The 106,903-nt window shown below is 35.7% G+C and overlaps 4 protein-coding genes, 2 long non-coding RNA genes and 2 pseudogenes across 7 annotated transcripts; 5 read left to right on the top strand and 3 right to left on the bottom strand.

Annotated features, from left to right (window-relative positions):
• The first annotated feature begins 8,780 nt into the window (after positions 1 to 8,780).
• LOC133869229 (probable LRR receptor-like serine/threonine-protein kinase At1g07650) lies at positions 8,781 to 20,122 on the top strand (annotated as a pseudogene).
• A 10,197-nt stretch (positions 20,123 to 30,319) lies between these two features.
• On the top strand, positions 30,320 to 31,409 carry LOC133868132 (uncharacterized). Its single transcript, XR_009900296.1, has 3 exons — positions 30,320 to 30,391; positions 30,482 to 30,553; positions 31,340 to 31,409. It is a non-coding gene; the product is annotated as an uncharacterized LOC133868132 (long non-coding RNA).
• Positions 31,410 to 31,894: 485 nt separating this feature from the next.
• Positions 31,895 to 41,288, top strand: LOC133869228 (probable LRR receptor-like serine/threonine-protein kinase At1g07650; annotated as a pseudogene).
• A 14,296-nt stretch (positions 41,289 to 55,584) lies between these two features.
• On the top strand, positions 55,585 to 58,606 carry LOC133869861 (F-box/kelch-repeat protein At3g06240-like). Its single transcript, XM_062306957.1, has 2 exons — positions 55,585 to 57,175; positions 58,473 to 58,606. Exon 1 carries the CDS (start codon positions 55,791 to 55,793, stop codon positions 57,024 to 57,026), a length of 1,236 nt encoding a protein of 411 aa, XP_062162941.1. The 5' UTR covers positions 55,585 to 55,790; the 3' UTR covers positions 57,027 to 57,175; positions 58,473 to 58,606.
• Positions 58,607 to 63,398: 4,792 nt separating this feature from the next.
• Positions 63,399 to 65,117, bottom strand: LOC133868777 (uncharacterized). Of its 2 annotated transcripts, none has more exons than XR_009900401.1 (4): positions 64,998 to 65,117; positions 63,927 to 64,064; positions 63,751 to 63,806; positions 63,399 to 63,669 (listed from the first exon to the last, which is right to left on the bottom strand). It is a non-coding gene; the product is annotated as an uncharacterized LOC133868777 (long non-coding RNA). The 2 variants fall into 2 exon arrangements; XR_009900400.1 differs by lacking the exon at positions 64,998 to 65,117 and adding an exon at positions 64,317 to 64,526.
• Positions 65,118 to 72,081: 6,964 nt separating this feature from the next.
• LOC133869227 (F-box/kelch-repeat protein At3g06240-like) lies at positions 72,082 to 73,951 on the top strand. Its single transcript, XM_062306184.1, has 6 exons — positions 72,082 to 72,533; positions 72,584 to 72,870; positions 72,919 to 73,052; positions 73,196 to 73,259; positions 73,443 to 73,480; positions 73,904 to 73,951. Exons 1-6 carry the CDS (start codon positions 72,082 to 72,084, stop codon positions 73,949 to 73,951), a joined length of 1,023 nt encoding a protein of 340 aa, XP_062162168.1.
• A 6,700-nt stretch (positions 73,952 to 80,651) lies between these two features.
• LOC133869226 (uncharacterized) lies at positions 80,652 to 81,965 on the bottom strand. Its single transcript, XM_062306183.1, has 2 exons — positions 81,711 to 81,965; positions 80,652 to 81,584 (listed from the first exon to the last, which is right to left on the bottom strand). The coding sequence occupies exons 1-2, from the start codon at positions 81,963 to 81,965 to the stop codon at positions 80,652 to 80,654; spliced, it is 1,188 nt and encodes a 395-aa protein (XP_062162167.1).
• Positions 81,966 to 92,574: 10,609 nt separating this feature from the next.
• Positions 92,575 to 104,962, bottom strand: LOC133869225 (receptor kinase-like protein Xa21). Its single transcript, XM_062306181.1, has 4 exons — positions 104,809 to 104,962; positions 99,074 to 99,145; positions 93,327 to 95,330; positions 92,575 to 93,134 (listed from the first exon to the last, which is right to left on the bottom strand). Exons 1-4 carry the CDS (start codon positions 104,960 to 104,962, stop codon positions 92,782 to 92,784), a joined length of 2,583 nt encoding a protein of 860 aa, XP_062162165.1. The 3' UTR covers positions 92,575 to 92,781.
• Between the last annotated feature and the right edge of the window lie 1,941 nt (positions 104,963 to 106,903).

Here is a 106,903-nt window from a genome sequence, read left to right as displayed (position 1 = left end):
TATGTGGAAAAGATCCCTGAAATAGAATGATTATTCTTAATTTTATGGAATAGTCATTTTTTTTTATTTGGTAGCACGCTATAACTCCCCTAAATAGAGGAATAGTTATTCCTCTAAAAATAAAAAATTAATTAAAGAAATAACTATTCTTTGAAGAAAATGATGGGTTTTCCAAAGAAAAAAAACTCATTATTTTTAAATTTTTTTAAAGCTAAAATTTATAAATAGAAAATAGAAAAAAAAAAAAAAAAAATCAAAACATTCTACGGGTATCCTATCACCCTAATAAAATTCGTGGGGAGATGTTTTTTTAAAGGAAAAGTTATTATTAGAGGAACATGATGGGTTTTCCAAAAAAAAAGTCATTATTTGTTTTTTAAACAAAAACCTAAAATTTATAAATCACATCCGATGATCTTTTTGTAAACCGACATTCTCTACAATAACAACAACAAAGGGTTGGCAACCCAACAATAAGCTCTAAAATAGCAAGATCAATGTAGATAAACAAAAATTAAAATAAAATGCGTCTAAAGAATGACGTAACCATATGAATTATTGGCATGAACACGAAGAAAAATGGTTAATAGTTAAGGCGGTTTGACAAGGCGTACCAAGGATGACACAGTCAAGAAGCACGGGAAATGGCATGAACCTCGAAAGGTCCTTCAACCCTTTCCGAACCCCAACTAAGAAACAACAACAAACACCAGCACAGAAGCTAAAACCACAAAAAAATAAAAAAAATTACAAAACTACAACCCATAACCCAAAAATCAATAACACCAACCGAGGAGATGGTAGGAATGTGAGATCCATGCGCAAGCACACGAAGGTCAGGCAAGGGTAGATCGAACTAGCATTTGAAGTTTGTGGAGGTAAAACTAAGAAAATTAAAAATTTGGCAGGGAAAAATTGTTAGAATATATGACGAGATTTGATTGTAATTGATTGTAATCTCCCATAATCAGATTTTTTAGTAATCAAATTTGATTGGTTTGATTGTAATACCATCAAATCAAATTATCATACATATCTACCCCAATTGTCCTGTAAATATGAGTATTTTGTTTTGTAATATTATCAATGAATCAGAGAAAAATGTAGCTAGACCGGCTTATCTACTACGCCAATGGAAAGTAAGCATCCCTAACAACAGTTCCTGATGCCGGAGGAAATTACTCAAAATTTGAAACATAGCTTGGGAGTTTCTTAGGTTTGATGTTGGTCCTGAAAGTAAAATTCATCTTTGGGTGGATAATTGGCACCCCTTTTGAGTTTTGGTTGACAAGTTTGGGTATAGAATCATTTATGATTCTAATAGCCAGCTGGAGGCTAAGCTAGACTGTGTTATTAGGCAGGGTAATTGGTGTTGGTGTCTTGCACGGTCTTATGATCTTGTTGCGATACAAAGCAAGTTGTCGGAAGTGCCCATTGGTGAAGTAGATAAGCCAGTCTGGACTATTGCTAGATTAGGCTCTTATGTTTGTTCAGACACCTGGAACCATCTTAGCAAGAAGAAAGATGAGGTGAGTTAGTGGCCTTTGGTTTGGCATTCTTTTTCCATTCCTACACAGGCTTTCATCATTTGGCTGGCTGTCCTTAACAGACTCACCACTGGAGATCGCTTGACTGCTTGGGGTTTTCAAGGGGATTCCAACTTTACTTTCTGTAGGGGTGAAATTGAGAGTCGAAACCATATGTTTTTTCTACGAGGCTTTAGCTCCCGAATTTGAAAAGCTTGTTTGTAGTGATGTGGCATTTTGAGCACTTCTACTAGCTACAATGATGGTATTGCTTAGGGGTACAATCACTGGAAAACTAAGAGGTTGATGGGTACTATATGCAGACTGTTATTGAGCTCTACAGTTTATGATATATGGTGAGCTCGGAATGAGATTAAATTTGGGGGTCATCCTCAAACGAAGAGCAGCTCCAGAAACAAATATTTTGGGAGGTTCAATGTAGAATTTCTGAAAAAGGAAAATTTCCTAAGAATATGGAGAATGTCTCTCTCTACCATAGGTGGAATATTGATGTCAATATACTGCATTAGCATAGTTAGCTGCTCAGTTGGTTCTTTGTAGTTTTGTTTGGTTGTTACTCTCTGGTTGTAAAGAGTGTTCTACTTGGAGTTGTTTCCCTTTGATTGTACAATTGATTCTTTTGTCAATATATAGATCTACTTATTCTTTCAAAAAAAAGAAAAAAGAAAAATATAGCTACTTTATCCTATGAAGGTAGGTCTTAGACTGAATCACATAAAATCTTGTCTTTATTTTTTATTTATTTATTTTTCTCTTCCATTCTTAATTTCTTCATGGTATCATAGGTATAGGTTAAGCGAGTTTCGATCTCGTGAATTTTCAAACCATGTAAAATTTCATATCTTTATTTTCTTTTTGTACCGCTATTTACTTATTTTTCTATTTCATTCTTAATTTCTTTAAAATTTTAATATTGAGCTTGAAAAAAGCTAAATCTCAAAACCATGGCAGTAGTAGAGGGGCTGAGTTTGCCTTTTTTCAAGTAAGATGGCCTGAGGCGATGGATATATAGGGCCTACAAAAGACGAATAAAGCCTCACAATAAGCGAAAAAATAAAACTTCCGTCGATGGAAGCTTCGTGACGTGAGGGAGGGGGCGAGGATCCTTCCTCATTCATCAAGCACGACAACTCAAGTCGTCTTTTGCAGACTGCAAGTTTTCTCTCGGAGGGGATTTGTTGCGTGATTGGCGCGATAAATTAGTGTTGGAATTTTGTGCTTTAATTTGGGAACGGACAGTGACAGTGAGACTGTGAGATCTATGTAATAAATTAAAAACCTCCATTTGATGTCTTCGTACTATTCCATTCAACTTTATAAAATCATTAAACACTACTTAATTTTAACTTATTTACTCCATAATTACTATTTGTTGAGAATGAAAAAATATAAGAAATTACTTGTTAATAACAAAAATTTTTTACAAACTAAATTTTTTACAACCCATGTATAAAGATGACATGTACTTGTCTTTTAAACATGTGTTTTTTACATGTTTATTCTCCAAACAGCAAGACATCTTGCGACAGAGATCCTTCTCAAATTCACCAAAGGTATTTGAGGATGAGGGCGCCAATGAAGGGCCTTGTGACGGACATCCTGGTCTACAATTTCTTAAAATGATATGAATTGCCTTCAATTTGGAGGCCGAATTCTTAAAGATATTGTCTCTTAATATGTGAAAAAAACATTACATGGATTTTAGTAGCATTTATAAGAAAGTATGTGTTTTTCACATATATGCTTAAAGGATACATGTCACTTTTTACGAGCTAGTTATAGGAGTTTCTACAATCTACTTGTAAAGAATTTACGTCCATTTGAATATAAATTTCCTCGATTAGAGAAATTTCTTTGAATCTCTAAATCAGTCTTTAAAAGTGTTATGTATCCCTTAACATGTTAAAAACATGTGTTTTTTTAACTTACTAAAAAAAATATGTGCTAATGATATGTTAAGCGACACATGACACTTTTCCCCAACCCAATTTGAAAGAAATTTTTATACCTTAAAAACTTTTTAATCTTTTTAGATGTGCACAAGAATTTCCTTTAAACCAAGTTGAATGAATAAAAGTGTGATGTATCCAATATTAAACATGAGAATTGAAAATCATATATTTTTTAGTATGTGTTTCTCACATACTTTTCTAATAGCATTAATAAAAAAATATGCGCTTCTCAGATTCTCAATGGACTTATGACATTTTTAAATAAGATGTGTTTAATGTCATTCTCTTACACATATCTTTTACAAATTCATTATTAAATTTGTGGAACCTATATATGACCCCACAAATTTAATGGTGAATTTACACATTTTTTATACGGAGACGTTCAAGAGATAGACAAGAGAATGAAACAAAGCATTAATCTTTTTAGAGACAGAATTGAAAGAAATTTTTCTAAACCATTTTGAAAGAAATGTTTCTCCTTTAATTGCGGTAAAAAGCTAGTAATCCTAGAGTCCAAGATGCCGGCCATGAGTCAAGAAAGACCAATATTAGTCGTAGTCTATCTATAGCACATGTGGTCTCACAAGTTTTCGCGTGTAGACTACGGCCCTTTTCCTTTAATTTCCTTTCTTTCGTTTCTAGTTTATTTCTATATTAATCATTTAATCAGAAGACCCTTTTTCTTTTCTTTTCTTTTCTTTTTTCTTTTTTTTCTTTTTAGTTTAATTTGCTGGCCTTGACCTACTTGTTTACTTACTCAAGTCAAGAAACCTACTCTCTGCAACTGTATTAATTAAACTGGTTTGGTGCTCCAAATTGAACTGGCTTAGGCAGAGGCAGATTTGCAAGCCCCCCCTCAAGATTAAATTGCATTAAATATATGTATAGTCTCTCTCCTTTCCGACCAACGAGGAAGACCATGCTAGTATTACAATTGTAAGGTTCGAATTTGGTAGAAATTACTACATTACATTATATATTCGAATATTGCAGTTTACAGAAGAATCATTTATATCATGGAAATCATTTTTAGATGCATATATATAAATGTGAAGGGTCCCTTGAGTACATCAAATAATTGATTTATATGCAGCTAGCTTTGCAAGCGGAGCTCGTGGAATAGCCTTTGATCAGTAGCTAGAGGAGATGATGGCAAGACTTCTTCCTTGTGTTTGCTTTATTCTACTCATCTTGCTTTTATGCATGGAAGCACAAGCAGGCCGTCTACGCCCTACTACTCCTGATGAAGAAGGTGAGGAGGCTTTTCTTTTTCTTTCTTTCTATATATATATATATATATATATGTCAAAACTTTCCTTCATATATATCAGGTTGGTGGATATGGAAATCTACAAATTAGGTCTTAGCATAATGAAGCTAGCTTTTATTGGCAGCATGCCACATGGTGGTACGAACAAGGGCAATACTGCAAACTAGTGGACAAAGTCATATCTATGTCGTTGACAGAGGAAAAACGTTAGTCATATTTGCTTCGTTTTACCTTAAAAAAAGATTAGTCTAAATTATTCCTAGAGAGTTCTCTAGAGGTCAGTATCACCTAATAAAAAACTAATTTGAAACTTAACACCTCTAAACATTTTTCATAATCCATTCACAACAATTGAAAAACTAAGACTTAACTTTTTAAGGTATCGATCACAATCTTTTTTTCATTCAAATCATTGACGTCCACTTCATACCCACGTCACACTGCAATGCCTAAATGCACATGGTATCCTTTTTTTTTTTTTTTTGGGAGGGGGGTGGTTGGGGGAAAACATGGCATCTAGATTACCATTTATCATGACCCAAAAAAAGTGTGAGCCACATTTGTACTCTTAATCCAAATAGACTAATGAGAGTTACAATTGGAATTTCCCTGAGTATATAAAAACTTATTTGATTGGATGATTAGACACCCTGGTTATTAGGAATACAATTAAAATCAACAGAGTTTTTTGGGGCAGTGGTTTTTTTTTTTTTTTTTTTTTTTTTTTTTTTTTTTGTATCTCTCACATTATTGGTTCAAGTAAATAAGTGTGGGATGAGACTGTATAGCCAAACATTTCTCTTAATTTTTTTTCTCATTTTTATTACTTTTGACAAAAAGAAAATCAAATTGTTTTTTGGTTCTCGTAAATAGAAGTGAGATTGTAGTATTTTACACCAAATTTAGTCAAAATTCTTTATTTTTAAGTTCTTTTTTTCAAAAAAAAAAAAAAAAAAAACCCTTTTGACATTAATCTTAGAGATGTAATACATTGCCACCTTAACACACAACTCTTGACTACCTTCGCCCACGTGGCAACTTTAACTTTGACTTTTTTTTTTTTTTTTTTTAGAAAAAAACCCCTAAAGCTAGTTAGGAAACCACCTTACTACATAGATAAGGTGGTCACGAGTTGTGTCTTAAAGTGGCAAAATTTTTTTTTTAAAAAAAAAACCCTAAAGCTAGCTGAGTAATGATTCACTACCACCTAAATATACAACTTTTCACCACCTTGCCTATGTGGCAAGGTGGTCCCCCACCTTAATTTATTTTTATAAAAAAAAAAAACTCAAAAAGTAGTGGGGGACCACCGGTGAAAAGTTGTATCTTTGGGTGGCATTGAATCATTACTCAAAGCTAGTTAGGAGACCACATTGCTACATAGATAAGGTGGTCAAGAGTTGTGTCTTATAGTGGAAAAAAAAATCATCTCTTAATCTAATATAGTACTTCCATCATGTTTACTGCTGAATTCTTAAAGAGGTAAATTATTCCACTTCAATTATATCCACACCTAAACCTAATGTTTTTCTCCGTCCGAATCCACGGTCCACTGCTGTCCTAGGCGTGCGGCATTCAAGCCCACCCACCCATCAGTGATGGACCACTAAATCGAATTCTCCCGACCGAATGAAGCCCATATTCCACCACCAAAAGACTACTTGAAATCCCTGATCCATTCAACCCTCCAAACAAACAAAAACCCAAGAAAAGATTGGCTCAAGCAGCTGAAAATCCCAAATTGGACCATTCTCAAATCCGGGAATTTCCTACGATTGGAGATCTCGAAGAATTTCCTTACCCTTTGTAATTGGGCAGAGGATGTGAGGAGAGCCTGTTGGGTCCTTTCTGTCCGAGCAACGAGCACATTGCTTGAGCAAGTTGTTTGGGCAGATGGTTCGCTATTCGGGTAAGAAGGCCCTGTCACGGGTATATTAGCTTAGTGAGCCTTTGGCCTTAGTAGCTTAGTGGGCAATATTAGGTTAGTGGCCTTTAGCTTGGTAGCTTAGTGGGCAACATTAAGTTAATGGGCCTTTGGCCTTGATAGCTTAGTGGGCCTTAAATTTGTCTATATTGTCACGGGTATATTAGCTTAACGAGCCTTTGGCTTTAGTAACTTAGTGGCCTTTCGTGTTGTAGCTTAGTGGGCAATATTAGGTTAGTGCCCTTCGGCTTGATAGCTTAGTGAGTAATATTAGATTAATGTGCCTTAGGCCTTGGTAGCTTAATGGGCCTTGAGTTTGTTTATATAAGGCTTAAAGTCTAATTGTAGAGGCATTGATTTGATCATTGTTTTTTGAACAAACTTGGAGAATTAATGTGTTAGGAGATTGGCCCTATGAAATGTGGCTGAATTCTGTATTTTTCTTTTTATGAATCAATCCATTTCAATTTCGTCATCGATTCATTTCCAATTCCAATTTCCTTTTACAAATTCTGTAGATCAAACCCTAAATACCTAGAAAATCAAGGCTTGTTTGATAGAATACAAAAAGAACATCATAGTTATGTTACTGTTTACGCATTTTTATTTTTATTTTTTACATTTTTTTATACTTTCTACCACCAATCAACATCAAAACATTTTCACTTTTTTCACTTTTTATATCACATTAATAATTTTTTTTATTACTATTCAAATAAAAAAATTTACTACAATACAAAATTTTTTCACTTTTTTATACAAATTCCTTTTATTTTATATCATATCATCACTTTTTACTAATTTCAAAACTAACAATCCACTACTTTATTCTATACGTGCATTTGTCAAAAAAAAAAGCCTCGGTAACAAATAAAATGCCTGTTACAAGTGGTATGAGAGCCTAGATCCACTTGGGTTCAGTTACAGCCCTAGATCCAAGGAATTTTATTCGCAATATACACCGACTCGACCGACGTTGGGAGATTTCCAGCGAGCATGTGAGGAAGAAGCAAGAAGCTGAGCGAAAATTTCAAGAAGCCGACCAGCAACGATCCGACACTCTAATGGCTGAAATGAGGAGGTAATTGAACGCTACTCAAAGTGTTTCTCGGTGGGACGAACTTGTTAGGGCTATTCAAGCACGCTTTTCGGTCCCTGAGGAGGTAGACAATGAAGAGAAATTCAAGAAAGGAGCAGAAGAGAAGAAAGACGATGAAGAGGAGAAGAGAGACGAAATACTTCCAGAAATCGATCCAAATGAAGCTCCAAAATATACAATATTTTCAGAAACAGATCCAAAACACACAATAATTCCAGAATCTGAAACGAAATTCCAAAATACACAGATCCTGCTAGACGAAATTCCTCCACAAATTTCCGAATCTCTCAAGGTGCAGCAAATTCCAGATCGGGAGGGGCTTTATCAGAATGAGAAGAACTTGGGTGATGCAAGGCTGCATCCAAAGTTCGAGCTCAGACACACTAAATCTGGGATGCAACCTTTGCGAGGGGCTGAGATGGTGCTGTTGTATGCGGATGGGCTGGACTTTGTTGCCCTGAAGCACCGATGGCGTTGGAAGCACGCGGAAGAAGAAGAAGAGGATGCGGCGGCGGTAGAGGAAGCACCGAAATGTGAGGAGGTGACCTCCACGTGCTCCGCCGGGGAACAATTCGGGCAAGAGGCAATGCCACCAGGGTGCGTCGATGCTGGCGTAGACAAGGGGCAACTCGCTGTCGCCGGAGTCGAGCGCGACAGCAAACCGGATAGTCCGCGAAGCCGAGCCGGCGGGCCGGGGACTCGGACGATCTGGCGGATGGCCGACCAGCAAGGGTCAGAGGAACGGCAGATTGAACGTGAACAAGGAAGAAGAAGAGAAGACTCTGGAAGCTAGCAAAACGGTGCGTTGAGAGGGAAAGTGCTTGGGTAGAACTCATTAGGAAGAGAGGTTTCGGTTACGTGTCTACCAGAAGTTCACGTGATGTTTGGGAGGCTGAAGACTGAAGTGCGGAATGGTGCTGAACAGCTGGGCCTACTTGCTGCCAGTTGGAATTTTTTTTTTTTTTTTTTAACAAGTCAACATTCAATGCCTTGCTTGGAGGAGTTAGCGGTGCTAGTACTACACATGTTTGTGTTGGTCAAATGGTGCAGACCTTTTAAAATGGGCTTAAAGGATGAGAAATGGTTGGACTTGAAGGGGTCAGTAGTCACAGGTATATTAGCTTTAATGGGCCTTTGGCCTTAGTAGCTTAGTAGCCTTTGACTTGGTAACTTAGTGGGCAATATTAGGTTAGTGACCTTTGGCCTCGGTAACTTAGTGGGCCTTTATATAAGGCCTAAAGTCTAATTGTAGAGGCATTGATTTGATCATTGTTTTGAACAAATTTAGAGAATTGCACTCTCGAATGTGCTAGGAGATTGGCCCTCTCGAATGTGACTGAATTCTGTATTTTTCCTTTTATGAATCAATCCATTTCAATTTCATCATCAATTCATTTCCAATGCCAATTTCCTTTTACAAATTCTGTAGATCAAACCCTAAATACTTAGAAAATCAGTAAGAGCATTCCTAATCGCCTCATCAAATTTTACTCATCAAAGTAACTAGAACTTTTCTTTATTCTAGTGAACCACTTTTTTAAAATTCTCTCAGTAGCCTCACCATTTTAACTATTCACTATTCCATTTAAACAATATATATATATATATATATATATTCAGATTTCTTTATTCTTTCTCTGTTTAATCTTTTTATACAACAAGCTACTATACACCTTCATCTTGAGATTAAATCATTGCTAAGAAATTTACAGAAGTTTTCATTTGCTTCTCACCAAATTCAAAAAAGAAATAAAGAAAAGATAAATGAAAAAATCACTAAGTATTTTTTTTTTTATTTATGAAAAGAACTACAAAGTTTATGTTAGAAACAAATAAACCTTAATGTCCATGAAATAAGGACATCATCGTGTGAGAAATATGGGAGATGAGAGAAGAAAATGAGAGAAAAAAAGAAAAAAGTGTGATGATCATGTGAGAGAGAAATGAGAAACAAAATTAGTGAGTGAATATTACTCATTAAAATTGGTGAGTAATTTCACTCACCAAAACTTTTTGGTTAAAATGGTGAGACTGCTGAGAGTGAATTTTTAGTGTTTTCATCAAATTGGCTAACCAAAATAGCCAAAAGGCTACTAGGAATGCTTAACAAGATAAAATGCTTGTTACAGCCCCTCACTCTCACGTCTTCTATAATTTCTACTATTCTCTGCTTTTTGTTTGGATTAAGATCCCATGAAATTAGGCTATCTAAATTTCACTCAAATTGGGTGCCTTAAGAGAGAGCTCAGAGAGGGTTGTAAGCCCACCTGCCCCAAACAGTTTGAGTAATGGCTTTTAAAACTACCATTGGCTTTGATATGGATCTTTATTTGATTTTTATTCAATGGTGGTTTTAAAAACCACCTAAGGATGTAGATAAGTGAGATTGTGCGTAACATTACTCCTATCGAAAACATGTCAAAAGACACTTGAAAAAAAAAAAACATGTATACTTTTCCATATAATATAACATGGGGTGCGCTCAAATCGAAGAAGATTTCTTAGAACACTAATAGTAGATTCTCTAAATTTCATTTCCTTCTCTATATGTAGGAAAAATTCTTAAAAAACCTATTGAATTAGATTCCTTTCTTGTTTCCTAAACTAAAGAAACACCAAGGGAATCAAACTAAAAATGGTTACCTTAGCATTATTTTAATATAAAAAACTTTTTATTTCCTCTCTCATTTCTCTATCATTTATTTGAAACAATAGTTAAATAATTTTTTGTTCATCTCTCTTTCTCTATCTTAGCATTTTTTTTAAGGCAAAACTAATGGAAAAATAATTGATGAGTTTGGGGTATCATGCAGTGAAAGCCCTTCGTGAAATAGCCAAAGAAATTGGGAAGAAAGATTGGAATTTCAGTTTGGATCCATGCGGTAACGACCCAAGCTGGACAACAACAGAATCGCCAGTGTACGAGAATTCTGTGAAGTGCAAATGCTCACCCTCTGTATGTCACGTGGTTGGACTGTAAGTACCCTTCATTTCCTTCGTACATCCTATTAAATCATTCCTATTCGCTCTTTTCAAAGCTTAAATGAAGGTTTAGATTAAATATGCTTTTAACCTCTTAGCTAATAACTATTTTTATAAAGCTTTGTAAATTAATAGGTGTGACAATTAGACCATTAAACTATAAATTTGTTACATTTAAGATACTATGTTAAATGCTGCGGTCTATTTGGATGGAAAATTGGTCACATGCCATGAACGTGACCACTTTTTTATCTTATTTCCTATTATACCCTTCATTTTTATAAACCTAAAATCATAAAACAAATAACTTTAAAAAAAAAAATGAAACGTGAAAGGTGGCCAAACCACTCCATGGGGTGGCTCGGCCACCCAAATATAAGGTGGGGGTGGCTGGGGGTACTTAGAAACAAAACAGAAATTTTTCCAATTTTTCGAATTATTACTCCTGTAACTCTAAATTTCCTTAAGATTGATGCATGTTCTTTAATTTTTGTATTAAATCACTAGTTATGTAAGACCTTAACCTGATAAAAAATTATAAATTTATTTATTTAATTAATATCGTAACACTTGCCTTACGTGTGGATTCAAACTCGACCGAACACATAAATTATTCAATTGCAATCAAAGATAAATTACAGAGAAAAAGTTTGAATTTAGACTTTTGCTTTGACACGATGATCAACCACGGGTTATTGCTTAAACGGATATAAATGATGAATTTGATTATTTAATTTGGAAGTTGCATGCTGGGTTGAAATATTGTTTACTTCTGAGCCAGTGATACTTTCTATTTTCTCATCGTCTGTTCAAACATATATAAGGGAAGAAAAATCTTGTCCTAGCAGATTAAGGGTTTTAAAGGTTGTGATGGAGGAATAATCAGATGATATTTGATCTTTTATCTATAATCATTCCTGTCACACAGATGTCTTAAAGGGCAGGATCTTGATGGTGTGCCTCCACCGTCCATAGTGAACCTCCCCTTCCTAAAGAAGATGTAAGAAGAGTAACCATGTTTTACTTATTAGTACCTGAAAATTGATTTAAGCTTCTAATCTAATACCACACTTTCCTCTTGCCTGTAGCGAACTCTCTCGAAACTACCTTACTGGTACAATTCCACACGAATGGGCTTCTATAAAGTTGGAATATCTGTACGTAGTACTCAATTAACCTCTGATTTTAGCCAGTAAATGTTCATTCTTATTGAATTAAGCTGGTTCAATGCAGGTCCTTTAATGTAAACAAGTTATCAGGACCTATCCCAAGCTTCCTGGGAAAAATTACTACCCTTAAACTTTTGTATGCTCTAATTGTATCTTTCTTACTCACCGTTTTTTATCTAGTAATGTTGCATGATTGTTTGATTTGGTTTAGCCCAGCTTTGATATTAACAAAGACTGTATTTTCAGGAACATAGAGAACAATCTGTTTTTTGGAATTATTCCTCCTGAACTTGGAGAGTTGGTTAACTTGGAGGGCCTGTCAGTGTTTCTTCTTATCATTTTTTTTTTTCTTTCAAACCAGATTTGATGATTCGTTTCTTAATTATCAATGGTTTTATTATTCAATTAACACCAAGTTTAACTGGTCTGAAATTCCCATTTGATGACTGCAGTATTCTTAGTGCCAACAATCTCACTGGAGAGTTGCCAATAGCTCTCACTAATCTAACCAAATTAACTGAACTGTTAGTGATTGCAACCCATTTCTATACTTAAAAAGTAATTTTAGATGTTTACTTGAAAAGTTTATAGTTTCTATGTTATTCAGTCTTGTTTCCAATTTGGCTATATGCAGAAGGATTAGCAGTAACAACTTCACTGGAAGAATACCTGACTTTTTTCAAAGTTGGAAACAACTTAAGAAATTGTATGTGTTCTAGTGTTTTTTTCCCATAGTGTTAAAATCTTTTCTAGTAGAACATTCAGGTGTAATCTAACCATTAAAATTGTGTTTTTAACAGAGAAATTCAAGCTAGTGGTCTTAAGGGGCCCATTCCTCCTAGCATTTCTGTCTTGAGTAACTTAACTGATCTGTAATTTCTGCCTTCTAAGTACTCTTGGGTTGCATAATCTTTGTGATATTTCCCTGTTATACTCAAATTAACAAGACTTGTTGCTTAAGAGGCTAACAGTTATTGATGATTGAATTTTGTTCAGAAGGATTAGTGACTTACTTGGTGAGGGTTCTAAATTTCCACTGTTAAGTAACATGACAGGCATGCAAAAATTGTAAGTCATTCTTTTACTGTAAAATTTCAAGAACTCTAATAATACGAAGTTATAGCAATTTTTCTGAGATGATGTCGGTTGACATTGCAGGATGTTAAGGAGCTGCAATCTCTTTGGAACAATCCCTACAAATATATCAGAAATGGAATCACTAAAAGCTTTGTAGTCCTTCTGTCCTTTCTATATTCCTCTCACTTTTTGCTTTGTTTACTGAAACATTAGTGCACTACACGCCCCAGATGGTTGTATTAGACCCTGTTAATTATCTCCATTAAGAACTTTAACTTTATACTTAATTTACAAACATACGGATGTGTGAAGTTTTCCTTTTTCTTTTTCTTCTTTTCTTTTATTTTGGGGGGGGGGGGGGGGGGAGGGAGGAGGGGGGTTGTAACGTCCCACACCACCTGGGTGTAGGAATGAAGATGTGCTTATATATATATTTACACTTATCAGAACTCCGCAGTTGATCGTGCTTCTATGAGAGTAATACTAATATGAGTGATTTCCTGAAAAGTTTAATCATGAGAGCTAAAAACGGACAATATTATGTCGTTGGGGTGGGTCGTTACAAAAGGGGTGGGGGAGGGGTTACTATATGTAGATATTGGCATATTAAAGTTCACAGTAGATAATTATTTTCCATAATGATTTTACTCATTCATCTCTAGAATTAAGATGCTTTTCTGATTCTACACTTTAAAAGCTGGGCATTTATGTCTTATCAGGTTCAATATGTTCACGCTTAATTAGATCATTTTATAAAACTTCTTTTGTGTTATTATAACACCTTTTTCATTATATCCATGTAGAGACCTCAGCTTCAACAGATTAGAAGGGGAGATTCCGGATATTGAAAGCCTAACACACTTGAAAAACATGTAAGTGTGACCTCAAAACCCTAAATCTAGCTCTATGGCTGAGAAGCTCAAATAAACAATTTAAAGCATCACAAAGCACACAAATATATCATCAAAGAGATTATAGTGCTTATGATTGCAATTTATGTATTGTGATACCCCAAAAAGTTAAGTGATACATCGATTGTATACTGAATGAGGCTCAACTCTACAAGTAGTTCTAGAGAGCTCTAATTGAAATTTTGACTAGCTAGTCATGTTAGAGTATAGCACAGATGTGACTAACACTTTTTTTGGATCGTGATAAATGGTATCAAAGCCAATCTAGTAACATCATGTGGCATTGGAATAATGTAGTGTGACATGGGCCTAGACGAAGATTTTAGGGATGTAAGTGAGGGATATTTATGACACCCTAGAAAGTTAAGTCCAACATTGGTTCATTCTAAGTGAAACTAGGTAGTATAAGTAACTCTAGGATGATCTAATTGTAACTTTGATTAGTCTTGTGAAGTATAACGTGAATGTGGCTAGTGCATTTTCTTGGTTGGCAAAATAGTGTTAGACTCCGCAAAACTAAGTCATGCAATGGGTGGATGGATTGTGAAAATGTTGCATGGGTGCTAAGTCCTACATTGGTTCCTTATTAAGTGAGGCTAGGTTATATAAATTACTTTTAAGGAATTCCAATTGCAACTTTGACTAATCATTTTAAAAGTGTAGAATGAATTGTGGAAATGGTATTAGAGCCAACTTAGTTATGTCGTATGGCATTAGGGCATTATGATTTTGACGTGAGACCTAGTGAGAATGTTAGGTATTTGATTAAAAGAAATTGACAATACGTATATAGATTATAAAGGCGTGTCAAGTCCCATGTTACTTTCTTTGGGTTGTGACACACACACACACACACACATATTTCTACTCACAAAGTATTTTACCTCCCAATTTTTGTCCATTTTCTTCCATTAGTAATGATATAAATAAGTTTTTAACTAATGCGTAACTGTGTTGCTATTTGAACAGGTTTCTGACAAGCAACTTGCTCACGGGGCCTATTCCAGAATGGATAAAAAACAGAAACAGTGACTAGTATATAATTCATCTTGATTTCCACTTGACATTTGCATGACATTTATTTATTGTAATTTTTTATGGTTCTCCATATTTATAATCTTTACAAGCATTCATAACACTCAAATATATATTACCTTGATGTTGATTCATCTCATGGCCTCTTTATGGTCAATGGGTGATCTCCATCAATCATATATAATAGGTGAATTAAATCGTTTTTTCTACTAGCTCTAATTTGCATCTTGCACCACGTGACACTTGTAAAAAAAGAGTGGCAGAAAAATCGAATATGCTTGTTAATGTGTTTTGGTGGGTACTTTATTTATTTATTTTTATTTTTTTGGTTTGAAAAAGTGATTTGATGTGGCACAAAGGAGAAAAACTGTTTTTGTGTTTTGAATAGTTTGTTAATGTTTTTGTTTTGAGAACAGAAAACAAAAGACAGAAAATAAAGATTTAACAAATTAAGATTTTCTATTGTTTGTTATCTGGCAACACTATGTTGATAGTTAAAAAAATTTATCGTAACTTTTTAAATATACCATTTTTTTTTATGCATTAATAGCATGTTCTTAATGAAAATATGTTTGTTTGCAGCCAAATAGATCTTTCTTATAATAATTTTTCAAAAAGCTATGTGACACCTACTTGTCATGGAACCTTGTAAGAACTTTTCTTGAATTTAGCTTTTCATACTTTCTTCACTTCATAAGCTTTCTAGTTTTCCAAAACTAACTAGTTTTTCATTTCATCAGAAATTTGTTTGAGAGCTTCGCTGGATGGGAAAACTTGTAAGCTTCTAACTTGAAAACTAATAACAAGAACCAATGTTTCTCTGCTTTTCTCTATTTTTCTTGCTTTTTATTTTGCAGAAGGATTTCCAATTTTCATTCAAATTTGCTTAAGTTTACTCTTCTTTCTTATATGAAACTAACTAAGAACACTAGGAAGAGAGTGCCTGCAGACCTATCCATGCTCAAAAGGTAATTATTTTACCTTTCAATCAAATTTTGAGGTGTATGGTTGTATGCTTTACTTATGTTGTCAGGCCTTCCTTTTTGATAATTTCCTTCAAAAATGAAAAAGAGACAGTTAATATTTCATTTTGTTGCTGACAACCTAGTAAATGAAATAATAAGACAAAGTTAATTTCTTTTTTGCTCTATAATGTTTGCTCATGTCTTATCTCATAAAAAATCCGTTGTTTCTGAGTAGATCAGTATTCCTTGCATATAAATTGTGGTGGAAGCCCAACTACTATTGAGAACATACGGTATGAAGGGGATCCAGACCTAGCAGGTCCAGCAAATTTTCTTCCCACTACTGCTAGTTGGGGATTCAGTAGCAGCGGAAATTTTTGGGATGCCGACAGAACCTCAAATCAATACATAGCAAATAATGTGTCAATACTAGGAGTGAAGAACTCTGAACTATTCACGAGTGCACGGCTCTCTCCTCTTTCTCTAACATATTATGCGCGTTGCTTGGCAAATGGAAATTATACTGTGAAACTATACTTTGCAGAGATAGTATTCCGAGACAACAGATCTTTTTACAGTCTTGGAAGACGGATATTTGATGTTTATATCCAGGTATGATGTCATATTTGTTTTGCTTTATACATAGAACACAATTTTATTAATTTTTATTTGTTACAGGAAAAACTGGAGTTGAAGGATTTTGATATTGAAAATGCTGCAAATGGGGTTGATAAAGCAGTTGTTAAGGAATTTAAAGCAGTTGTGAGGAATAAAGTTTTACACATCCGCTTTCATTGGGCTGGGAAAGGCACAACAGCTGCCCCAGAGAGAGGAACATATGGTCCTCTCATCTCGGCCATCTCTGTTGAATCTGGTAACCATTTCTTGGAGTATGAGAATCTTTTACTATCCAACTTCTTCCATAATTATTATTATTGATGAATAGTAAAAGCATAGCACGATATAGTTGAGTTAGAATCCATGATTATTTGCTGTAAAAAGTATTACTCAAATCAAAGTTAAACTGCAACTAGATGGAAGAAATCAAAATTTTTATATTCTTCTTTTTACCTTACTCTGATAATTTGTGTTTGAACCATCCATTTGTATCTTGGTTTGGATTGCTCTGCCTATGTATATTTGTATGGTACTAGTTGTATTCCATAATCAATCTCCTTAACTATTTTTCTCTTTTGCAGATTTCAGTCCCCCTGGTGATGACAGGAAGATATTCATTGTTGTTGGAGCTGTAGTATCGGTGCTATTGCTCGTTTTTATGATTTTAGGCATTCTTTGGTGGAAAAGCCACGTAGGAGGCAGGATATCAAGGGAAAAAGGTAATCAGCAAACGCTCATTTGGATAATTTATCTCCAACTATTCACGAAGTTGAAACAATGTACAACAATTTCCCAATGGCTTTATATATATACATTGCAGTTTGTGCAGCATATTATTGAACATTTCTCCCTAGATGAAAAATTGGCAATCCAAAGTACACCATGAAAAGCAACTATACGGTTGTTGGATTGCAAAGCATAAGAATCTGTCTTCATGATAGTTTTCTCGGGTATTGCTACTGGAGTCAGCTCCAATCATAATCGTAAATGATTTGACCAAATCATACAAAAATATGAGATCATTGTTTTTTCATAAAATCTAAATAAAGGCATTTTTGCATGACAGATGGAGGGCTTTAGGTCACTGAGTTGCTTAAATGTCTAAGAAGGACCCATGTAACAGAAGTTTGCAAGAGATAAAAGATTGTGGATTTCAATAAACTCTCTTTTTGAAATGTGTTCTAAATGATCTTATCTTAATTGTTAAAAAGAACCAAAAGGCATATCTCTTGGTAATAGCCTAATAGGCACCAATGAAGTTCCCCCTTCTTTCTTTCTTTTTGGAATCAAGACAACAATGATTGCTGGGCAAATGTAAGAAACAAAATGAAACCCTAAATCTTGTAAAAATATTGGGGTTTAAGTGGCTGATCAACTGCATTATGGTTCCTTCTCATTTGGTCACATTCTATCTGACATCTTATAAGTAGTCAATAGACTCAAAAATACTAATTAAAAATTAGTAATATCATTTATAAGATACAATTTGACATCTTAGCCCCGCCTTTTCATTCCTTTGGCAGAACTAAGAGGATTAGATCTGCAAATTGGTTTTTTCACCTACAGACAAATCAAAGCAGCCACTAACAATTTTGATGCTGCAAACAAGATTGGGGAAGGTGGTTTTGGATCTGTATACAAGGTATCCTACAACGTCATCTTTCTTCAATTTTTGGATTTCTATTTTCTTTTTCTTACTTATCCATGATACCTAGAGGCATCTAATTACATAATGAATACATACCTAAAGCTGTATATTTTTCTATTTCTGGGGCAGGGTATACTGTTAGATGGTACTATAATTGCAGTTAAAAGACTTTCTTCAAAATCGAATCAAGGAAATCGAGAATTTGTAAACGAGATAGGCATGATATCTTCTGTACAACACCCAAATCTTGTTAGATTATATGGTTGTTGTGTTGAAGGAAATCAACTATTCTTGGTATATGAATACATGGAAAACAATAGCCTGGCACGTGCTTTGTTTGGTAAGCTTTATTTTTCACTTTAGTATTTTGCATTGATTAAAGCATAGGAACCAAACCCTACAAATGGTCTATATTAGGAACTAAGTTGATGAATTCCCTATTGGACTATCAATGCAAAATGTAGGTCGGGAGGAGTACCGATTAGAAATGGACTTGGCTACAAGGCAGAAAATATGTATTGGCATAGCAAGAGGTCTGGCTTTCCTGCATGAGGAATCAACACTGAGAATTGTTCATAGAGACATCAAAAGTACCAATGTCCTACTGGATAGGGACCTTAATCCAAAGATTTCTGACTTTGGTTTGGCCAAGCTTGACGAAGAGGGAAAGACCCACATCAGCACTCGAGTTGCTGGAACAATGTATGCAACATCTTTCCATCTCTCTTTTAGTTTGGATCTACTTGTGCCTTTTCTGTTTGGCCTCCCTATTTATTGACTAGCAAATGATTGGAACAACTAGTAACCTTAATGTCTATGTGAAATGCTTCCCTGAAACTAAACCAAAACCAAAATTTGCAAGATAGGAAAATCTGTCTACTCAAACATTAACGTAAATGCTACCATTTAAACATATACTCCCTTTACTTAAATTTAATAAGTATATAATATGGAGAAACTCGGGTTCAAATATTCTGTTTCCCCATACCAATGCTTTAGTTCCCATTTAAAATATTCTCAAAAAACTGCTACAATGTTACCAAGTGGAACAAAGAAATCCACGACATCTTTTGGAGTCATAAACCAACCCCATTAAATTTGAGCTCAATGATCATACAACTTGTGTGGGTAAAGGTACAAGACTGCATCAGTTATCAATTTGCAATTTGCAAAAGTAATGAAATTATCTTCTTCCCTGCCAGTAGTAATTTTGTGTATCTTTGATGGAATGAACTTACCACTCAGTTCTAGCAGCTTATTGATTGCATAACTGCAAGCGAAACATGATGTGGTAACTAAGAGTCAAAACACAATCTTTATTTTGTAGAGGATACATGGCACCAGAATATGCATTATGGGGTTATTTAACCTATAAAGCAGATGTCTACAGTTTTGGAGTTGTTGCATTGGAAATTGTTGCTGGGAAGAGCAACATGAATTATCGACCAAATGATAATTATGTATGCCTGCTAGATTGGGTAAGATTGATCTTTCCCTTTTAATATATGAATTTGAAACATGGCATGGAGAAGTGATACATTTCATTTCCGTTCTCTTTTCTATGCTTATTATAGGCTCTTGTTCTACAACAAAAGGGTAATCTAATGGAGTTGGTGGATCCAAAGTTGGGTTCCCAGTTCAATGATGAGGCAATTAGAATGATCAAAGTAGCCCTATTATGTACTAATTCGTCACCAGCACTTAGACCCACCATGTCTGCAGTAGTAAGCATGCTTGAAGGCCAAATTGCTGTTCATGAACTTTTAATGGATCCAAGTATGTATGGTGAGGAATTGAGGTATAAAGCCTTAAGACACCCACTTAATGAGGTCAATGAAGCTGAGAGCCTTATTTTGTCTTCAGTTCCAACATAGCTTGGATCTTCTTCTACAGTACGTTGTCCTAGATCTCTATCCAGTTAATCTTTATTTTTGGTAATATAAGCGTAATATTGTTACATTGCTTATCTTAATTAGGAGTAAGTCATGTTATTAGGAATGGTTATCCTAGATGATAACTAAATGTTGGTCTATTTTCATTGTAAGGTTTGTTTAAATAACTTTGAGTGTCAATAAGAAAGCATCGATCGATCACTTCTTTCTTTTTTTCTTTTTTCTTTTTTCTCTTATGATGATCAAATAGACAAAGAGAACAAAACAAGAAAAACACCAAAACAAAAAAGAAAACAAGAAACCAGCATAAGGGAGCTACTGCATGCCTAAGGAGGGTTGAAATCACTAATGGGTACAAAAATCACACGAGGCAAGGCAAAAATGTGAATGCTTTCACTTTGGTTTTTAGAGGCAGCACATCTAGCAAGTTTATACGTAGAACAGTTAGCACTATGATGAACTTTTCTAAACGACCAATCTGGAATGCACTCGAAGAGATGGCGGACTTTTATTATAAAGGGTTACAATTGCTAGTCTATCATATATAAGCTCATAATTAATTTTTTTATCCTAGATAAAACCATCCTAATACTTAGTTATTATGTTGTAATTAAAATCATATTCGTCAAGCTAATTAAATAAATTAGTTTTTTTAGTTATAAAACTTTTTTTTTTAAAAAAATATCAACTCATATTTGCAATAGATCTTTTTTTATAATTATTATTATCAATTCTTGATAATTTAATAATATTATCAAATGGCAAAGTTTTAAATAGTAATTTTAACTATTTCATAACCTCAATTCACAAACTTAAACAACTCGATTTCCAGTCTATAATCATTCATATTACACATGCATATAATAATAATAATAATAATAATAATAATAATAATAGTAATAATAATATTCATATTCATATTCATATTTTTAAGGGATAATTGCACCGTTGGTCCTTGTGGTATGCCATAATTATTTTTCACTCCCTATGGTTTAAAAAGTTCATGAGAGATCCATGTGGTATGCAATAATTACGTTTTACTCTCTGGATCGATTTTCCGTCCACAATTTTGACGGAATCTGTTAGCCCTACACGTCAGCGACACGTGTCGCCATCTTATTGGCGACACGTGTCCATCTTAATAAAAAAAATATAAATTTATTAAAAAATAAATAAATAGACTTATTTAAAAAAAGAGAAGTGCAAGCTTGGGGTGGCCGCGCGCCACCCCAGGCGGCCTCTAGGGGTGGCCATCGGGCCACCCCCGGCCACCCCCTTGCCCCCATTTTTGTTTTTTCTTTTTTTTTTTTTTTTTTTTTTGAATTTTAATTTTTTTAAAAAAATAAGTATTTTTATTTATTTTTTAAATAAATTTATATTATTTTATTAAGATTGGACATGTCAGCGCCACGTGTCACTAATAAGATGACGACACGTGGAGCTGACGTTGCATTTGATGGAATTTGTTAAAAAATTTAACAGAATTTGATGCCAGGAATCGATTTGTAATTATTGCATACCATAAGGATCTTCCATGCACTTTTTAAATCATAGAAAGTAAAAAATAATTATGACATACCACATAAATCAATAATACAATTATCCCTAATTTTAAGTGCGATTGATATTCCCGTTGGTGAGAGAATCCATGAGAAGGAGATTCTTCTGACGTTTGTATGTAAAGCTTGGATGAGAGGGTCCACGGAAAATGGAAGCCATTGCATGTGTGCCACGTGTGACTTGGAATTAAAGTAAAAAAATGAAAGGCGGACAAGCCCTCCTTGGATTGCGATTGTTGTGGTGGTTGACGTTATTTTTACTGCCAAGTTGTCTTTTCCAAATGGAAAGGAAAATGGGGTCCCACTGATGTGAGACGGCATATCTATCAAGATTATGCACAAGACAGTTAGCGCTACGATGAACTTTTCTAGACGACCAATCGGAAATGCACTCGAAGAGATGGCAGGCTTCTATTATAAAGGGTTCCAATTGCCAGTCTATCATGTATAAGCTCATAATTAATAAAGATGTACAGAAACGACCCATTGCTAATTATCCTAAAAAAAAATGATGTTATTAATGCCTTCTGCCACGACAAATTTGATAGAGAGCAAAGTAGCCTCAGCCTAATTTTTCCGATGAATCGCGACAAGCAGTAGCTCCCAAAGAAATTAAAGAGCTAATTAAAGAGCTGGATGAAGAAGCAGCGGTGGATGTCAGACGAAGTAATCCCGTCTGTTTGAGTTTGCGATTTTAAAAAGTATAATTTTTAAAAATAATTTTTAGAAATACAATTAAATATTTAATAAAATCGTAATTTATTTTTTAAAATAGCATATTAATCTTTAAAATTTTACATTTTTTTTTTTAAAAAAAAAAAAAAAAACTCATTTACCTGCGATTTGAAAAAATATTTTCTACTTTTTTAAATTACAATTTTTTAAAAACGCAACTCTCAAATAATACATTTTTTACAATTTAATTTAAAATCATATTTTTTTACCTATAAAATTATAATCTCAAACCCACCCTTATAATTCTTATAAACATGTTTGAATTCTAAAGATGTTCGGCTGTATGAGAAAAAGTCCCTGAGCATACAATGACATCGGGCGTTCCATGCACTTGATCACCTTTTTAAAGTCTCTTTTTTTTTTTTTTGGAAAATAAATAGTACCTGTTTGCATTAAAAACCCAAAGGGCCAATTACAAGCTTAAGGAGTACAACGACTCTCTAAACATAAAATCAAAAACTAATTTCTAATTTAAAAGTAAAACCAGTTAAAAACACTAAAAGATTACAAAAACACAGTAGCGAATTTGTTAAGGGGACAGCAGGGGCCGTGGCCCTGCTGGAAAAAAGAAAAGAGAAAATAGTAACTTTTTTCTTCAGATTTTTCTTACGTCTTGTAGTCTTGTAGTCTTGGCCCCATCACTACGTTAAAACTTGAAAAAAAAAAAAAAAAAAAAAAATTCTCCAGACCATGCTTCTATATGCTCAGCCCCTTAGCCCCTTAAGCCTACTACTGTACCTAGTTGCTAGTGTCATTGTATCAACTTATCAAGCGTCAGGGACTCAGGAACTTCAATCATGATTCATGACATCATTACATGGGAAATGAAGAAAAAACAAAAAGAAGACTCAATCGTCAATCGTGTGTTGGAAGGAAGTGGAACCGTGGAAGGCAAGAAGACTGAGATGTGATCTGTGCTTGAGAAAATGAAACAAACTAACGAAGAAGAGTCTGAAGAGATAGTCTTAAATCTTTGACTCTTTCCCTCTTTGTTACTTTGTATAACCAGCTCGATCAATCAAGAGACGACTGAAGAAGTGCAACATGCTGGTCCGTGCACGCCATGGAGACTAGAGAGAGGCACTGAGACAGCGAAAAGTAAGTTTTTTTTTTTCCTTTTTTTTTAAAAAAAATATCATTGTTCATAAGTGCCTAATTTTGACTTTTAAATTTAAGTTGTAGAATTGTGGTAAATTTTTTCTTGTTTTGTTGTTTAAGTTTTGTTCCTATGAAAATCAATAAAATTGTGTAAATACATATATCTAATTATAGACAATAGAATTATGGAAATAAATTTTTTTATGTGGAAAATGTAAAATTCTAAAAGATAATGTTGTGTGTTTTGTATAGCACACAGCCACACATCAAATAAATTTCTTCAAACAAAATGATAAATTGCTAGGGCAAATGATCAATTGATCAACATATAATTTATATTAGATTGCCTAAGTTGAGCAATGCGTAGTTGGAAATGTCGAATGTGATTAATGTGTTGAAAACAAAATTCAGCTTTTGTCATTTCAAGTTAGATAAATAGAGCATATTATTCAATCAAATTTTTGCTTGTTGTGATGATACTACTCTACACAGGTTGCACTGTAATTCATCTTCTTTTTAAGATTTGGACAAAGTTTCACACCGAGCCAGTATTAGGCGGCATTTATATTGGTATTTTTTCTCCACTTTATCTTATTTATTCTATTCCTACAATCCTATGTCTCTTCCATGATAAACAAAAAAAGACAGTGATTCTATGATTGTTTATATTGTTGTTTTATTAACTTTGATTGTTTTTTATAGGATTGTAAAATTTAGGTTCATTAAACACTTTATATGTGTCTTTTTGTATTAGTGACGGCATGTTTTTGTTGCTAATATATTAATTTTGGAACATATTTACGAACTTTTATAATATATTTTTGTGATACATATTGTGTGACAAATTACTTAATTTTTATTTTAAATTATATTTATCGGCCCCTTCAACCACAATTATGTGGGTCCGCCACTGCAAGAACATACATTGAAAGCTACTCTAAACAAATAAGCACCACTACTAAAAATAAAAGAAAGCCGATCTACTCTATAAAGCGAAAAATTCAATAATATTCGAGCATCTACAAGGCAGCCTGCAGATCTAGACTAAAGAAAGCAACATCCGACAACATATCCCCGCAGGCTTTTTAAAGCCTTTTTAATATGGCTTTAACGTATTTTCATATAAAATAATTTATCAAAAGCAACTTTAATTTTATCTATTTAGTTAATGACTTTAAAAATGCATCTTACAATATTATTCTATTAGTTATTTTTTTATGCTATGTAAATATATATTTTTTTGTTCTCTGTCATTATTCTTTTTTTTTTTTCTAAGCATCATGTTTTTTACGATCATTTTTTTTAAACAGTCATTTTTTTAACAGTCGTTTTTATTTTTTCTCATTCAAACTACTTACATTCTAAATTCATGCGTATGTCTTATCAAGAGTCAAAATTTTCTTTTATTTTTATTTTTTTAATTTCTTTTATGTTTTGTGAATGCTCACCAAATTTTTGGTTAAAGTAATAGCTGAATGTAGCTACATCGAAATTTTCATTTTAATCGGCCAAAATATATAACAATTGGCTATCTGAGTGTAAATGCTCTTAGGAGCCCTACGGGCTACAGGAGTGAGGGGCGGACTTACCTTAATTGTTAAGGAGGTCTTTGGCAACCTAAAAGAATTTATTATTCTTATAAAATTATTATTTTTTATATTATGGCCCTGTCAATGATGACTTTTTCATCCCTAAATGGAAGATTTATTTTTAGTAGATAATTTTAAATAGTAATTTAAATTGAGAAATAAATTGCTAAAAATTTCACTATAGAAATGAGAATGTATGAATTTTATTCCAAAAAAGACATCAATCGTGAAGCATAATTCGAATGAAATGTCAACTTCTTTTTTATTTTTTTATACAAGTATATAGAAAATTATAAAACTTTGTATTTAATTTGAGAGGAAGTTTTACACACACGTAATTTTTATATATAATTATGACAATGACTTAATATGAAATTAAGTTTAAGAGTTATTTATTTTTATTTTAGCGCATTCGCACACATAAATGAAATATATATATATATATACACACACGTACAACAGTCCGTGTCTCTTAAATGTGAAGGGTCCCTTAAGTAACATCAATTAAATAATTTAGTAATGATATTTTCTGTGCAGCTTTTGCAATTAAGCGGACCTCGTGGAATAGCCTTACGATCAGTAGAGGAGATGATGGCCGCAACACTTCTTCCTTATATCTTTGCTTTAATTTATTGTACTCATCTTGCTTTTGTGCATGGAAGCACAAGCACTCCTCATGATGAAGGTGGGGAAGTCTTTTATTTTATTTTATTTTTTTTTTCTCTACTTTATATATACGTGTCTGTAAAACTTTTGAAGCACGAGTATAACATTATATATGTCAAATTTAATCCGTCCGATCTATTTAATTAAACAAGTCAAATTATTCAATCTTAACTCCTAATTTTGTATTGACTTCATATCGAAATTACGGGTCATGTGTCAAAAAATTTTAATCATAAATTTAGGTGTATTAAGGTTTTGAGTTTTAAGTGATTTTTTATTTTTTATTTTTTAAAAAAACTACTCTATATATATGCATGTACTCTATATATCTTTTTTTAGAATGAAAATTTCTCCTAGCCGTTTCAGCTTATGAATTAAATTTTAGTTCTGTGTGATTAACTTATTTTATTATGTTATTTTCTGTTTCGATCTTTATATGCACCAAGAAACGACAGGTCAAATTAAACAAGCAAAGTTGAACAACTTTGTACTTTGTGTGACATTAATAGATAATGCAGGGGTGGATTTCAATGATTTCATTGACACAGTTGTTAGCATTTTATTTCCTTGTCTTTATTTTGCTTTCTCAAGGGACCTTTCAATTGTTTGTGATGCAAATTGATCATATGCATGATGAAAAGGTATATATATATATATATATATATATATATATATATATATATATATATGGAGCACAAATCTCACTATATTATTTATTTCATATCGAGTTTATGAGTCATGTCAAAAAAATTTAACCCTAGATTTAGGTGTATTAAGGTTTTTTTTTTTTAACTACTCTATATATGTACGCTTATCTTTTTTAGAATGAAAATTTAATTTCTCCTAGCCGTTTCAGCCAATGAATTAAATCTTAGTTCCGTGTCATTAACTTATTTTATTATGTTATTTTCTGTTTCAATCTTTACATGCACCAAGAAACGACAGGTCAAATTAAACAGGCAAAGTTGAACAACTTTGTACTTTCTGTGACATCAATAGATAATGCAGGGGTCGATTTCATTGACACAGTTGTCAGTTGTTAGCATTTTATTTCCTTGTCTTTATTTTGCTTTCTCAGGGGACCTTTCAATTGTTTGTGATGCAAATTGATATGCATGCATGAGATGGGATTCCTTCTATGACATGCAGAAGACGCGCTAGAAATTAAAGTTAACAAACAAGTCTTTTGATTGTTTGGTTGGATTCATTCTAAGATGTTTCTATATGTACGTGTCAATTGTTATATATATATATATATATATATGGAGCACCAATCTCTCTGTATTGTTTGTTCCTTAATTTTAGAGGGAGACATTGTTTAGGGGGTAGCATTTATTTTAGAGGTTGAATAAACATTTTTTTTTCCTTTTTTTAAATTTTTTTTATTTTTCTTTTCTGCAATTTGTATTTTACCAGGAAATCGGCCGGGCTGATTCCTTAATGCATCAAGTATTGGGGCATACTTTTCCTTAATCCAGGATGTCTATATAATATTCCATTATTTCCATATCCTAAAAGAATTCTGATATGCATGCAGAGATGGACTTTGAATACTTCCATATATGCATGCATGTTCAGGTCTACTTTCAGGGCAGCATCCATGGAGACCTAAAGATCAATCAATATCTGTTCCAATATCATATATATAATAGCTGATATTTTCAAGAGAATTGGCTGAAATTGGGACAAGTGTTATTTTAAATATGATACATAAAAAATAAATCAAAACATATATATTAGAAATTTAAATCGGATAGAATATCTTTGGTCTGTTGGTCAAGTGTCAATTTTTTAGTTAAAGTAATTAGCCGAATTTAACGAATAATGTTTTTTGCACAACTTTCGTACACTTTTTGTACAACTTTAACAATTTTTTTTAAGATCAACCATTGGATATTTATGGCCCACATGTAGGAAAACAGATCCAATGATTGATCATAAAAAAATAAAAAAAAAATAAAAAAATAAAAGTTGTTAAAGTTGTACAAAAGTTGTGCAAAAAAATTACTCTTTCAATAATAACTTTTTCACTACCAGATGGCAAATGAGTTTTAAGCAGATCATTTAGTGGTTTATATTGATAAAGAAATTGGTAAAGATTTAACTATAAAAATGATAATGGATAAATTTTAGGGTTAAAGGCTTTTTGGTACCTGTGTTTTGGAAACTTTATTTTTTGGTACCCCAGTTTCAATTTACATCGCAAATGGTACCTGGATTTTGAGAAAAGACGGATATAATACCTTCATCTATTTTTCCGTCCAAAATTTAACGGATTGCCACTTGTCTACTCTCAAGTGTTGACACATGGCACAATGTAAAAAAAATTAAAAAACATAAAATAAAAATCTTTAAAAATTAATAAAAATAACAAAACTTTTAAAAAATTAAATTATTAAAAACTTTTAAAAAAAAATTGAAAAAAAAAAACGAGGGGTTGCTTTGGGCAAAATGCCACCCCCATTTTGTCCTAGGGGTAGGCTCGGGCACCCCCTTTGCTGGTCTGGGGGTAGCATGGTCAAAGAGAAATAAAAAAAAATAAAAAAAAATAAAAATTGTGAGGGTTTTGGCGCCCAAGGCCAAACCCTAGAAACTTTTTTTCTTTTTCTTTTAGAGGGTTTGGCCATGGGGGTGGTCAAGTGGTTTGGCCACTCCTAGACTGGCCAGCCTGGGAGTGGCCGAACCCACCCCGTGGCCCTTGGGGGGTGGCCACCCCCAAGGCCAAACCCTCTAATTTTATTTTATTTTATTTTTCTTTTTTCTCTTTGGCCATGGGGTGGACAAACCACCTCCATGTGCCACGAGGGTGGTTCGGCCACCCCAAGGGCCAAAACCCTCACAATTTTTTTTTTTTTTTTAGCCATTGGTGGTGGCCCCTACCCCTTTGTTTTTTTGTTTTTTTTTCAATTACTTTTTGAAAGTTTTTAATATTTTTTTTAGAAGGTTTTCTTATTTTTAAATTTTTATTAATTTTTAAAGATTTTTTATTTTCTGTTTAGTAATTTTTTTTTTACATTGTGTCACGTGTCAATACTTGAGAGTAGACACGTGGCAATCTGTTAAATTTTAGACGGAAAAATGGACAGAAGTACCATATCCGTCTTTTCCCAAAATCTAGGTACCATTTATGACGCGAATTGAAACTGAGGTACCAAAAAATAAAATTTCTAAACACAGGTATCAAAAAGGTCTTTAACCCTAAATTTTATTTCATGAAAGACTTTCGTCAAACATAATTTGAATGAGATGCCAAAGTTTTTTTTTTTTTGAATTTTTTCTTATACATGTTAATTGCAAACTAAAAAACTTTCGTATTCGAAATAGAAAGTCTTTTTAAAATTTATTTTATGGATATATAACTTTTATAATATAAAATTATAATTTATAACTTAATATGAAATTAAGTTTAATATTTACTTATTTTTATTTTACATAATCGCGGACACATAGATGGACTATCCATATATATATATATATATATATGTATATATATAGAGAGAGAGAGAGAGAGAGAGAGGGGTTCAGATCGACCGATGCATAGACAAAAAAAAGAGTCAATCTGAACCACTCTCTCTCTCTCTCTCTCTCTCTCTCTCTCTCTCTCTCTCTATATATATATATATATATATATATATCACATTTTCTGTGCGTCTTTGCAAACAGATCGAGCTCTTGGAATATTAGCCTTGACAGTAGAGGAGAGATGATGGCAAGGTTTCTTCCTTATATTTACTTTATTCTACTCATCATCTCGCTTATTTGCATGGAAGCCCAAGCAGGCCGTCTAGGGCCTACTCCTGATGATGAAGGTGAGGAGCTCTTTCTTCTTCTTAATTTCTATATATATGTAAAATATATTTTCCATCATTTCAGGTTGGTGGGAATGAAAATCTAAACATTAAATCCTCAGCCTATTAAGATTAAAAAAACATTAAATCCCAGGGCCGGCAGCAGTTGACTAGCTTACATCAACCATTAATTTCATGAAAAAAATATTGTGCGTAGAAAATTTAGATGTCGGCCACCACAACCACATGAATGTTTTGTGTTTACCGACAAATTAAGGATGGAGAACCAGACGCGAAAGTTATACCGTATGTGTCGCGCGCCAGTAGCAATGAAGCGGGATTCTACGGCGTCGTTTGGCCGTGAATAAAGACATAGAGCTCCTTGCTCCTCCCGTGGCAATATTAATGTGTTTTTTCTTTTTCTTTTTTTTAAAAAAAAATTAGGACATCATTCAAGAAATGAGAAAAGGGTTAGAGCACTTACGATCAGCTCTTTAAATTTAATTTTTCTCTAAATTTTTAACAAAACACACAAAAAATTAAAGCTAAGAGTTAAAATTAACAAACTCTTTGTCAAAAGTTAAATTTAAGATAAATGCTACCTTATAAGCCACCATCCTACTGCCATCCCGCCCAGTCCTAAGATTTTTTTTTTTGGAATCCCAAATGTTTTTTTGCCTGTTCCTCTTTCTCTCTCTCTCTCTCTCTCTCTCTCTCTCTCTCTCTTTGTTCATTATGATTTATCTAAAATCTTAAGACACTAACAGTTATTAATAATGCAATTTAATGCAGAAGGATTAGTGACTTACTTGGTGAGGGTTCTGAATTTCCATCCTTAAGTAACATGACAGTCATGAAAAGATTGTAAGTGATTCTTTTTCTGTAAAATTTCAACAACTTAAATGATACAAGTTTATAGCAATTTTGCTTAGATGACTGCAGTTGACATTGCAGGATGTTGAGGAGCTGCAATCTTTACGGACCAATCTCCCCAAATATATCAAAAATGACAGTACTACAAACTCTGTAGGTCTTCTTTCCTTTCTGTTTTCCTCTCTCTTTTTTTTTTTTCCTTTCTTTTTTTTCTTTTGTTTCATTTGCTGAAATATTACTGAACTACAAACCCCAGATGGTTGGATTATCTCCATTAAGAACATTATACTGTACATACATACAGGCGTAAAGTTGTCTTTTTTCCTATTTGTTTTTGGGTAGTGTAAGTAGAAATTGGCATGTTAAAATTTATGGACTTTGGGTTTTCATGGTACCCTATTCTTAAAGCTAGTAGTGGATAACTATTTCAATAAAGATTTTGGTCATTCTTTTCTAGAATTAAGATTATCTACAGAAACCATCAAACCAAGGTGTAGTTTTTGGAGTAACATTAATTTGAAATAAGGATGGGGAAACATCGTTCATCTAATGAATATGTAATAATTAATTCTCTGCTTTCATCATATAGCCTTTGAAAACAATGATGATTGCTTCTAATCTTTGCAATCTACACCTTTTAGAAAGTAGCTATCTAAGGTTTCCAACCAATACTCATTGTAGGAATGGCAGCCATGATCCACCCCCTCCTACTCCTTTGGCCCATTGCGGCTGCTGCCTTAAGATACCTTTGAACAATGTGCGCTCTAGTTAGGCTGTCTATGGAATCTGTTCCAACCTACATTTCCATTGTAATATGGACATTCAAGTCTCTCTTTCAATTTTTTTTCTTCCAATATCTTCAAAATATGGACATTTATATCTCATTTTATAATCCTTCTTTTCTGTTACTAATACTCTTTCATCGTTATATCCATGCAGAGATCTCAGCTTCAACAGATTGGAAGGAAATGTTCCAGATTTCAAAGATCAAGCATATTTGGAAATCATGTATGTGTGTGGAGTCAAAACCCTAAATATAGCTCTATTTCTTTTTTTTTCTTTTTTTTTATGAATAAGTAAACTTTTCTCATTCAACAACTGAAACCAACTTACAAAGCAGACCGGCAGGAAAAAACAAGCTGATAAAAACACAACAGAGATCAAAACAAGGGCCCAAACTGTTAGAATATATGGAAGGTTAGGATATATGGAAAATATATTATATTTTTCATATTTTGTTGATATTGTAATATTTTCTATTTATGGGTTAATTGTAATCAAATCATGGGGATTTGATTACCATATTTGATGAGGATTTGATTACCATATTTGTATTCACTCTAAACCCTATAAATAGGAACCTTTGTATTATAGACAATCAAGTAAAAGTCAAGAAGTCATTAAGCACAATGTAGTCCATTATATGCTTCCGTTCTTTCTCTTCCGTTCTTTCTCTTATTCCCATTTTATTATTCTGTTCTCAATTATTTCAACATGTTCTCAAAGCCTTATTTCAACATAGTATCAGAGCCATCTTTCATAGACTTGTTCCATCTTTCCTTGTCCATCCGCTGTCAAGAGTTTGTCTTTAAAACCCCGTCCCTCCAAAGTCATCCAAACACCTTGCTACCAGCGCCAATCCAAAGATCTGCTTCTCAGGCGCCAATATCACCATCATCGCTCATGTCACGCACCTCCATGCGCTGCCCAAAGATTCTATCCGTTCGCGTCACCACAGTCCTCCAACCACCTCAACAGTCACGCCATCAGTCAGATATGCCGTCGTTCGTCCCAGATATGTCCAGAACACCGCCTTCCGACCAAAGACGCACTCTCACGCGCCACCAGAAGTCCATACAAGTTTCTCACGCGCTCCACGCGCCGCTACCAGCCACCACGCGACGCTTTTGTCAGCCATATTTAGCCGTTAAGACCATATCCGGGATCATAATTGGTCAATCTACTCGTTGGTGGAAACTACGTGCCCAACAACCGTCTCACGTGCCTCCCCAGATGACAAACTTGCACCACGCTCCACCTCACGCCGCCACATGCCACTTTTTCAGACACAGCCACCGGATCCTTGTTCGGAGGCTGTCGATCCACTCGACTCCATCATGAAAACGCGGCCACCTTCATCCAAGCGCTTTCTCGCGCCACTATCAACTTGGTTGTTCAGTTGGGTTCATCTGTCCAACCTGTACCTGCGCCACACCAGAACCCAGCCAGCGGTTCCACCTGAATTGCGCTACACCGGATTGTAGCCCTGAGGGCTCACAAGTTTAAGGTGCTCTTGCATGCACCAGATCCGAACCCTTCCATATATAAAAAAATAAAAAAATAAAATAAAATAAAAAATCTTTTTTTCTTATGGCCCGCAGTCTGCCTGCAATCAGTTCTAGGCCCACATTGCCTACCGATCGCTGCCTAAATTAGGCTCTTATGGCCCGCAGTATGCCCGCAATCAATTATAGGCCCACCGCGCCTACCGATTGCCATATCTTTTTCTTTTGGCCCATAGATGGCCCCATCTTTATTTTCCTTTGACCTGCAATCTGCCCACGATCAGTTCTAGGCCCACAGTGCCTACCGATCGCCGCCTAAATTAGGCTCTTATGGCTTGCAGTTTGCCCGCAATCAATTCTTAGCCCACCGCGCCTACCGATTGCCACATCATTTTCTTTGGCCTATAGATGGCCAAATCTTTCTTTTCTTTTGGCATTTAAGGTATTCTCTAAAACTCATACCCATTTTAGCGCATAGTTGGCTCACTTTCTTAAGCCCATAGATGACCCCTTTTATTTTGGCATTTGTGGTATTGTTTCAAACTCATGCCCATTCCAGTCACAGTTGACCTATTGATTTGACTTTGGCCCACAGTTGGCCTATTGATATTTAAGGTGTATCTTCACCATTGCCGACTTCCTCCACTCATCGTTGTCGATCGTTGTCATCTCCAAAAGAAGAAGAAAAATTTATTGCAAACTCAAGTTTCCAGAATCTTATACCTTAAGTTTGAAGGGGGGTGTTAGAATATATGGAAAGTTATAATGTATGGAAAATATAATATATTTTCCATATATTCCATATTTTGTTGATATAATAATATTCTCTATTTATGGGTTAATTGTAATCAAATCATGGGGATTTGATTACCATATTTGATGGGGATTTGATTACCATATTTGTATTCACTCTAAACCCTATAAATAGGGACCTTTGTATTGTAGACAATCAAGTAAAAGTCAAGAAATCATTAAACACAATGTAGTCTATTATATGCTTCCGCTCTTTCTCTTCCGTTCTTTCTCTTATTCCCCTTTCATTATTTTGCTCTCAATTATTTCAACATGTTTTCATAGCCCTATTTCAACATGGTATCATAGCAATATTTCAATATGGTATCAGAGCAATTTCAACATAAACAAAACCAAACCCTACAACAGACAACTTAACCAAAGAAACCAGAAAATAAACTAGAATCTGGCATTACACCAACAAGTTTACAGTGAGATTTCAGTTTCGACGAAGAACAAAATATCCCCTAGACTTCTTGAATCTTCCTTTACCCAAAATTCTGGATTGAACTTCCCAAAAAATAACCTTCAAAATTTGTTCATCTGTTTTTGGTTGGCCACCATGCTTAATTTCATTTCTGGCCCGCCAAATATGATAATCAGTAGAGCTCAAGACCAGCCTGCATAAAATATCAAGCAAGCCCTTCGATTTCCAGTTGCTGTATCCCTCCTGTAAATATAGCTCTATTGCAGAGGAGCTCAAATAAACAATTAAAAAGCAGCTTAAAGCACACAAATAATAATGATTTGGTTTTTCTCCAATGTTAATAGGTGAAGATATAAGGAATTTCACTATCAACAAAGAGATTATATTGCTTATGATTACCAATACACCTGTGTGTGTGTGTATATATATATCATCACAAAGTATATTTTATATTCGAATATTTCTCCTTTAGTAATGATATAAATAGAAGTTTAACAAGAGCGTGATTATGTTGCTATTTGAACAGGATTCTTACAAGCAATTTGCTCAATGGGACTATTCCAGACTGGATCAGAACCCGAGATACTAACGAGTACATAATTCATTTTGAACTCTATTTGAAATTTGCATGGCATGATTATTTTTTTTCTTTAATTTTTTATGTTTCTGTATATATTTAATCTTTGCAGACACCATAATGTTCAAATATACATTACTTTAGACATTGATTCATCTCATGAACCCTTTATGGTTAGCAGGAGAGCTCCTTCAGTCATATTGAATGGGTGAATTCAACCGATTTTGCTACTGGCATAGATTTTCTTCTTGCACCATGTGACTCCAGTAAAAAAAGAGTGGAGAGAAATTTCTTTTTACCATTATTAACGTTGGATCTCTGTTATTTGGGAAACTCCATGTTCACAATTAATTTTGAGTTGGTTATGGAAGTTTGGTGATCTTAGCTGGAATTGACAGCTTAAACTACTGATTTAGATGCAGTCAGTCATACTACTTCTGTAAGGGTCAGATCTTATCTGTCTAGGTGTTTCTGGAATATTCAAATGAATTTATTTTACAATTATCTTTAGTTTATCAAAACCTTTTCAACTATACTTTTTCTTTTCTTATGGATTTATAACGAGTTACTAATGAAAATACGTTTTTGTGCAGCCAAATAGATCTTTCTTACAATAACTTTCCAAAAAGCTCTGCGCCACCTAATTGTCGAGAAAGCCTGTAAGGACATTTCTCATCCTTTTTAATCTTAATTTAAGTTTACTTGAGGTTTGCATACTTACCCTCTTCACAAGCTTTTAGTTTTTCAAAACTAACTAGATTCTCATTTCATCAGGAATTTGTTTCAGAGCTTCTTTGGACAGGACAACTTGTAAGCTTTCAACTTGTAAACTCATAATGTTTTTCGGATCTGGCTTACATTTTGTAGAAAATAACAGGACATCTTCTGTTATTTTAAATCTACGGTAAAGATTAAAACTTCCCCATTTTTAGTCCAAACGACGTAGTTTTAAAGGAAACTAACAGAAGTTTTCTAAACGCTGTTTGCACCGAACGAAAACTGTCATCTTTCCTCTTCGCCCACTTCCACTAATCGTCTTACTCTCTCTTTCTGTAAGTTCGTCTTTGAAACAAACCTCTTTTCAGTACTTTCCTCTCTCTCTTTTTACACAATATCTTCCTCAACTCTGATAGTTTTAAAAGCCATGATTTTCTCTCTTCTCCCCCTCTCTCCCAGTTTTTACTCTCTCCCACTTTAATTGAAGCGAAAGATGTTGCCTCTCTCTGCAAAAACCTGGCCTTGTTTTTGGTTTTCTACAAAACCAGTTAAACGCTCCTATGGTTGCTGAAAGGAGGGGTTAAAACTTAAAAGCTCAAAACTTTGAAAGGAGAATAGTTATTGTTTTGGTCCCCGAGGATTTTGTCCCTTTGAGTGTCGCTTTGGCTAAAGCTTTTGTTAGTTCCTTAAAGCTATGTGTTTGGGTTTGTTAAATCACCACTTATCCTAAAAGTTTAAGCTGATAGGAAAAGATAAATTTAATTACTTAATTAATATTTTAACACTCCTATCACGTGTGGGTTCAATCTACATTTTAACATGTAAAGCCTAAAATGTGAAATATTTAATTGAAATTTGAGTAAATAATGGAATTAAGATTCAAACTCAAGACCTTTAGCTCTGATACATGTTAAATCATGACTTATCTTAAAAGTTCAAGCTTATAGAAAAAGATAAATTTAATTATTTAATCAATACTTTAATAAGTTAAAAATACGGAAGCTTTCCTCTTAGCTTTACATTTAATATAACAAGAGATGTTCTCTATTTTACTACAGGACGTAAGCCCGATCCATGCTTTTCTATTCTTTTTTTAAAAAAAAAAATAAATTTATTTTGGAGAAGCATTTTTTTTTTTTTTAATTCTAATATTGCTACGTTAACACTTCTTTCTTGTACTATGCTAATTAAGAACACTTGGTGGCGAGTGCCTGCAGCCCTATCCATGCTCAAAAGGTAATTATATTACCTTATTCATTCCAATTGAGGTGTATGCTTTAATTATGTTTTCAGGCGTTCCTTTTGAGATTTTCTTTCATAATTAAATGAAAGAAAAATACAGTAAAATACACCATCTTGTTATTGGCAACCTAGTAAATTAAATGAAACAAGAGAAAGTTAATACATAATTTCCTTTTTGCTCTATAATGTTTGCTTATATCTTATTTCATTAAAAAGCTGTTGTTTTTGTTTCTGGGTAGATTGGTACTCCTTACATATAAATTATGGTGGAAGTCCAACCACTATTGGAAACATAGAGTACAAAGGGGATCAAAACGAAGCAGGTGCAGCAAAATTTGTTCATTACACCGATAATTGGGGATTCAGTAGCAGCGGAAATTTTTGGGATCTTAACAGAACCTCAGATCAATACATAGCAAATAATGTGTCAATACTAAGAGTGAAGAACTCTGAACTATTCACGAGTGCACGGCTCTCTCCTCTTTCTTTGACATATTATGCCCGTTGCTTGGCAAATGGAAATTATACGGTGAAACTATACTTTGCAGAGATAGTATTAAGAGACAGCAGATCTTTTTATGGTCTTGGAAGACTGATATTTGATATTTATATCCAGGTATGAAGCTATATTTGTTTCGCTTCATACATAGAACACAATTTTATTGATTTAATTTGTTACAGGAAATATTGGTGCGGAAGGATTTTGATATTGAACATGAAGCACAAGGTGTTGATAAAGCAGTTTTTCTGGAATTTAAAGCAGCCGTGAGGAATAATACTTTAGAAATCCGATTTCATTGGGCTGGGAAAGGGACTACAGCTGTCCCAAGGAGAGGAATATATGGTCCTCTCATCTCAGCTATCTCTGTTAAATCTGGTAAACATTTCTTGGAGTATGAGAATCTTTTTACTATCCAACTTCTTCCATTCTTAAAGATTGATGAGCAATAAAAGCATAGCACGATATAGTTAAAGTAGAGCCTATGATTATTTGCTGTAAAAAGTATTACCCAAAACAAGATTAAACTGCAACTAGATGGAAGAAAAAAAAAAATTTATAATCTTCTTTATAGTCTTACTCTGATATTCATGTGCTTGAACCATCCATTCATATCCTGTTTTAGATTGGTCTACCAATGTCTATGTATATATGACACTACTTGTATTCCAGGATGCAACTTTATAATCAGTTTCCTTAAGTATTTTTCTCTTTTGCAGATTTCAGTCCCCCTGATGATGACAGGAAGATATTCATTGTTGTTGAAGCTGTAGTATCGACGCTATTGCTCATTTTTATGATTTTAGGCAGTCGAATTTGGAAAATCAACAGAGGCAATATCAAGGGAAAAAGGTAATCACCAAGCGCTCATTTTGGTGTAGAAATTAGATAGGATAATTTTTATCTTCTCCAACTATTCACGAAGTTGAAACAATCTATAGCAATTTCCCAAGGGCTTTATATACTATTGCAGTCTGCGTGTTATATTATTTAACATTTTTCCCTTGATGAAAAATCAACAATCCAAAGTACACCATGAAAGCAATTATACTTTTGCTGGATTGCAAAGCATAAGAATCTGTCTTCATGATAGCTTTCTTGGGCTTTTTCAGTACTGCTATTGGAGTCGGTTAGTTTCAATCATAATCATAAATCATATATCATACAGAAATATGAGATTGTTGGTTTTTCATAAAATCTAAATGAAGGCATGCTTACATGAGAGATGGATGACTTGAGGTCACTGAGTAGAGTAAATGTTTAAGAAGGACCCATATTTAAAATAATAATAATAATTTAAAAAAAATGTGAGATTGTGGATTTCAATTAACTCTCTTTTTGAAATGTCATCTAAATGATCTTACTATAATTGTTGAAAAAAACAAAAGGCAAATCTCTTGGTAATAGCCACCAATGGAGTTCTTCTCTTTTTAATTGTTTTTTTGATTCCCAATACACCTGTTATTGGGAAACAAAATGAAACCCTAAATCTTGTAAAAACTTGGGATTTATGTGGCTGTCCAACTGCAATATGGTACTTTCTCACTGCATTTGTTTGGTCACATTCCATCTGATATCTTCTAAGTAGTCAATAGACACAACAATACTAACTAGAAAATTAACCATATCATTTATAAGATTTAATGTGACATCTTAGCCTCACATTTTCATTCGTCTTGGCAGAGTTGAGAGAATTAGATCTACAAACTGGTTTTTTCACCTATAAACAAATCAAAGCAGCCACTAACAACTTTGATGCTGCAAATAAGATTGGGGAATGTGGTTTTGGATCTGTATACAAGGTATCCCACAATGTCATCTTCCTTCAATTTAGGATATTTATTTTCTTTTCTTATTTATCCATGATACCTAGAGGCATCTAATTAGATAATGAATACATACCTGAAGATGCATATTTTTCTATTTCTGATGTAGGGTATACTGTTAGATAGTACTATAATTGCAGTTAAGAAACTTTCTTCAAAATCAAATCAAGGAAATCGTGAATTTGTGAACGAAATAGGAATGATATCTGCTTTACAACACCCAAATCTTGTTAGATTGTATGGATGTTGTGTTGAAGGAAATCAATTATTCTTGGTATATGAATACATGGAAAACAATAGCCTGGCACGTGCTTTGTTTGGTAAGCCTGAGGTTTTCACTTTAGTATTTTATGTTGACCGTAGAATGCTTACGAACTTACAATTGAGAATGGCCTATATTAAGAACTAAGTTGATGAGTTCTCCATTGGACAATCTACAAAATATGTAGGTCCAAAGGAATACCACTTGAACTTGGACTGGCCTTCAAGGCAGAAAATATGCGTTGGCATAGCAAAAGGTTTGGCTTTCTTGCACGAGGAATCAACACTAAGAATTGTTCATAGAGACATCAAAACTACCAATGTGCTATTGGATGGGGACCTTAACCCAAAGATTTCAGACTTTGGTTTGGAGCTTGATGAAGAGGAAAACACCCACATCAGCACATGAGTCGCTGGAACAATGTGAGCTATCTTTTTTCCTCTTTTCTTCAATATGGAGTCTTTTTGTGATTCTATTCTTCTGTTTCATTTGCCTCCCAAGTTATTGACCAAGAGAGAAAAAGGAACAAATATTGATTGATCTTTATGTCTCTGTGAGATGCTGCCCTGAAGGTAAACCTGAACATGGGAAGCATTCAAACTCTATGCATATCAGAAAAGTTTGCATCTGGAATATGATATTGACGTCCTGGATTAAGTGTTTGTTAGGATTTTTATATGCCAGCTGTTTGCATTTACAACACAACCATGCTTACAAAGAAATTCGAAGCTACATCAATTATCAACCAGTTTTCGAGTGCTGAAAACATCTAAACATGAAACGTACTATTAGTTATTGTATGCCCCAATACTTAATGCATTAAAGAATCAGTTCAATTTCCTGGTAAAATTGCAGGGAGCAAAAAAAAAAAAAAAAAAAAAATGGCGAAAAATATGTTTATTCAACCTCTAAAATAAATGCTACCCCTAAACAATGACTCCCTTTGAAATTAAGAAATAAACAATACAGAGAAATTTATGCTCAATTACTCTATGATCCTTCACTTTCAAAAACCAATATTTCCAAAGGGAAAAAAGAAATTATTGAGATCTTGCGGAATCTAAAGACCACACCCCTTTAAACTTGAGCTCAATGACCAAACAAATTGTGTGGCTAAAGTTATATTACATCAGTTCTTCACTTGCAATGTACAAAGGTAATGACATATTCTTCTTCCCCACCGACAAAAATTTAAATTACCACTCAACCCTAGTAGCCTTATTGATTGCATAATTGCATTTTGAATGCAAATGAAATATGATTTGGTACCTAAGTTTCTCTTGATTCTTAAGTACTTTGTTGGATATGAAAGATCAGATCTTTATACAAGTGATCTTTGTGTTTTTATTTTTTATTTTTATTTTATTTTTATTTTTATTTTTTTCTTTTTCTGATAATTCATACTAGTGATACAAGTCATAATATAATCTTCATTTGCAGAGGATACATGGCACCCGAATATGCATTATGGGGTTATTTAACCTATAAAGCAGATGTCTATGCTTTTGGGATTGTTGCACTGGAAATTGTTACTGGGAAGAGCCTCATGAAATATCGACCAAAAGAGAACTGTGTATGCCTTCTAGATTGGGTAAGATTGATCTTTTTATTTTGACATATGCTACTATAATTAACGTTTGGAGGCCTGGCTGCTTCTTTGTGCTTTTCCACTCAATTTGGTCATCCTAATATGTTACTCTAGATTCAACCAGCAAAATAAACTAACATATGTTGAAATTGTTTGATTCGTTCACTTCACACTTGAGTTCAACTTATTGACATGTATATTATTTTCTATGCTTATTATAGGATAGATTGGGTAAGATTGATCTTTTTTCTATTCTTATTACAGGCGCTTGTTCTACAACGAAAGGGTAATCTCATGGAGCTGGTGGATCCACAGTTTGGTTCCGAATTAAACAAGGAGGAAGCTATTAGAATGATCAAAGTAGCTCTCTTGTGCACTAATCCATCCCCAGCACTTAGACTCATCATGTCTGCAGTAGTAAGCATGCTCGAAGGCCAAACCATTGTTGATGAAGTCACCATGGATCCAAGTATATATGGCGATGAATTGACATTTAGTGCCTTAAGAGACCAGTTTGAACAACTCCAACCAGTAACAAGGAGCACAAGTGGAGCAGAGAGCCTAATGCATTCAACAGATATGACTTGGGTTGGATCTTCTTCTACATCTGCCCAGGATCTCTATCGAGTTAATCTTGATACTCAGTAATTTCAGCATACTATTGCCCCCAGCAATGCTAAATGCTTTTTTTTTTCTTGAATTAATAAAGCAACATTTGCTATAGATAAGAGCCTTATATATTGTAAGATCATCAAGTAATAAAAGCAAAATGTAGCTCTTTGGACTTTATCTTGTGAACGTAGGCCATAGACCAAACAACGTAAAATTCATTGTGTCTATTTTATTATTCCGCTTTGTTAGAATATATGAAAAATATATTATATTTTTCGTATATTCCATATTTGGTTGATATTGAAATATTCTCTATTTACCGATTCGTTAAAGCCACTATGCCTGAACTTTGCACAAGGCCAAGACTGTAGTCTCAACAAGGATCCGCTGGAGTACTTGGAAGAGAGGAGGATTAATGGCCTTATGAAAGAAACACTAGAAGTCATCTTCTTCCCTATCTATCTTTGGCGCTGTCACCATATGAAGCCCCACTGGCCCTGAATGTGCTGTTGTTGCACTAATAGTTGGATTTTTGGTATTTTCAGCTCTTAATTATATGTTATTATTTAAAAATAAAAATAAAAATAAAAATAAAGAAGAAGAAGGAGAAGAGCGGTCCAAGCGGACCACATCACACAAGCGAGTTGGATTCGGTGCGCCGTCCCGATAATCACCCAAGTGGGCTCATTCCCTTTTTGGATTTTGGTCCAAGTTGGCCCTGTTTTCGCGGTGCCTCTTTTTAGCCTTCATTCTCCGCTTGTGCAGTTTTTTCTTCCCGTTTGAGCCTTTTTTTTTGTGTATTTCTTTGTTCAGTACATCAAACGCTTGTCGCAATTGCTTTTGTACGTGACAGAACTTTGAAATTCATATTCAGCCCTATTTTGCTGTCATCTGCGGCTTATTTCATTGACGAATCTTGGCACAATGTAATTTGGCCCTTTATTGGATTTTTAACGGCTAGTTTTTGTCCTCCGACCATCATTTTCACTTGCGGCTTGGCCCTCACATACTAGTAATGTTACACGTTATCCTTTAATTACTACATTTCCTAAAGCCCATTTGACGTGGTCCCTCTATAATATTTGATGCTTGAGACTGATTTTTTTTATTGGAAGATCCATCTCCATCACAGGAACTTTAACAAATGGTCTAAACAGTTGGCGCAACACCAAACTAATAAATAACCAACCACCTACAAACATCAATGTCGAAGGAATTCTCGAGATAATAAAAGTTGTCACAATACGGCTCTAAATTTCTAATGGTTTTGGAAGTCTCAAAAATACTTATGAGTTAAAAGTGATAGAAGAAAAACTGTTGCTGATGGCTGCTATTCGATTCAGATGGGCTCGTTTGATAATGAATTTTGTTAAGGAATATTTTTTATTAAATAAAAATAAGTTATTAATGTTATAAAAATATAAAATAGAATAATAAAAGCATAAAAAGAGAGAGAAAAATGACTCGAAGAATTACGGATAGTTCAGGTTAGACATTTAACCACGAGTTTGCCATAAAGGTTACATTGTGCTCGTTGACTTATTTGTCTACAATACAAATGATTCTATTCATAGGGTTTAGAGTAAATGCAAAGTATGGCATGATTTGATTACAATTAACCCGTAAATAGAGAATATTTAAATATCAACTAAATATGAAATATATGAAAAATATATTATATTTTCTGTATATTCTAACAAATGTGATATAAATGTGAAATAAAATTTAAATTTTTTGTGAAAGAAAAATAAAGAAATTTGTTTGATAACAAAGAAAAAATAGGAGAATTTTTTTTTTTTTTTTTTTTTTTTTTTTTTTTTTGAAAAAAAAAAAGAAGAGTGTGTCGGCAAACACACCCATGTTGAATGGATTATCAACTTTACCCATTTTTAAGAACTGGGTCCATATAACGAATAAGATAAACATTCTCGTAATCTTTTTAAAAAATTATGAAATTAAGGCTTTTTTTTTTTTTTTTTTTGTGCCGAACGACTTAAAAAATATGGCTTATTAAAAAAAACTGTTATGTAAATAATTCAGTAATGATAATATAGATATCACAGTACTTTTTATGCAACTTTGTATATGGCTATATATGGCTGGTAATTTTTTATACGATTTGAAACTTGACACGGTATTAAGGGGTTAGAGGATTAGAGTTTGATATAAATGAGTTTGGATCATAAACGGGTTGACTAACGAGTTGATTCTATTTATGAAATTTTATATATAATAAATACATGTTGGAACGGGTAGTGTTTGGATTGAAACGGGTCAAGTAGGTGGTGTTTGGTTAGGTCAAACGGATTAATAGATCACTTTTTTGTATAAACAGTTCAAACGGATTGCCTCGCTTGTAACCTATTTACTAAACAGATCAAACGGGTCGGGCCGCATTACTTTCAAGTCATATTTGAATTAAAGGTTATAACCCATTTAACTAACGAAATTGTGTTCATATTGAACATTAACAAGTTGGTGACCCGGGTCAAGCGAAGATGACCGCAAGATTTCTTCTTTATATTTGCTTTATTGTACTCATGCGATACAACAGGCAATAAACTTGTTTATTGATTTCCTGACTTTGGTTTCTGTTCACCTTTTTAGTCGCATTTATGCATTTATGCTCCGTTTGTTTTGACATAAAATGATTTCCTTCGTAAAATGGTTTTAGAAAGTCATTTTTCTGAAAAATATTTTTCGTCGAAAATTTTTTTCGGTGTTTGGTGCGTACGAAAAATCACAAATATTTTTTATATTTTTATTCAATCATATTAACCTATAAAAATTCAAAACATATAAATATTAATGTAAAATAATATAAAAATCACCGGAGAAGAGATTCCGTCACTGACCGACAGGATTCCGGCCACTTTTACCGGATTGAATCTAAGATAAAGGCCGGAATCCAGACAATCTTGTCAAAATCTGGGTTGGCCGGATTCCGGCCAAAACTATCGGAATTCGACCCAGAACGGGCGGACTCCGGCATACTGGCCGAAAACTGCCAAAACCACTGGAATCTGGCCAGTAGGCCAGAATTCGGCAGTTCTGGCTGGGCTATTCTCGCCAGATCCGGCCAGCCGGCTAGAATCCTGCCTTTCTGGACAGATTTCGGCTAGCCAGCTAGAATCCGGCAGTTCCGGCCAGGTGGCCGGAATACCATCAGTTTGGTCGCTGAAATCTGGGTCGACCGGATTCCGGCGAAGATGGCCGGATTCCGTTGTCGGATTCCGGCGACATTGACCTAAGGTTGTCGGATTTTGGTACCGACAGGATTTCGGTGATGGTCGACTGCTTTAACGTGAAGTTCGACTGTGTCATTTAAAAGGGGTCGAATGCGTCTCGCGTCTTCAAAAAATGATTTACGCTTTTTAAAAGCGTAAATCATTTTCCGAAATTTACAAAGCATTTTTGGTCAAACAGAAATCATTTTCCGGTTGACTATTATTTTCGCCCCTACCAAACACCGAAAAATGTCAAAATTATTTTTCAGAAATCATTTTACACCGAAACAAACGGAGTATTAATGTGAGGTGCTCTGGATTCGTTGACTCTAGAGTCAAGCGGACCCTCTCAGGACCAAGCACTATGCGCTCTTAATTTTCTGGTAATATATATAAAAGAAGGTCGGTTTCGGGTTTGTTTGGGTGTTTACGAGAGGGTCAAAAGGAGGTTAAATGTGGTTAGAAATAATTACGTACTGAAGTTGTTGTGCATTAGAGGAAACAGCAGACAAGTGCGCTAGCATGAAAGTCAGTTGCGCTAATAGGACTCGCACTGTCTTAATTAAGAGTCAAATATCTGTGTTTTTATCGTTATTACTGTCGGATATATATATATACTAATCAACAATTAATGGGACATACAATTCAGTACTGAGGCTTTAATGTTCAATACTAAAGCAACAGTCCGTGCCTCATCAATGTGAAGGGTCCCGACTCCCTTAAGTAACATCAATGAAGTAATTCAGTAATAATATGTATATATATAGATATCACATTTTCTATGCAGCTAGCTAGCATTGCAAACGGAGCTCGTGGAATACCCTTGCCCAGTAGACTGTAGAAGAGGAGGAGATGACGGCAAGATTTCTTCCTTATGTTTGCTTTATTGTACTCATCTTGCTCCTTTGCATGGAAGCCCAAGCAGGCCGTGGGCGTACTCCTGATGATGAAGGTGAGGATGCCTTTCTTCTTCTTTCTATATATATGTACGTAAAATTTTCGATCATTTCAGGGTTGGTGGGAATGAAAATCTAAACATTAAAGCCAAGCCTCGGCCTAATGAATCTTTATGTGTGTGTGTGTGTTCAGCTTAATGAATTAGCTTAATTTTAGTAGTTAGTAGCAGCATGCCATTTATCATTATTTTAAGACTAAAGTTCTTATGAATTTGGATGTTATCTGCTTGTTATTTTATTGGAATCTATTTAAAAACTCTTGTTGCCAGAATAGATTCTGGTTTGGTGGCTTGTCGACCTGTTAGAGCATTTTAACCTGTAAAAGAGGAAATTGTGTCAGGAGAACCCGACAATCCCACTCTGATGCTTATGGTGCCGAGCATAGGCTTACCTATCCGCGCTCGTTTCTCCTCCTCCTCCAAAACCTCCGAATATGGTTCGGATGTCAACGATGACCGACTCATTTCAGGGATCATGACGTTAGGCGTCCCTGCCTCTACTTCTTTCTCACTGAAGTTCCTCTCGTCGAGGTTCCTCCCTTCTTTTGTACTCACCGATCATCTCAGTGCCTTGGAGGAGAGTTATGTCGGCACCTAGGCCCCTGATCTTGATATTGCCGAGATCTTTGATCCTGTCAAGGCCGGCCTTGATTATCTACTATAAAATGGAGAAATTTTTTGTTCTTAATAAACTTCTCAATCAGGATTCAGAGATTTCTGCACTCCTCTATAAGGTGGCCTCGGGTGTTGTGAAATGCCCAGAACATGTGTTTATTCTCCTCTCTCACGTATGTATTGTGGAGGGGACGAGGCTACTAGTACTGCGGGTCTCTCTTGATCTTCATTGATACTTCATTAATAGGGGAATTCAAGAAAGTCCACTCTTCTATATGGAACTAATAGTATTTTGTAGGCCTTGTTGCAACCTTCGTCTCGATCCGTTTTTCCTCCTTTCAGACCTTTTTGTTCTTCTCAAAACTGCTTGACTCCGACACCTTCAGCTTCTGGGACTCTCTTAGAGTCGCAAGGGTTTCCTCCTGGTTCACATACTTCTCAATCACATTTGTGAGATCGGCTAAATTCTCAAGCGGATTGAGAGTAATCTTAGCAATTAGAGGTCCTTCCACCCTTAACCCTTGATAAAGAGCAGCATAGACCATCTTCTCGGATTATCAACTGTGAGTCTTGCTTGATTGAACTAGACTAAATAATCCTTTAAAGATTCGCCCTCCTTTTGATGCACGGCCATTAGTTGACCGGAAGGCTTTTTCTGCTTGCACCTGACTAGGAACTGGGTTAGGAATTTCTGTTCGAGATCCTCAAAACCATTGATGGAACTCAGAGGGAGTTTCCGAAACCATTCCCAGGCGAAGCAGGACAAAGTGAGCGGAAAGGCTCAGCATGCCAGCTCCTGTGGCGTCCCCTGAAGATCCATATGCTTCTTGTAGTTATCAAGATGCTTAGTTGGATCTTCAATCCCGGAGTAAGCCTGGATGGTTGGGATTTTGAATTTTTTAGGGAGTTTAATTGCCACAATACGCTCAGTGAATAGGGAGGATTTATTCAAGAGGCTATCCACTCGATAAATTTTCCCCTTGCCCTTCTGCTGGATCTCCTGTTGTAGTTGGTTATACTTTTCTTCATACTTTTCATCGAGCGTGGCGATAGCTTCGTTGAGTCTTCTTTCTTCAAAATGAGGATTCACTGCGTCTCCACTAAGGGGAGGGTTTCTGACACCTTCAGCTCGTCTAGACCGATTTTCAGGCTGACGTCTCTCGGTGACTCTTCTGTTTTCCCTATCTTCTTCTTTCGTTTGTATTACTCTCTCCTTCTCCATGTGCTTCAGATGCTTCAGGAATTCGTTCATCCGTTAGTCGCTTCTATAACTGGAGGTTCTATTGAGTTAGAACCTCCATGTCCCTAGACATCTAGGCTATCCGAGCTTCCATCTCAACTACATTCTGGTGGGATAGTCCTCTCGCCTCATGTCGGGGAATATTTGTTCCTAAGGCCGTGACTCTTGTTCGCACTATATATCTCAAAATTATTTTGCAGAGTAAACAATGCATAATTGCTGGTCGTTTTCAAAGCGCCATATCAGAAGTCGAACCTAACAGCAAGAAGAGAGAAAAAAAAAACGTTACGTAGGATTCACGTCTAAATAGTATATATAGAGCAAGGATCTCGTCTAAATAGTATAGATAGACGAACAACTGATCAGTCAAAGGGCAGCAGTTGACTTACATAAACCATTTGATGAAAACATATTATAGAAAATTAATTAGATTGTCGACCACCACAACCGCATGAATGTTTACCGACATAGTGGGAACGACAAAGGAAGGAGAAGACAAATGGAGAACACGCGTAAGTTATACCGTACGTATGTGTCGCCATTAGCAATCAAGCGGAACTCTACGGCGTCGTTTGGCCGTGAAGGCGCATCCCCTAGCTTGCGTAGCCAACTCGGCATGGCCATTAGTGAGCTCAAGTTATTTCGAATAATGTTGAACAGATAAGCTTGACAACAGATGGACTCTTTGTACAAATGGCAAGCGTCTTGGATACTTACACAGATTCACGGATATTTCTCTAATTTTTATTTTTTATTTTTACTAATTTTTATTATTATTATTTTTTTAAGTACATCAGAAACGATGACAACAAAAAATTAAAAGTACAAACACAGGAGAGCTTGGATAACTCAAAATTTAATCTATGAATAAAAGTACACAGGGGCGATGCTTTCGAAGATGCGGGCCCTTTGGTTTGAGGCATTGATGCCACAAAGTCGGGGTCACCATTAAAGGTGATTTCATAAGTGTATTGAGTCACAAGGACTCTAACACCAAAACAAGGGTAAACTGGGGGAAAGGGAGACAACAAAGAAGCCTAATAAAACAAACAAATAAATACAAAAACAGCAAATACAGCAGAAGTCCTGTTGATGGAGAAGGAGTAGTGGGAGCCATCCATGACGGCGCGTGAAGTCCACGCACCGCCAAGGGGAGGCCTCTCAGCAGCTGGATTCGCCAGCGAAGCCCAAAAACACCGGAAGCAGTCGAGGTGGAAAACGGGGAGAGCAACCATGGCACCCACACGCCGAAGAGAGCAGAGAGCTCTCTGGAGCGTGTGTGCCACGCGTGGGGGAGCAGAAGCCAGCGGAGGGAACGACAACCGTCGGTGGAATCTGGAGATGCCGGTGAACCCGTTGGTGAGGTGCGTGTCTTGTAATTGTTGTTGGAGGAGTGCAGATCTAGATTCGAAAAATTGAAACGAAAACCCTTGCCAAAAATTACAAAAAACTTGGTGGAAGGTGGAGGAAAGGATCAAGAACAGCCGATGTATAGATTCAAGTCACGAAAAAACAAGGAAAAAGCAAGTAAGATAGGTGGGTAAATGGAGCTTATGCCTTATCTCCAAAGGCTTGAAAAACTGTAAAGAAGCTAGATAGATGGGTAGATGGAGCTTAGGTCTTATTTCTAAAGGCCTTGAAAATGATAAAGAAGCTAGATGGGTGAAGTGATAGATGATGGAAGGTGAGAAGGTGTGAGTGCGTGTTGGGGTGGAAGGAGAAGGTAGGAAAACAGAGATGGGTGTTGGGGAGGGAAGCACACATGGCGGTTTGCACAGGAAAAATATCAGGGAATGGGATAGATGAGAGAGATCGGAGCGTTTGGAAAACGAGCAATCCTTACAATGTTACAAACTTACAACGTTAGCAAACTAGATATTTCTCTAATTAATGTAGTCTATTTTATATTTTTGCTGATTCTCTTCTGCTCTCTTTTTCGTATATGTTTTTCGACATATTTAATTTAACATTTTATAATTCTATTACGCAGATAAAACTTCCATACAATTTTTCTGGTAAGTAAGGCCCGTTTAACAACCCTTTTCCCTCTTCTTTCCCTTATTTTCATCACTTTCAAAAAAACATAAAGTTCAAAACATTTTTAACATTTTTTATTTTTTATATCGCTTCAACAATTGTTTATTTAAATAAAAAAATACACTATAATATAATTTTTTTTTCATTTTTTCATATAAATTATTTCTACTTTATGTCGCATCAATCACTTTTTACTTTCACTCAATAAAAAAATTCTCCCATAAAGAAAAGAGAGGGGGTTATTAAACAGGGACTAAGCTGACACATTTTTTATTGTATTATACTTGTTTGTAGCAGGGGATACAACATATTGGGTGAGGTCCAGTTAATACGCTGACAAAGTAATGATAAATATATATTTAAATTCTTTTTGAGGCGTGATTTAATCAAAAAATTATAACAAAAGAAACTTAAAATATAATTAAAATATAAAACATAATTTCAATTGATACCCAATTTTCATTACAAACAAAATAAAACAAGTTATACTATAAGAAGGATTAGAGTCCTTTCAAATGTCACGTGCCTTTAAAATTATTATTATATCAAAATTTAATAATAATAATATCAAATTTAATAACTATTTTAAAAATTATGTGACATTTAAAAGGACATAAGGACTCTAATTTTTAGAGTCGTAAACAGATTAGAATTCACAAAGACAATATCATTATCCATGGAAATGAATGCAAAACAAAATAAATAATATGAATAAATACTTTAAAATTTTGAAACTTAGAGTGATTTAATATAATTATAATCAATTTTTTTAATTTAGAATGAATTATAGAGTTAAATAAAATATAATCCTTATTTTTTTTAAAAAAAAAAATTTAGACTAATACACTATCATCAAATAATTCAAATCTCTAGATTTTAAATAATCAAATATTTATGAAAAAAAATACAATTTTTATCAAAACTCTGACTTCATATTAATTCAAATATACTCTGGCATTTATAACCCTAAAGGAGGTAAAAGAAATCCACGGCCTCCAAGAAAATTAAGAGAAACAATAGTAGAGAAGCATTAAAACGAACGCAGTGCACTGGGCTCAAGGGAATTGAAAAGGAAATTACTCAAAAAGTTGAAATGACAGTGGGCTAAAAGTGGGACAAGACAAGAGGAATTATCATTCTTGAGGTCTCAAGGTTGTATGGGAAATGGGAAAATTGACGTAATTTTTTTACAAAAATGTATCATTGCTTACCCCAAAAAAAAAGGACGCTTGTTATTTCTATCTTCCTTTTTACATTGGAAATGAAAAGATTTTTTTTTTTTTTTACCAAAAAAAAAAGAAAAAAAAAAAGGGACGCTTCTTATTTCTGTCTTCCTTTTTACATTGGAAATGAAAAGATCTAAAAAATAAAAAAAAAATAAAAAAATAAAAAATAAAAAAATAAAAAAATTAGGGTTAAATATTTTTTTGTCTCTTAATTTTGACAATTTTATTTTTTAGTTTCTGAGTTTCGATTTTTATCATAAATGATACTTCAATTTTAGAAAAAATATCAAATTAGTACCTCAGTCAAATTTTCTGTTCAAAAACTAACGGTCTGCCATGTGTCAACCTCTGAGGTTGACACGTGACACTATATAAAAATTAAAAATCTTTAAAAATTAATTAAAAAAATAATAAAATTAAAAATATATTAAGAAATTTTTTTAAAAAAAAATTGAAAAAAAAAACAAGGGGTTGGCTTGGTCAGTCTGGGGTGGCCGAACCACCACCAAGTCTGGTGGTGGTCGAACCACCTCCGTGGCCCTTGGGGGTGGCCGGGCCACGGAAGTGGTTCGGTCACTCCTAAGGGTCAAAACCGTCCATAAAAATTTTGGAAGATTTAAAAGGTTTGGCCATTGAAGGTGGCCGAACCACCCTCGTGGCCCTTGGGGGTGATCCCCCAAAGGCCAAAACCGATCATAATTTTTTTTTTTTTTTTTTTTTTTTGAGAGGGGCGGTGGTTCGGCCACTACAATCCGGCCTATGAGCCACCCCTTGTTTTGTTTTTTATTTTTTCAAAATTTTATTAATTTTTTAATATATATATAAATTTAATTAATTTTTAAAATTTTTTAATTTTTAACTTTTTTATATAGTGCCACGTATTAATTCCAGAGGGTGACACGTGACGAGGAGTTAGTTTTTTGAAGAAAAACTTGACTGAGGTACCAATTTAGTCTTTTTTTCAAAATTAAGGTAACGTCTGTGATGCGAATTGAAAGTTGTCAAAATTCAGGGATTAAAGATATATTTAATCTTTTTTTTTTCTTTTTCTTTTTTATAAGTAAAATGGGTCTAACGTAATACTGATAAAATTGGCCCGCATCCCTAAAAAATTTTGATACAAACGATTTTGATTAATAAATTAGTGTTGTGTCTAAGAAAAGTGTTCAAACAGGGGATCCAGCAGACATTTGGTTATAACTACTTCTGGAACATAAGCTTGGGGATGCCAAAGATGGAGAAATCAAGTCATTCCAAAACAATACTTAGTATACAGCTTCTTTACATGGGGGAACTTGCAGTCGGGAAGCACCATAAAGTTTATCATTTGCCATAAATAACGCAGCGTCAGCAACGGCGAAGTGTACAAATGGTCATCGTACAGATATTTTTACTCAAAGTGAATGGAATCATAGATGCCTTATAAAGAGAACTGATTCTCGTACAACACTTTTATAACAAGTGTACAACAGCCTTCTTGTACACAGCCTTCTCACAAGGGGTGGGCTCCACAGTATGTGGGGCCATCCCATGTGAGAGGGCTGTTGTACACTTATTGTAAAATTGATGTATTTCTATCATTTTTCATAAATAAAAGCTTCAGTTATTTTGATGAGTTGCCTAATAAACAAACAAACTCAACTCCCCACAAAGCGCTTTAGAAGGGTAAAATTGTAAAATGATTAGAACATAATTAGGTAAAAGCGTTAAATTCAGTAAGGATGATTTTTTTTTAATTATTATTATTAATTATATTCTATTTCGCAAATAAAATTTCATTACAATTTTTTTTAATAGTAATCTCCCGCATTTTTTTTTTTTTTTTAGATGTTCACACAAAAGAGAAGAGGATAATTCAAACTAGTGACTTCCACCTTATAAAGCGTAGTCCCCAGCCGATTGAGCTACCCCTTAAGAACACATTTTTTATTGTATTGTACTTGTTGTTTGTAGCACGGGCTACAACATATTTGGCGAGGTCCAATTAATCCGCTGAAAAAGTAATGATAAAAATATATTTAAATTCCTTTTAATGTGTGATTTAATTAAAACTTATAACAACATAACCTTAAAATATCAAAAAAATATATATAAAAATATAATTTCAATTGATACCCTACTTCCATTACAAACAAAATAAAACGAGTAATGCTATAAGGAGGATTAGAGTCTTCTTAAATGTCACATACCTTTAAAATTATATTTGGACCAAAATTTAATTATGGTTATTTCAAATTCAATGGTTATTTTAAAAGCGACGTAACATTTGAGAGGACATAAGGAAGACTATAATTTGTAGATTACTTGTTATAGAATTACGTACTCGGATAAAATATAATCTGAGCAAAGAGCTCACCTACATTTTAAAAAAAGAAAACAAAAACATAAACAACAAGTTAGTAGACTAATTCTCAAGAAAGCTTGCAGATAGGTTTTGAACTACTATAGCGTGATTGTTAAAGTTGTAAAGCCGTACAATAGATAGATCGGGATCCACAAAGACAACGTCATTATCGTTATACATGAATGCAAAACAAAATAAACAATATGAATAAATTCTTTAAAATTTTGAAACTTAGTGTATTCAATATAATCATAATCAAATTTCTTCATTTAAGGTGAAATATAGAGTTAGATGAAATATAATCCTAATTAATTTCAATATAGAAAATTACACCGATATTTAATACGGATTTTTTTTTTAAATTATTATTATTAATTATTATTCTATTTCGCAAATAAAACTTCCAAATAATTTTTCTCGATAGTAAGCTCCCAGATTTTTTATTGTATTGTACTTTTTGTTTGTAGCACGGCTACAACATATTGGGCGAGGTCCAATTAATCCAACAACAAAGTAATGAGAAATATATATCTAAATTCCTTTTGAGGTGCGATTAAATTGTCACGTGCCTTTAAAATCATTATTAAATCAAAAATTTATAATGATTATCTCAAATCCAATGACTATTTTAAAAATCACATTACATTTAGAAAAATATAAGAAGGACTCTAGTTTTAGAATCTTTGTTATAGAATTACTCAAATAAAATATCATCCTAGCAAAGAGCTCACCTACATTTTTTAAAGTTGTGAAGCCATGCGGCAGACAGATCGGAATTTACAAAGACAATATCATTATCCTTAGAAATAAATGCAAAACAAAATAAATAATAGGAATAAATTCTTTAAAATTTTGAAACTTAGAGTGATTCAATATAATTCTAATCATTTTTTTTAATTTAGGGTGAATTATAGAGTTAAATAAAATATAATCCTAATTTTTTTTAAAAAAATTTAGAGTAATTTAATATCAATTCAAATCTCTAAATTTTAAATAATCAAATATTTATATATAAAAAATACAATTCTTATCAAATCTCCAACTTTATATTAAATCAAATATACTCTGACATTTCCCTAAAAGAGGTAAAAGAAATCCACGGATTCCAAGAAAATTAAGAGAAACAATGTAGAGAAGCATTAAAACGAACGCGGTGCACTGGGCTCAGGAAATGAAAAAGAATTCGAGCTTATTTAGCAAACAACTCCTGCTCTCTCTCACATTTTTTTTACTTTTTTTAAGAAAGTCAAATAAAAAATATTATCTTTTTTTTTTAATTTTTTCTATCACATCAATAATTTTTTTTTATTATTTAAATAAAAAAATTTACTACAAAATAATTTTTTTTTTTTACTTTTCTATAAAATAATTATAAACCTTTTTATACTTTATATTATCCAAATAAATATTCTACAATTATATTCATTTGTCAAACAAACTCGAAATTACTCGAAAAGTTAAAATGAGAGGTGTCTAAAAGTGGGACAATACAAGATGAATTGTCATTCTTGAGGTCTCTAGCCTCAAGGTTGTATGGGAAATGTGAAAAAGGACGTAATTTTTTTTTTTTTTTTTTTTAAATTTATCATCGCTTACCCGAAAAAAAGGACTCTTGTATGATTATTTCTATTGTCCTTTTTACATTGGAAATGAAAAGACCCAAAAAAAAATTTAATTATATAGAAAGTTGAAATGATAAGCGTCTAAAACCGTGTTGGTAACCGGGAAGAGGAGGGATGTATATGTGGATACCGACAGTTATTTCTTATTTGAAATATTTATATTCGTATATATTTTTAGATATTTACATATGTATTTAAAATATTTATATTGGTATATCTACGTCATTATCCTTACAAATGAAAGTAAAACAAAATAAATAATATGAATAAACTCCTTAAAATTTTAAAACTTAGCATAATTTAATATAATTTTAATCAAATTTCTTTTTTTAGAGTGAATTATACTATTATAGAGTTTAATGAAATATAATTCTAATCATTTTTTTTTAATTTAAAATGATTCAATATCATTAAATTTCTAAATTCTAAATAATTAAATCTTTATTAAAAACAATACCATTCTTATGAAATCTCCAGCTTCATATTAATTTACATATACTCTGACATTTATAACACTAAAAGAGGTAAACGAAATCCACGGCCTCCAAGGAAATTAAGAGAAAAAACAGTACAGTACAGAAGCATTAAAGAACACAGTTTCATTAATAAACAGTAGAGAAGCATTAATGAAAAATAAATACCAAAACAAGGATCCTCTCCGTTTCCTCTCCGATTAGTATATTATTAAGGGTAAAAATATACATTCATATTTTTATGGAATATAATGGAGTGTTTGTTTCGTATAAAAAATTGTATAAAGTTGAATAATATTTAACTTTTTTTAAAAATAAATCATATTTTATTTAATTTTTTGAAATTTTTTTAAATTTTATCTCACAAAGTCAAACTTCGTAATTCGCGCGATATATTTGAATAATATTCGTATTCAACACCTAAAAAATTACTAACCGGAGAGATCCAAATTCGCATGATAAAGGATTCAAACTCACTTATATGTAAAGTTGAAATGACAGACGTCTAAAACTGGTTGTAAAAGTGGGACAAGACAAGAGGAATTGTCATTCTTCATCTGCACGGCCAAGGAAATTTTTTATTCTTTCTTTGAACAGCGTGCGACGTGCGTGATGCGTGGAAAGACGTAAAACCGTGGGCGGGAATGGAGTGAAACAGTTGCCCTTCTTTCCCTTTTCATGTTCTCTTCTTTCCTTCATCTTTTTCAACGAAAAAAGAACCCAAGACAGTGTTGAGAGGCTCTGCAACTGATTATATAAAAAGCTCTTTTCTCTCTCAAAAGTTTTTTCCTCGTTCTCTTCAATCCCCGGAGAAAAGGAGCACGATGTCAAACAGTCTCCCAAATGAAGTTATCGCCGAAATCCTCTCACGACTGCCCGTGAAGTCGATAATCAGATTCAGGAGCGTTTCCAAGACATGGTGCTCTCTCATCTCCAGCCCCCATTTCATCGCCACCCACCTCAGCCGCGCTCTTTCCAACCCCCAATACCCATCCAACCTTGTTTTCCACCATTTCGACTACCCACTCAAGAAAGACCGATCTCCTGCCATAAGCATCCACCTGCTTTCCCTTGATCCAGAAATACAAGAGAGGAGTTTGTTCATTCCACGATTTGATCATGCTGTCACAAGAGACCCATCAGATTTCATAGGATCACGTTGCTTACGCGATTGCATGGAAGTAATTGGTTCGTCGAACGGCTTATTTTGTCTCACCAGAGGTTTTGATTCATACGTTCTCTGCAACCCTTCTATTCAAAAAGCCATATCCTTTCCGCACCCTAATATTGGCCTTCGGCGATTGGATACCGACATTCATGGCTTTGGGTATTGCCCTAAGACTGACGATTACAAAGTGGTGAGGGTTGTATATGTCGAAGGCACCACTCATTCTCTCGTTGAGATTTATACGCTCCGATCCGGTGCATGGCGCTCTTTTAAGGCCCCCTGTCCTCCCTACGAATTTATAGAACCCTTCGGCCCAACCTCGTTACGTAATATTTTCTTTAATGGGGCAGTCCACTGGCCAGCTCGCACTCCAGATTTCCAGCGCAATTTTATCGTGTTGTTCGATATGGAGGATGAGGTGTTTCGTGAGATGGCTATGCCAAAAAGGTTACAAGGTAAGGAAGGCAAGGAGTTTTTAATGGCGGTAGTTGATGGGTTGCTTGCTCTTATTCCCTACGGGGACGATATTGAGGATAATGATATGCCCGTGTGGGTGATGAAAGAGTATGGAAGAGCGGAATCTTGGACTAAGCAGTTCGATATTAAGTTTGAGTGTGGATCATATTCATATGGTCTGATAGGCTTTACAAAGAACGGTGAAGTTCTAATAACGGACGAGCAGGGAAGATTGTGTTCTTACGAACGTAATAGCGAACAATTCTGGAATCTTCACATTTATGAGATAACTAGCTGGCTTTATCTCGATACTTATGTGGAGAGCCTAGCTCTACTAGATGTAAAAGATGGAGTTTTGGGAGTGCAAGCGGCTTCGTCTTGTGTTAGTAAGCTCAAGGCGAAAGAAAATAAGAGAAAAAGAAAGATACAGATGTAAGCTTATGCGAAAATCAATTTCTATGATAACAACTACAAATTGGCCCATTTTCATTCTGGTGTTAGTGTTTCCATTCTGCATTCTCTCACGTGGGCTAACTGTCTTTCACAGGTTGGGACAGTGATTCAGTTGCGAACAAGCAGGGAAAGGTAAGACATCAATAAGTTACTGTTTTTTTTTTTTTTTTCAATGACAGGGTCATGTAATTCAAAAATGTAGAAAAAATAAAAGAAAATGTTTTTATATTTGTGGTTGGTCATATGACAAGATTCAGAACATCTAATTGTTCTGGAACTTGGAAGAAAATTAACAGAGCAGGTATGCTCAAGCTTAGAGTGTGTCATGTACGTGTATCCCCATATAAGAAACAAAAAGAGAAGAAAAGAGAGAAAAAAACATCCAGTAGCAGAGCATTTGAAGTTTAGCTGCTATTAGTTCACGCTGCTGCTACCTGTCTGTTTGTTTATTTGAGTATAAGTTGGGTATGAAGCAATGAAATAGCTTGGAGATAAAAAGAAAGCAGAGGTTTTGTATATGGCAGATACCATGAGCTTTTAGTCTAATTTTTCTTGATCATGTTTGTAGGGTTAATTTGATACCAAGGAGAAAACTTAGATTGCCTCACAACAAGTCTTAAGGAACTAAAGGCAAAAATACTCTTAACCCCCTCGAACATACATTCTATTTGAAGCATAAGTTACAACATCCATTAGTCCTAGACAATCATCTACTTGCACACCTTGCATCTTTCATTGTGAAAACAAGAGTCCACTGTCGATGCTGAAAGATTAGAGCAATCTTATTACATTGTCGTCTAGGAAAAGAACTAAAGCAGTCTAGTTGCAACACTTGGGATCATTCCTCGTAAGCGAATTGTAGATGGATAATCACCAACTAGATAAGTAAGGATTAAAGAATAGTTGGGGCTGCTATATAATTTTTGGACTTTTAAGTACTGGACACATGGTAGCTAGCGTAGTAGGTAACTCATAAGACAGTTTCTGAAAGGGTAGTTCTCTATTGGAGAAGTTCATGTACTTGGGAAACTGCGGATGACCCTTTCTGCAACTGTGGTATTCATAAGTTTTGCAACCGACATTATAAAATTCTAACTGTTGGAATTTAAACTTAAGTGGTTTGCTATTTACCTCCATGTTTGTAATGATTGATGTTTATTGATATGCGAAGCATAGAATATCTGTTTGTGTGTGCAGCATGTTTTTTTGTTTGGGTACAATATCTCCAACCTTATTCTTCATTGGTGCTATGTATCTTGTTTCTGTCATAAAAGCTGCTACAATTTCAAATTTTCATTTTAAAAGTGGGAAATGACCCAATGTGAACTATTCTTTCCAAGTTAAACCCCTTTATATTGATGAAGCCTTGATGTCCTTGTAAACTGGAATTTCTGTAAAGTGTAATCTATTTCCTTTGTCACTTTCGCAGGAGGTTTTACTGGTCCAGTCCCAAGTCAAATCATGCCTGGTGGTAGTAGTTCAATTGACTTGAAAAAGAGTATTATCATGTACTGCTCGTACTACACTTTACGAATTATTGGATAGTTTGATAGTTGTAAGGGCTTTTAATGGGTAGTAATTAAACTTCTATGCTTAATTTTTGATCCTTCACCGTTTGTAATCGTTTTTTGTTTAAGCACTATATTATAGTTCTAACCCTACATTTGCTGATATATTATTGAAAGAACATAGCTGAATTGGCTTAGGCTGCGGCTGCGGTTGCTAGCTCTCAAACATATGCTATTTTTCTACTTGAGAGGACTTAAAATAATTGAACAAGAACAAGCTTTTCGATAATAGTAACCACACATTTGGTCCCCTTATTTGTGGATGTTATAGTGGTGAACTTGTGTTAAAGTCAATTTTTTTTTTGGATGAAACAAAACTTTATAAAACCAACGAACAAAAACAACTCTTCAGTGAAAACTAGAACACTATCCAAAAACATGAAAAAACCAATTGCAAACACTGCCACTATAAAAATAGCAACCAACACCTACAGGTTTAACAGTCAAACATTACACAGCAGACTCATAAAACCCCATTCTGCAGAAACAGAGCACAATGACATCAATGTGTAAATTCCATCTATACACGAGGCAAACTCTTTCCTAGGCACTTGAAGTGACCTTTAGCCAACACACTAGCCCGAACCTCCCAATTCATTTGAGCCAAGATAGCCTCTTCCGTACGTGGTGTTACAGTGAAGCAGATCATTTCGTTGGCGCCAGAGGTGATAAACAGTGGCACCAAGGCAAAGTCTTTTCAAGCAAGCTTTAAGACTTTTTTCATGCAACATAGAAGACCCCCAACTTTCAATGCTCTCCCAGTCAAAAGGAACCTCCACAAAGGAGCAATCAGCCATAATGCAAGTCCATATCCCACGACTAAATTCACACCTAAAGAAAATGTGTTTTCTACTTTCCTGACATCCATGGCAAAACAAGCAAAGACTCTTCCTTACATATCCCCAACAGCATCTTTTGTTTAGTAACCAAAGCATCCCGAAACACTAACCAAAGAAGGCATGCTTAGGAATAGACATTGGATATCAATCTAGCTTCTACCAATTTACAACCTATTTCACTTCTCTCAACTGCTCCCACGTTTCAGAATAGGAGTACCTTCCACTTCTAGAATTCCACACAGGAATGTCAACCCCTCCAATCACAACTTCATGCATTTGACTCTAAATCTCCACAAGTGCCTCAGAATGAGCATGGGACCAGAACTAGTCTCCATTTTTAATAATAACAGCAAGCTTGGAATTAATAGAAAGGCCCGAATCATACACAACTCGATAACCAAATTTATCAAGTCGGTATCTTGCAGGGTGCCAATGATTTAACCAAAGAAACACCCGACTTCCATCACCAACTTTAAACTGGATGAAGTTTTTTGCACGGTCTCGCGCGAAGTTTCAAAATTTTCTTCTTACTCCAAGAGCAGAAACCGGGATAGAAACCAGCCACAAGCTCCTACCCTTCAACCAATTAGCTTTAATCCAAGCTACCCACAAAGAACCAGCTTTGGTGAAAAGATTCCAGATGTGGTTAAGCATTGAAGTGTTGTTCCAAACTTCAATCCCCTTAATTCTTAGCCCTCCTTTCTTGGGAACACAAAGCTTTTCCAAAGCAACCTTTGGCATGCGCCTTCTAAGTAAAGTCAAATATTTTTTACTTGGAAGCTAGCTAATAGTAACTTTTGGTGGCGAGGCTCTCAGCCTCTCGGGCCTTAGCACCTACGGCATGAGTCAACCTGAAGAAGACTATATATATTTGGATGGTTATGTTTCTTTTACTATCAAATTGTGATGCTAAAGCACGTAAAAGGTTCAAGTATTCGTGGATTCTATTGGTCTTTGTGTTCTGCAAAATTAATGTCTGTTGAGTTTTGTTTGTCGGCCAACTCCAGCTTGTTACCAATGCATGCCTTATCACACTTTTATTTCACTTCTTCAACTTTATAATGAAATAGGTGAATCTAATTCCAGTAAATATTCTAGAGAAAATCCTCTCTTAATTTTCAAAGTAATGATATTTTGTAGGTGGTTATATGTACGACTCTCATATAATTGAGATCGTTGGTGAAAATCAACTAATAATTTTTGTTGTGATGATAAAGCACATAAAAGGTTTAACTCCTGTTTGTCTCCCAACTCCATCTTGTTACCAATACATGCTTTATCACACTTTTATGTCGCTTCCTCAACTTCATAATAAAATAGGCGAATCTAATTCAAGTAAATATTCTAGAGAAAATCCTCCCCCTTAATTTTCAGGGTAATGATATTTTGTAGGCTGTTATATATACGACCCTCATATAATTGAGATTGCTGGTGAAAATTAGCTATTAATTTTTTATTTTTTTAAGAAAAACTACCAACTAATTGTCAAAATGCCCTATAAACTACCAATTGTGTCAATATTCTTCTCTAAATTAACAACCAATGTCAATATCCCCCGATGACAAAAATATCTTTCATAAAATTATAAAAATTCTTAAAATTATATAAAAACAAAAAATAATAAAATAAAAACGAAAAAAAAATAAAAACCTTGGTTTTTCTTCTTCTTCTTCTTCTTTGTTTAGATTTTGTTTTAGATTTTCAATTTTCTCATTTTTTTAAATAAATTGTTTTTTTTTCGTCAATCTTTCAAAAAAATTCATTTTTTTTTTTGTTTTAAATTTTTTTTTCGAATTTATAAAGATATATTTGTATAATTGAAACTTTTTTAGGGTTAATTTTGTATTTTTGTTGGCTTTAGAGGATATTGACTTTTTTTTTTCTTTTTTTTTTGTAATTTATGAGACATTGACAATCGAATGGTAGTTTGAGGAGATATGTGTATTTTTTTTTTATTTATAAGTACTGATTCAATGACTAATTTCATATAACAATTTATTAAATAGTATTACTCTAATTTTTAAGATTTTCTTTGCTTGATTGAGTATTGCCAACGCCATCACCCGAAGGAATCCATGCAGATACCTTTAGAACAATTTAACTCGAAATAGTTATAAATTAGAAGAAAAAAAAATGTCGAAATAGTTATAAAGAAATAGTAAGGCAGAAATGCTAAAATGAAAAAAGTGTTTCATGGTAGTGGCAGATATAGCCAGTCAACCTCTGTCAGAGAGGAAAGTTAAGAAGAAATTCCTCTGCAACGCAGAAAAGCATGGTTTTTTTTTTTTTTTTTTTTGGGTGTAATTTGAAATTAATTAATTGATAATTAACTTAAAACTTGATCGTAACTTTTAAATTTTCGTATTAAGGAAATAAGTTAGAGTTACCAGGACCCCTTGGTAAGTGGAAGAAAAATATATCTTTTTAGAAAAATGTTAGATTTACAACATCAATACAACAACTGTACAACAATCCCTCACATGAGGGTGGGTCTCACATACTGGGGTCCACCCTCATGTGAGGGGTTGTTGTGCAGTTGTTGTATTGGTGTTGTACAAGAATCAAATACCATCTTTTTAAACACTGCAAGATAGCCACGTAATTAAGTCATGCACATCACATAATAGTCACAACATAATGCTAAAGCATCATAATATAGCATGAGATTTGATTCTTGTACAACACCAATACAACAATTGTACAACAACCCCTCACATGAGGGTGAGCCCCAGTATGTGGGACCCACCCTCATGTGAGGGATTGTTGTACAGTTGTTGTATTGGTGTTGTAAATCTAACATTTTCCATATATAGAGAAATGATTCCTACACTCATTTCTCACAACAGCTCCACAACAAGCTGATGTGGCTGGTAATATTTTATTATTATTTTACAAAAACAAAACAAAACAAAACAAAAAAATAATAAAATATTACAAGCCACATCAGCTTGTTGTGGGGCTGTTATGAGAAATGAGTGTAGGGATCATTTCTCTAATTTCTATCGTCCTTTTTACGTTTGAAATGAAAAGACCTAAAAAAAATTTAGTTATATGGAAAGTCGAAATGACAGGCATGTAAAACCGTGTTGGTGACTGTTAAGAGGAGGGATTTATATGTGGATACCGACAGTTATTTGAAATATTTATATTCGTATATCATTTTTAAATATTTACATATGTATTTAAAATATTTATATTCGTATATCTACAAAGACAGCATCATTATCCTTACAAATGAATGTAAAACAAAATAAATAACATGAATAAACTCCTTAAAATTTTAAAACTTAGAGTAATTCAATATAATTCTAAACAAATTTCTTTATTTAGAGTGAATTATAGAGTTAAATAAAATATAATTCTAATCATTTTTTTTTAATTTAAAATGATTCAATTTTATTAAATTTCTAAATTCTAGTCTTTCTAGATAATTAAATCTTTATTAAAAAAGAACTCCTTCTATACGGTCATGGTAGAAAACAAAATAAGAGAAAGAAAGCTCTGGGTATGGTTGAATAAAAAAAAAACCTCAGAACTTCGAATAATTACATGTTAGGATTCAGATTCTAACATATGAGGGTGTGATTTAAGCCATGGTGTGAGGTGGGTCCCTCAGGTCATGTGTGCAGCACACAATAACTTCAATCATTTTTAATTTGAAATCTCAAAATATCTACCATTAGCAGCACAAGAGGAATATTTCCCCCGAGGTAATAAGGTCTTATGGACAATAACAAAATACGATAAAACCATATGCAGAAAGAATTGGTGTAAAACCATTGTTCACAATGTCATAATTAATACAATATTATTAGTGAAAAGGCTCTAGAGGATGGTGGTAACATCAATAATTTTATACCTTAGAGTAATTTATGGAATTACGGTACAAAATGTTTAGCATGCTAAAAATCATGTTCACTTTGTTGGTATGAAGGAGAGAGATTCAAATACTTAAAGTTGAAAATGTTTTGAAATTGATTCCAGTTTTGAGTGCATTCAGAAAATAAAGTTGCAAAATGAATTTGAATCTAGTTAGGCTTAATTTCTATGAATCCCACAGAGAATACCATGGACCCGACTTCCATCCAATACCAAAACTGCTCTGTGGTTCTATCAGTGGAAGAGATAAAACTCCAGTTCCAAGTTCACATCCATCCCCATTAGCAGGCCAGCTGAATTCCAATCCTTGTATTGTTTCAAAAAATTGGGTGTTTGTTATCTGCAATATAAAATTCCAACCAAACATTAAGAATAGGTTCCACTAAAAGATAAGTTGAAGGTGAGTGAAGTATGTAAGCACCTTAAGTGTTCCTTTCTCTAATGAAACCTTGATCGGTTGATAGAGATACTTGACTTCTTAAAATAATAATTACAGCCATGAGCCATCATACAAACTGGTAAGTGACACACAGTTATTGTGTTGAAAAACTCTGAGCACGTTGTTAAGTTTAAGTATGACACAAAACATCAAGTTACCATGTACTGCAGGATGAGGAGTTCGATCTGGCCACATAATCCCATTCAAACAGAAATTCAAATCATTAGGAATATCCCCACAAAGTCACCTCCATATGCCCAATGCTTTATACCATCTGCATTATCCTTCAATAGTCCCTGTATGTAAAGTGCAAATTTTTAACCATCTAATATATTTCCATCTTATGAGTAATCCCAGAAGATGGAGAGGGGAGGGGGTGAGAAATAAAAAGGCATAGGGGAAAACAACTATAAAGCAAATTTAGGAAATAATTAGTGGTACAGGTCTTGGACATCTACTTATTTCAAAAGAAGTATGTAAAAACTATTAGAATATTAACTAATTAAATTCACAATTTCCAACCAACTTAAACTTTTATAGGATATCACATGATTTAATATGATATTAGAGTAGATGCGACGAATTCAAACCCAAAACTCCACAGGATCATAAACCTGCAAGCTACAAACTCAATTATATCTCACAAAAACCCATCAACAACAATCACAATCAAATTCAATTAATACCCATCAGTCAAATAAACCCAAATCTTTCAATTTTTCAATGGTTGAAATTTACTCCAAGTTTTCCATGAGAAATAAAGAAAGTGAAATTAAATATGGACAAAAAACTACTGTAGTTTTTTTTTAAAGCACCCAAGCCAAATCCACAAAGAATAACATAACAAAGTTCCGATATTCTATTTACGTTTTTCTTTCCCAATACATTCTCTCCAATCAAACAACATTTAACAATATTCATTAGGCAATATCCAAAAGACCCGTAACGCCCATTTTCTCCCAGGTCGCAAATAAGGGTAAGAAAAAAAATCTAGTTCCTTCAATATTCTACATTCTTTTATTTCCTACATTTTCAAAGCAAACAAACAGCATCATAGGATATGCAATTGAATAACAAAAAAGAAAAAGCTCGAAGAATCAGAATGATACCCATAACCATGTTCAGCGTAATACGAAAGATTCGAGAAAATCTTCTGAGAGTGAGGGAGTGAGAAGAAAAGAAAAACCTAATTGTAGAGAGACAAAGAGAGAGGAGAAGAATATACATACCGAAAGCCCCAATCTGGACTGTCGCTCTGATACAGAATTTATCCAATGAAAATAGCAAACAAACAAACAAATCAAGAAAATTAAATAGAAAATAGAAAAATCAAGAAAAACAGAGAAAAATGTTATGCATCCGACTGAGGGAGCTGGGTGTATGGTTCGGACAAGGGTATCTTGATACCAGGGCTCAAGGTACCTTGGATGGCTGCCACATGGTTCTCCTATGGGAACATGATTGGATGTGGTTGCAAGCTGTAGAAGGGTATTAGAGTTGTTATGTTTAATTGTATGGGTCTTGTTGTAATTTCCTGTATTACCTTTAATTTCCTAAGACAGTTTCAGGGTGTTCTGGAACATGTTTAGTGGGTCAGTTGCGTCAGTTATCTTAGTGGGTCAGTTACTAAGTAGTGGGTTCAGCCATTATTGGCAGTTCCCTATTTCCTTGCTGTTGCTACTTGATCTAAACCAGAGAAGTGGAAAAGAGAGATATCTTCTGGAGTTTAATCATATTACCGTGTGTTATGAGTTAAACCTGGAAGTGTTAAACATCTAAGCCGTGTGCTTGAGTGTGGAGGACTAGCCCCTCGAAGAGCTAATTTTAATTAAGTAATAACAGGGCACGTAACTAGTGGTATCAGAGCACCGTTCTTGCGACCATGGCCGAGGGTACGCGTACATCTCAATTGGCGGAAGCTCTCACCAAGTTGAGAGAGGAGTGCAAAGCTGAGAGTCAGAAGTTAACCCAACTTTCTGATGCCTTCAGCACACAAAGTCAGAAGTTAACCCAACTTTCTGATTCTGTCAACAAACAACAGGAGAATAGCAACAAACTTGAAGCAGACAACAAGGCATTTCAAAGCCGAACGGAGGAGAATTTACATGTAATTATGGAAGCATTGGCAATCAAAGCACCCGAATAGAATCCTGGAGGGATGATGTCTCAGGGTGAAACAAGTGGAGAAAAGAGCCCCAACATACCTCCAATCACGGGAGGAGAAGGAGTCATACCAGGGTCAAGTGGTTCTTATATTCCAACAGCCCTTGAGGGAGCAGGAATTAATCCCAGATCGATCAACTTGGACTTCCCCAAGTTTGACGGAAATGACCCAACTAATTGGGTACTTAAGGCCCAGCAATTCTTTGTATATGGGCAAGTACCAGACAATCAGAGGGTTCCTATAGCTTATTTCCTCATGGAAGGGAAGGCTTTGCAGTGGTATAACTGGCTAATGGAGTCAGGATCGATTCGGAGTTGGGAGGAATTTGTAGTGGCTCTGAAAATCAGGTTTGCACCGTCAGATTATGATGATCCTGTAGGAGCATTTACAAAACTGCAGCAAACTTCCACTGTGGATGAGTACCAGTCCCAGTTTGAGGTGTTGTCCAACAGAATTCCAGGCTTGACAGAGTATTTCCGGGTGAGTTCCTTCATTAGCGGACTCAAGGAGGAGGTAAGGATTATGGTCACTATGCTAAAACCCACGACCCTCCCAAATGCTTTTGGGTTGGCCCGTTTACAAGAACAGGAAATCTGTCGAAGAAACCAAAATCCCAAGCCCCAAAATTGGTCTTCCAACTCAATTTACCCGAGATTGCCAACCTCATCCCATACCAACAAACCTACCAATATCCAGCCGTTCAGCAATCAGTTTACCAACCCCTACCCAAACCGTAACACTACCTCTCCCTACTCGAGAAACCCCAACCAAAAACCTACCCTACCCATAAAGAGGATTTCTCCTAGTCAAATGCATGAGAGAATGGATAAAGGATTGTGCTACTACTGTGATGAGAAATATCAAGCTGGGCATAAATGCAATAAACCCAGGTTACTTGTTCTGGAAGGAATGGAGTGGGAAGAGAAGGAAGAAACAGTGGAGGAAGAGTTGCTGGAATTCCAGGGAGTACAAACTTCAGAGGAAGTGGAAGAGGGTGAGTTGCTCAGCATCTCCTTATATGCCTTAGCAGGGACACCAACTCCCCGCACAATGAGGTTGATGGGAATCATCGGGGGGGTGGAAGTGGTTGTTCTAATTGATACCGGGAGTACCCACAGTTTTATGGATCCCAATGTAGCAAGCAAAGCCCAACTCCCAGCTGATGAAAAGGGACAGCTGACAGTGATGGTAGCTGATGGGGCTACCTTTTCTTGCCAAGGTCAATGTAAGGCAGTTTCCATTCTACTACAGGGTTGTAAATTTTCTGTAACTCTACACCTCTTAGTTCTGGGGGGTTGTGACGTGGTTCTTGGAGTTGACTGGTTGAGGCGTCTCGGGCCTATTCTATGGGATTTCGGGACCCTTACCATGAAGTTTCCCTATAGCCAATGAGAAGTAACCTTGCAAGGGATGTCACCAGCCCTTGAATTGCTGGATGCAAGAGAGACAATGCCCAAGTCCACGGGAGCCAACTGCAAAGGTGTGTGGGTACAGCTTATGGAGATCACAGGAGATCAGTCCAGGACCTTGATGCACCCAGCTGTCCAAGAGCTTATTGAAGGGTACCCGGAGGTTTTTAAGGAGCCAGACGAACTACCACCGACCAGGAGCCATGACCATAAAATACTCCTTAAGGATGAGGCTAAACCGACATGTGTGAGGCCCTATCGTTATCCTTACTATCAAAAGGGGGAAATTGAGAAGTTAGTGCGAGAGATGTTGGATTCGGGAGTCATCCGTCCCAGCCAAAGTCCCTACTCGTCACCAGTGTTACTTGTGAGGAAGGCAGATGGGAGTTGGAGGATGTGTGTGGACTATAGGGCACTCAACCGAGACACCATTAAGGATAAGTATCCTATCCCCAATATAGATGAACTGCTGGATGAGTTACATGGGGCTGTGGTATTTTCTAAACTGGACCTACGATCCGGTTATCACCAAATTCGAATGAAACCTAAGGATGTGCCCAAGACTGCCTTCCGGACACATGAAGGGCACTACGAATTTCTAGTAATGCCCTTCGGCTTAACCAATGCACCGTCTACCTTCCAAGGATTGATGAACGAGGTTCCGACCCTATCTCAGAAAATTTGTATTAGTTTTCTTTGATGATATTTTAGTCTATAGTCTGAGCCTTAAAGAACATCTAAAGCATTTAAAGCTTGTACTTGAGGTTTTAAAAGAACACCAGTTATATGCCAAGGCCTCGAAATGTAAATTTGGGAGTTTGGAGGTAGATTACTTGGGCCATGTTCTGTCAGAAGAAGGAGTGAAGGCTGACCCTGCTAAGATTGTGGCCATGAAGAATTGGCCACACCCTCGTACTCCCAAGGCCTTGAGAGGATTTCTGGGTCTGACCGGGTATTATAGGAAGTTTGTTAAGGGCTATGGAGGAGTGGCAGCACCTTTAACGGCACTTTTAAAGAAAAATTCATTCGGATGGAATGCTAGAGTTGAAGAGGCTTTTCGAAGTCTTAAAGAACTGATGTCCACCCCACTAGTGTTAGGGTTACCAGATTTTACTAAGATATTCCTAGTTGAATGTGATGCGTCAGGGGCAGGTATAAGAGCTATGTTAATGCAGAAGGGGAGACCTCTAGCATATTTAAGTCAAGGGTTGAAAGGGAAAAACTTATTCCTATCCACGTATGAAAAAGAATTGTTAGCATTGGTTATGGCAGTTAGGAAGTGGAGGCATTATTTATTAGGGCAGACTTTTGTAGTTCATACTGATCAACAGGCCCTTAAATATCTACTAGAGCAAAGAATCGGCATACCTGCCCAACAGAAATGGGTCTTTAAGCTCTTAGGATATGACTTCCGGGTAGAATACAAAAGAGGAAGGGAGAACAAAACTGCAGATGCCCTATCTAGGGTACCATTTGGGGAAATAGAAGATAATGATGCAGGTACTCATATAGAATCAGTGGAAGAAGCAGATGCAACAAATCAATCAGACCTATCACAATCACAATTGCAAGCAATTAGCACAATCAGAGCAGATTGGTTAGAAGAGCTTAGAAAGACTTATCCAGAAGATCCCATGATACAGGAGCTACTCCAACAACTCCAGGAAGGAGCCCTCAGCCCTACCAAATTCAACTTGCAGAGTGGACTCCTCTTCTACAAGGGGAGACTTCATTTAGGCTCCTTGGTACCAATACAGCAGCAGATCCTGTACCAGTTTCACAGCAGTCCATTAGCTGGTCATATGGGGAACCAAAAGACCTATTCAAAGGTGAAGAGAGAGTTCTACTGGCCTGGAATGAAGAAAGATATCCGCAGCTACATCCGGGGATGTGACATATGCCAAAGGAACAAAGTGGAGAACATTCACCCAGTAGGGTTATTGCAACCCCTTCCCATCCCTTCCCAGGTATGGACAGAACTCAGTATGGATTTTATAGGGGGATTGCCCATTTCGCAAGGAAAGGATGTGATAATGGTGGTAATCGACAGACTCAACAAATATGCCCACTTCATACCCCTAGCTCACCCATACACAGCTGGAACAGTAGCTCAGCTCTTTCTCGACCAAATTTTCAAACTCCATGGATTACCCAAATCCATAGTCAGTGACCGAGACAGAATCTTTACAAGCAACTTTTGGAAGGAACTCTTCCGTCTAAGTGGAACTAATCTTCTTTTGAGCTCAGCTTACCACCCACAGACAGATGGGCAGACAGAGATTATGAACAAAGGGTTGGAAGGGTATCTCAAAAGTTTTACAGGTGACCGACCGAAGGATTGGCTAAAATGGATGTCACTGGCCGAATGGTCTTACAATTCCTCAGACCACTCCTATACAAAAATCTCCCCTTTTGAGGCGGTTTACGGGTATCCCCCTCCACGGCTTTTACCTTACAAACCTGGAACTACTAGTGTCCAGGCGGTTGAAGAAACCCTAAAGACAAGAGAGTTCATTCTCTCTTTGATCAGGGAGAACTTGCAGGATGCGCAAGATAGGATGAAGGTATACGCTGACAGACATCGCACTGCTCGTGAATTTGAGATCGGAGATTGGGTCTCACTCCGTCTCCGACCCTACAGACAGATGTCGGTGACTATCCGACGTAACCTAAAACTCTCCCCACGATATTATGGACCTTTTCAGGTCATCCAGAGGATCGGAGAGGTCCCCTACAAGCTGGATCTACCCCAAGAATCACGAATCTACCCTGTATTCCATGTTTCTTTTCTCAAAAAACAACTCAGAACACGGACCATTCCCCTGGTGACCCTACCGGCCCTAACCCCAGAAGGGACCTTAACAGCTGAACCAGAGAAGATACTTACCAGGAGGTTGATGAAAAAGGGGGAACCGAGCCGGTGCTGAAGTGCTCATCCAATGGGCTGGAGCTACTGAAGAAGATGCAACATGGGAAGATCTTGAAGTACTTCAAGGGAGATTTCCGGACCTTGTGGGCAAGGTCCTTTGATGGAGGAGGTTGTGTTATGCATCCGACTGAGGGAGCTGGGTGTATGGTTCGGACAAGGGTATCTTGATACCAGGGCCCAAGGTACCTTGGATGGCTGCCACGTGGTTCTCCTACAGGAACAGGATCGGATGTGGTTGCAAGCTGTAGAAGGGTATTAGAGTTGTTATGTTTAATTGTATGGGTCTTGTTGTAATATCCTGTATTACCTTTAATTTCCTAAGACAGTTTCAGGGTGTTCTGGAACATGTTTAGTGGGTCAGTTGCGTCAGTTATCTTAGTGGGTCAGTTACTAAGTTGTGGGTTCAGCCATTACTGGCAGTTCCCTATTTCCTTGCTGTTGCTACTTGATTTAAACCAGAGAAGTGGAAAGGAGAGATATCTTCTGGAGTTTAATCATATTACCGTGTGTTATGAGTTAAACCTGGAAGTGTTAAACATCTAAGCCGTGTGCTTGAGTGTGGAGGACTAGCCCCTCGAAGAGCTAATTTTAATTAAGTAATAACAGGGCACGTAACAAAAAAAAACTGGATCAGTCCCAACCAAGTCATCATTCGAAAATTCGAACAAAAATAAAAAAATAAAAAAACAAAGGCACAAAAACATGGAAGATAGAGTCCCAGAGAAAATCAAGAGGAGGTTACGGCGGGAGAGAAATAGGAACGCGATGAGAGTGAGAGAAAATGGAAAAAACCATAATCGCAGAGAGAGAGAGAGAGAGGAGAAGAATACGTGCGTTAGAGAGAGAAGGAAAACGGAGGAAAAATGAAGAGAGAATGGGTAGTGATTGGGGGCGGGGGGGGACCCTTGGCCGGCTCCCTCCCCCTTTTCAATATAAAACCCCATTTTATTATACTTCTAATTTTTTATATTATTTTATTTTTAATTTTTGAATAAAATGGGGGTTTTATATTGAAAAGGGGGGAGGGAGCCGGTCAAGGGTCCCCCCAATCACTACCCAGAGAGAATAGCAGAGAAGAAGAAAGAAGGGAGAGAGAACGTCCGTATGTGAATTATGAGTAGTGATTGGGGGGACACTTGACAGGCTTTCTCCCCCTTTTGAATAAACAAACCTATTTTATTCCAAAACTGATTTCTTTTATTATTTTATGTTTACTTTTTCAATAAAATGGGTTTGTTTATTCAAAAGGGGAGAAAGCCGTCAAGTGTTCCCCCAATCACTACCCGTGAATTAGAGAGAGAAGGGAGTGACGGTTTTGCTTCTTTTTTTTTTTTTTTTTTTTGATGGTTTGCTTTTATTGAGAGTAATTTTTACGGTTTAGCAAACATGCACGCACGGGTTCAGTATTTAGCAAATCGCCGGTTCATGCCACGTGGAACAATTCTACGCACCACTAAAGCAAAACTCAGCTTATATATATATATGACAACAACACTGTAGAGAAGCATTAACGGACGCAGTACACCGGGCTCAAGGAAATGATAGCACGGCCAAAGTAATTTTTGATTTTTTCTTTGAACAGCGTGCAACGTGCGTGGTGCTTGGAAAGACGAACAACTGTGGGCGGGAATGGAGTCAAACAATTGCCTTCTTTCCCTTTTCATGTTCTCTTCTTTGCTTCATCTTTTTCCAAGAAAAAAAAACCCAAAAAAGTGTTGGGAGGCTCTGCAACTGATTATATATAAAAAGTTCTTTTCTCTCTCAAAAGTTTTCTTCTTCATGCTCTTCAATCCCCGGAAAAAAGGAGCATGATGTCAAACAGTCTACCAAATGAAGCTATTGCCAAAATCCTCTCACGACTGCCTGTTGAGTCGGTCATTAGATTCAGGTGCGTTTCTAAGACATTGTGCTCTCTCATCTCCAGCCCCTATTTCATCGCCACCCACCTCAGCCGCGCTCTTTCCAACCCCCAAAACTCATCCAACATTGTGTTCCACCATTTCGACTACAGACTCAAGAAAGACCGATCACCTGCCATCTGCATCCACCTGCTTTCCCTTGATTCAGAAAAACAAGAGAGGAGTTTGGTAACTGAACGATTTGATCTTAATTTCACAAGAGATCCATCAGATTTCATAGGATCGCGTTGCTTCCGCGATTGCATGAAAGTAATTGGTTCATCTAACGGTATCTTTTGTCTCACCAAAGATTTTGATTCATACTTTCTCTGCAACCCTTGTATTCAAAAAGCCATATCCATTCTGTACCCTAATATTGGCCTTTGGGGATTGCTTCCCAACCTCATGGCTTTAGGTATTGCCCCAAGACTGACGATTACAAAGTGGTGAGGGTTGTAGATGTCGAAGGCACCACTCGTTCTCTGGTTGATATTTATACGCTTCGAACCGGTGCATGGCGCTCTTTTACGGCCCCCGGTCTTCCCTACAACTTTAGTGAATCCAACACCGGCGGTACTATTTTCTTTAATGGGGCAGTCCATTGGCCAGCTTGCACTCGAGAGCACCAGTGCCCGTTTCGCCATTTGATCGTGTTGTTCGATATGGAGGATGAGGTGTTTCGTGAAATGGCTGTGCCAAAGAGTTTACAAGGCGAGGGAATTTTCGATTTTTTTTTTTTTTTTTTTGCAGTAGTTGATGGGTTGCTTGCTGTTATACCCTACGGGGACGATGAGGATATGCCCGTGTGGGTGATGAAAGAGTATGGAAGAGCGGAATCATGGATTAAGCAGTTCGATATTAAGTTTTTGTGTGTGGATCATATGGTCCGATAGGCTTTACAAAGAACGGTGAAGTTCTAGTGAACCATGAGGGATATTTGTCTTCTTACGATCGTAATAGCGAACAATCCTGGTATCTTCACATTTATGAAATACATAACTGGCTTCATTGCGATTCTTATATGTAGAGCCTTACTCTACTGAATGTAGCAGATGGAATATCAGGAGTGCAAGCAACTTTGTCTTGTGTTAGTAAGCTCAAGGCGAAAGAAAAGAAGAGAAAAAGGAAGATACGGATGTAAGCTTATGCGAAAATCAATTTCGATGATAACCTACCTTGTATCTCATATTATAACAACTACAAATTGGCCCATTTTCATTTTGGTGTTAGTGTTTCCATTCGTATTCTCTAACGTGGGCCAACTGTCTTTCCAGGTTGGGACAGTGATTCAGTTGCGAACAAGCAGGAAAAGGTAAGATATCAACAATCGTTTGTTACTTGATCTTTTTTTTTTCAATTACACGGTCATGTATCATGTAATTCATAAATGTAGAAAAAATAAAACAAAATGTTTTTATGGTTGTGGTTGGTCAAATGACAAGATTCAGAACATCTAATTGTTCTGAAACTTGGAAGAAAATTAACAGAACAGATATGCTCAAGCTTAGAGTGTGTTGGTACAGTTTCCGGTATGGTGACGTGTCGCCTTGTGATTCGCTGCCTCCCTCAACGTACAACCGTGATTCTTGTAAAACAACAAGCAACTAGTTGGGGGTGCCGACTACGCCCACTCCGATGCCTAAGTCAGTTCAAATCAATTTTCTGAAGAATATTTGTAATCTCAAAAGCTCAGAGAGAATATATCTAATACCTGGTGTGATGGTCTTATTTATAGGCTGGTAGTTGCAGTCCTACTGGAATTCTTGAAGCCCAGTTGAACTAGGAGTTTGAGTCCTAGTCTGGTGAACCTTAACCTTATCTTCAGCGAATTTGAATAAGGCTACAGAGTCCAAATTGAATTGCATTCGTACCTCTTTAATCTTAATTTCTACGTTACTAGCCATCTTATCCCATTAATAATGGGATAGAGGCTTATTCCTGATCTTCCGGGATACTGGCCTTATCTCACTCTAAGACAATTGTAACACACTTCGACCAACCCCCGAGGTGATAATATCCGAGACATGTTCGCTCCGAAAGGACTAGGAGATCTCGAAATATTGCCGCACCGTAACAGGGTTGTGGAAGATCCGAGGTGTTATCATACCGAGGCCATCTTATCCGAGGTGTTATCATACCGAGGCAATCTTTGTATACCGGGTTGTGATTCAACTTCCCGAATGGTCTCGTAGCTTCTATCAAATCTCTGAGGCATAAATATCCGAGATATATTCGCTCCGACCAAACTAGGAGATCTCTGGATATTTCATACCGTTACCGGGTTTGATAAGACCGAGACGTCATTATACCTAGACGATCTTCTTCTACTGGGTCGTAACAAATGTCCGAGATGTAACACCGAGATGATTCAAGATTAGAATCCACGTGTCCTCGGGGTTAATTTTATCCCCAACAGTTACCCCCCTAATTCTCTAATTTCAAAAATAAATTGAAATTAAGGGAATTATTTATCGCTTGCCAACCTGTACCTGTTATTGCTTTTGTCATAAATGGCGCGTCTTTTCAACAGTTTGAATGTTTGAATCTTACCGCTTCTTTTTCTGCTAATGACGTAAGCTCTGACGCCGTGCTACTCTTTTATAATCATGACGCGATATTCTCGATGATATTCTCGAGGTTATATCATTTAATTTCTGGATCTGAAACGTACGCCCCATCAGTTTTCGGAGATACTGAAATGATGGCGCCTCTTTATATTTCGGACGCGTGGGGGAGTATTTAATGTTTGGACTACTTTCACTATTCATCCTTTGACATATTCTCATATTATTTCTTTATCCTCCATTGTCGCCATCTTCTTGAGTTTCTTTTCTTTCTTTGAAACTTCTACTCCTCCTTTCTCTCTCCGAAATGGCTCCCAAGAAGACCACCTCGAATATTCCTCCTACCTCTCGGGCTCAAACCAAAAGGTCCGATGGCTACGTAGACCTTTCTCCCCTGGAGAGCTGGGTGGAAACCGCCCTCTTTGAAAGGCATGAGGGTGTTCTACGTCTAAACTACGACATTCCTCCGACAGTGAGGATGTTTTATCAAACCCCTGGGGCTCGACTTATTGATGGCGGTGACATCACTTTGTTTGAAAGGATGTCTGGCCAGACTCCGGTTACCCTTTCCGGAGATTGCTCGGGACTTTGTCCTCTTTCTGATAGTTGCTTCTAGTCAGATCATGCCCAACGCCTGGAGATATCTGTTCGCTTCGTACATCCTTTGGAGGCTTGTATTGAAGAAGGAGATGAAGATTCTTCAATTCTTTCACATTTATAGACCGAGGCAGACTTCAGAGGGAATGATCGAATTGTGTGTCCATCACACCCCTATATTCATCAAACTTAAGAGTGGGTTGACAAACAACAAGTTTTGGGAGCAACAGTTTTTTCGAGTCTCTGGGAATGGGAATGCCCCGAAGGTACTATTTTTCCTGAGAACCGTAGGATGCCTCGGACTTGGCAATTGTTGAGGCCTGACCGAAGTGAAACCCCTTCAATTAGCATATCCGACCGGGAAGATGTCAAGAAGATAAGCGTCTGGTCTGCAATCAGGGTCAAGGCCAAGAAATTTGAGGAAGTTGATTTTGACAATCTTGTGACTGAAGAGAATTTAAGGCAATTTCTTGGATACAATATTCCAAGGGACAAGAAGACGATCACCAAAAGATGAGCTGTCAAGAAAAGAAGTGATGCACCTCCATCTCCGATGCCTATCACTAAGAAGAGACCTTTTAGCAGAGCCGAAAAGGTTCCTGATGATGTTCCTTTGAGAAAGAAACGGAACATTCCTCTGGCTGCCTTAGGTGTGAAGAAAACCCCTCCGAGGGTGCCCATGGCTGGAACCAACACCGAAGAGGGATCAGCGAGCTTTTGGGGTTTCGTTCCGAAAGTCTCCCCTACACAAGAAGCTGGCTCTACACCCCTTTTTGTCTTAAGAGATTAGTCTGGCTCTGAGGCATCGTACCAGGGCCCAGATACTCCTCTTGAGGAAACCAATGCCGGAGCCTCCACAGTAACAAGTCCGATGCCAGAGAGATCTGAAGAGGAGGGCGAACCGATACCTGAGGCCCATAACGTGCAAGTCACGCGTCGGGTGAAGCACCTGGCGAGGAAAAAGAAATTCGGTGCCCGAGATCGTCTGGTCGAAATAATTTAAGAGGCTGAGCGGATGTGGGGTAAGCCGGTCATAAGGCCTTCTGATGCCGAGGAGGTACAGCAAGAGTTTGCCCCTTCGGGTGAAGAATCTGTTGAAGAGAGGGATGAGGACGTTAGCACCCCCCGAGATGAAGCTTTCGTCGAAGACTTTATGGAAGAAGGCACTCCTCGGACTCCTTCATCAGAACATCCAGGAACTCCACCACCCCCCAGTTGTGACTGCGAAATGGGGCATGCCACCCCCCATGAACCATGCACAGCTCCTGACCAAACCGAGCCCCAAACGGGAACACCCTAGAGGGTAAGTACTGAAGAGCCAGGAAGTTCTCGACAAGTGGGTGTTCAGGATACACCATGTGCTGGTCTTGAAGTAAGAAGCCTGGATCAATTCGAAGCGAGCCAACATCTAGGAGAGCCTGAAGGATATAGGGTCAATACCGAGGCCTCCACTCCCGAGGCAGATCTGCACCCCTATGCTTCTGATAGGGACAGATCCCATACTGAGGCCCGGACTTCTGAATTAAGGCCTAATGATTCCGAGGCAGCCCCGAATACGGAAGCCGCTCCTTCTGTGGGCCCTAGCTTTTCTTCTAGAGTTTCAACGGGTTTTGAAGTCTTGGGCAGAGGCCTTCTTGGTCATCCAATGGAGGCCATAAAAAATCTAATCCTCGAAGGGTTCCTGGGAAATGCAAGGGTTTCCTCCCCCGAGAAAATTGCTCAAGGCATTTTTATTTGCCATTACCAGGTGAGTTTCAGTTTCTGAAAACAAACCTTTGTTTTAACCAATTTTTAGCACTTCATTTTAAATTTGCCTACCTTCCTCTTTATAGCTTCTGGTGAAGATCTTGCCTTGATATCCTTCCCATAACCCTTTTCGGGTCGTTCGAGGAAAGGATTCGGGCATTCTTAGCGTTATACTTTTAGTAACCCCTAAATGAGGGGTTTCTCCCATTGCATCTATTCAATGACCATTTCGGGTTGTCCAAGGAAAAGATGCAGGTGGGTTCTTTCCTGGGTATCCCCCTATAACTCTTTCGAGGGGGGAAGTCGGGCTATTTCTTACACTTCTACAATTGTTGATATGAATTGGAAAGAGATCTTATTTATTGAATATAAAATTGTGGAGAAAAAACAAAGAATTACATATAATATTTCTTCAAGTGCTCGGCGTTCCATGATCTCGGGAGTATCTTCCCTGTCTCGGTCATCAGGCGATAAGCCCCTTTCTGATGGCATCCTACTACCTTATAGGGGCCTTCCCATTTGGGTCCCATTTTGCCTTTTGCCATTAAGCTCACTTTCCTGAGTACCCAATTTTTGAGCTGGAACTTTTTAGGGACCACCTGTTTATTGAAATACCGAGCTGTTCGGTTCTGATACGCTGCCCATGTAACTTGTGCGTCGTCTCTTTTCTCCTGCAAAAGATTTAGATATACCTTGGCCTTTTCGTCGTTAAGCCCAGGATTGTAGTAAGCTACACGAAAGCTCGGGGATCCCACTTCGACTGGTATCACAGCCTCGGCCCCGTATGTAAGTGAGAATTGCGTCTCGCCTGTTGGAGTTCTTCTTGTGGTTCGGTACGACCAGAGCACCTCCGGAACATATTCAACCCATGCTTCTTTCTTCTTATCTAGCTTTTTCTTCAATGTCCTTACTAGGGTCTTATTCGTCGCCTCTACTTGACCATTCACCTTTGGATAAAGTATCGAGGCATAGTAGTTTCGGATACGGAGTTCTGAACACACCTCCGGAATAGTTCATAGTTAAACTACTTCCCATTGTCTGTGACAAAAGCATGAGGCATCCCAAACCGGCACACTACTGACTTCCAAAGGAAACTAGTGATATTCGTTGTAGTTATAGCTGCTAACGCTTCTGCTTCTGCCCATTTAGTAAAATAGTCTACAGCTACAACTAAAAACTTCCAACCCCCTTTCCCTACAGGCATTGGGCCGACAATATCTACCTCCCATTTCGCAAATGGCCATGGAGAAGTGAGGGGAGTAAGCTTCTCGGGACTTGTTTTCATAATTCTTGAGAACCTCTGGCATTTGTCACAGGTCTTGACAAGAAGAGCCAAATCCTTTCTGATCGTAGGCCAACAATAACCTGCTCGGATGGTTTTTTGTGCCAGCATCCTTCCTCCCGAATGGTCTCCGCACACACCTTCATGGATTTCCTTGAGAACATAATTCGCCTCGGTCTTAGAGAGGCATTTGAGCAGGGGTTCGGAGTATCCTTTTTTATATAGTACTTCTCCGAGGAGGCAAAACCGTGTTGATTGTATCTTCACCTTCTGAGCCGCAACCTTGTCTTCAGGCAGCAAACCATTTCTCAGGAACTGAATAATCTCTATAGCCCATTATGGTTCAGCCGGTATTGGAACTGTTTCCATGACGTTAGCCCTCGGAGTTATCGATGGCTGGGTCAAACTATAATCTGTCGTTTTGAAGCTTCAATCTCTTCATCTGTTCATTCGGAGGTGTCTTCGTGATGACGACCCTTTCAAAATAAGATTTGAAATGGTGCACCTGGTCCAAATATCTAGCCATTCGATCTTCTTGTGCTTCAAATTGTCCTTGAACTTGGCCCACCACTACTTGAGAATCACTTCGGATTTCAACATTAGTTGCTCCCATCTCTCGGGATAATGCCAAACCTGCTATCACAGCTTCATATTCAGCTTCATTATTTGTTGTGACAAAGTCCAGTTTTAACAGCAAAACCGAACTCTTGACCTTCAGGATTCCTGAGGAGAACACCTACCCCGCTTCTGCCATGTGTTGAGGAGCCATCCACAAACACGACCCAGGTTAATTCTTTTGGAAGTTCTTTCGCTTCGGGAATGTTGCAAAATTCTACCAAGAAATTTGCCAGAACCTGTCCTTTGATAGCTGTCCGAGGATGAAACTCGATATCAAACTGTCTGAGTTCCATTGCCCAGTTGACTAACCTTCTCGAGAGGTCAGGCTTTTGCAGAACCTTCTTCATCGGATACTCGGTTAAGACTCTAATAGCATGAGCCTGAAAGTATGGCCTCAATCTCCTGGCTGAGATAACCAAAGCGAACGCCAATTTTTCGATCCGGGGATATCTTTCCTCTACTCCATGAAGTGCTTTACTCGTGAAGTAAACAGGTTTCTGAATTCCCGAATCTTCTCTGACTAGTGCCGAGCTTACAGCCGAGAGGGATACTGCCAAATAGAGATAGAGTATCTCCTATTCAGTAGGGCGGCTCAACAAGGGAGGGTTCGTTATGTATTCCTTCAACTTTCCGAAAGCTTCCTCACATTCCTCACTCCACATAAATGTTTTTCTCAAAATTTTAAAGAAGGGAAGGCACTTATCTGTTGACCGTGATATGAAACGGTTTAGGGCCGCAATCCTTCCTGTCAGCCGTTGGAGTTGTTTTGTTGTTCTCGGTGCCTCCATCTCGAGGACAGCCTTGACCTTCTCTGGGTTTGCTTCGATGCCCCTCTGTGATACCATGAACCCCCAAAATTTTCCTGATGAAACTCCGACGGTACACTTCGTAGGGTTAAGCTTCATCTTGTATTTTCTCAGAGTCCGAAAAGTTTCTCGAAGGTCTTCTATGTGTTTGGTTGCCCGAATACTTTTAACCAGCATATCATCTACGTATACCTCAACGTTTCTGCCAATTTGATTCTGAAACATCCTGTTCACCAATCGCTGATAAGTGGCTCCCACATTCTTCAAACCGAAGGGCATCATCTTATAACAGTAGAGTCCTCGGTCTGTGATGAAAGTAATTTTCTCTTGATCTGCTTCTTCCATGTAGATCTGGTTGTATCTCGAGAAAGCATCCATAAAGCTTAGGAGCTCGTGTCCAGACGTTGAGTCGACCAACAAGTCAATCTGAGGCAAAGGAAAACTATCCTTCGGGCATGCCTTATTCAAGTCAGTGAAATCTACGCACATCCTCCACTTGCTATTAGACTTCTTCACCAGTACCACATTGGCCAACCACTCGGGGTAATCCACCTCCCGGATAAATCCGGCTTTCAATAACTTCTCTACCTCTTCTGCAACAGCTTGATTTCGTTCGGCGGTAAAAGTCCTTCTTCTCTGCTTCACTGGCCGATGATTGGGGTCCACATTTAGCTTATGAACAATGACCGAGGGATCAATCCCTGGCATATCTTCATGGCTCCAGGCGAATACATCACTATTGCGCCTTAAGAACGCCACCAGATCTTCCTTCACGAGTTGGGGGAGTTGTGAGCCTATACGAACTTTCTTTCCCGGATCACCTATTTCGAACTCCTCCAAGCCATCCACAGGCTCCCCCAACAGTGACTGCTATTTCCCATCCTCCTTAGCTTTCTCACCCAGATTGTGCTGCCTTGGGGTGTCTTTCAGGGATAAGTTGTAACAACGCCTAGACTCCTTCTGGTCTCCCTTAACTACTCCAACTCCTTCTTCTGTCGGGAACTTCATACTGAGATGCGGTGTTGAGGTCATAGCTTTTAAGTCGTTGAGAGCTGTCCTTCTGATAATGGCATTATAGGCCGAGACTCTGTCAACTATCAAGAATTTCACCATGATGACCTTTTGCCTCGGATAAGTCCCCGCCGTCACAGGGAGATCGATAGAACCGAGAGGCAGCACATTTTCTCCAGCGAAACCCTGTAATTGGCATGAGACCGGGTCCACCTTCTCCCGTGGGACTCCCATGTAATCAAAGGCTGACTTAAACATAATATCAGCCGAGCTCCCTGTGTCAACAAGGATTCGTTGAGTCTGATAATTTGCTATTGTTAGGGTGACCACAAGGGCATATGTGTGCTGAAGTGAGACTCCAGCATAATAATCATCCGAGAACCCTATAATCAGAGGGTTATATTTTCGAGACTTTGGGGGCTTTTGGACCGAATATACTTTGAAATCATCCGGTTGCCTGGCATATGCCTTCCGAGCCGAATTGGACTCGCCTCCTCCTCCAAATCCTCCCAACATGGTGTGGATGATAGGAAGGTTGCCTTGCTGCTCCACCCGAGCTCTACTCCTGCTCCTTTCTCTTATTTCTTCTCCTCGAGGCCGAGGTGCTGGTTCTCTGCTTCTACCTCTTCTTTCTTCCTGCCTCGGTCTATAGTTTCTCCTTTCATTCCGATCTTCTTCTCTTCTAGGTCGTGGATATTGGTCCCGCTCCTGTTGGTTTCTCTCATTAACGAGAAATCGGACTAGCTTCCCATTCTCGATAAATTTCTCAATCAACTGTCTCAGTGATACACACTGCTCGGTCAGGTGACCATATGAATCATGGAAGGCACAATATTTGTGAGCCAGGCGTGGAGGCGGATCTCCTGGAATGGGTCTCGGCCTCTAGTAATTCTAATCTTTTCTGAGTTCCATAAGCACCTCGGTGAGAGAGGCATTTAATGGAGTCCACTTGTAATCTCCGAAATTCTTCTTCGCCTTCTTGTACTCCCCGGGACCGGCATCCTGTGTGGGCTCGGGATTCTTCTTCTTCTTGGGCTTCTCGGTGGAAGGCTGTTGTTGCTGCTGGGAATTACCGAGAAGGGCTCGGAGTGTTTCCTCCTGATTAATGTACCTGTCCATTTTTACCATAAAAGTATGAAGATCCTTCGATGGTTTTAACGCCAAGTCCGCCATCAACGGTCCGTCTTTCTTCAATCCTTGGAAAATTGCACCATAAATAAAGTCGTCTGGTGCACTTTCTGTCTCCAACTTTTCCTGGTTGAATCTCCATAAATAATCTTTTAAAGACTCGTTTGGTCCATGCTGCACAGAGAGTAGATACCCTCTGGGTTTCCTTCTGGCTATTCCGGACACAAATTGGGCCAGGAATTTCCTTCCAAGGGCGTCGAAATTATCAATCGACCTTGGGGGAAGGTTCCTAAGCTAGTCTCGGGCCTTTCCTGACAAGGTGAGGGGAAAAGCTTGGCACGCCACAGCTTCAGGTGTCTTGTGCAAGGACACGTGAGATTGGAAATTATCCAAATGCTCCACCGGATCTTCACTACCTGAAAAAACAGGGATATCGGGTACCTTAAACCTTCCGGGCAGGTCGAAGTTGGATACTTCTTCGGTAAATATAGACTCCTTATGCTGAAAGAGGTTGTCCACGAGAGACTCCTTCCCGTCTCGCTTCTGATCCATAGTTCTTAATAGTGCATCATACTTTATGCCCAAGTCCAGGACCATCTGCTGCAGCCTTATTTCGGAGTCTGTTGGTGGAGGTGGAACCGGATTAATAGGCTCCACACGATCCTCGATCCGCGGCTCGACTCTCTCCCCTGACTCTTCCGAGTTTCCATTAGGATTTGTTCCTTCAACCGCATCGTGATTCAGTGGTGGTGGAGTCTGAGCAGCTATCAGCAAAGCATTCTGAGCCAGCAAGTCCTCCACATTCTTCTGCGCTTGAGCCAGCTATTGGCTCAGCTGGGTTATTCTGGCCTCTAGACTGGCAGACTCTGCTTCTCCGCGGACATCATCTTGATTAGGGTGTCGCCCTTCTTCTTGGGTTTCGTTTTGAACCGGATTAGAACGTCTTGTAGTCACCATCACGGATTTATTTTTCGTAAGAACAACTCTTCGTTTCCACAGACGGCGCCAAACTGTTGGTACACGGTATGATGACGTGTCGCCTTATGATTCGCTGCCTCCCTCAACGTACAACCGTGATTCCTGTAAAACAACAAACAACTAGTCGGGGGTGCCGACTATGCCCACTCCGATGCCTAAGTCAGTTCAAATCAATTTTCTGAAGAATATCTGTAATCTCAAAAGCTCAGAGAGAATATATCTAATACCTGGTGTGATGGTCTTATTTATAGGCTGGTAGTTGCAGTCCTACTGGAATTCTTGAAGCCCAGTTGAACTAGGAGTTTGAGTCCTAGTCTGGTGAGCCTTAACCTTATCTTCAGGGAATTTGAATAAGGCTACAGAGTCCAAATTGAATTGCATTCGTACATCTTTAATCTTAATTTCCACGTTACTAGCCATCTTATCCCGTTAATAATGGGATAGAGGCTTATCCCTGATCTTCCGGGATACTGGCCTTATCTCACTCTAAGACAATTGTAACACACTTCGACCAACCCCCGAGGTGATAATATCCGAGACATGTTCGCTCCGAAAGGACTAGGAGATCTCGGAATATTGCCGCACCATAACAGGGTTGTGGAAGATCCGAGGTGTTATCATACCGATGCCATCTTATCCGAGGTGTTATCATACCGAGGCAATCTTTGTATACCGGGTTGTGATTCAACTTCCCGAATGGTCTCGTAGCTTCTATCAAATCTCTGAGGCATAAATATCCGAGATATGTTCGCTCCGATCAGACTAGGAGATCTCGGGATATTTCATACCGTTACCGGGTTTGATAAGATCGAGACGTCATTATACCTAGACGATCTTCTTCTACTGGGTCGTAACAAATGTCCGAGATGTAACACCGAGATGATTCAAGATTAGGATCCACGTGTCCTCGGGGTTAATTTTATCCCCAACAGAGTGTGTCATGTCTGTGTATCCCTATATAAGAAAGAAAAAGAGAAAGAAACAAAATTCATTAGCAGAGCATTTGAAGTTTAGCTGCAATTAGTGGGGAAGTGAACTATTATTTCAAAATTAAACCTCTTTATATAGATAGATGAAGCCTTGATGTCCTTGTTAACTGGAATTTCTGTAAAGTGTAAACTATTTCCTTTGTCTTGTTCGCAGGAGGTTTTACTGATCCATTCCTAAGTCAAATCATGCGTGGTGGTAGTAGTTCAATTGACTTGAAAAAGAGTATTATCATGTACTACTCTTACTTCAATTATTGAATAGTTTGATATATAGTTAGAAGGCTTTTAATGGGTAGTAATTAAAACTTCAATGCTTAATTTTTGATCCTACGACGTATGTAATCATTTTTTGTTTAAGCATCATATTGCTCACTCACAATTGTTTCCATATTTCCTGTTGAGAAGACTTAAAATACTTGAGCAAGAGCAGGTTTTTTGACAATAGTAAACACACAATTGGCCCCATATTAGTGGATATTAAGTCTAAATAGTTATTGAGCAAAAATAAAGCAGAAATTGATGTTGCAATGAAAAGAGGGGTTTTCTGGTAGTGGCAGAGATGTTGGAGAAGAAAATAAGAATTTGGGTAGATTACGTCGAAATTAATTAATTAATAATTAACTTCTCGTCTTGAGGTAAATTTTTCGTATTAAGGAAATAAGTTGGAGTTACTAGCACCCCTGATAAGAGGGCAATGCAGTGGAAGAACAACATAATGCAAAGAGACATGATTCCTGCACAACAGTTGCATTATAGTGCAGGATTTAAGAGACATGGATAGGTCTCACCACATGGATTCTACATGTGATTCATTCTTGTCTTTTGTCTCTTACACAACTGTTGTGCAATAGACATTTCTGTAATGCAAAAGCATTGTAACTATATATCTTGATTTTAGTCTGATCACCCAATCAAATCTTAAAATATTAGAAAACAATTCTAATGGTATGACACTTCTGCAAATCATATCATATATATATATAAAAGCCGAGTTCTTCCTTAGAATGATATAGAATTGTGACACGTGGCAAGAACCCATATTTTTTAGTGACTAAACCGATCCTTTAAGTATTGAACCGGTCTATTTAATGTCTCTCTCTCTCTCTCTCTCTCTCTCTCTCTCTCTCTATTAATGATACAATTAGTCTCTCTCTCTCTCTCTCTCAATTAATGATACAAGCATGACTCTTTTATGGAGAAAGGTGTTTCATTAGTATTTTATATTTTTGTTTGAAATCTAAATATGTTTCCATTTTATTTGTGAAATTTTTGGTTGAGTAGTTCTTCATTTAAATGTTTATAAGATTTTTTTTTTATTCGTTCATTTGCTTTTTCGAATGTTCAGAATTATATAGAATTAAAATATAATAAATATCACATCGACAATAAAAAAAATTCCTGCTTTATTTTTTTTAATGCTTTGATAATCAAAATTATAGTTTTCTTCGTACTATTTTTCTTTTTCCTACTTATTTTCATTTTAAACTACACATATGGGAACAAAGATTTTAACATGTTTTAATTTATATGAATTAAACTAAAAATAAGGGTCTTATTAATTTATTTGAATATTTTATAGGATATTTGTTTTTCTTTTATGTGATTTACACGATTTTCACTTATTTTTTGGAAGTGTTATTTTGCCTTTTCGTTTGCTATTCTTTTTCGTTTACATTTCTTTCCATTTTAAACTACACATATGAGAATATGTTAAATGTTTTAATTTATATGGATTAAAACTAAAATTATGGTTATTTTGATAATAAAATTTTATGTGATTTATATATTCATCTAGTATTCTTTGTACAATGGAGAATTATGATACGTGGCGTGAACCCATAATTTTTAAACACTGAACCAGTTTTTTAAGTAAAAAAAACGGGTGAATTTTAAAGGTTGAACGAGTTTTGTCATGATTTTAATAAATTTATTGTACTTTAATGAAAAAGATCATGAGTGTTAATCCGCATGAAACCAAAATAAGGATTTTTTTTTTTTTTCGCATTATATCATTAAGTGTCATTATAGCCGCATTAAGTTGTGAGATTTTTAAAAGAAATTAAAATAAAAAACATGCATTAATTCCAAGTGGTCAGCTTTTTTTTTTCTCTCCAAAATTTTATTTAATTTTTTTTTTCTCTCCAAAATTAATTATAAGTGGTCAGATTTTTTTTTTCTTTCCAAAATTTTATTTCAAAAATTTTCCTTATATGAAATTTCATTAAGTTCAAAATTTTAATGTACAATATTATGGTTTCAGAATTTACGACTCTCCAAAATTATAGAGAGACAAAATTTAAAACTAAGAATGTACTACATTAACTACCCATAATTGATCATATATGTATTGTATGCATTAATTCTAAAGAAACTGTACAAGTAAGCTGAAAAGTCATATTACTCTCTTAGATTGGTTATTTATACCTTTCTCTCTTTAGGGTTTGAAACATTTTGAATTGTAAAATCAAGAGCATCCAGCAGCAACATTCAAGAGAAGAACAAAGTGTTGAAGTACATAATTTTGTTTTGTTCTTTAAAGGACTTTGCTTTTTTTTTTTTTTTTTTTTGGTTTTGTGGAGGTTGAAGGACTTTAGATTTTATGCATTTTTATAATTAGAATCTAGATATTCTTCTGCTATTTTTTTTTTTCTTTATACATTCCGTTTTCAACCATGTCTACTTATGAGAATAAATTTTCTCTGTAGTTTTTTTTTTCCCTCATGTTCAAAATTATTTGTGTTTTATTTGTATTGAAATATAATAGGTGTCACGCAAGGATTCCTACTAATTTCTTCTTAATGCTTTGATATTTAAGTTAAACTATATATTCTTTTTGATATATTTTTTTTTCTTTATACTTTTCATTTTAAACCATGTATACTTATAAGAATAAAGATTTAAACATGTTTTAATGTATATGGACTAAACTAAGATAAAGACTTAAGTTTTTCGGAATTTATTTTTTTTGTTTATGTGATTTACTCCATTTTTAGCCATTTTTTGAAAGTGTTTTTATGCTTGTGAAAGCAAAACAAGGCAAAATTTATCTGATTGTTGTGCATAAAAAGAATATAAATACTTTTAAAACATCGAAGTGATATTAATTATTGAACATGATGTAAGAATTTATTTGATTGCGTTAAATGTTTAATGAAAGATTTTGTTTTATTTTGTATTCTTAAAAAAAATATTTTGTTTAGTTTGTTCAATATTTTTTTAAATGTTTATAATTACTTGGGTTTTATTTGTATTTAAATATAATAGGTATCACACTAACAATATCATAAATTCCTGCAAATTTTTTACTAATGTTTTGGTAATTAGATTAAACCATGTTTTCTTCTTGCTATTTTTTTTTTCCTTTATACTTATTTTTCGTTATAAACTATTCATATGGGTACACAGATTTTAACATGTTTTAATTTATATGGATTAAATTAAAATTAAGTGTCTTATTTTTTAGTTCATTTGAATGTTTTAAGGAATATTTTTGTTTTCGTTTGTATGATTTACTCGATTTTCAGCTATTTTTTTTAGTTTGCTATATATATTTTTTAGAATGTTCAGAATTATATGGGTTTTATTTGTATCGAAATATAATATGTATCACACCAATAATATTGGAGACTCCTGTTAATTTTTTTTATTAATGTTTTGATAATCATAATCTACGGGTGTTTTTTTTTTTTTTTTTTTTTTTTTTTTTTTTTTTTTCTTTATACTTCTTTTCATTTTAAACTACTGATATGGGAATAAAGATTTTAATATGTTTTAATTTATATGGATTAAAATAAAATTAAAGGGTTGGTATGATTCACTCAAATTTTTTTTTTGAAGTTTTTTTTTTTTTTTTTTGCTTTTTTTTTTGAGATTTGAAAGCAAAATAAGGCAAAAAAAAATTATTTGATTAAGCATTGAACGTGATGTGAGAGGATTTATTTGATTCATTAAATGTTGAGTGAAAATTTTTATTTATTTTGTAGGATTTGGCTTAGGTGTTGTAAAAAAAAATTACAACAATCTTGACAATTGAAAAAACTACAGCACATATGATGTAATATTTGGAATTAAGATTTTCCTTTTGCTTTTTTTTTTTTTTTTTTTTTTTTTTTTTTTTTTTTTTAACTTCTTTTCGTTATAAACTACACCTTTGTGAACAAATATTTTAAAAAGTTTTGCTTTTTTTGGGTTAAAATAAAATTAAGGGTCTTAACATTTATTGTCTTTTTATTGAAAGATGTGTGATAATTTTTTTTTTACAAGCATTTTTTAACCTATAATAAAAAGTACGATGAATATATGTTTAAATTTTGAAACTAAATTATAATGAAGAATCCCGCACTATGCACGGGTTATGTGCAAGTTGAAATAATACATGAGTGTATGGAAGTAATGGTCCGTAGGGGTGGTCAAAATATCCCACTACCGCCTACTAACTTATTTCAGTTTCGTAGTTAGAATAGATTTTTATTTCGACTTTTGGTTAGGTTCGGTAGTTGGTATAGATGATTTTTTTTAACCAACCGAACCAAACCGACTTTTAACCGATCGAACCGACACTATAGAGTAAGAAATAACCGACTTTTAACCAATTGTAAGGAACTGACAGAAGAAGCTCTACACAAATACTCATTCTCACAGGTTTCCCAGCCACAAGCAAACCATGTGGAGTCATATCGTGTTTGAGCATCCAGCAACCTTTGAATCAAGTTAATCTTACTAGTTAGAGGAAGGAGAAAACAGAGAAATCTTCGATGGTTAAAATTGATTTTTAACCGACATTTGATCGATCACATTTTAATCGATTTTTTCGATTTAACCGTTTTAATTGAAAATATCGAAATTAAAAGTTGTCGAAATAAGGTCGGTGAATTAACCGACTTTGTCGGTTAACCGAACTGATATCCACCCCTAGTAATGGAATAGAAGACACCAACTAAATCCGAAAAGTTGCAGCAAATTACTAGTGATCATATAAGTGTAATTTACCAGTAAAATAACTCATAATTTGAAATTTGAATATAAATTATTTTTATTTACAAGTATTGTACATCAGGTGGTGTGTATAGTCAAATAGTCGGATCAATATATATAATCAACGTTCTTGGCGAAATCATATATATATATAAAAGCCGAGTTTTTCCTTAGAATGACATATAATAGTGACACGTGGCATGAATCCATACTTTTTAGTGACTAAACCGGTCCTTTAAATACTGAACCGGTCTTTTAAATAAAATTGAACCGGTCTATTTAATCTCTCTCTCTCTCTCTCTCTCTATTGATGATACAAGTAGTCTCTCTCTCTCTCTCTCAATTAATGATAAAAGTATGACTCTTTGGTATTTTTATATTTTTGGTTGAAATCTAAATATAACCGGTCTATTTAATATATCTCTCTCTCTCTCTCTCTATTGATGATACAAGTAGTCTCTCTCTCTCTCTCTCTCTCTCTCTCTCAATTAATGATATAAGTATGACTCTTTGGTATTTTTATATTTTTGGTTGAAATCTAAATATGTTTCCATTTTGTTTGTGAAATTTGTGAGTGAACAATTCTTCATTTGAATGTTTATGAATTTTTTTTTTGTTCATTTGCTTTTTCGAATGTTCAGAATTATATAGGATTAGAATATAATAGGTATCACACCAACATTAAAAAAAAATTCCTACTAATTTTTTATTTTATATTTTGATAATCAAAATCGTAGTTTTCTTCTTGCTATTTTTCTTCTTCATACTTATTTTCATTCTAAATTACACCTATGTGAACAAATATTTTAACAATTTTAATTTATATGAATTAAACTAAAAATAAGGGTCTTATGTATTAATTCATTTAAATGTTTTATGAGATATTTGTTTTTCTTTTATGTGATTTTTACGATTTTCACTTATTTTTTGTAAGTGTTATTCTGCTTTTGAAAGTCAAAAAATGCAAAATTTTATTTGATTATTGTGCACAAAAGAAATATAAATGCTTTTAAAATACTAAAGAGTTAATTAAGCATTAAATTTGAAATGTTATTTTTTTAATGTTCAAAATTATATGGATTTTATTTTTATTGAAACATATCATATATATATATATATATAAGCCGAGTTCCAACTTAGAGTTGGCCTAGAATTAGGACATGTGGCATGAATTCATACTTTTTAAATATTGAATCAGCCATTTGAGTAAAAAATGAATAGAAACGTCAATTTTTTTTGTCATTAAATCCTCACTAATTTCCACCTCTTTCTCTTCCTTTAAGTAAAACTGAAAAAAAAAGAAGTAAAATTGAACTGCTCTATGTATTTCAAGTGAAATAAACGGTGCGTTTAATATTCCTAATCAAATCTCTTTCATTGAATAGAAAATGAATAGAAACATTTAATTTTGTTGTCATTAAATTCTCACTAATTTCGACCTCTCTCTTTCTCTCTCTTCCTTTAAGTAAAATCTTTTACTCCAACATCGCTTCCCCTCCCACTAAATGTCCGTTACAAACTAAACCTCAAAGAGTCAAATGTCAGTTTTTTTTTTTCTTTGGGAAGTATCAAAAGTCACTCCAATAACTCTTGCTTTCTCAAATAAATATATGGAGAAGTAATGGTTTGTGGCTATGCAAAACTGCAATGTTGTTTACATTACCGGATAGTGGTGCTCAAAGCAAAGAGAGCGAAGTTTTTGCTATTGTTAGAACCTTTGTTTGTAATACTGCTATAGCCTCTTTTTTTTTTTAGTTTGCCTTTCAAGTTTGTCGGGGCTGTGTTCAATAGAATTGTAAATAATATGTTTGTATTTATGTGCTTCTGTTTTTTTGATTTGATTTTCTATCCTTATTTTTGCATTGATAATTTATATATATATATATATATATTTTGTTGGAAAAGTATTTTCTTTTATACTATATTTAAGAATGATGGTCGAATTAAAAAAATATCTATATAACCGTAGTTTCTTCCTATACCTACAAATTTATTTGGAACTGGAAAAAGTAAATAAAAAATAGTTATTTTCTATTATATTAGTGGTTCTCATTTTACATTTTTTTTTGTCCCTATTTCCTAATTTATAATATTTTTTTGTTCAAATTGCTTTTCTTTTTTTTCTTTTTCCTTTTCTAAATTTTACATTGAATTCAAGGAAACCATGGAGAGAGAGAGAGAGAGAGAGAGAGAGAGAGAGAGAGAGAGTTTTTACATTAATTGTTGTTTTGAGTACGAGGTATGACGATTTTTTAATTTACATTGTTCACTGATTTTTTTTTCCCTGTATAATGCACATTGTTAACGTGCTTAATTGATAGACAATATTGATTTTCAAGGTTTCATATGAACCGGAAAAGTATATGGAAAAGAAAACTCTAATTTATTCTATTAGTATTTTTTATTTTTTTTATTTTTTGTCTATATTTTCTATGGTTCTCTTATTTCATTTCCTCTCTTCTTCTTTTTTTTTTATTTTTTTTTATTTTTTATGTAATTAATATATTATTTTTCATTCAAATTGCTTATTTTATCTTTTGTAAATTTTACACTAAATTCAAGAAAATGATGGTGAGAGAGAGTTTCCTATGGTTGTTTTTTGTACGGTGTATGATGATTTTTTAGCGTATTATGTTTATTGACTAGTTTTTTATTACTTTGTGTAATATAAAAAAGATAACACTATTATATGGACAGAAATTTCCTACAAACCGGTTTGTAGGAAATTTCTTACAATCCACATATAAGATTGACATGTGTCATTTGGCATGTGAGAAGCATATGTTATTTAAATAGCATGTACGAAGTGCATGCTTTTTTAATAGCATTAATAAAAAAACATATGCTTCTCACATGTTTAAAGGATACGTGTCTTTTTTAAATGTGAGTTGTAGAAAATTTCCAATAAACCAGTTTATAAGAAATTTTTGTTCCTATTATATTATATTAGTGTTTTTCAGTTTTCGTTTTTTATCTATATTTTCTATGCTTCTCTTCTTCTATTTTTTTTTTTTATTATTATTATGAAACTAAATTATAAAGAAGAATCCCACGCATAGCACGGGTTACGAGCTAGTATATATGATTCTGGAGTACGTACAGATTTAACCCTCCTCCTCTCTTCTCTTCTTCAAATCTGGCTTCTTGGAAAATTTAATTCTACTCAAACATGAAATTTATTATCATATCTAATGCACATTTTTCAATCAAGCAAATAATTTAATTGTAAAATTAACATATAACCAATATTCCAAGAAATCAATTCTACTTTGTCATACATAAAACAGTAATTTTAAGCATTCAAAAATTATGGAAGATGAATCCATAGTTCCTGCTAGATAATCCAGGATAGTCCTTTCAATTCTCATTTACTCAAATGACAAAATGTTGACTACCACAGTATTGTTCATCCTTTAGATTTATGCTCCGTTTGTTTCGACGTAAAATGGTTTCCGTCGTAAAATAATTTCGACGAAATCAATTTCAAAAGAAATTATTTTCTCGAAAATATTTTTCGGCGTTTGGTTCGCACGAAAAAATTACGAAAAGTGAAAGTGAAAATGCAAACTTCATCTTTCTTCTAACAGAAAATGATGCATAGCTTCCAGAAAATAGTGTACATCTTGAACTGTGGGTTATGTTCAAGCATGCCATAAATCTTTGGCATGAGGAAAAAAAATAAAAAATAAAAAAATAACATGCAGATATAGTAATTATAGGTACAACACTACTACTGGCCCCAAAGAAATACAAGTTTTTTCGTCACAATTATTTTTCTGTTGTCTTTTTCTACAGATATATCATGGAATATTTGTTGCAATAATATGTGAAGTATGGTTTTCAAATATATATCAAGGGAGTCTTATATTATTTAAGAGCACAAACATGAAAGAGCTATAAACAAACTTGATGCCCTCATACTAGCTTCCTTCACTATCTTGTAGAAACTTCAATTTGATCTTGTTGAGTTTGATTGAAATACTTTTTGCATTAACCCTTTGCTCAGGTAACTCTGCACAACAATGCAATGCCAACTCCATTATGGATGATATGCAATCCTTTATAGAAGCATAATCACTTTCGGTTGTCAACAAACTGGCATCAATGACTTTAGTTACTGAAATGGCTGATGATTCCTCTACCCAACGCTTCAAGCTCATTTCTCCAGCAAACATGTCATCAGTAGGTTTCTTTCTTGTGAAAGTTTCCATAAGCAAAATACCATAACTATACACATCGCCACTTGTAGAAACAATTCCTTCTGATCCATACTCTATTTGTAACATAACAACTAATCATGAGAACATAATTATATATTGCACAATAGCAAATGAAAAATAAAAATAAAAAATTCCAAATATATAAAGTGCTACAGTCAGTATTCTACAAAAAGGCTATAGTTATTCAAGTATGCATGAATAAAATTTCAGAGATTCAAGTTCTAATTGTGGGGTAAAAACATTACCTGGTGCCATATACCCAATAGTAGCGAGAGTCATGGTTTGCATCATAGAATCCCCATCACCCAAAAGCTTGGCAATGCCAAAATCAGCGACATGTGCGACAAGATCTTCATCTAATAAGATATTGTTGGGCTTCAAATCACAATGAACAATAGGTGTTGAATAACCATAATGAAGGTATTCTAGTGCTGATGCAACATTGATCATTATATCTAGTCTTTGTAAGATGCTCAAACAATGGTCTTGAGAATACAACCACTTCTCTAGGTTTCCATTAGGCATGTATTCCATTACAAAAGCTTTGAAGTCCATGTTACTACAAGTGCTGATGATTTTAAGAAGATTCCGATGACGAATATTGCGTAGTACCCCACACTCTGTATCAAAACTCTTGAAAGCCCCTTCTACTACCAAGTCAAAAACCTTTATTGCAACAATCATTCCATCTGAGAGTCTCCCTTGGTATACTGATCCAAAGCTCCCTTTACCAAGTAAGTTGTTTGCACTAAACCCTTCAGTTGCTTGTAAAAGTTCTTGTTGGGAAATTCTTCTCCACGTGGCGAGTGGTAATGGGTTTTCCTCCACTGGAATTTTCATATTCCTTTTACGGCGTCTTGTCCACACTAACACAAGAGTAACTATAAGCATTGTTAATCCAATCGTTGGCAATACATACTTTAGTATATGTGCTGCTGTGGTCCTTTTTGGTCGAGGATCACTTGCTTTACATGGGGGAACATGCAGTCGAGGAGCACCACAAAGTCCATCATTTGACATAAATGATGCAGCAGAGAAGTTCACAAATGGTCCTGCTACAGGAATTTCTCCTTGTAGTCTATTGAAAGAGAGATTTAGATATTTGAGTTGTAAAACTCCTTCTAAGGACTTTGGAATCCCACCGGATAAATTGTTACTGGAAAAGTCCAAGAACTCCAAACTTAGCAATTCACCAAAAGCATCTGGAATTGAGCCTTCTAATCGATTGTTCGCCAATGAGAGATTAGTTAGATCTTTGAGGCTACCAATTGTTGTTGGGATATGACCAAATAGTTGATTTCTTGATAACTCTAATTCTCTCAAGACCTTCATGTTTCCAATCTCTGATGAGAGAGGGCCACTTAAAGAGTTTGATGAGAGGTCGACCTCCAAGATATATTTAAGGCTCCACAAGCTCAAGGGAATCACGGAAGTTAACTGGTTGGAGCCTAAGTAAAGATATCTTAGAAGAGTGAGATTATTCAAGCATGCGGGAATGGGTCCAGAAATCTCACTACCATCGAAAACCATTTTATACAAGCTCTCCAAATGACAAAGTTCATATGGGATAGGACCTTCTAGTCTATTATTAGAAAGATAGAGAACTTGAAGCTTGTGCAATCTTCCCATAGTAGTTGGAATAGGTCCAACCAATTCATTGGTATCTAGGGACAAAGCTATCAATTTGCTTAAATTTCCTATATCTATAGGAATGATGCCCTTAATATTGCAATTATTTATGTAAAGGTATTGAAGAGAGGTAGAGAGATTTCCAAAAGAACTGGGAAGGATGTCATTCAATGGATTATTTGACAAAAACAAAGCCCATAGATATGCTGAATTTGACAAAGAAGAGAAAATGTTGAGCTCTGGATTGGAAGAGTCAATGGTCAAGTTATTTTGGGCTAGGTTGAGCCGCCCGAGGAGCCGTAAATTACCAAGTGATTTAGGAATTAAGCCCGAGAATGAGTTGCTGCTGAGATCTAGTCTAGTGAGTTGTGAAGCATTGGAGATAGAGCTAGGTATTGTTCCACTTAGTTTATTTTCTCCGAGAAAAAGATGCTGAAGATTTGGAAGAAATAAGCCTACATTTGATGGAAGATGGCCTGTGAGTTCATTGAGAGGCATTGAAATTTCTCGTATTGTTGAGATATTGAAGATCTCAAACGGAATTGGTCCAGTAAGGTAATTGATAGCAACATTTAAGAACTCAAGGTTTTGTAGATTACCAATTTCTCTTGGTATTGCACCTGCCATAATACGAACAATCATGCATTCAAAACAAAAAAATAATGTGCTTTAAATGAGTTGTATATACAAGTGAACAACAACAAAGCATCACAATACAATGAGAGGTGCATTTATCATTGTCTAAAGTGGGCTTCAAGAAGGCAATTCCTATGGGCTTAACTTGGTTAAGCGGCCATGCATGGCAACTGTTTATATAATGTGTAAGCCCAACAATTATTAGTCATTGTAACCTAATATGTCTTTTCATTCTCTGTATTTTTTCATACATATAAATCATGTGTGGTCTTTTCTTGATTCTTTTTTCTGCAGCATTACTGAAATCATGTTTTCGCTGCATTGCTCCATTTGTGCTTGCAAGCAGCCACATTTAAAAAGCCCAACTGACATACTCAACCCAGGGGATCATTTACACCCACTCAAATTTTCTATTTCCACACACTTCTTTAAATCCTTTATTTTCTATTTCCACCTTCCCCTGCTCTCCCATTATTTTCATTTCTCCCAAAAATAAAAATAAAAAGTTAACTTCAAAACATTTCAATTTTTTTTTACTTTTTATATCACATCAATAATTTTTTATTACTATTCAATTTTTTTTTTTTTTTAAAAAAACCATTACAATACAAAAAGCACATCAAAAACCTTTCCATGCAATTTTTTCACTTTTCCATACAAATTCTTTCAATTTTATATCAAATCAATCATTTCTTATTACTATTTAAAAATAAAAATTACCTCAAAAACCTTTACCAACACACCCATTGTTTTCAATACTCAGACTAACAAAAAATGAAATATTTCACGGATGTGACTCGTTGATGGCAAAAAGACTAGTTGTTTGTGAAAACATCATAAGGGTCATAAGAAATACGAGCCTTTAGGCAAAAAAAAAAAAAAAAAAAAAGGAAAGAAAAGATAGAAAATGGGAGAGTCTAATTGTCGGTTATGACGTATCTTAAATAATTGGGTCAAATATACCTTGGCCCTCTTAACAAACAACCATTTTTTATAAAGTTCTACGAACCCACATGTGTGGCACTTTGACGGTCTAAGTTAGACCCATGAAACTACCATTTTGTTGTAGTTTTTGGCACTTTTTGAATTTTTAGCACGATGCCACTTTTTGTATTTTTGGCACTTTTCTGTCATTTTCCAAAACTACCCCTATTTTCTTTAAAAAAAAAAAACTAAAATCAAAATTTCATGCAAATTCTTCTTATACTAATCAAACCTTACTCCGTGTATTTTAGTATTTAATCAAACCTTAAAAAATACAAAAAGGAAAAAACCATTTCTAGATATTATAGAATTTACCATACTATATGTTTACAGCTAACAAATAAGTTTGAGATATGCCCCAACCTCATTCCTTTATTATTTTTGGGTTAGGTTTTTTTGTTGTCCATCAAGACCTCTAACAATTCTAGCAGCAATAAACAATTAGATTACAATCCATTATAATTTTAATTTTTCCCTAAATTGCTTAGGTCCTTTTGTTTCCTTATATGCTTTGGAAAAATTATTTTGTACATCCCATTAAAATGTACCCATTAGAGGCAATAAAAAGACAAATAAGTTCAATTACTGATGTCATCCACATATATAATCAGTCAATTAAAGCAAGGCTAAACATGCCTCCAAAACTGTTGTGGTCAAGTTATAACTCTTTGAACATACTTAAGCCTCTAATTTCTAAAGGTACACTTTCCGTGAATCTATTGAATGCTATCGATAAAATTTGCAATTGTTTGCAATTAAACAAAGTGGAAGGGAAATGACCTATAAAACAATTACCATTTACAATAAAATGTTGAAGTTTGTAAAAAAAAAAAAGGGGGAGGGGCTTAGTCACAATTTATGCATTATTTCTCTAACCTAGTCACAACATTTACAAATTTGAGGATACCCATGAACGTAATTACCTCTTGTAGATATTGTTCCTTCTCTCCCACCATACCCATTTATTAGTCATCGTTAAATTAGTCAACATAATCATTGTTATATCTTCTAATAATCTCAGAGAATACAGAATAATGCCAATTTGACAGAAGGCTTCCAACATAATAAATCGCTTTTTCATGAGCCAAAACCGATTGATTTTCTTTTTTATCTTAAATAATTGATTAGCACCCTTCCTAATCCATCATTTGAAAAAAGAAAAATTGCTACACCAAAGTCTAGACTTATGACATACTATAGGTTCCATGAAAAAAAGTAGTTTTCAACTTTTTGAAATATGTATATCCAATTGTAGCAAACTTGTTTATGCCAAACCCCAATCCTTTAATGTCGTGTTAGGATTGTGACGGATTCGCAGGTCTTGTCAAAAATTGCATTTTTTAGTTTAGGGCAGTATTTCATAGTTACTGTTAGCTCTTTGTTAGTTGTCGTGGAAAATTTTGTTTTAACTCGCCATGTTAATTATTTTGATTAATTAATTCTAGTGAGTTATAGATAGATCTTTTGTGAGATATTTTATTGGTAAATACGTGTTGGGAAACCCATTGAATTAGATATTAAATTAATTAAATTTGAGGGACGTTACATGTGAAATTAGAAAATTCAGCTCTTGAACCATATAAAAGATGTGAGGTTGTGATCATAGATAGGTACAGGTGAGTAATAGGACAAGTTTTGTAGGTGATCGATGATCCAAGCTAAGTGTGAAGCCTACAAGTTAGGGTTGGTGAGTTCTTAGGATGAGCTAACGAACCGTTTTGTTGCACAAGGAAGAATTTGAAGTATGAGCAATTACGCGTCAAAGAGGATTACATTGTGATGGTTAAGGAAGAACAAACGAGGCTAAGGAAGAAGTGAACGAGGTTTAGTAACTTAGTGAGGTTGCTCATTATATTTTATTTACACTTTTTTAGAGATATCACAAACTCTTGACGTTAGCCACACCGGAGGAAATTTTCTTGAAGTTTAGCAAGGGATTACATATCTTGTGAAGTATTTTTGGTGAAACATTAGTTTGGAAAAACCTTATGTGATTTAATTATGATGTATTGTTATTGAATTCATATTTTGTTAACTTGAGGTATGTTAATAGTGTGATCATTAAGAAGTGATTGATATTATTATGGTGAATTGTATTGATTTGTTGAAAGACTTTGAAGTACTAGGCTTAAATGTCTTATAATTTAATCAGGTGAATATAGAATTCTTGGATGACTATATTGATGATTTATAAAACATATTAAAGAATATAGATGCTCTTGTTAACTTGTGGAAATTCTTAAAAATAGATATTTGATGAAAATTTTATATAGAGAAATATATGCTTTATGTACCGTTGTGGAATCGGGGTGTTACACGTTAGAGGATAGAGAAAGCACTTATCAAAAAATCTTTGTTTTCACTTGCATTTTTTTTCTAATCTCTTTTCAAGTAATATGCTTAGGGATATATATATTTTTTTTTTGTTGAGAAAAAAACAAAATAACGTATTTTATCTTTTGTTTATTCTTATTCCTTGTATTGAAATCAAAAGCCCAGCCGACATACCCAATCCAAGGGGATCATTTACACCGTAGTGGCAATAGACAATTAGATAACTATCCCACTTGAATTTTCTATTTTTCCAGAATTCATTAAATTCTTTTGTTTCCTGCTATGTTATGGACAAATTATTTTGTACTTTCAATTGAAAGGTACGCAATCTAAGGCAATATAAATGCACATATCCTAAGTCAATGATGCCGTCCTTGTAATCAATAAAGTAAAAGAGGATTAAACATACCTCCAAAGTTGTTATAGGAAACGATTAATTGTTTGAGCATGGTTAAGTTCCAAATTTCTGGAGGTAATCTTCCTGTAAATATAAAATAGAAGGTATCATTATAAACAAATATGAAGGTTTGTTTATCCCCAAAAGCCTAAAAGAACACTAAACAAACCCTCCAAATTTGTTATAGCCAAGGTATAAATATAGTTAAGTTCTCAATTTTCGGAGGTGCTCTTCCTGCGAAACTATTAGCCCACAGCAATAAATATATATGGCAATTGTTTGCAGTTAAACAAATTCGTAGAAGTTTGCCAATAAATTAATTTTAAGATACATGAGGACATCGTAATATGGGAAGATGAATAAACATATCTTCTTTGAGTTCACTAGACAACTTATTAGTGTAGAGATCTATGTCTTGCATTGAAGACATGCTGAAGATAAATGAGGGCATCAACCCAGAAAGCATGTTTTCTATAAAATAAATTTCTCGCAAGTTGAATTTCTCCAAGGAAGTCATGAATTGAAATTGTAAGTGTTGCAACTGAAGACGAGCCAGCGTGTTGGGCTTAGAGCCATTAAAACTATTGTTTTCAATACTTTAACTAACAAGAAATGAAAGGTTTCATAGTTACCACTTGATGATAGAGGAAACCACATGCGATGCTGATGCACAAGAGAATCAGGCAAAAGATTTTAATATTATTTTTTAATAAGATCAGCACAAAATAAAAAGAATCATACAAAATATTTTAAGATTATTTTTAGAATAATATCTTTTTCTTTATCTAGAAGAATGTTGCTTTGTCTCAAAGTTTATGTTATAGCATGACTTAAATTCAAGTCAAGGTGATGGGGCCCAGTGATTGCTTAATCCCATTAGGTGTTGGATTTGTGCTTTGCTGAATTGGAGTTCTTCTATTCTAATTTGTTTTGGAATTGTCAATGTTGGAGTCCTTGTTATTAGCCGACCTTCTCCATCTATATATAAAAGGAGCTGCAGCTATTCGGTCTTAATTGCACAACAACGAATAGAGATAGAGAAATCTCACCTTGGTTTTTCACACCCTGTAGCGCCGTACATGGCTTAGAGAATTACAGAAGATTTTATCTTTTGAGTATTAATTCTCATTTGTGTTTGAGTAAGATTTAGTTATATTGGGAATTTGGGCTTTGAGTCATTTTTTTTCCTGTAACCATATTTGATAGTAACTTTTCTTCGGGTCGTCTTCCACAATGGATGTACCTTCATATTGAGAGAACCACTTAAATCTTGGTATCGTGTGTGACTAATTTAATCTTACTGTCTACTTATTTTCTACATCTCACAGGTCTTGGGAAATAGAATTAATTTCCTAACAATTTAGGGATATTTTTGTTTTTGTATTTGTATTTTTATTTTTTAGGCAAACTCTCTTAGGAGAGGATGAGATCCTTGAGTCTTCTTTTTTGTGGAATGAAGTTGGGAAGCGAAACCGTGAAGATAATCACCAGTTGATTATTTCGACAGGATGTTACAAAATTCTAGCGTATTTTTCTCTAATGTTATAGTGTGATTTACAGTGATTGGACAGTTTAAGAAGTCTAAGGTTGTGGTTGAGCGATCGCAGTAAGTAAATGCTCACGAGACTGTTTTTACTATAACATGCGATATATCAGTGAACTGAGCATGCTTTACTTTTCAAAAGAATAAGATATGAGCCTACTAACTTTGTTACAACATGTCTTAAACAAATGATTGCATATATACGATTTATAATCAATGAACAATATTTGCATCGTATGACATGATCATGGGTCATGCACTACTATTGTATGGGCTAAATCATATGATCAAAGAGATTTACTTTTATGTTTAGCATTTGATCTAACATTTGTTTGTGACTAGCGCACCATATATGCATGGGGTCACTAGGACGGCTTCGCTAGCAGCATGGGTCAACCGAGGACATACTCGGTTGAGCTGCTAATGGAAGACGGTAAGCGGCAATATCTAGGGCACCAGTATTGTACTACGGGTCACTCGGGACAGCACCAACTCTATCGATAAAGAGTTAATGACTCGAACAAACCATACGTAAAAATACAAGTTTTTTATAAGTGACTTGTATTGTCCATTAAAAATACAAGTGACTTGTTGTTGGAATTATGATGTCTCACTTATAACATAAACCTTAGTTTTTTATAATCAGCATAACAACGAAGACAACACGTCTTTTAAAAAACGGAAAAATAAAAAATTGGTCCATGTGTTGGCCTAATTTACAAATCATTCTCTGTGGTATAAAATATAACTGAGAAGTCCATGTGATAGGCGAAATTGGCAAATTACTCCATGAAGTCAATTTTCGTCACTAACTTAACAGTAACCATTAGGTTGCCACGCCATACCCAATAAAAATGAAACACATATCACTCTTAATAAAAAAAAAATTAATATATTAAAAATTAAAAACTTTAAATATAATTATTATTTTTTTATAAAAAAAAAAAATAATGGGTTTAGGTGGTGGCTGCCAGTGGCAACCACACCCTTTAGGGAGGGTGGATGGCTCGCGAGCCATCTTAGAGTTGAGGATGGGCTTCAAGCCACCCCCGGCCTACGGGGTGGCAGCGCAACCACCCCAGAGTAAGGGGTAAAGTGATAGCCACCCATACATGTGGTGTCGGCCAATTCTAGAGTGGCTCACGTGCCACCCCCCGCCTATGAGGTGGCCCATGAGCCACCCCAACCACCCCCTAAACCCCCCCCTTCCTCCCTGGGCCCTTTTGTTTTGTTTTTTTTTAAAAAAAAAAACAAATAAATTAAGTTTTTAATTTTTAATATATTTGTTTATTCTGAGTGATACGTGTCGCATTTTTATTGAGTTTGATGTGACAACTTAATGGTTTCTGTTAAGTAGTGGATAGAAATTGACTTCGGTGAGTAATTTGTTAGTTTCGCCTCCCACAAGAACCTTTCAGTTAATTTTTATATTACAGGGAGTGATTTGTAAATTAAGTCAACCACAAGAACTAGTTTTGCATTTATTCCTTTACAAAATACACGTTTGATTAATAAATTTACAACTGTTACTTAGGGCTCAATGCATAACTAATTCTGCGATTATTTACTTACTAAGTCATGGACCTACACAGTTATTTTTCACTATGAAACACTTCGTATTTTGCAGGTTAGCAGGCCAGTTATTAGATCAAAGTATTTCACTGAGCTTGAGTGCTAAGTGAAGGACTCTTAGCTATTAAGGTTTGTTTAGTGCAGTTAGCAATTAGTTATTGTTCAATAGAAAAAGGATATTTGGAAGCTTTGTGTTTATAATTCGATTATAAATGGTGAATTGATTAAGATATTATAGTATTTACTCATATCATTTTTATTCTCCTTTTTGCTATATTTAACTCTGATAAATTAGTATTTAGGGCAATACTATCCTGCCAGTATCAGCTAGTTACTAGTTTATTGGTATTAAGGCATTTTCAATAACAGTCCAAATTAATCAAATAAATTGAATAATTTTTTGGGTGCGTAACAATTTTGCATCAAACAAAAAAAATAGTTGTAGAAGAGATTATTAAAAAAGCCCAATCCACATATTTGACCGAATACCAATCAACACTACACGTTATGAGTAATGTTCTTCCAACCCAAGGGATAACACTCTAGCAAAGAAAAATGTTTGTTAATACGTTTTGCAGTTGTTGGCTCTTGAACAAACTAGATGGGAGTTGGCCATAAAACTGATTGTAAGACAGACCAAGCCTTTGTAAGTTTGGGTAGAAGATTAAACATATCTTCTGGAAGTCCACCAGATAGCTTATTATAGTAAAGAACTATGACTTGCAATGATGACATGCTTGAAACAATGGAGGGCATGGGACCAGAAAGCATGTTGTTGGAGAAATAATTAACACCAAAGACATGTGGGCCTAAGGTAGTATCGGGGGCCGAGCCCATCGGGTTGGCCCGGCCAGATCAGACCTAAGTACAAGACCATTCGTCATCTCCAAAAAGACGGATATTCAGAATATATCAAAATAGGCTTCTATCCCATCAAATATGGGATAAGGTACCTAATAGAATGACATTAGCTAAAGGGGTAGTGTCCTATCCAGTTTGGACTCTACTACCCAATTTGAATTCTATGAAGATAAGACTCAAGACTATGTGATCTAGGACTCAGACTCCTAATCAGAAAGATAAGATTCAAGACTATGTGATCTAGGACTCAGACTACTAATTAGATTATGCTCCAAGCACTCTAGCGGTTTTATAACTGTGAACTGTGAGTCTATAAATAAGACTACGGCGTCAGGTATTTAAAAAAAAACAAGCACATTCTCTGAGCTTTGGAGATTACAGATATTTTTCAGAAAATTAGTTTGAACTGACTTAGGCATCAGAGTGGGGGTCCGGTCGGCACCCCCATAGTCCGACGAGCCGTTTATTATTTTGCAGATTACGAGGAGAGCGAAGATTAAGGAAGGCAACGAATTACAAGGCGACACGTCACCGTACCGGAAACTATACCAACAGTTTGGCGCCGTCTGTGGGAAGCGACGAATCGTTTCTTGCAAAAAAAAATATCCGCAACGGTGACTACGCGATAAATCATGGCTGAAACTGGCCTGTGGTTTCTTCCTTCAAAGATCATCACTAGACCAAGACAGATCTATATAGATCTACAGTCATACATAGTAGATCACGTTCAACTATGACGTATCAGTATTCAATTGGCATCGAATCAGTGCTCACCTTCGTCAGAAAAACAAGATAAGTCCATACTTTTCTTTTCATTTCGATTTGTTAAATTGTGGAAAGAAATTCATAGTGTGGATGACTATCTGTGCTATTATGAAATCCAATGATAAGAAATTTTGGAGTGTCAGATCTGAAACTCTCTTTAGACAAAGATCAATAATTATTGTGGCCTTGTATGTTTACAAGCGCTTCGTTAAAAAACATGAAGCCTTTCAACTAGACTATGAGTTTTGGTTGGAATGGTGCTTCTCTTCTAATACTTGTTGATTTTTGATATTTTTTATTGGCACTACAAGACAAATAATTGGGTTTATAAAAGAAGAAAAAGATTATTGTGATGATAGATCGGAATTTGATTACACCAAAATCGATGCTGACAGTATACAGATGTTCTAGATCTATACTCAGAAGTAACGACTCTACATGGGTGCACAAACTCAATAATTTGTTCAGTGATGATGGGTCGATTTGTTTCTGAAGAACAAATCAAAGAGAGAGAAGCTCCAGATGTTTCCTCCAAGTGATCTCCAACTTCCAGAAAATCCAAACAAAAGAAGAAGATGGGTCAAGAGGCAGGGAGTCGGCCCAATAAGCAAAACAAAACAAAAAAAAAATGGAATAGAAGTGGGGCCCAACCGATCCGGATCCTTCCCTCCGAACCTGAGAGCACCTTCGTGAACCTCCAAGGCAGCAGTGAAGGAGAGACTCCACCTTTGAACCTCCGAGGCAACGGCGACAGGAAGAATCAAACCGAGTCACCTCGGTTCAAGTTAAGATCCACACAGGTGACGCCGAGTCAGGTGACGAAGGACCCACGACCGAGAAGGTCCAGCTCGGGATCCTCCCCTCTGACTCCGAGACCATCGACCAGTGCCGCTACCACCGGATTCGTTGCGGCCACCATACAAGACGGCTCCACCCGAGCAGGTGATATCGAGGATCGCGATCCCTAGGACGTCAGAACGCGAATCCCCGGTACTTCAGGTTTTGCCCAGTAGGACATTGGAGCCCCGAGCATGGGGGCAGTCTTCTTCACAGATTTGGAGATTCTCAGGCGATGGCGACGCTCCACTCCACTCAGAATCCAGCGACTCGTGCTCCTCATGATCATCCCTTCCTGTTGCTGAATCGTCTAGGCCAGGCATCTAGAAACTTGAAAGCTCACATCTCTTTCACCCAATCCGTGGCCAAAGACTCGTGACCAGGGAGATGGAGACCCTCGAGAGGATAGAGCTGACTGTAAACAAGAGAATAGCCCGAGACTTCATGCGTCAATAGGAGACTCCTGGAGAATCAACTGAACGTGAAGATTAGCGGAATTGAAAAAGGCCAGTCCAGTGTCCAAAAACTCAATATAAAGGGGTTGAATCAGACCTTGGAATAGAGAGAAAGAAGAGCTGGCGACTCTACCCGATCCAATCCTATTCAAGATCTCTTCTCCTAACCGAACCTGGAGCATTTCAAGATCACAGACATCTCAGAGCATGCCCGAACAGAGCCCAGAATCAGTATTCATCCTCACCGATCGGTGGTATGAGGCCAAGCACGATGCTCCAAAGCCCTCAACTGCCACGGTAGTTCTACCCAGAAAGTCTCCACCTTGGGTCAGTCTTCGGATTGGGTGCGAATCGGGTCATTGTCTCGGAGATTCGGTCTCCCCAGCCGCCTAGATGATCGTCGAAAGCATGTTGTTCGTTTCAGTCCGAGCTCCAGAGCAAGATTCAGGTCAAGTTCAGATCCTCCATCCACGGGGTTATGAATTAGAACCCCTTCTAATCAATTCCGGTGGGGAGGATGAAGAATCCCCCACCATGAAGGTCCTTGGGTCCTTAGCTCAGAACAAAACACCGGCTTCATGGGACCAAGTCTGTGAAAGACTCAGCACTACCCTGTTTTACAAAAGGAAAGAGAATATAATGTGTAGAAAGAATCGCATGCTGCAGTATGCCTATCATGGAAAGTGATACACGTGTTTCGAGGAAAAATTGGTTGTAAAGATGACTTTGGTTGATTTCTATGCGAAATTTGGTTGCAAGGTGACTACACGTACACAACTTGATGAAATTCCACAACCGACAGTGTCTCGGAGAAGAAATCGGATGGTAGAAGATTCTTGAAAGATCGGTCGACTGGTGGACTTTGGAAAGATTCTCCACTAATCTAGTAGCTAGTAAAACCGAGAGACTTTTCACCGAAACCCTGATAGAGGTTCTCAAAGTTCTGGCTCTTCAAAAAGCTGGATCACGCCTAAGGGATTGGTACTGTGGCTGTGTTTTTATCTTTTTGGTGTTGCTCCAGATGTTTCTGAAAGTTTCGGTAGAAAGTTCCTAGGCATCCTTTGAAAGAGGCCAACCTGTGTTGTGAGTTGGCTAGTACCGGTTTTTCCACAAGTGTGGGGCTCGGTCTAGTAAAAAGAAAAAAAAAGGAAGAAAGTATAATCCGAGAAGTTAGATCCGAGGTGTTCTACACAAGTGAAAAGTTAGATCCGAGATGTTTTACCGAGGCGGAAAGTTAGTTCCGAGGTGTTCTACACAAGTGAAAAGTTAGATCCGAGGTGTTCTACACAAGTGAAAAGTTAGATCCGAGATGTTTTACCGAGGCGGAAAGTTAGTTTCGAGGTGTTCTACACAAGTGAAAAGTTAGATCCGAGGTGATTTATTGAGGTGGAAAGTTAGTTCTGAGGTGTTCTACACAAGTGAAAAGTTAGATCCGAGGTGTTCTACACAAGTGAAAAGTTTGATCCGAGATGTTTTACCGAGGCGGAAAGTTAGTTCCGAGGTGTTCTATACAAGTGAAAAGTTAGATCCGAGGTGATTTATTGAGGCTGAAAGTTAGATCCGAGGTGTTTTACCGAGGCAAAAAGTTAGATCCGAGGTGATATACCGAGAAGAAAGTATAATCCGAAAAGTTTGATCCGAGGGTATTCTACCGAGGCGAAAAATATGTACCGAGATGACACATACCGAGAGTATTATTCCGAGGGTACTATCCCGAGGAGACTATGCCCAAGCTCCTAGTTCCAAATGGCACACTTTGAGGACCCCTCTAGATTTGCCATCCTCCTAAGTGCACAGTCACGTGCCGAG

Source organism: Alnus glutinosa, chromosome 5 (assembly GCF_958979055.1).
Source record: "Alnus glutinosa chromosome 5, dhAlnGlut1.1, whole genome shotgun sequence".
Lineage (NCBI taxonomy): Eukaryota > Viridiplantae > Streptophyta > Magnoliopsida > Fagales > Betulaceae > Alnus > Alnus glutinosa.
Note: the sequence above shows the minus strand (reverse complement) of the source record. Positions and strands in the feature narration are given on the sequence as shown.

Coding starts and splice junctions, on each gene's coding strand:
- LOC133869226 (XM_062306183.1), bottom strand. CDS start 81,965: ATGGCGGACTTGGCGTTAAAACCATCGAAGGATCTTCATACTTTTATG. Junction 81,585..81,710: donor TAAATGCCTCTCTCACCGAG/GTGCTTATGGAA, acceptor CTGACCGAGCAG/TGTGTATCACTGAGACAGTT.
- LOC133869227 (XM_062306184.1), top strand. CDS start 72,082: ATGTCAAACAGTCTACCAAATGAAGCTATTGCCAAAATCCTCTCACGA. Junction 73,260..73,442: donor AGCAACTTTGTCTTGTGTTA/GTAAGCTCAAGG, acceptor CTGTCTTTCCAG/GTTGGGACAGTGATTCAGTT. Junction 73,481..73,903: donor TTGCGAACAAGCAGGAAAAG/GTAAGATATCAA, acceptor TCTTATTTATAG/GCTGGTAGTTGCAGTCCTAC.
- LOC133869225 (XM_062306181.1), bottom strand. CDS start 104,962: ATGCCTGGCCTAGACGATTCAGCAACAGGAAGGGATGATCATGAGGAG. Junction 99,146..104,808: donor GGGCTCCAATGTCCTACTGG/GCAAAACCTGAA, acceptor TTATATTTACAG/GAAGATTACCTCCAGAAATT. Junction 95,331..99,073: donor TTCCTATAACAACTTTGGAG/GTATGTTTAATC, acceptor GTATTATGGCAG/GTGCAATACCAAGAGAAATT.
- LOC133869861 (XM_062306957.1), top strand. CDS start 55,791: ATGTCAAACAGTCTCCCAAATGAAGTTATCGCCGAAATCCTCTCACGA.